This window comes from Haliotis cracherodii, unplaced genomic scaffold (assembly GCF_022045235.1).
Source record: "Haliotis cracherodii isolate W230 unplaced genomic scaffold, xgHalCrac1.p SCAF_11, whole genome shotgun sequence".
Classification (NCBI taxonomy): Eukaryota; Metazoa; Mollusca; class Gastropoda; order Lepetellida; family Haliotidae; genus Haliotis; species Haliotis cracherodii.
This window is the reverse complement of record NW_027266266.1, coordinates 3,562,410-3,688,187: the sequence shown is the minus strand read 5'-3', so window position 1 is coordinate 3,688,187 and position 125,778 is coordinate 3,562,410. Positions and strand designations below refer to the sequence as shown.

The following is a 125,778-nucleotide window of genomic DNA, read 5'->3' as shown; positions in this document are numbered from 1 at the left end:
AAGCTTAAAATATCTTTAGACGAGATCTGTGCATTTCATATTTCATTAATAGGATTGGGGTAGGTCATTTAAAGATCTCTGTGAGTGAGTGAGTTAATGCTTTACGTCACATCGGCAATATTTCAGCCATATCGTGACGAGTAAAGATCTCTATTTACGGGCTTGTCCGTCTTAATTATTAACAGGGGCGGTCGGGTAGCCTTGTGGTTAAAGCGTTCGCTCCGTCACACCGAAGACCCGGGTTCGATTCCCGACATGGGTACAATGTGTGAAGCCCATTTCTTGTGTTCCCCGCCGTTATATTGCTGGAATAATGCTAAAAGCGGCGTAAAACTATACTCATTCACTATTAACAACCTCATTTCTCATGGGCATTCAGGTGTTTGTGGGGCAGCGTGGATCTTGGAAACCAAAAAATAGTATAAGCTGCTTCTGATATAAATGTTGTGTTGTGTCCAAGATGTCGTACTGTGTATGGAGTCCTACTGATAATGTAGGTGATAATGTAGCAGCTATTATCTATGGCTTTACAAGTGCAAATAACGTGGAGATAATCGTGTAGCGTAATATCGGCTGACAGCGCACGATATATTGGAAAATATGTGACTGTGAACTATTTGTTGAATACCACATTTGCAGATAGTGACACATGTTTACACGAAATGACGTCTTTCCTTCACGGTGGACTTGTTTGAGTGAGTGAGTGAGTATGGTTTTACTACGCTTTTAGCAATATTCCAGCGATATCACGAGGTGGGACACCAGAAGTGGCCTCCCCACATGTGGAGAAAGGAACCCGGGTCTTCGGCGTGATAAGGGAACGCTGTAACCACTCGGCTACCCCAGCGCCCCCTGGACCAGTTGGAATCATGATAGTTACCGAGCATTTGGAACAGACAAACCGTCGGAGATGAATATCCAGTTTGGTAAAAAAACAACAGATTTGACCTCTTTCATCTGTTTTCAAGAACAAGACCCTATTTAAGACCATTATTGCATATGATTATATATATCATGAGAACATTTATAAGTGAGTGAGTGAGTGGGTAGGTGGATGGGTGGTTGAGTGAGTGAGTGCGTGAGTGAGAGTGCGTGCGTGCGTGCGTGCGTGCGTGAATGAGTGGGTGGGTGGGTGAGTGAGTGAGTGAGTTTTACACCGCGTTTAACGGTATTTCATTTATGTCACGTCATATCAGTTTAATATATCAGAACAACAGCTTGGCAAACATGATGAAATCTATTTCAGAAAACACATATTTCAGGAAAACACGCAGTAACCACTGTGTGAGAGCCATACAATCATCGGTCATAAAAAGTAATTGTCACTCTCGTGTCATGGTTCCCCGTGGGTATCCGGGGAAGATAAACAAGAATGTGTCCTCAGCACCCAAATGCTGGTCGTAAAAGGCGACCGAATTGGGCAGCTTGTTTGCCGTGGGTTGCGCCCCTGTGTCGGCAGAGGACGACGGAGCCGGCAATAGTGCACCTTAGTCCAACACACCACTTCGACCCTAACTTTGCCTTGACGGGCGGTAGAATGGGCCCGATTCTATCAATCAGCTGCCCTGTGCATACTTTTTCGCACAAACGTTTGATATTTAAAATAACTTTATTTCAAAATGTATATTCTAAATGTACGGATCTATAAGCTTAGAGCCCAATGTCCAGAAGGCGGTGTCTCATGGGCCAATCTGGTGATGCTACCTCCGAAATCTGTACGTCTCCAATTAAGTGTCATTGGCCGAACCAGCCTGACCCTTAATTTGGTAGATAGTTATAGCTTTTCGCGTCAAATTTGCTGGAGTATACCATCCCTTTATCCTCGGTCTTTGCAGCTTGGAGATGCGCTGCAGCATAAGACTGTCCTTGTTGACACTCCATGGTGGGTAGGGAAAAGGGGTGCAGAATTAGTTCGACTTGGCTTCCCAACACCCTGATTCAAAAAGACGACACATGGAGACTGACGAAAATACTACGCCCACTCGATTCGACTATTGGCCACGTTTCTTGGTTATAGAAGCTCTTGACAAAGAACTCATAAAATTGAATTCATTTGCAATCTCCAAAGGTATCATTGGTATCTGCGGAGAGGTTACAAAAGTCACAAAGCTTTGTTCTGGCTCTCCCCTTTTAGAATGTGCACAGAGACATCAATCTGTCAATCTTCTCAAAGTAAATGAGTTTGTCAATATCAAGGTTGTTGTCTCAGAGCACATGACACTGAACTCGTGTAAGGGCATTGTCCGTGACAGAGCTTGCTGCCTGTCCGGCATGTCCGGAGACATATAGCCAAGGAACTTGAACAACAGTCGGTCACAGCTGTCAGACGGTTTACTTTCAAGAAGGATGGTGTGGTCCAACCGACCAACACCTACCTCTTCACTTTCGCCCGAACGTCTATCCCTCAATCTATCAAAGCTGGTTACTGTATTGGAGTGGAGGTGTATATCCCCAATCCACTCCGGTGCTACACCTGCCAAGCGTTTGGACATGGATCCAAGTCCTGCCATGCCTCCGCTGTTTGTTACCGCTGCGGTGACAAGCACGAGGCCACACACTGCAGGAAGGGTGCGAAGAGTTCAAACTGCGGTGGGAACATATGGCTTCAAAGTCCTGCCCTGTGTGGAAACGCGAGTCCCAAATCAGGAGAATCAAGACCGAACGAAATGTCTCGAACCAAGAAGAGGGTTGAAGGACTCATTACAAGCACTTCACCATCTCCTACTCTGCTGCTGTCTTTCGTCCTACTGTCACCACTGCCTCTATCGACTGCCAGATTGACTCGTTTTCCCCTCCTGGTGATAAAGCTACAGGAGGTTCTTCGATCCTGGTGAAGCAGAGCATAATCCATAGACCTGTTCCACTCAACACTACTCTTCCAGCTGTTGCTATCCGTGTTACTTTGAACATAGTGTTTACACTGTGTTCACTGTATCTTCCTCAACTATCCGTCAATCAAGTCTTCAGATCTTCCGAAGCCCTGTATCATCATGGGTTTATTTAAACGGTCATAATACCCTATGGGGGTTTACTGACACAAATAATAAGGGAAAAGTCCTTGATGATTTTATCTCGAACAATGATTTATGCATCTTCAATGATGGTGCTAATACCTATCTCCATCCTGCCACTGGCACATACTCTGCCCTAGATCTTTCACTGACAGATTCAAATATTTTAAATGAATTCGAATGGTCGGTCCATGATGACCTTTGTGGAAGTGACCATTTTCCAACAATACTTACAACTATTAATCTGTCTGACGAACCACCTTCCACTAGGTGGAACTTTACAAAGGCCAATTGGTCTTTATTCCAAACAAAACCTGAAAGTTTCAGGATTGTTCCTGATCCTATGCAACTTTTTTCAGATATATTAAATGCTATTGGAGACGAAAGCATTCCTAAGTCCTCTCCAAACCCAAGGCCAAGGTGTGGAACATGATTCAAAAGATTAAGGGCAAAAGATCAAAATCCTTCGGTTCACCATCTCATAGATGGTAATACACTTTTAACTACTAAATCCGAAATTGCCAACAAACTTGGTGCAAAACCAAACTGTATTCACTTTTGTCATAAATACAAACCTCACAGGGATCCAGATTTATTCTTATATGGTACTCCTATCAAGGTAGTAGAGGAGGCCAAATTCCTGGGCCTCATATTTGACCGTCATCTCACATTCTTACCACACATCAAATATCTCAAGGCAAAGTGCCTGAAGGCTGTCGAATTGTTAAAAGTCGTTTCAAAATCCGAGTGAGTAAGGGATCAGACCACCCTCCTTCACTTGTACAGATGGTTAATACGCCCTAAACTAGACTATGGTTCCATTGTTTATGGTGGAGCCATATTGCTTGACTGTGTGGACTTTGCGATCGCAAAGGATTCACATTATCAAAGTGTAAATCTACAAGATCTCTTTTCCCGTGTCAGGAGGCATCTCATCAAAAATTACTTGAAAGAAATTGGTTTGTATAATAAATTTTAAATATGTATGTGAATAATTAAATGCTTATTTTTAGATTTGGTGTGATGCTATTATCTACTGACATTATTGAAGGCTCTGTCCAGGAGGTTAAAGTACCGTAAAAATATTGTCCCCCTGTGTGACACGTAATCCTATGATAATCAATGTAACTATCAACCAGTAGTAGTAGTTAAGTACCTCGGTCTAGAACCACCTCAGGATTCTGGAACCACTCAGGATTCTGGAACCAAGATGGCGGCACATCCGTTTCCGGTCACGTGACCTGCGCAGTGCATGATGGGACTCTGCGCGTGCGCATCCAAGATGGCGTCGCTTCCGTTTCCGGTGGCGTGCGCCTCCAAGAGGGCGTCGCTTCCGTGTCCGGTGGCGTGCGCCTCCAAGAGGGCGTCGCTTCCGTGTCCGGAGGCGCGCGCCTCCAAGAGGGCGTCGCTTCCGTGTCCGGAGGCGCGCGCCTCCACGAGGGTGGCGCTTCCGTGTCCGGTGGCGCGCGCCTCCAGGGGTGGCGGTGGTGGAGGGAGGGAGGGTGGTGGAGGGAGGGAGGGTGGTGGTGGTGAAGGGAGGGAGGAAGGAAAGGAGGAGGAGACGGGTTCATGGTGTGGGTGGGTGGGAGGGTCGTCAAAGCAAAGGAGGAAAGTTGTCTTTCGGGAGAGATGGCGATCCTGTTTTGTTTTTCTTCATCCTACAGACCACACAACACGACTATGGGTTCAACTTTTTTTAATCCCCCGCTCACATGAACCAACACAACAAAACAAAAGTCACAGGATTAGGGGCGTCCCTGTGACTTTTGTGAACATGAACGTATGTACACGTATGTGAACGTATGTGAACGTATGTACAGTTTGAAAAAAAAGAAAGAACTTTTGCCACTTTGATAGTGAACGTATGTACATTCCTAAAACGCAGCGAACGTATGTACACTCCTCAATCAGGAATGTTGACAGTCAGGTGATCGTAGGTTCAGTGAACAAGTGTCAGGTCAATAAGGGCAGAAAGGTCGGTTCTTTTGATGTAGGGTACGCGTCTGGGCACTCAGTCGAAAGGCAGGCATCTCATCCACAGGAACGGAGGTAGACACTTTGGTATGAAACCATGCTAATACCGTGGCATCATTCATGGTGGTGTCCTTCCAGTCCAACGTATCTAACACTTGATTAAAAGTCCACCCACGCACGCGATAGGTCAGCATGTAGAGACAGTACACCCCACACAACGTGCTGTATCCATGTTGTAAGGGGCGTGTATTCCATCGTTGTTGAATCTGACCCATGCGATTCAAAGTCTCTTTAAACAGGGGTAATGAATACAGTCCATAGCTATCCATCATTTCCACGGATCCAGGAGCTGGACGATAGATGCTCACCCAGTGTGTGCCAGGTTGATCGCTTAAATCCGTGTTGATCACGTAGGCTTTGGGGTAAAAGGGGTCATCCTGTTGCCATCCCAGTCTGGCAAAGTCATCTCTGGCCAGGGTGCCCCGGTAGATGGCATGAAGTGGTTCGTCATCAGCCACGAGGGCTTCTAAATCCAAGGTGCTCAACCCGAGTGGTTCATCCATGGTTCCTTGTAGGAGGAGAAAAAGTGTGGCATGACCGTCTGTCGCTGCTCTTTTTATACCATCATCGCATTCCGGAAACGATCTATTTCCAGAACATTTTCGTATTCCTCATAGCAGATGAGGGTGGCTGGGTCCTCGAGAGCTTGTCCAAACTGGATTTCCAAAGCCAGCTTGCCAGTGTGTCGAGGGTAGTTGATGCCTTCATCAGCGCCAAGGTCTGGGGTGAGATCCACCACCCACAAGGTGTAACCTTGAGTAAAGGCCTTGGGAGTCAGTTCGCAGGTCTCAGGTCGCCATAGCTGCCCCGTATTTCGGAACAGATTCATGTAGACTTGTTTCAAATTGGCGCTGTTGTTGCTGAAGTCGCTTTTCATTTCCGTGCCATGGACTTCCTGGCCGTTGACTTTGAGCTTCATCATGGTGACATGATTGTGTTTGAAGTTGTACGGATTCTTCTCTTTGCTTCCTACGTAGGCACTATTGTCCACCAGTCCCAGGACCACGCGTTTTGGTAATTGGCCACCGATGAGGTGATCCTTGTGAAAGTCCCTACCGCCTCTCGGGATGTCATGGGCAGTCACATGCACACGTGAAAGGGGATACTTGGCAGTCACCCCAGCGTTCAGACTGGACACGTGTGTTTCTCGGACAGCAGGATCGATGTTGAGCTGACGCACATAGAATTCGGCTTTGGTCAGCGCTAGTTTGTAGGCACCATCAGCAGCACACATGAAGAAGAACTCATCGGGACTTCGTAGCAATTCCAGTTTCATAGGGACACCATCCAGCAGATAACGGTCTTGAAGAAACAGGTCACAGTGTAGACGGCCTGTAAGTTCCACTTCTTTGGTGGGTACGATAAGATCGCGTCGCGTTCTGACACCTGTGTTTCTAGTGTTCGCATCTGCATCAGGATTGAAGACGTCCATTTTACCAGCATCGTCGGTGAACCATCCAGGACATCGAAGGTGAGATGTTTTGGCTCCTGTACCATAACTCAGAAGGGTTTCCAAGTAGGCTCTGTAAGGGTAAGTGCCCATGGAGGGTGTGATCTCCAACTGATTGTGTCTTACTTGCAGCCGCACTTCGCGAAACAGGGAATGCATCACATTGTTGACTGTCGATACGGGGTTATCTGCTAGAACGGTATCCGTGCCATCATCTTTCGTCACGCGTAGACATACTCTCAGGTAGCACTGTTTCAAATCAATGTAAGCGTTCACGGGATTGGAAATGTTAAACTGGAGTGGTCCTGCTACAGAGGGTGGTGCCAAGGGACTATAGCGAATCCACTGACCCTCTTGCACAGAGGTGGACACAGGGGGTACAGTAAAGAGATCCAACTGGGCCTTTGAACATTCGCAAGCATCTCGGCGCATCATGATGATGGATGTTTCACCCTTTTCTCTGCCTTGAAGGACGTCTGGTCAGGTTGAAAGTCTGATGAGGACTGACCTTTAAACCGTTTTTCTTTTTCTTTTACGCTGTTTGTGGTGGGTGGTGGTGGTGGTGGTGGTTGGGACGACTTTACGGCTTTTGGGGGGTCTCGGCTCCTCACGTTCCTCCAAGACATCCATCAGGGCTGCTGTGCCGCGATGTTTCAAACTCTCTGACCATTTGCGTTTGCCTCCAACCACATCACTCACCAACCCAGGCAGGATCTTTTTACCCATCTTGAGCACAGATGTTCCGGCAGATTTAAGGAAAGGCAACGCCATCTTCAAGATACCTCCAAGACCACTGCCACGTTGATGATAACGTCCTTTGTATACTTTGATACCACTCCCACGCTGGCCAAACTGTCCTCGATTCATCTGGTGTGCCATTGCGTGTCCCAACATGTTGTTTTCTGCGTTAGTAGCGGCGTCTGAAGTGAAGTGTCACGATGGCTTTTCCCATTTGAAATGGCACGGGTCGCCCTGTGTCGTCCATGATATAGAGTTTAATACCGTCAAAGGAACCATGACGCAACCCAAGGTAGTGAATGTGCTGAGGGCTTTTAATCACCACACTGTCTTGCATCATCTTCTTTGACACAGGCACGTAGATCAGCAAGGGAGCCATCGTATTGCCCACAATTTGATCTTCGACCAGGTTGGTGTAAATGTACACAGTATCGAATCCTGACAGACGATGTGCTTTTGTGTCACCTGTGATTTCCACATAGCCACCGGTCATGGGAGTAGCCCCCACTTGCCAATGGGCCAAGGCAGTCAAGGGAACGGCCGTCTCTGTGTAGGTTTTATAGTCCTCCTCACCGAGGAGCGGTAGTTGAACAAATCCGAGCATTCTCGAGAGTGGACTTGGCATGATCACTTCCGTGGAATAGAGTGGTCCACCAGTATTTCCCATGAGAGGATGATTGATTGCTACTTCTTGAGGGGCTTGGAATCGCACCTTTCCATCTTCAAGCATGTCAAATCGAAGACTATCTGCGGGATACTTGACATCAATGACAAACCGTCTTCCATCACTTTGGACGCTGTCTGAGGGCTGTTCTTTCAAGACATCCGTAATATGTTCCTGAATCAAACGGTTGAGGGTTTTCACCAAATCTTCAGATGAATAGACACCTTTGTCGATAGGAATCTTCTTGCTTTCATAATGGACGACACCATACTGTGGCTGTGGTATAGCGCTCCCCGCGCTTTCATACACAAGGGTGTCTTTTTTCAGTTTGAGGTTCAGCGCAAACCAGTCAAAGGGTGGGGCGACGTTGTACCATGTCATCGGAAAGTGAACTTCGCTGACGCCCACCTCCCACTGTTGACGGTCCAGATGCAGAGGATAAGGCAACTTGATTTCATACGCATTGACGGTGTTGTTTGGATAGATGTCCATGGAGGCATCACTGGGCAGGGTCATGTAAAAGTCTTGTTTCGAAAAAAAGGTGGCAGCCATGATGACGTGAGTTAGGGTAGAAAACTCTGGGTGGATGAGGTATCAAGTTGAAGTCTTCTGGTGGACGGGGTCGTCGTGGGTATGCCTGGTGAGGCGGCCAAGGTGGGTGGTGGAAGTATGTATCCCAAACAACTGGAGAGCAGGGCTGTCCACAACTGTTTCTCTCCGTGATCCAAGGCCAACTGTACCATGCTCATGATGATCACGCCATATATCACAATGATCTGAGCAAAAAACACGACTTCACTGCGGGGTAACGTCATGCCAAAACAACACCAAGGTGAGTGTCGGCGCTGGTGATGACGAGGTGCAGCAGCAAGGGGTGGTTCATCGGTACCCACGGATGCTGAGAGGCTTCTCTGCAGAGGTGATGACGGTGGTGGTGGTGGTGGCGGTTCTGTCATCGCGTGTGTCCACCCTCTGAATGAGTCTGAGAGACAGCATGCTCCTTATTTTATCTGTAAATGATCTGCAGGGATCCACGAATTAAAACTGGCAGGGTAACCAGTCCATTTCACCAAGACCTCTTCTTGACCCTGTTTCGGTCCTGGACGTCTTTTTAGCACGCGATCCACGGCATACACATCGTCTGTTTTCAAGATGGGTTGTATTTCTTCAGGGTAAAAAGTTCCTTGGAGGACTTCACCATGATCATCTTTGATCCGATACACAGGTGGTGTTCTCCCTGTCACCAACCGGTCCACCGTAAACAGTTCGGTGGTCCAATTGGGGAGATAACCTTTCTCAAAGGTGCCTTTGGTTTTGTTCAGACGTACACGGGTGCCCGGCAGTAAAAGAGAGGGGGATCTTGTCTTGGGGGACGACAGTCTTTGAGCTGTTATTTTCTTTTTGCGCTGAAGCCGTTGTTGTTGTTGTTGTTGTTTTTCCTCCATGTAGTCTAACACCCGAATTTCTGACAGGGGATCTCCTGGGAGGACGTCCACAGGTCGCTGGCCAATGGTCCGATGCACACGACGGTTGTAAGACTTGATCAACTGGGGTAAGACTTTCAAATAGTGTCTGGTCCCATGCTGTGTAAAGTATCGCCACATTTTATTTTTCAGAGTCCTTTGAAACCGTTCCACCACGGCTGCTTTCGTTTCAGGATTTTGACTGGTGTAGAAATGAATGCCATGCTTCGTCATGAGAGCCTGGAAAGGACGGTTGACAAATTCTCTGCCTTTGTCTGTTTGCAATTGAGCAGGGAGTCGATCTTTGGCTTGTTGCATCAGCAAGGTTTGAAAACCTTCTGTCAATGCAGAACTGCTCTTGGCCTTCAGGGGTTGCACCCATGCCATCTTTGAAAACACATCGATCACGCACAGCAGATATTTGAATCCTTCGTTGTCGTCTTGAAAGGCAATCATGTCACTCAAGTCTGCTTGCCACAGTTCATCGACCCCTCCCACACGATAGTGGTCTCTGGGAAAGGAGCGTCTGGCTGGTTTGTGCAAGGTGTAGGTACTTTTGGTTTGCAACCAACGCTTGATTTGACTTTGCGATGGCATGGTTTTCTTCTCGCTTTTACTGGTTCTTGCATCTTGAGCGTGGATGCGTGCTGCTTTCCACAAAGGTCGCCAGCCTCCAAAACTTGCAGGATGTTCAGGATGAAAGTAGGTTTTTTCCAACCAGGCCGTCCAAAGGGAAGTAGGAAATCCTTTGTTTTGTTTCCCTGCAGCAGCAGCAGAGGGAAGAATGCTCTGTCGCGTCTTGGCCTGTCGCTTCATTTCTCTCAGACTGATGCCACTTCCTACATGAATGGCCTTTTTATAGAGAAGGGGAGAGATTTATTTGTTTTTCTTAGGTGGTGCTAAAGGGTATCCATGAACCTCGCCTGTTGATGACTCTGTCCTGTTTGGTATCAGATGGAGGTGGAGTCATCAACCATGGGGTTGACATCACATCTTTTTCTTCCTCCACTGGTGGATCCAGTTGCCACGAAGGAGGTGGGGGTGGCATCTCATCTTCTTCTTCTTCCGCTTGTGGATCCAGCTGCCGCCTCCTCCTCCTTCTTTTTCTCTCGTTGTGACTTTGCGGGGAGAACGTGGGGAGGGAGAACTGGGTTATGGGTGTTTCTGGTGTGGCATGAGGATGGTGTTGCTGCTGCTGCTGCTGCTTCTGCATCCATTGCCATCGTTGAGGATTTCCAATTATTTCATGAGGGACATGACTGTTGGCCAAATGGTGACTCAAAATGGTCCAACCTGCAGGTCCCTCTTTGGTTTTCCGGTGACGCACTAAATCGTTGATCAAGTCCACCATGTGTGTGCCAGGGACAGGTTTCCCTTCCACGGTCAGGGTTCCCTCTGGAGTCCAACTCAAGTCGGGATTGTTTTGAATCCTTGTCATCAAATTCATGGCTTTACTGGACATGGCTTTAGGAACACTCATGACCACTTCGTCTATCACTTGTTGAGGAGGGGCAGGTCTACCTGTGGTGTCCATTGTTGATGGTGATGACGGTGGTAGTGGTGGTGTCACTTTGGGTTGTAGTGGTTTGATGGTGTTGTTGTTGCTGTTGTGGTTGTTGTTGTTGTGCTGTTGGCGCTGCAACTCTAGCATGTGTTGCAACAGTTGGTTGTATTCTTGTTCCCGCATGTGAAAAGGCTGCTGTGACCTCTGCATCAACGCGTCCATCTCTTCCAAATTTTGGAGACGTTTCTTTTCCAAGAGAGGGGTGTGAAGTGTCTGTCGATGACGTTGTTTGGTGGCTTGTAGACTTTGCCATGTGTCTTCAGGCACCAACACCATCTTGCGTGCGTACTTCATGGTGGCACACCACACACTGATCCCAACCTTCCTGGTGTCAGACCATTTATTACATTCCTCCAAACAACGAGGCTAGGGCAGAACCAATAAGAGGTATGAGTCCTCCTAATAATCCTCCTCCATGTTGAAGAAGTTTACGTTTCTTGCTTAGAGGTACTTGTTTTTTCATGAGCGTATTCAAGACTTTACCGTGTCGTTGCAAGTTTTGACGTTGCGTCGTGGTCATGGGAATATTGCCTGCATACAAGTTCACCACACATTCACAAAGGGCACGGATGAGATCGGTAGGAGCATGTTTGAGAATGGCTTTGCGCATCGCTGGAGCGGCAGCACACAAATGACACAGAGCGTGTTTCTGTTTCCTGAGGCACTGAGACATCTTTCTTGCATGGAGGTGTTAGCCTGAATGAGGCACCTGATCTGCAGCTTCTCTCTTTTATCAGGCAGTGGCAGGAGGGAGTTGCAACTGTTGATCTGACTTCTTGGACTTTCTTTGGGTCCGCATGTGCACCAATCGTCTGAGAGCATCAGCTTGATATGCTTTCATGACATTTTCATGAGCCTTTACTTTTGGCTTAGTAGTCATCGTTGTTGTTGTTGTTGTTGTAGGTCGGTGTCGCCTGGTGTTACCCTGTTTAAGGAGTGGTGCTTGAAGATAATTTTGCCATTGCAACAGAATGCGTGTCAAGACCCCTGCAAGTGTTCCACTACCACTGCGTTGCATCAGGTAGTCAAGACGTTCATCCATAGGCAAACGTGGATTGACAATTTTAGCCAGGGTATCATTATGTCTCTGCAACCACGTCTTATGTTGAGCTTTCAATGGGATGTGTCCTGCTCTCAGGTTCCGCACGACAATCGCAAACCACTGCAAAAGACGATTTCTTCCTTTGACGGCAAGGGTTGTCGCATCCCTTGTCGGAAAAATAGACGGTCTCTTGTCTTTTTTCTTCCTTTGTGGGGTGTCCTGCTGCTGCAGACGTTGAAAGCGTTGAAGATCGAGTGGGGGTGAGGGTGCTGGTGAGGAAGACCGTTGTTGTTCCTGACGATGCTTGTTCAAGGGTACCATCGAAGAGGAAGACGGACCTGGCGTGGACTTCTGTTGCTGCTGCTGCTGTTGCTGTTGCAGAGGTTGAAAGCGTTGAAGATCATGTGGTGACGAGGGTGGCGAAGGTGCTGATGATGTTGAAGGACGTGGTGATGGGTGCTGCTGACGATGTATGTTCACGGGTACCATTGAAGAGGGAGACGATCCTGGAGGTGAAGGAGTCTTGTGAAATACAGAGGTCACAAGTCCCTGTAGCGATGAGGGGGAGACCATACTGTCATAGACATCATTCACCATCTCTTTGTCTTTGTTCTTTCCCTTCGTAGGATGAATCTGTTTCCGTCTTTGCCCCATGATGGATGTAGGTCAACTGAAGGAAGGTCTGAGGGTTCACCTCCTTTTATGAAAGTCTCTTCATCTCATAGGATCGGCACATACACGAGGGGTAATTCGGATCTCGAAAACAGGCGGGCGCGTACGCGATGGTCTTGCAACGTGGTGGGCTTCAAGTCCAAGAACAGGTAAGTGTAAGGCTCTCGGGTAGCGTCTTCATAGGCTTCACGCAGAAAAGGAACTTTGCCTGGAAACACCTGGCGAGCCAGACTGTCGATCTGCGATGCATCTCTCGGATTTTTAAAGAGGACCATGTAGTGAGCATTCAGACTGATGGTGCGATGTTGCGGCGATTGAGCAAACAAGTTCTGAGTGAGATACAGCACAGATGTGTTTCGGTGATGACTTTTCTTGGTGAACCATCGCAGTACTTCGGTTTCTTCTTCTTTTGTATTGTCCCCCAGCAAATCATCGATGACCAGCCAATGTGGGGCCACCCCTTTTTCGGGCAAGGCACGATCCGCTTCTTTCATGCTGTGGACAAACTCAAGAGCGACCCCTAAGCGGTCTGCCATCTCTTCCAGTTCATGATGAAGCGGTTGCCATTCGCTGTACACCCACACCATGCGATGGGGTGGCGTATCCAACACCTCGGGGCGATGCATCTGCTCCATACATGATTTCACAAAGGAACTTTTTCCTGATCCCGTGGGTCCCGCAATGAACATCGTAAAAGGATGGCGTAGGGTCAAAGGGCTGGTCATGACCTCTTCATCATCATGTGATGCCATCCTGTGTTCTGGCTGACTGACACCAGGCAACTGATCCTTTCAAGCATGACCTTTCTCTTTTATCTGTTATTTTTTCTTCCTATCTCTCCCATGACCCATACAATTTCTTATGAAAAAAAAGAAACACAACGGTCGGTCCGATTTAGAAAACCAGGGGCTCAGACCAACTGTCGGAAAGAACCCATCAGCACGATGCGTTTTCGACCAATCAGGAAACAGGGTGTCAGTGCCTCTCCTATAAAAATAGCGAAGCCACGCACACCGTCACAGTCGAGCACTGAAGGAGAGATCAACCATGTCGTCTCGATGCAACTGTCTGACGTGCCAGACCGACAGTCAACAATGCCAGCGGAGGATGAAAGTCTATTCGTGGACAATAGTGGGCTACCCACGGGGTGAATCGGAGACGATCCTATCGCAGAGCCCACACTGGTTTAAGAACAAGTCTGAGGCTATGTCAGCATTACAACAAACTATTCAACGCGGAATTGACATACCCGACTGTTGGGGTGGTCCGTGTTATTATCTAGTATCGAGATCAAGGAAAGTAATGTAATCAAGGAGACAACCTTTGTCCAGCTTGTTTCCAGTTTGTTTTCCAACGGCCCTTTTCAGGGCCACCCATCTCTCCCGAAAGACAACTTTCCTCCTTTGCTTTGACGACCCTCCCACCCACCCACCCACCCACACCATGAACCCGTCTCCTCCTCCTCCTTTCCTTCCTCCCTCCCTCCCTTCACCACCACCACCCTCCCTCCCTCCCTCCACCACCGCCACCCCTGGAGGCGCGCGCCACCGGACACGGAAGCGACGCCCTCTTGGAGGCGCGCGCCTCCGGACACGGAAGCGACGCCCTCTTGGAGGCGCGCGCCTCCGGACACGGAAGCGACGCCCTCTTGGAGGCGCACGCCACCGGACACGGAAGCGACGCCCTCTTGGAGGCGCACGCCACCGGAAACGGAAGCGACGCCATCTTGGATGCGCACGCGCAGAGTCCCATCATGCACTGCGCAGGTCACGTGACCGGAAACGGATGTGCCGCCATCTTGGTTCCAGAATCCTGAGTGGTTCCAGAATCCTGAGGTGGTTCTAGACCGAGGTACTTAACTACTACCAGTGTTTTTAAGCCAACTCATTGATGAGTATTTTTTAATATTGGCTAGCATTGTGCACAACCACCAGTGGCTAAAGTGTTGACGTAAATCCTGCTGGGTATCATACAGGAAGCAGAATGGAGCTAAACCTACTGTGTTTGAAATTTGATGTAGTCCCACTGTAGAATAGATACCTCTTATTTTAATTTGGAACCGAAGGCTTTGGTGGTACTTAACCTACGACCCGTGAAGATTCCGGGGTAGAATAGGTCTTCAGCAACCCATGCTTGCCGTAAAGGGCGACTATGCTTGTCGTAAAAAGCGACTAACGGGATCGGATGGTCAGGCTCACTGACTTGGTTGATACATGTCATCGATCCCAATTGCGTGGATCGATGCTCATGATATTAATCACTGGATTGTCTGGTCCAGACTCGACTATTTACAGACCGCCGCCATATAGCTGGAATATTGCTGAGTGGGGCGTTAAACAGCAAAACAACCAACCAACCAAACAAACAAACCAACTTAATCTACAGTGGGATGCGCATGTAAAATCGCTATAGTCTCACACATAAAATAGCGGATCATGAACAGTGAGTGCACACCGTGGACGAGTCGTAGCTGACTACCTTCAGCAGCAAAACATCACCGGTTACGGTGACCTGAATGGTCAGCCCAAAGTCCTGACTATTCCTCCTTAGAGCACGTCTGTGACATGATCGGGAGACGTGTACGCCGACGTCAAAGACCACCCGCTACGTCAGCCGAACTGGGACAGGCGCTGCGAGAGGGGTGGGCAAGACTCCCTCAAACTAGCGCTGTAATTGGAAGATGTCCATGTCACGCCCTATAAACGAATGTTGTGGGGACATGACCTTTATCGATCAAGTCATCTAAAAGGCTACAGTGTTTTTACTTCACATCCCTGTTGTCTGTCCTGGTTGTCTGGAGTTTTACAATCCAGCAACAACATGTTCTGTTGATTGTCATGTTCAACCTGGGCCTCCCTTGTTCCTTTCCATCCATTACCATCGCTAGTTACCTCTTTGTATTGCTGTAATCATCTGTTATTTTCGAGTATGTGTTACTTTTTTTGGAGAGTATATATCGATGTCTGTACGGACATTCAATATAAAGTATTGCGGGCTTAACTTTAATGTGCCAGTACGCCTACCGAGTCTACACATTGACAATACAAATTATTATCAAGAGAGTTTTTATTCATGATTTTATTCTAAGTACAATTTCTTTTCCATATAACATTATTACGATAGTAATATGTGGAAGTATTACATAATTTCTAAATACAAAATCTATATCTTTAGTTAAGATTAATATTTCTGTTTAACGGGAAACTGACAAATTTCTTTTAAAATAAATAGCAAACCTTCTTATAACACTAACATTCTTTTGGGGACATCAGGAAGGCAAATGTCTGTCGTGATGGGTACCAGTGAAAATAGTGAAGAATCAAGTTATCCGTGCCTTATTTGTAATATGTGTAAACTAGTGCAAATTCATTTTCTAATTGTAATAAATCACAATTATCACAAAGCATTTATTCAGGTTTGATGAACTGCTTTTGTACGTTGAAGCTATGTGCTAAACATTGACATTTTATGAATACTCTTAAAAAATCTTTATCACAGCATGAGCTCAGTTTCCTGTAGTGATGTTTAAGACGCATAATGATTTAAGAGCAGAATTGTTTATCTTTTGACTCTAGTGTTTTACGTGTCTTTTTAAAGATTACACATTATTACGTGTCGATTCCCAAATTGAAACAACAGGTTAACACGAAAACTTACCTAAAGTGAGTGAGTGAGTGAGTTGGGCTTACCGCCGCTTTTAACAGTATTGCACTTATATCACGGCGTGTCAGCTTAATGTGGGAGGAAAGCCCGAAGTGATGCAGGTCTCAGACGTTTACCACTTCGGTGAAACCCACGGGCACGGGTATGGTGCTGACAAACCTAGAAACATAATCGAGGCGAAGCGGGATTCGAACCTACAATCATAGGTTTCTGGCGTGCCCAAGGGAAGCTACTCTGCGCAGCGAATCGCGGCGCCTTAGACGACTGGGCCACCCGTGCCCTCCTGTACCTAAAGGAACTTTATGAGAAACCAACAAACAACCTACAAGTGGTATACAATCAACAATTGCATTACAAAATTTACTAGATTCACAAATCAATACAAATTACTGCACAGCAATTACAATGACAGTATTAAATAGATTGGTAGTACGATATTCAATGACAGTAAAATAGCAGTGGTCAGTATCAAATACACAAATACAGTGGTGATAGCAAAAGTCAGTGATAATAATATATATTCACCCAGCGGCGATAACGGTCAAGCTTCCGAGGGAAGGAATCAGGGATGATAAGCGATCCTCACAAGAAAGCTGGTTCCGTTGTGATGAAATGCGTGAGAGATACGTGAACAGGCTATTGTCCCCTCATACACAGCCCAACCAGCTTCTGGAAAATTCTTCACAGTGCCATCACCAATCTAGCGGCACTAGAACATTACAGAGTTTTCTTTAACAAACTATCACCGTCCACGGTATACCGGACCGGAAGTTTACACACCACACTAGCATCTAAATGTAGTAACTTCCTGACGACTGATCTCTGTCCAAAAACGATGCAATGAGCGTCTACCGAATCTCAGCAGAAACAATGTGACACAGTTACAATCATTGTTAAACAATAAAAAAACGCTGCAATCTAACAAGTGCGGTACATCAATGTAAAAACATCTCTTGAATAATTCCATGAAATACTGTATATCTCCACAACCCTTTGATATCCAAGCATAACCAGTACCGAACTTAAACAAAAGCATTCTTATGTGAGATGCGGAAACTACCATTATCACCTTGTATTTTGAGCATTTGATAACAAGCATATGGAGCCTATTTGAATTCAAGCTTATTAGTGTACACCAATATCTTATACATCGGCTGAAATAATCAACACTCGGGTGATAACGGCCAACCGCACCAAGAACGGCACTAGATGGTGCCTTATTACTGTTGAACAATTATCACTTGAAAAAAAACTTTGGACTTTGGAGAATACTTTCTTTAAATGTAAATCCCAAAATTTTACTTTCCTAACATGCAGTCGGAGCTATTTTACAATGAAATATAGAAACAATGACCTTAAGTGTACGGTGAGAATAAAGTTTAGTCAACTTAAAAGTAGGAAAACATTATTTCTTTGCCTGTAGCTATTAGGATCAGAAATGTCTGCTTTCTTAAAAAATTAATTCCAACATGTCATAAAGTGGGGAAAATTCCAGTATCCAAAATAGAATAAAACAGTATATGTATATTTGGAAGAAAGTGCAAAGCATTCTTATAAAACGCCGGTGACAAACCATCTATTCCTGACCGCCTCCGGGGTCTAGTGGTAGAGCGTCCGCCCGGAGAGCGCAAGGTCCGGGTTCGATCCCCGGCCGCGTCAAACCAAAAGACGTTAAAAGATGGTACTTGTTGTTACCCTGTCTGGCGCTCGGAATTAAGAGGCTAAAACAAGGACTGGTCAGCTCAGAGTTAGTATACTGTGTCTAAGTGGGGTATTCATGTTAACCTGCGGCATGGTATCTCAGTGAGCTAGCACTATAAATCGGCATCAGTGCGGACTAGTACAAGCAGCCACACAAACACACACACGTACATGCACGTCGCTATATAAGTGCAATAATCTTGGACGCGACGTTAAACCCCTTTTCACCTCACATCACCATCTATTCTTGAAGCTTTACTGATTCATTGACTTATGGCCTGTCTTACTTCATCTTCCGATAGAAAATCCGACAGCGTTTCCGCATCTCTGTAATTTTCCCAGTTCACACAATCGTGCTCTTTGCAAACTCCAATGACGCGCTGTCAAAATCAGTTTGTACCTGTGCTCTTGGATTTGATAGATCTTTAAAATATGTTTACCAAGGAAGTAAGGAAAACATTCCCCGTCACCTTCACTGCACAGCAGTGATTTTACGTTGCGTTAAAGATCCTGACAATTTCTCTTGCTAATTGCTGTGTTATGCGATCTGTTGTTTCTTTGGTGAAAATAAACTGCTTTTCCTTACATATCTCTCTCAAATCTCGTTTGTTTTATTCATTGATTATCGAAGAATATGTTATCGATCATATTTAATTCGTTGTGTTTTGTTACTGAACATTCCTCGACCAACCATCTAGGTTTTTCATTAGGAGCTTAAAATTTGTCTTACTAACATATCCAGCTTCGGACGACAGAAATCTGGGAACTTTCGTTGTTTTTAATTTTTCATGGTCCCAAGGAAATTGGCAGGTGGTCAGACACCGTTCTTCTGTGTACATATATATCTTTTAGAGCATACAACTGTTTGAATACACAAGAAAATAATCTGTCAAACTTGTCCCATTTGGGCCCATGTAGGTGAAACAACCTTCCAAGTCATCATGTTTCCTTCCATTCACAATATGAATTCCCCACTGTTTACACTGTTGCCCCTGAAAAACAACCCTAAGTGCTGAACCCGTTTTGCTGGAGAAGCGTGACATGGTATATGGCAGTGTATTTTATTGTTGAACAATGATTGTAACTCTGTTACATTGTTTCTGTTGGGATTCGGTAGACGCTCATTGCATTGTGTTTGGGCAGTGATCAGTCGTCAGGAAATTATTATATTTAGATGCAAGTGTGGTGCGTAAACTTCCAGTCCGGTATACCGCGGATGGTGATAGTATGTTATGGAAACTTCTGTAATGTTCTAGTGCCACGAGACTGGTGAGGACAGTGTGTAGAACTTTCCAGTGGCTAGGTATATGCTGCATGTAAGGAGACAACAGTTTGCTTATGCATCTCTCACGCATTTCATCACATCGGAACCAGCTTTCTTGTGAGGATCGCTTATCATCCCTGATTCCTTAAAAAAAATTCCCCCGGAAGCTTGACCGCTATCGCCGCTGGGTGAATATATATTATTATCACTGACTTTTACTATCATCACTGTATTTTTGCATTTGATACTGACCACTGCCATCATATTAAATACTGTGACTGAATAATGTACGAATGGTACTACCACTCTATCGTGTACTGCCATTGTAAATGTTGTGCAGTAATTTCTACTGATTTGCAGACCTACTTAATTTTGTAACTGATTGTATACCACTTGTGTGTTGTTTCTTGGTTTCATACTTACTTCTTTTACGTCCATATTTATGGGCTAACATATTGTTTTAATTTTGGAATCGACACGTAACAGTTAAAGGAAGACCTCTGGCTTGTGCAAATGGTAATGCCCTGAAAAATAGCGTAACCCTTATAATAGTTCTAAAACTGAATGCCAAGAAAAATCACGTGATATGCCTATGCCTAGAACCAGGCAATGGGCAAATGGTACTTCAACTGAAGCAGAAGATCACAGACTATCTATAATACTCTAAATCCTCACCTTTCCAACAGGTCTGAAAAATAACGGCATGAAATTGATTGGTTTACTTGCACTGATTAATAGTGTGAGTGCATGTAGATCTACATTTAAACTGCCTGGCAAAAAAAGTTACCATGTTTGATGGTGTCTAAAATTGAAACAAACGAGAAATAGTTAATCGATGATAATATATGAGATACGGGTATCATATTTGTGTTTTCGACCTTATGTTTGCAGTGTTTCGGCGATTGTGTTCAGTCTGGTTTTGACAACGTTTGTAAATATGTTCATGGGTATACTTTAAAAAATTGTTTTTGTCTTTTGTCTTACAGAATGTGCCACTTTTTTCGCTCTTCATGTTGTGAAGTTCGGACAGGTTTATGTTCTGGTACATATTTTTTCACTTATATATAGATCTAGATCTACATTTCTTTTCGCGAACACCTGCTATCTATCTAGTGGGAGTCGCACAGTCGATACCGTATGAAATTCGACGTAAAATTAGAAATAGGGGGCTCTTATTAGAATATTATTTTGGTGGAAAAAAAACAGAGTTAAAAGATAAATTTCGTGGTTTATGCTGACGGCCTGAAATACGACAGATACATTTTTCAAGAATTTAATTGCCCATAATTGAGGGTGCACATTACACACGAGTGCGTATTATACACAAATAAATAGGTCTTGTGTACATTGATCAATCGGAAGGGGTGCTAATTGGGATTGTTCACTAGCCAATATATTAGCAAATACCGCCGTGGGCGCTTATTAGATCGGGGCGCTTATTACGTCGAATACGATATATGGCAGAGATAGATTTCTTATGAATATGGAAAGGGTTTTGTCGCTTAGGCTATGTTTACGTTTTAAATTGTATACATGTGATACCATGTATATGTGTAAATATTAGAACACAAACGGTGTATATATCTTATGTCTGACATATTTTAAAAATGTCTCAAACTCTTGAATGTTTCAATTTTCGCGCCCCATGCTGTTCCTGAAACTTCTGTATTAATGTTCTCACGAAATAAAATTATAGCAAACGTACAAGGTAAAACAGATCGGAGGGTAAAGAGGAATATTGTTACGTAAATTTTGTGCAAAAAGTGTATATCATGAGAACAGGAGCACATAAAGGTATCAATGTCAACACTACGGTAACCAGTTTACCCCCCAGTGATATTTTTGTTGTAGTACATCACGGGGCACATTGCACAACTGACAAAATGGCGGCGATCATGCCTCCGTCTGCTAGTGCATAACACGTGGCTTATGTCACAACGACTAGAAACTTTGAAAGAGAAACTAGATAACCGGGTTGAAACGACATGACATCTAGTGCATCAAGCTCCGATGTTTTGAAGAAATTTGCTCAAAATGTCACAATTTCGAGCACGAAAGATAGAATCGGCATTCTGCAAGATGTGTCCAGGTTGGCTACGGAAACAGGTACAATTACAAACATCAACGATGCCTGTGTTGTTGTGAATAACACTTGGTTAATTATGTGACGCCCATCAAACATTGACATTCGTTTTCTCCATGTGTGTCGTGTTGCATGAGCAGATAATCTTACTCTAAGATGTCAATGAAAGCTCAATTGTCCTGTTTTCGATCACGAACTGAAATCGAAACAACGCATTTTCGTTAGAAGGAATTACGTCAGAACTGGCATGAATCGAAAGCAACAAGGGGGAATTTAATTCTTAAAAAACACTCTCCAATTTGGATGTAGGCGAATTCCTTAACCAAACTAATTGGGGTTATAGCTAAAACGGCACCTCCGCTAAACGGCACCTCGCCAGAAGCGAAAACGGCTACTATTGCCTGGCGACAACGGCACCTGATTTCCTTTTTTCACCTTGGTATTGAAATAAACGAATTTAAACTAACATGGTCACTTGCACACACAAATAATTGTGAAATATTAATCTCCTTAAAACAAGTTTACATTAGAAATTAGCCTCTGCTCTACTTAGAAAATAATTGTGAACAGCAATGAAAGATGGATTGAATATGACAATATTCAACAAAATAAAGCATGTAAATAAAGCATAGATAGGACTGCATAAATTGTTCATATCATTATTAAAAAAGAGCTGCCTTTTTTGCCATATGCGGTGCTGTTTTTGTCCGAGAAATTGGTGATGTTTTGCTGAGGTGCCGTTTTAGCCTGCACCCAACTAATTGCTATGGTGAATTCGTAGACACTGCAAGCTCACAGACAAAATTCACTGTGAACTGAACTCGTAGACAAAACCTTAAATTTGGAAGTACATTTACACTGTTTAGCTGCTATGAGTTTAGAATATTTTCTTAAGGACCAAAAAATTTAGATAAATGGTGGTCAGGTGTTATTCTACGGGATGAAAAAAAGTAATTTATGTTTGTACAACTTTTGAAATCGGAGATACATAGACTCTAAACTCTAATCAAAAGCAGCAACCTAAACAACCCTGCATGGAACACTGGTTACCCTCTTGACTCATTCTAATTGTGCATGCTCACGTGTATGTATCGTTTAATTTCACTGTGAGTTAGACGCAGGAAGATCCAGGGAAGAATAGGTCTTCAGCAACCCATGCTTGCCGTAAAAGGCGACTGTGTTTGTCGTAAGAGGCGACTAACAGAGTTGGGTGATCAGACTCACTGACTTGGTTGATGCATGTCATCATATCCCAATTGCGTGGATTGATGCTCATGATGTCAATCACTGAATTATCTCGTCCAGACTTGATTATTTACAGACCGTCGCCAAATAGCTGGAAAATTGTGATGTTCATGCTGCTTTTTAGGTCTTACGTCTAATATATATATAGAATTAGTATGCTGGATTTTAAGAAAATATTGACAGACTATGGCTACTAACCAAACTAAAAAGCCTTGAAAATGACAGGGCCTTAAATTTTAGTGTTCTATATCTGTAAGAACCGTGATTGATAATCTTGATTTTTATCATTCAATTCCAATATATTAAAAAATGTGTCAAGGAATACACTACCGGTTTGTCTACGAGTTCACTGTAAATTGGGTCTATAAATAATGTCATGGCTTTGTAGAGGTAACCTGTATAGCACTGATGACAGGACCTATGCTTAGATCCATCTTATTCCACTGATTGCAGTGTTGAAATATCTCAAAATTTAGGAAAATAAAAACTTTAAGAAATCCCAGTTTTGAACCATGTAGTGATATTTTCCCAATTTTCATGCCAAGGGCACTTTGTTTTTGATCTTAGATAAATCCCTGAGTATTCTTCCACGATTGACGTCGGAGGCCATTATTTAAAAATAGATACTGAGTTCCCCAGCTGTAACAAGTCTGCTAGCATTAGAACATCGTGAAGCGCTTGACTGTATTGTATTTATGTAAATTACTCACAGAAATTAATTTTAAGTAGTACCAAATTATGAAACAGCATTCATTCCTCAACATACATACAAACTTCATGCATCCGAGTGTTGTGTCTGTGAGTTTTAATTTGTTAACATAGAGGATTTACCAAGGCCATGGTGCTTGTGGCTAGCTTCCACTGTGAACCTGAAAAGTTGGAATCTTGTGAAATGTGACTTTTAAAAGTCATTTCCTAGTATTGCTTAACAATTTAAAAACTATTAGTGCCAAGAACAGCCTTAAGGGCAGGAGGATCGTCATTGTCAGGATCAACCTATTTTAGACAATGTATGTGTTATGAAAATAGATATGTTTATGTTCTGGTGTTCAGTTAAAGATATTATTTAGTCTCTAGTCATTCTCAATGATGACTGAATATACACATTTTTTAGAAGAAAAGTTACAAGACATAAATTATTTTGCAACAATGCATGCATCGATACAGCTCTATAACTAACATGATTATGGAGTAGAAAATGAAGCATGCATCGATACAGCTCTGTAACTAACATGATTATGGAGTAGAAAACGAAGCATGCATCGATACAGCTCTATAACTAACATGATTATGGAGTAGAAAACGAAGCATGCATCGATACAGCTCTATAACTAACATGATTATGGAGTAGAAAATGAAGCATGTCAGTGTGTGACTGTATGGTAAATAATTTGTGTTCGTGCCAACAGATTTGCCGGAAGCAGCTGTCAAAGGGATTTTTAAATTCCTTGTGTTTGCACTTGGGAAGTACCGAGATGGGAGGTCACGGCATGCAGTGCTCAACTTGATTCAGGTTCTGGCCAAGAAAAGCCCTGATGTTGTCCTCAAGAATCTGCGATCTGTTCTTAGCCACACTGGAGAGGCAATGAAAAATACAGTCATTCCATGGTAACATTAATACCTCTATAATGGCAAGACATATTCAGATACATTTTCTTACAAAACAATCTGAAATACAGTTTCTTTTGTTTTTAAGTCCTTGGTGATTGTGATCAAATACCCCATGTTTGTCGTAGGACCCTGCTGATTGGTGGTGACAAGATATGACCTGGCTGATTGCCTCTCATTGTACCATGGCAGCAGGGATCTATGTCCCTTGTGTCACTGGCCAGTCCCGTCCAGGCGCCATTCTTTAATGATGGGCTTGATAATATTGACGTTCGTAAGACAACAATATCAGACAAGTCTGATCAAACTTGGAGCCTCGATTTAATTGTATCAATTTGGGCTGGCTATTGGTATAGATCAGAGAGGATGATAATCGCTAACTAAGTATCGATCAATTATCAATAAATATCGGTGAAGGAAATTTATTTAAATAGTTTTTGCCAGGGCTCCTATGAAACCCAATCAGACATTTTGCACCCAATTCTTGAGACCCTCAGTGGGTACCTGGGTAGAGTCAGGTAATAGGGGGTGGGTACCTGGGTAGAGTCAGGTAATAGGGGGTGGGTACCTGGGTAGTCAGGTAATAGGGGGTAGGTACCTGGGTAGATTCAGGTAATAGGGGGTGGGTACCTGGGTAGTCAGGTAATAGGGGGTGGGTACCTGGGTAGAGTCAGGTAATAGGGGGTGGGTACCTGGGTAGAGTCAGGTAATAGGGGGTGGGTAGCTGTGTAGAGTCAGGTAATAGGGGGTGGGTACCCAGGTAGTAAATTTGGGCGCGTCCCAGCCCCATTTCTGGAATAGACAGTCCTCCGTATCACATGCTTGTATAAGTCAGCTGAGGATTGGGTAGCCAGACGCTGTGCCTTGGCTCATCACATTACTGCATGTGCTCTGGGGGTGGGGATAGTTTATGAGGCTGGAGTACTGTGGACTGCAGCTTTAATCAACACACAATTGCTTGCTCATGATTTGTGATACTTTCTGTGTCGTCGCCTGTTCATTTGTCATCCCCTGATTTGAAAAATGGGGGAGATTGCGACCAGCATCTCCATCCATCCTTTTTCCATTTCTGGGGCAGAACTCCTAAACTGTTGCACGTTTCTTATTGAAACTTGCTATACACATAAAGTAGCGAACTTGGGGTTATATTTTTGGGGTTTGTTTTGTTTTCATGACGACAAGTTGGACTTTACTGAAAATGAGGGTTGTGCATGTTTCCGGAGCAGAACTTCAAAACCATTGAATATTTCTTGATGGAACTTGCTATACTGATCAGTCTAGTAGTGAATTGGTGCCTTTTTACGATTTAGGATTTGTTTTTATAACATTTATTTGGGTTTTCATGACTCGACTTTGGACTTATACTAAAAATGAGGGTAGTACTCGTTTCCGGCGGAGAACTCCAAAACTGTTGAATATTTCTGGATAAAACTTGCCATACAGATCATGTTAGTGGTGAACGGTTGCCTTTTGATGATTTGGGAATTTCAAAAATACTGAACAGCATCAGCTTTTCCTTCACTGAACTGAAGGTGTCCAGTGGCAATTAACCAAAAGTAGGGTATATGTAGCCAAACTCCAATTCCGAATTACACCAGAACGGGGGGATATGTCATCTCCTGTTGACACTTGCTCTAACTGTTATGTTTTCAGCCGGAGTTCTTCAGGAGAAGCTCTGATGGGCCTGAGCTGGACATGTGAGGCGCTGAGAGTAGTGATGAAATCCGAAAAGGGAATCTCACAACAGGAGCTGAAAGAAGTGGTAATAATAATAATAATAATAATAGTTATATTTTTACATTTGTTCAAGGGGGCACGGGTGGTCCAGTCATCTAACACGCCGCGATTCGCTTGCAGAATTGTGTCCGTTGGGCACGCCAGAAACCTATGATTATGGGTTCAAATCCCGGTTCACCCCGATTATGTTTCTAGGTTTGTCAGCACCATACCCGTGCTCGTGGGTTTCACCGAAGTGGTAAACGTCTGAGGCCTGCATCACTTCGGGCTTTCCTCCCACATTAAGCTGACAAGCCGCGATATAACTGGAATACTGTTAAAACCCAACACACTCACTACATTTGTTCAAAGCCAATTCTTTTCAATGCAGGGGGGCACGGGTGGCCCAGTCGTCTAAGGCGCCGCGATTCGCTGTGCAGAGTTGCGTCCCTTGGGCACGCCTGAAACCTATGATTGTGGGTTCGAATCCAGGTTCGCCCCGATTATGTTTCTAGGTTTGTCAGCACCATACCCGTGTTCGTGGGTTTCACCGAAGTGGTAAACGTCTGAGACCTGCATCACTTCGGGCTTTCCTCCCACATTAAGCTGACACGCCGTGATATAACTGGAATACTGTTAAAAGCGGCGTTAAACCCAACTCACTCACTCACTCATTTTTCAATGCATGCTGAGCCTGTACAACTACTTACAGGTCAACGGATCACTGTACAGCTTATTTTCCTTTTTTTAGCTCCCAAGAGAGTACACAACCCGAGCTATGCATTTATATTGTCATCTTATCCTGCCTGGTACCCATTAACTGCTGGGAGAACACTGTGAACTAATTCTCATAATGTCAAGACAGTGTTTCACTCTTAACTTGTTTTAATTATATTATCATTTGTAGACCAGTGTTTGAAATAATTTTAAAACCCAGTTGGGCAGGTGACCCATAAGTGTTGCCCATTTTTCGGTGTCTCCGCCGTGATATTGCTGGAATATTGCTAAAAGCAGTGTAAAGCCATACTCACTCACTCTTAAGGAAGTTGGGGCAGTGGCGTAGCCTAGTGGATAAAGTGAAGTTGAAGAAATAAAGATGTTGTTGTTTTTAAGTCCCACTTTTGTTCGGACCACCGCCACTGTCATGTGACCTTGATGACATGAAAGGTCACCTTCTTCACATCACTGCCTGTTGTCCGAGCTTAAAAAAAATACCTTTGAGGTTTCTGTAGCCAAAGTGGAGAGGCAAGTCTGCGATGGCTAGGTCCTTAAACATGGTAATGCAGGATAAGTATACAAATGTAAAAAATATTTAGATTTTACTGAATTCCCTTACTCCACAAGAATGTTCCAGTATGTATAATGAACTCATCCAATTAATGTTCCATTCTTTGATTTTCCCATACAGGTCAGTGTCCAAGTGTTGCTGGTGTTTGGAGCTTTGGCTGATAGAAACAAGGCCATTGACAAATCTGCTTACCGCAAGCTGCGCAGAGTTTGGAAATGTGTAAGTTTTAGGTGGATCATTTGAAAGTGAAAACATCAGTGACCAAGTCCTCATAGGCCCCACAATTCTCTTTGCTGAGTTGCTTCTGTTAGTTGTGCCAAAATCCTATTATTATTATGATCCTATTACCCGCCAGTCACGACATCGGGTGGATTGTTGTGGTCCCTCTCGGCAGTGGGTGATTTTACATAGCTCTTTAATTACTTTCGCGGAGGTCGCGGGTGACAGCACAGCCACGGTGATTGAATTAATTAGTATCAAGCGCTTCACTGAGTACTGCGGACCGCACCCGTCTCGCGTACAAGAGACGGCAGAGCCGTCTCGCATACACATTACGTCTGCGACTGATTATTGTGTTTTGAATCCCAGATTACCCTAATTATGATTCTTCAATTCACCAGGGTGGGGGGCACAGTACTGTTGTCTTAGGCAATTCGCTCTGCAGATTTGTGTCCCTTAGGCAGGCCAGAAACCTGGGATACTGGGTTTGAATACCTGTTTGCCCTGAATGTTTTTAGATTTGTCAGCTCTATACCCGTGCTTGTGGGTTTCACCGAAGTGGTAAACGTCTGAGACCTGCATCACATAGGGTTTTCCTCCCACATCAAGTTGACTTGCCATAGTATAACTGGAATACTGTTCAAAGAGAGGGTTAGTCTTTAAGTTCAACTTAAAATTAACTCACTCACTCTCTTTTGTGTTCTTAACAGTGTTCAGTGACCATGCAGTCCTTGAGGTTTGCAGCAACAGTATTTGAGGGCTTCAGGGTTATTTGAGGACACGTTGATTTACAGACCGCCGTCATATAGCTGGAATATTGCTGAGTGCGGCGTTAACCAACAAGCAAACAAAGGCTTATTGACAAGGACTCCTTGACTTTCATATTTAATTTTGAACTCTGATTAATATACCTAGAGAGTCTTATGGAATCTGTATTTATGTGGAAATTGGTATTGAATGATTGTTCTTTCTATTCATCTGTTTGTATATTGACTGTATAAGATGACATTTGCAGGTCCCGGGATCAGCTGAGCAGTATGCGCTGGCGCTGGAAAGTCTTGAAGTCTCCATGCATAATGTTTGCACTGTGGCATTGTTGTTGAAATACCTGGTCGCAACCAAAGATCAAACGGGCATTGACAACCACAAGGTAGAAATTATTTTGTCATTTTCTTCTTAATAACTTGTGATACGATCAACCAAGCAGTTAGTTATTACCCCAGTCATACCAAGACAATGTCGCATGGTTGATACAAGTCTTGACCTAGACTGGATAAAGGCTCCAGACCGTGGAGCGTTTAGAAAATAAATACAGTGATCCCTCGCTATTGTGCTCTTCGATAAAGCGCTACTTCGGTTACTACGCGCGGTAACGCATGGCTCCCAAAATTTATGTCCACTTTTAATACTGAGAGTTTTACACAGACATAATTGTATTGTTGTTCGTTGTTCATTTGCACATAACGCTTCTCATTGCATAATCAACCGTTTATCGCTGAATGGAGTTCTAACAATCTGTTTGAAAACATCCGTGGCAAGTTCTACTAGTAAACTTTTCACACTATACATCCTTTGATCTTAGAAGCGCATGCATGCAATAAAAGAGAACCACAAGCGAAGTTTATATTCTTAATTAGAGGGCACTCCAATTTGAGGTGACACTGTCAACTCTAATGTTGCTGTCACAATACGGCGGTCATTCCTTTTGATTCGGATCAAGTAACCGTATCAAGCCAATTAATCTGGCTTGAATGTGTATCTATATTTGTATGAATGTGAATGAATGGGCATCTATATTTGTATGAATGTGAATGAATGCGCATAGTGCTGGTCAAAACTCTCGTTTTCCGTATTTTAAGCAACATGACCAATCAATGCCACTGAAACACTCTGTACATTTGTAATGAATTGTGATTGGCTCTTCACTCATAGCGTCTGTTACTACCATTATCGATCGATATTTTCATGTAAGTAGACTACATTCACATTGAATGTGACAGTTAAGGCTTGTAAATAATAACAAACGGCGAAAACATAATGGATATATATTTTTACACTATGAACGGTAAACAACTTGTATCATTGCAATGTGCGAGACAAGGCGAAGATCGTGAGATTGGCCGAGCGCGCTCCCCCGCCTCGGCCTCAGTTAAATGGCTCATCGTCTATAACGCCCACCAATTATTTGGACCTCATTGGTAGCGTTGTAGCGAGGGACCACTTTATCAGAAGTAGAGACAATGTGCATTCTAACGTGGTCATGATTTTATCAACTTTTGATTTTGGGTGACCATCAAGCAAATCCTTGTGATGATGTTATGGAAAATAAATAAGTTGAACGTTACTTTTGTCTTTGAGTACAGTCATTATTGTAAAGGTGAAAAGTAAAACTCATGTTTTGTGTTTCAGGGAAGGTTCCTGGAGGACTATATGAAAGTCGTGCTGGCAAGCCGGACCAAGCCCCCAGTTCACGTTCTGGTCAGTATCTGGAGCTGTAGCTGGACTGGGTGAATTGTACACTGTATCCCTTTTTGTGAACAGAACCGACTGTGATAATCCATTATGAAGGCTCGGTTACTTGCCTGATGGTGTGTCATTCTGCCCCGGTGGTGTGTCATTCTGCCCTAATGGTGTGTCATTCTGCCCTGATGGTGTTTCATTCTGCCCTGATAGTGTGTCTTGCCCTGATGGTGTGTCATTGTACCCTGATGGTGTGTCATTCTGCCCTGATGGTGTGTCATTCTGCCCTGATGGTATGTCATTCTGCCCTGATGGTGTGTCGTGCCCTGATGGTGTCTCATTCTGCCCTGGGGCGGTCGGGTAGCCTAGTGGTTAAAGCTTTCGCTCGTCACTCTGAAGACCCGGGCTCGATTCCTCACATGGGTACAATGTGTGAAGCCCATTTCTGGTGTCCCCCGCCGTGATATTGCTGGAATATTGCTAAAAGCGGCATAAAACCATACTCACTTACTTACTTACTCATTCTGCCCTGATGGTGTGTCATTCTACCCTGATGGTGTGTCATTCTGCCCTGATGGTGTGTCATTGTGCCCTGATGGTGTGTCATTCTACCCTGCTGGTGTGTCATTCTGCCCTGTCGGTGTGTCATTCTGCCCTGATGGTGTGTCATTCTGCCCTGATGGTGTGTCATTCTACCCTGATGGTGTGTCATTCTGCCCTGATGGTGTGTCATTCTACCCTGATGGTGTGTCATTCTGCCCTGATGGTGTGTCATTGTGCCCTGATGGTGTGTCATTCCACCCTGATGGTGTATCATTCTGCTCTAATGGTGTCATTGTGACCTTGTGGTGTGTCATTCTACCCCGATGGTGTGTCATTGTGCCCTGATGGTGTGTCATTCCACCCTGATGGTGTATCATTCTGCTCTAATGGTGTCATTGTGACCTTGTGGTGTGCCATTCTACCCTGATGGTGTATCATTCTGCTCTAATGGTGTCATTGTGACCTTGTGGTTTGCCATTCTGCCCTGATGGTGTGTCATTCTGCCCTGATGGTTTGTCATTCTGCCCTGATGGTGTGTCATTCTGCCCTGATGGTGTGTCATTCTGCCCTGATGGTGTGACATTCTGCCCTGATGGTGTGTTATTCTGCCCTGAACGTGTGATATTTACCCTGATGGTGTGCCATTCTGCCCTGATGGTGTGTCGTGCGCTGATGATGTGCCATTGTGCCCTGATGGTGTGTCATTCTACCCAGATGGTGTGTCATTCTGCCCCGGTGGTGTGTCATTCTACCCTGATGGTGTGTCATTCAGCCCTGATGGTGTGTCATTCAGCCCTGATGGTGTGTCGTGCCCTGATGGTGTCATTCTGACCCTGTGGTGTGTCATTCTACCCTTATCGTGTGTCATTCTACCCTGATCATGTGTCATTCTGCGCTGATGGTGTGTCATTCTGCCCTGATGGTGTGTCATTCTACCCTGATCGTGTGTCATTCTGCCCTGATGGTGTGTCTCTCTGCCCTGATGGTGTGTCATTCTACCCTGATGGTGTGTCTCTCTGACCTGATGGTGTGTCATTGTGCCCTGATGGTGTGTCATTCTACCCTGATGGTGTGTCATTCTGCCCTGATGGTGTGTCATTCTACCCTGATCGTGTGTCATTCTGCCCTGATGGTGTGTCATTGTGCCCTGATGGTGTGTCATTCTACCCTGATGGTGTGTCATTCTACCCTGATCGTGTGTCATTCTGCCCTGATGGTGTGTCATTCTACCCTGATGGTGTGTCATTGTGCCCTGATGGTGTGTCATTGTGCCCTGATGGTGTGTCATTCTACCCTGATGGTGTGTCATTCTGCCCTGATGGTGTGTCATTCTACCCTGATGGTGTGTCATTGTGCCCTGATGGTGTGTCATTCTACCCTGATGGTGTGTCATTCTACCCTGATAGTGTGTCATTCTACCCTGATCGTGTGTCATTCTGCCCTGATGGTGTGTCATTCTACCCTGATGGTGTGTCATTGTGCCCTGATGGTGTGTCATTGTGCCCTGATGGTGTGTCATTCTACCCTGATGGTGTGTCATTCTGCCCTGATGGTGTGTCATTCTACCCTGATGGTGTGTCATTGTGCCCAGATGGTGTGTCATTCTGCCCTGATGGTGTGTCATTCTACCCTGATGGTGTGTCATTCTACCCTGATCGTGTGTCATTGTGCCCTGATGGTGTGTCATTCTACCCTGATCGTGTGTCATTCTGCCCTGATGGTGTGTCATTCTACCCTGATGGTGTGTCATTCTACCCTGATGGTGTGTCATTCTACCCTGATGGTGTCATTGTGACCTTGTGGTGTGTCTCTCTGCCCTGATAGTGTGTCATTCTACCCTGATCGTGTGTCATTGTGCCCTGATGGTGTGTCATTCTGCCCTGATCGTGTGTCATTCTGCCCTGATGGTGTGTCATTCTACCCTGATGGTGTGTCATTCTACCCTGATGGTGTCATTGTGACCTTGTGGTGTGTCTCTCTGCCCTGATGGTGTGTCATTCTACTCTGATGGTGTGTCATTCTACTCTGATGGTGTGCCATTCTACCCTGATGGTGTGTCATTCTACCCTGATGGTGTGTCATTCTACTCTGATGGTGTGCCATTCTACTCTGATGGTGTGCCATTCTACCCTGATGGTGTCTCTCTGCCCTAATGGTGACATTCTGCCCTGATGGTGTGTCATTCTACCCTGATGGTGTGTCATTCTACCCTGATTGTGTGTCGTGCCCTGATGGTGTCATTCTGCCCTGATGGTGTGTCATTCTACCCTGATGGTGTGTCATTCTGCCCTGATGGTGTGTCATTCTGCCCTGATGGTGTGTCGTGCCCTGATGGTGTCATTGTGACTTTGTGGTGTGTCTCTCTGACCTGATGGTGTGTCATTGTGCCCTGATGGTGTGTCAGTCTACCCTGATGGTGTGTCATTCTGCCCTGATAGCGTGTCACTTAAGGTCTTAAGTGGCAACCAATGGATCTGATGGTCAGCCTGAGTGACTTGATTGATTGCATGTAATCATGACCTGGCCGGCGGCATGGATCGTTGCTCTTCTCAATCACTGCATTGTCTGGTCCAAACACCATGATTATGGAAATCAGCACTTTACTTAGCCAACTCACTTGCTGATGGTAATATTACCAGTATCTTAAACCCAACTCACTTGCTGATGGTAATATTACCAGTATCTTAAACCCATCCCACTTGCTGATGGTAATATTACCAGTATCTTAAAGCCAACCCACTTACTAATGGTAATATTACCAGTATCTTAAACCCAGCCCGCTTGCTGATGGTAATATTACCAGTATCTTAAATCCAGCCCACTTGCTGATGGTAATATTACCAGTATCTTAAAGCCAACCCACTTGCTGATGGTAATATTACCAGTATCTTAAAGCCAACCCACTTGCTGATGGTAATATTACCAGTATCTTAAACCCAGCCCACTTGCTGATAGTACTGATGGTAATATTACCAGTAACTTAAACCCAACTCACTTTGTGATGGCAATATTACCAGTATCTTAAACCTAACTCAATTGCTGATGGCAATATTACCAGTATCTTAAACCTAACTCACTTGCTGATAGTAATATAACCAGTATCTTAAACCCAGCCCGCTTGCTGATAGTACTGATGGTAATATTACCAGTATCTTAAACCTAACTCACTCACTCACACATCATTTGTTTACAGGAGTCTTGTCAGGAACTTCTACGTCATGTGACCCACGGTGACTTCAAAGGTCAAATTTTGCCAGCTACCCAGAAATGCATGCTACGTAGTCCTGAAATATGTCTCCAGAGTAAGTTGTTATTAATTATTGAAGATTCCAAATTAATTGTCTAATTACAATCAAATTCTGTTTGAAAGTTAACTGACCTGTAAAGATGACCGTTTAATATGTCGTCAGCAACCCATGCTTGTTGTAAAAGGTGGCTATGCTTTCGTAAGAGGTGTCTATCAGGTGGTCAGGCTTGCTGGCTTGGGTGATGCATGTCATCGTATCCCGAATTGCCTAGATTGGTGTTCTTGATTTCGATCACTGGATTGTCTGGTCCAGATTCGATTATTTACAGACCGCAGTCTTATAGCTGGAATATTGCAGAGTGCGGCGTTAAACAAGAAACAAACGAAAAATGTATTTGACAGAGCAACCAAACAGGATTGATTCTTTAGAAATGCAAAAGAGATAATGCTATGGGTGGTGCTGTGACTTAAGGCACTGCGTCTCACTCTAGAGAGTTATGTCCCTTAGTCATGACAGGAGTTTCCTCTCATAAATCATTAATCTTTTTTCATTACTCACCGACTTGGTTGATGCATGTCATTGTATCCCAATCGCGTGGATCAGTGCTCATGATTGTCTGGTCCAGACTTGATTATTTACAGACCGCCGTCATATAGCTGGAATATTGCTGAGTGTGGCGTTAACCAACCAACCAACCTTTTTCATTTTGCATATTGCATGTACTATGTTCGAACCAAACACATAACTTGGCTTGAAGAGATTTTCCTTTAAGATGACAAAACAAAATATTGATTGTCGCCTATTGGCCTACAAGTGACTGAATTGTCCGAACCATGTATTGACCAGTGCTACCTGTCATGATAGTTGTAGTGCTATGATTGGCTAAGATGTGGAATATGCCCCAATGTGGAACAGTGATGATCTGTTTCTTATCCTGATGTATCCATGGCCCTGTTCCACAAAGTCAGACCCAAGAAGATCCGGGACAGAATAGGTCTTCAGCAACCCATGCTTGCCGTAAAAGGCGACTAACGGGATAGGGTGGTCAGGCTCGCTGACTTGGTTGATGCATGTCATCTTATCCTAATTGCACGGATCAATGCTCATGATGTCAATCACTGGATTGTTTGGTCCAGACTCGATTATTTACAGACCGCCGTTATATAACTGAAATATTGCTGGGTGCCGCGTTTAACAACAAATGTTATTCTGATCTGTCTGTAATCCTATGTCAAACACTAGGACTACCACAGGCAAACACAAGGACTACCACAGGTTAAGACAATACACTTGATTAGAATAAAGACACCAATATGGCTACTGTGTAGCTGGCGTCAAGGTGAATCGTGATAGAGCCTGTATGATGTGTTTCAGCCATGAGCTACATGATTGCTGGGGTGAAGCTCGATCTCAGCCAGTACTCCCAGGATCTGGCCAAGTTGTTGGGAAGTGAGTTTCGCATTGACCTTTGTTAGTCTACAGTGATGGTGACAGTAGGTTGTTGCCTCTCTGGCATAAATACAGCAGCCTCTTAGTCTTATTGTTGGTTCCAGGTGGAGTTTCCACAAGTTTACACTTCCCCGTGATGATCCGGGTTAGAATTTGTCTTCAGCAACCCATGCTTGCTGTTAAAGGCAACTATTCTTGTCGTTAGAGGCGACCAACAGGATCGGGTTTGTTGATGTATGACATCATGTCCCAGTTGCGTGGATCCATGCTCATGCTATCAATCACTGGATTACCACGTCCAGACTCGATTATTTACAGACCGCCGTCATATAGCTGGAATATTGCTGAGTGTGGCTTTAAACAACACACAAACAGGAGACCCACCTCAGAAGTGAGGTTTTTAAGATGAGTGCAAGCAACTGACGTTGAACAATTACACAGCACTGGAAGAGTAATTCCACACTTTGAACAATTTATCATGGGGTATTCATTTTTGACTGCGGCATGGTGTCTTGATGGGCTAGCACTATGAATTCGGCATTAGTCCGGGAACATACAGACAAACCCGTCAGACAGACAGACAGACGTGCACGCACGCACACACACACACAGACGCGCACGCACACACGCACACACTAACACTCGCGCACGCACACATGCGCACACACTAACACTAACACACACACTAACACACACACACGTGCACGCACACACACACACTAACACACGCACACACACAAGTGTATGCACTATCACTGATGGGTACATTATCAGTGCATCTCACTGACGTCTCTCTTCTCCAGCCCAGCTCATCTCCAAGGATGAGAGGATGCGCCAGACGGCCCAGTCGGCCATCAAGAACCTGGCCAAGCAGATCAGTGACCCCGAGGCTGCTGAGAAACTCGTCACTCACTTCTTCGGTGTTCTCAATGGTAGGAAGTCTCTCGGGTGGACCAGGCTGATACAAACTGGCAACTAAGCCAGTTGGAGTCTTGCGATTCAAGCAATGTCTTGTATCTAAAAACTCACATTGTATTTTGAAATAACTGACGTATGTGTATATTTCTCACAACTTTGTACTTAGGACATTTCAGTGAGTATCATGTCAAAGTTTGTGAAAGGTCGTTCTGTAATGGGATGTTCTTAGCAGTAGTGAGAACTTGTATCTGATATCCGTTGTAATATGCAGCTATTAGCCGACTCGTCTCGCATTAAAACATGGGCTGTGTTCTCGTGGGCAGATGACCATGGAGTGCTCTGATCACTGTGTCGGATTAACGAGACTGATTAATGAGTGATTTCGGTAATTCGTTGCAAATTAGGTGTGTCAGAGTCAGAGTGCGAGACTGTCGGATTAACGGGTCTAAATAGCTCTGATTTAATCAGTTCCGATCACTAGTGTTGGATAAAGCCAATTGTCGGATTAACGAGTGTCAGATTATCGAGACATGTAGTATGTGATAACTGGCATGATAACACAGATAGTGGCATGGCAGACTGTTTGAGGCGGCATTAATCCAACGCGTGCACACTCTGGGTTCCAGGGTCGGAGGGTAAGCTGACAGCCGCGGACCAGAAGCTGAGTGTGCTGCAGGGGGTGGGCAACCTCTTCTACAACACCGTCAGTGGCAGCACGTCGCTGCAGAACCTCAGCATCACCGTCACTGAGTTCTTCCTCACCACCCTACAGCAGGAGGGTACGTCCCCTTTGTGTGTCCTTGTACTGGTTGGATTACCACTATGCAGAGGTGCACGAGAAAAACTGATTTAATTAATTAGCAAATTATGTGAGTCTCAGGTGCTACCAGAGAAAACATTTCCAATGAGACATTACACAAATCACAAAAAAGATGTCTTCATAAAATGTAGCACTCTGAACAGTTAGGGTGGCCTCTTGCCCACGCGGCAATTCAATTCCCATAACTGTGTGTTGAAATTCAGTTTGGCCCGTTTTTTCCTTTTCCCCCTTTTTGTTATCAAAAAAGTATTTACTTGCATGAAGAAAGACACAAATAGTAACATACATTCATAATGTTTGTATTAATGTACTTATGAAAAAAAATTAACAGTAATCTTGACTTAGAAAGGGAAAATGTTAAAAGATGATGCAAAACAGTAGGGTAAGATGACCAATGCAAACACTGCACGGTATAAGCTGCTTTAGTAAATCTTCAGTCTGTGAACATCACAGTCCTGCCTGTAGGGTTCCTCCCCCATTAAACTGGCCTCATCATGACAACCTAGTCACTCTCGCCATGGTTGTGTTGACAGTGCACGAGGGCACCCTGGTCCATGCCCTCGCCATGCTGTCCTTGTGGTGTACCAAGTTCTACACGGTCGTCCCAGACAAACTCATGCAGTGGTTCAAGGTAGGTCACCAGGGTGATGTGAAAGTTCATAATTGCCCTCCTTTTGTCAAGGTTGTTAGGATAAATATGAAACTGTGAACCACAATGTGAACAATGAAAACATGCAGTAAAATAACTTTAATTGAATCAGATGGTTTATCAAGTCCTGGATATTTTAATATCCTGTGTTCTAGTCCCTGATAACAGAGGTCATGCTGTGGACCTCAATTTTGAGTCTGTTGATTTTTAATTCATTCTTGCATCCCTGTGGCCATTACAGATCATACGGTGTTACAGTATCTAAACTCCTTGTGGATTGTGGGTTAGAGTTGGTCCCCTGCAATCTATGCTGGTCATAAGATGGAGAGAGAGAGAGAGAGGGAGGGAGAGAGAGAGAGAGAGAAATAATGCTCTCGCTCACTTGTGAATTTGGCATTGCAGCTGGGAAAAATAGGCATTGCCTATGGGCATTTATTGTAGGAGTAGAGTTCTATCTCTTTATTCAAGCTGTATGACCGTATGTAAATAAAAAGAGACAATACAGTGGTTGATCTATTCAGCATCGATCTACGTAATTAGGACACGATGACATTCATCTACGAAGATAGCGACTCCCTGATCCCGTTAGTCACCTCTTTGGACAAATAGTTCTAAACAGGATCTTCTCAGGATTAATGTCATTGGGAAACATCCTGCACCAATCGGACCATCTCACCATCACTCTATTGTTTTGCAGAAGGGAATAACACTGAAGACAACCACGTCGGCTGTGAGGAACGCCTACATCCTGTGTATGAATGCATCCTTCCACGGTAAGTGCTGGTGGTCGTCATGGTGATCCACCACTGCTGTATGAATGCTTCCTTCCACGGTAAGTGCTGGTGGTCCTCATGGTGATCCACCACTGCTGTATGAATGCTTCCTTCCCCGGTAAGTGCTGGTGGTCGTCATGGTGATCCACCACTGCTGTATGAATGCTTCCTTCCACGGTAAGTGCTGGTGGTCCTCATGGTGATCCACCACTGCTGTATGAATGCTTCCTTCCCCGGTAAGTGCTGGTGGTCGTCATGGTGATCCACCACTGCTGTATGAATGCTTCCTTCCACGGTAAGTACTGGTGGTCGTCATGGTGATCCACCACTGCTGTATGAATGCTTCCTTCCACGGTAAGTGCTGGTGGTCGTCTTGGTGATCCACCACTGCTGTATGAATGCTTCCTTCCACGGTAAGTACTGGTGGTCGTCATGGTGATCCGCCACTGCTGTATGAATGCTTCCTTCCACGGTAAACCTGTGAAAGACTTTTCATCCAAACCTGGTACATATATATTTAGCAAGGACTGAAGTGGTGCCTTTTGCTATTAAGGAATTTTTCAAAATTTGATAATTTTCTTTATAGGAATGTATTGAATTGATATTTTTTTCTGTTTCTGTGGCAACAAGTTTGATTTTGACCCTGTTCATAGTAATGTGTACCTGACATAGAAATATACTATGTTGTGAAGGTGATACTCTGCAGAAAGCAAGTGAAGTGGTCCCGATCCTCATCCAGACGTTGGACAAGGCCCACAAGCAGCCCACCCAGTCACAGATCGTCACTGAGGCTGTCTCCGCAGCCTGTCTTCTTGTCCGTCTCTCATTGGTCGATATTGAGTCAGGTGAGAACATGTTTCCTCCCACTGTTAAAGCTGTTCGCTGCGCCTCCTCCAACTCACTCACCCATGCTTGGGGATCAGCTGGTCAAAATGGCCACATCTCAATAGTACATTGATGGGTGACCTGAATGTTTGCATATCCTCACACAATACTGGTCAGAGTATCCTTTCCCTGTGGGAATTCCAGGTTACAGTTGGTCCCCAGATACCCACGCATGTCCCCAGTAACCCTTGCATGTCCCTAGCAACCCCTGCCTGTCCCTAGCAACCCCTGCCTGTCCCCAGCAACACATGCTTTGTCCCCAGAAACCCATTCTTGTCCCCATCAACCTATGCTTGTCCCTAGAACCCATGCTTGTCCCCAGCAACCCATGCTTGTCCTTAGCAACCCATGCTTGTCCCCAGCAACCCATGCTTGTCCCTAGCAACCCATGCTTGTCCCTAGCAACCCATGCTTGTCCCTAGGACCCATGCTTGTCCCTAGCAACCCATGCTAGTCCCAAGTAACCCATGCTTGTCCCCATCAACCAATGCTTGTCCCTAGCAACCCATGCTTGTCCCTAGAACCCATGCTTGTCCCCATCAACCCATGCTTGTCCCTAGAACCCCTGCTTGTCCCTAGCAACCCATGCTTGTCCCTAGCAACCCATGCTTGTCCCTAGCAACCCATGCTTGTCCCCAGCAACCCATGCTTGTCCCCAGTAACCACTGCTGGTCCCCATCAACCCATGCTTGTCCCCAGCAACCCACCCTTGTCCCTAGCAACCCATGCTTGTCCCTGGAACCCATGCTGGTCCCTAGCAACCCATGCTTGTCCCTAGCAACCCCTGCTTGTCCCTAGAACCCATGCTTGTCCCTAGCAACCCCTGCTTGTCCCTAGCAACCCATGCTTGTCCCTAGCAACCCCTGCTTGTCCCTAGCAACCCCTGCTTGTCCCTGGAACCCATGCTTGTCCCTAGCAACCCATGCTTGTCCCTAGCAACCCATGCTTGTCCCTAGCAACCCCTGCTTGTCCCTAGAACCCATGCTTGTCCCTAGAACCCATGCTTGTCCCTAGAAACCCCTGCTTGTCCCCATCAACCCATGCTTGTCACCATCAACCCATGCTTGTCCCCAGCAACCCCTGCTTGTCCCCAGCAACCAATGCTTGTCCCCAGCAACCCATGCTTGTCCCTAGCAACCCATGCTTGTCCCTAGCAACACATGCTTGTCCCTAGCAACACATGCTTGTCCTCAGCAACCCATGCTTGTCCCTAGCAACCCATGCTTGTCCCTAGTAACCCATACTTGTCCCCAGCAACCTTACTGGATGGGTGGTCAAGCTCTGTGACTTGATGGATTGCCTGTCATCGTCCCCTGGCAGTGTGGAACATTGCTCATAATCATCATGTCAATCACGGGATAGTCTGGTTTAGATTCAATTTATTTACAGGCTGCTGTCATGTAGCTGGAATAATGCTGAGTGCAGTGTTAAACAAGAAACGAACAAATAGAAATCATTTTGATTCACCTACTCACTCCAAAAGTTTTTTTTTTTTCACGTTCTGTATGATTCTTACAACTGTTACAGAAAGTAAACTTGGCACATTTTGGACGACAGTTCTGGACAACAAGAAACAGCTGCTGGTGAACGAGAAGTTTCTGTCGGCCGCTACAGATGAAAGTAAGGGAGACCCATGAAGATCCGGGGTAGAATAGGACTTCAGCAACCCATGCTTGCCGTAAATGGTGACTCTTAGGCTTGTTGTAAGAGGCAACTAACGGCATGTCATCGTATCCCAATTGCATGGATCGATGCTCATGATGTCAATCACTGGATTGTCTGGTCCAGACTCAATTATTTACAGACTGCCGTCATGTAGATGGAATATTGCTGAGTGCAGCGTTAAACAAACAAACAAACATCAAGTAAGTCTTCAGAAACAAAATATGTTTGATAAATATATTAAACTTAAACATTATACAATCTAAAGTTTACTTCAGTTGAATGTCCTAGTGTTAAAATACATTGAGAACCTGTGTAACATACTTTCTTCACCTCTGCTAAAAGTAGCAAATTCCTTGTCTTGAAAGAGTGATCCCAGCAGTCGAGATTATGAAAGACATTTAATAAGAATATATTGAAAAGGTTCTTGAGGACAATGAATGACAATTATATAATCTCCGTTGTTTGCCATGAGGTCAATAAAGCGTTGTATTATCACAAGATTATCTAAAATTTAAAACTAGTGCCCTTGGAAGGCAGTTTGGGAAAAATGTAGATTTTGTTTAGAGTTGTTAGGTTCTTTACATTGTATTCAATCTAACATGATGTAAAATTAAAGCACTTCCTCTTTATTGGTCATTTTACCATTGAAATACAAGTCAGTTGCCAGTGGGTGGTCCAGTCATCTAAGGCACTGCTATTCACTGTGCAGAGTTGCGTCCCTTAGGCACGCCAGAAACCTATGATTGTGGGTTCGAATCCCGGTTCGCCACGATTATTTTTCTAGGTTTGTCAGCACTATACCCGTGCTCGTGGTATTCACCGAAGTGGTAAACGTTTTAGACCTGCATCACTTCGGGCTTTCCTCCCACATTAAGCTGACACGCCGAGATATAACTAGAATACTGTTAAAAGCGGCGTTAAACCCAACTCACTCACTCACAATGAAATACAAGTCACCGTGATCAAACCTCACATTGGTTATAACAATATTAACACTATTAGGGAATTTTGTTATTTCCAATTGGGAAGTTTTCCTGACATTTGCTGCAGACTTGACATTTGCTGTGACAAAACCATACATCACTATGGTCTCCTTCTGTTCCAGCTCTGCAGAACCTTGTGACGCTGGCCGAGAGGCTCATCCTGGACTTCCCCCAGAAGATGACTGAGACTGTGGCAAGGTAGTATATGTCGGCAGTGAGGATGAATGTGTTAATATCAGGAATGTGTCCCCAATACCATAATCTTGTAATGAGAGTGATCCGATGACAGGTCTTGAAACTAAGCGTGAAAGTCAAGGTGTCCTTGCTTCAGTCATATACTAATGGGGGCGGTCGGGTAGCCTAGTGGTTAAAGCATTCGCTCGTCAAGCTGAAGACCCAGGTTCGAATCCCGACATGGGTACAATGTGTGAAGCCCATTTCTGGTGTCCCCCGTCGTGATATTGCTGGAATATAGCTAAAAGCGGCGTAAAACCAAACTCACTCACTCACTCACTCATATACTAATGGAGATTTAGGACTTGAGAGTCAAATACTTTGCCAGCAAACCTCAAGGACACCTTCCCTTTTTTCAAACTTGGTCAGTAGTAAATTCTGTCTGACATAAACGGGGTTACCTTATCACCATACTTGCTGCCAAGATGTTATTGCCAGCATCATTGACTGACTCCCTTTCTCCACATGTGTAGCCCGTACTACAAGATGGTGATCTACTGTTTGACGCGCAAGGCATGGACGGTCAGGAAACACGCGATCAGCTCCACCAATCGGCTGCTCTCCCTGCTGGGCGGGGCCCAGGTATCGCTCTGTCTCATCAGGGAGTTCAACACTCTACTTCATGCACAGAAGGTATAGTACCGGCAGCATCGTATGCTTGTTGTCCCTCCCTCCCTCCCTCCCACCCCCTCTCTCTCTCTCCTCCAACCCTCTCACCCTCCCTTTCTCTCTCTCTCTCTCTCTCTCTCTCTCTCTCTCTCTCTCTCTCCTACTGTTCCCCCTTCTCTCTCTCTATCCCCTCCCACTCACTCACTCACTTTCTCCCACCCTCCCACTCTCCCTTCCTCTCTTCCACCTTCCCACTCCCTCTCTCTCTCTGCCACCCTCCCTCCCTCCCTCTCTCCCTCCCTCCCTCCCTCCCAGTCCTGTTTAGACAGCCATGTCTGGCTAAGTATACAGCTAATGTCTGAATTTTGAATTTAGGAAAATAAGATTATTATTTTTAATATGCCTGCCATGTGCTCTTAGTGTTGATTCCAAGACAAACCCCTGACACCTACATTGGTTGAATATTTACAATGTTGGGTTGTGAAAAAGAAATGACATTATTTTTAAGTGATTTTTGTTTTCAATCATATTCTCTGTGGAATTGTGCTGTATTCTGTGATACTGGCCCTGACAGTCTGTAACTACTTGTGAGGGTTGTGATGATTTAGTCTGTGATGTGATGATTTATTCCGTGTTGTGATGATTTAGTCTTGTTGTGATGATTTAGTCTGTGTTGTGATGATTTAGTCTGTGTTGTGATGATTTAGTCTGTGTTGTGATGATTTAGTCTTGTTGTGATGATTTATTCCGTGATGTGATGATTTAGTCTGTGATGTGATGATTTATTCCGTGTTGTGATGATTTAGTCTGTGATGTGATGATTTATTCCGTGTTGTGATGATTTAGTCTGTGTTGTGATGATTTATTCCGTGTTGTGATGATTTAGTCTGTGATGTGATGATTTATTCCGTGTTGTGATGATTTAGTCTGTGTTGTGATGATTTATTCCGTGTTGTGATGATTTAGTCTGTGATGTGATGATTTATTCCGTGTTGTGATGATTTAGTCTGTGATGTGATGATTTATTCCGTGATGGGATATCTTCTTCTCTTCCAGCTGTCTGACTTCCAGAACTACCAGATGGCGGAAGATGACAACCGTGACGGCGCAGGAGACAGCGCTGTCATCCTCACTCCCAGAATCCTCTCCGATGCTCTGATCACCATCTGCTCGGTGCAGAAAGCTGATGTTAAGGAGGCGGAGTCTATTGCCTTGGCAACGCTACTGACAGCCCATCATCCTTACATAGGTAAAATCCTTTCAGTGTTATTCAACTGGGACCCAGTGTGGGGATCTAGGACAGACTGGATCCCATGCACCAGTCCTTGTTCTAAACTCGAACCCAGTGTCATGATGTCACTGATGAGTAAGCTTTGTTTCATACACTAACCAGTCTGGATGAATTAGACGTCATGTTTTTCCCTTCGTCATGTGAAAAGAAAATGACATGTATGGCAACAGATTTACCACGAATTGTAGACAAACATTTAGCAAGGTTGTAAGAGTAGGTTTGATTTTCGTGGGTTTTTTTCAGCACATGCCAATTCCTGCGCGTGGGTGGATATTCTCAGAAAGCTGAATGTTGACGCAGCCAACTTCGTCCGCTGCCACATCAAGGATTGTCTCAACCTGGTCCAAACCAATGATAATCCCTCGGAGGTAGGATTGTCAGAGTAGGGTCATTTATGTAACAAGCCTTCTTCATAACTGAGGCGGTGGGGTAGCCTTGTGGTTAAAGTGTTTGCTCATCATGCAAAAACACTGATTTGATTCTCCAGATGGGCACAATGTGTGAAGCCCATTTCAGGTGTCCCCTGCCGTGATATTGCTGGAATATTGCTGACAGCAGCGTGAAACCATGCTCGCTCACTACTTCTTCTTAAAAATCCTGAAAATAAAATATTTGCATTTTGGTATGAAAATGCATGACAAAGGTGTGAATCATTAATGTTATGTCCAGAATTCCTCATAATATGGTGTTGTATGTTTGTCACAAGAGGCAACTAAATGGATCGGTACTCTATCCTGGTTAACTGTTGTGGGGTGATGCTCATAATATCAACCACTGGTTGACCCACCTCAGAAGTGAGGTTTTTAAGATGAGTGAAAGCAACTGACGTTGAACAATGACACAGCACTGGAAGAGTAATTCCACACTTTGAACAATTTATCATATAATATCGTGTCATCTCCACAGAGCGTGTGCAATGCGGTGAGCACACTGGCATTTGTGGAGCCGGCTGCCATCTTGCCACCACTGCTGCGTTACGTCCTTGAGATTCTTGGGAATTCGGATCTAACACAGGTCACTCAGACCGAATTCAAGATCTTCCTCACACCTGACGGTCAGCTATACGACAACTCCATCATTGAGAGGTGTGTACAAGACAGCATCTATCAGTCAGTTTGTATACTACTCAAATGTAGTCAATATGAAAGAATTGTGTGTACTCAGACTTGTATTGTATTGTTAAACTCTCAGGTCTTTTATGTATAAAATCCCACTGCTGTCATATAGCTGGAATATTGCTGAGTACGGCGTTAAACAACAAACAAACAAACACGTTGCAGAGGTGCTTATAATCCACGCTGCTTTAAAGAATCTCTTTCAAGTACATGCACAAGTGCAAGAGATGTTTTTTTTAGTTTGTTTCCTAATGTTCATGATTGAGAAAAATATTATGACCTGATTTTGGAATGTGTAATTTGAAATGTTTTAAAATTAAAATCTTGTCTCATATGTTTTTCTGACAACGGAAATATTTTAGTGGACATAATTCATGGGTTGATGTTATTTTTTGTGATGTTTCCATGGTTACAGTGCCATGAAATCTGAGACAAAGGAGACCAACATTAAGCGAGAGAACCGTCTGTACTCCCACAAGGAACAGATGGCAGAGTTGGAGCTGCGGAAGGTGAGGAGTGGCGCTGAGGAACACTCAGATGGGTCGTTCTTGAACCTGACATCACATGGAGAGTCCTCATTGGTTGCCAGGGCAGAATAGAACCTCATGCTTGTATCTCTTGGGTTTCCAGTGCAGTCTAGGTCCCCAGTACCACATGCTTGTATCTCTTGGGTTTCCAGAGCAGTCTAGGTCCTCAGTACCTCATGCTTGTATCTCTTGGGTTTCCAGTGCAGTCTAGGTCCCCAGTACCTCATGCTTGTATCTCTTGGGTTTCCAGAGCAGTCTAGGTCCCCAGTACCTCATGCTTGTATCTCTTGGGTTTCCAGAGCAGTCTAGGTCCCCAGTACCTCATGCTTGTATCTCTTGGGTTTCCAGAGCAGTCTAGGTCCCCAGTACCTCATGCTTGTATCTCTTGGGTTTCCAGAGCAGTCTAGGACCTCAGTACCTCATGCTTGTCTGTCTGGGGATTCCAGTGCAGCCTAGGTCCCCAGTACCAGATGCATGTATCTCTTGGGTTTCCAGTGCAGTCTAGGTCCTCAGTACCTCATGCTTGTCTGTCTGGGGATTCCAGTGCAGTCTAGGTCCCCAGTACCACATGCTTGTATCTCTTGGGTTTCCAGAGCAGTCTAGGTCCCCAGTACCTCATGCTTGTCTGTCTGGGGATTCCAGTGCAGTCTAGGTCCCCAGTACCAGATGCTTGTATCTCTTGGGTTTCCAGAGCAGTCTAGGTCCCCAGTACCTCATGCTTGTCTGTCTGGGGATTCCAGTGCAGTCTAGGTCCCCAGTACCACATGCTTGTATCTCTTGGGTTTCCAGTGCAGCCTAGGTCCCCAGTACCTCATGCTTGTATCTCTTGGGTTTCCAGTGCAGTCTAGGTCCCCAGTACCACATGCTTGTATCTCTTGGGTTTCCAGTGCAGTCTAGGACCTCAGTACCTCATGCTTGTCTGTCTGGGGATTCCAGTGCAGCCTAGGTCCCCAGTACCACATGCTTGTATCTCTTGGGTTTCCAGTGCAGCCTAGGTCCCCAGTACCTCATGCTTGTATCTCTTGGGATTCCAGTGCAGCCTAGGTCCCCAGTACCACATGCTTGTACCTCTTGGGATTCCAGTGCAGCCTAGGTCCCCAGTACCTCATGCTTGTATCTCTTGGGTTTCCAGTGCAGCCTAGGTCCCCAGTACCACATGCTTGTATCTCTTGGGTTTCCAGTGCAGTCTAGGTCCTCAGTACCTCATGCTTGTATCTCTTGGGTTTCCAGTGCAGCCTAGGTCCCCAGTACCACATGCTTGTATCTCTTGGGTTTCCAGTGCAGTCTAGGTCCCCAGTACCTCATGCTTGTATCTCTTGGGTTTCCAGTGCAGTCTAGGTCCCCAGTACCACATGCTTGTATCTCTTGGGTTTCCAGTGCAGTCTAGGTCCTCAGTACCTCATGCTTGTCTGTCTGGGGATTCCAGTGCAGCCTAGGTCCCCAGTACCTCATGCTTGTATCTCTTGGGTTTCCAGTGCAGTCTAGGTCCCCAGTACCAGATGCTTGTATCTATTGGGTTTCCAGTGCAGTCTAGGTCCCCAGTACCTCATGCTTGTCTGTCTGGGGATTCCAGTGCAGCCTAGGTCCCCAGTACCTCATGCTTGTATCTCTTGGGTTTCCAGAGCAGTCTAGGTCCCCAGTATCACATGCTTGTATCTCTTGGGTTTCCAGAGCAGTCTAGGTCCCCAGTACCACATGCTTGTATCTCTTGGGTTTCCAGAGCAGTCTAGGTCCCCAGTACCTCATGCTTGTCTGTCTGGGGATTCCAGTGCAGTCTAGGTCCCCAGTACCACATGCTTGTATCTCTTGGGTTTCCAGTGCAGTCTAGGTCCCCAGTATCTCATGCTTGTCTGTCTGGGGATTCCAGTGCAGCCTAGGTCCCCAGTACCACATGCTTGTATCTCTTGGGTTTCCAGTGCAGTCTAGGTCCCCAGTACCTCATGCTTGTCTGTCTGGGGATTCCAGTGCAGCCTAGGTCCCCAGTACCTCATGCTTGTATCTCTTGGGTTTCCAGTGCAGTCTAGGTCCCCAGTACCACATGCTTGTATCTCTTGGGTTTCCAGTGCAGTCTAGGTCCCCAGTACCTCATGCTTGTCTGTCTGGGGATTCCAGTGCAGTCTAGGTCCCTAGTACTTCACTTGTCTCTCTGGGGAATCCAGATCTGTATGTCCCAGTATCCTATGCTAGTCTCTCTGGGGAATCCAGATCTGTATTTCCCAGTACTCTATGCTTGTCTCTCTGGGGAATCCAGATCTGTATGTCCCAGTATCCTATGTTAGTCTCTCTGGGGAATCCAGATCTGTATGTCTCAGTATCCTATGCTAGTCTCTCTGGGGAATCCAGATCTGTATTTCCCAGTACTCTATGCTTGTCTCTCTGGGGAATCCAGATCTGTATGTCCCAGTGTCCTATTCTAGTCTCTCTGGGGAATCCAGATCTGTATGTCTCAGTATCATATGCTAGTCTCTCTGGGGAATCCAGATCTGTTTGTCCCAATATCCTATGCTAGTCTCTCTGGGGAATCCAGATCTGTATGTCCCAATATCCTATTCTAGTCTCTGGGGAATTCAGATCTGCATGTCCCAATATCCTATGCTTGTTTCCCTGTGGAGATGTAAGGTAATATGAGACAGCTCAAGTCCAGGTGATCTCGTGAATGATGATGAGGTCCCTGTAGACATCAAACAAGAGGTCATCCTCAACACTACTCACATTTGGCTGAAGTGCTTTGGCTTCAGATATTATAATTGATAACCTTCTCAGTCTGCTGCTTGAAGCTGTCATTTTGTAATTACCAGGAACTGGAAAAGAAAAAGGGGAAGAAGGACTCCGGACCAAAACTGACCAAGAAACAGGAAGAGATGGTCGCTGCACAGAAAGAGAAGGAAGCTGAGATCAGGAACAGGCTGCGAGGGGTGAGAGTTATGTCCCTTAGATGATGGTCACAGGCCATCCCTGCTCATGGCCTTGACCCTGTCAGCACCATGGGTTTCCCTTTGCTGATTTTCCTCTACAACATGTGTCACTGATGGCGTTTCTTCCACACTTCGCGATATGACCGAAATGCTGTTTAAACCAGTGTAATGAGTGACCTTCAACATATCCCAAGGTGACTTGCAAATCTTGTGAATTCCAGTGATTCACCATGATGGAGTTAGGATTATTTATTCCTGACAACAGGTTTACCTGTGATGTTAGATTACGGCATTTATAAAGTATTTAGTATTATTACAAAATGAGTTGACCTGTGAAGATCCAGGTTAGGTTTTGTCTTCAGCAACCCATGCTTGTCTTAACAAGCAAACGTGCTTGTTGTAAGAGGCGACTAATGGGATCCGGTGGTCGGGCTCACTGACTTGGTTGATGTATGTCATTTTATCCCTATTGTGTAGATCGATGCTCATGATGTTAATCACTGGATTGTCTGGTCCAGAGCCAATTATTTACAGACCACCATCATATTGGAATATTGCTGGTCTTAAACAACAAACAAACAAAACAAATGAAGATGGTGGCATGGGTCCTATGCACAGCGCACAAGTCACAAATCAGGTGAAGTTAAGCAACGTTGGTTGCGGAGAATCCTTGGATGGGTGACCACGTTTCGGCAGCTTGGCTCCTGTGAGTTTCTAGGGCTACAGTTCTGCCCTACACTGAATCACATGTAACACAAGCGGCGTCTCATTGGGCATGTGTCTTTGTTCGAAATGTGCCTCTGTTCACCCAGCAGTGAATGGGTACCAGATAGGATGAGATGTCATTGTGGTTGTTAACCTTCTAGCACCTAACAGGCAACTGGTTGTATACTCCCCAGGGAGCTGAGAATGATGAGTGCACACTAATCCAGTGACATGGGTAATAATAGTGCTTTGAGCATGCCCATGTGGTGTGGAAATATGCGCAGTATAAATGGCCTGTTATTGTTACTATGAATGAGATCATCTGTTCCACAGCTTGATACAACACTCCAGTGTGCCTGCAGCTTAGTGATGGCTGCTGTCAAGGGCAACAAATCTTCCTTCTGCGTCTACATGAAGGACATCTGTGCGTTGTTGTCTCCCTTGCTTCAGTCCCCCCTGGCAGCTCCGAGGGCTAGTCAAGTATTTGTGGATCTCGGCCAGGCGGCATTCCAAGATGAACTTCAAGGTCAGATAGTGTGATTTCCCAAGGTCATTCTCACAACTGTGTTTCCCAAGGGTATGACATGATTATCTTCATCGTCAAATAGTGTAGTTTCTCAAGGTCATTCTTGCAACTGTTTTTTTCCAAACTGATCCCATGATGATCTTCATGGTTAGATATTATTTCCTCAAATAGTTCTTGGCACAACAAATTTATTCCTTGTTGCCTGGATCTTCACAAAGTAAATATTGAGAGATTTTCTTTTTAATGACATTTTGTGCTTTCAAAGGCTGAAAAAAAGAAAATCATTGGCACATGAACACGTTTCAAAAGCTATTGAACTAAGGGTTAGATGTAACTGTTTTTAATGTGTAAGCCAACCATTTTAGGGCTAAATAAAATATGACGTGATTTTTTTACATCCTTGAAAGTATTTAGTACATCTGACAAGAGGGTATAATTCAATATTAGTGGGCCCCCTTTAGGATCCTGGGAAGGAATTGCTCCCTAGTGACCTATGCTGATCGTATGAGGCGACTTAATGGATCAGGCTGTCAGACTTGTGATTTGGTTGATTGCATGTGGTCGTACCTCGATGGATTGTTGCTCACAATATCGATTACAGAATTGTCTGGTCCAGGCTCTGTTATTTACAGGATGTTGTCATTGCTGAGTATTGCTGAGTGCGGCGATAAATAACAAACAAACAAACAAACAGACAGACAAATAAGATAAACTGAAGTAGTGTGAGCAGTATGACTAATACATGTACTTGTATATTTAAATAGACTGCCTCCGTAGAGTGTCCGCCATGAGAGCGGAATGTCCCTTAAGTACAGTAAACTATGTTTATGACGAACTGAAGGATATAACAAACTGACTGATATAACGAACTTATGGTTTTTGTCCCGATCATTTGCTGTATAGATGTTATATATATGCTTTTAACAAACTAAAATTAGTGGTCCCTTAGAGTTTGTTATAACCGTAGTTCGTTATGAGTGTGTTTGTTATAACCGTAGTTCGTTATGAGTGTGTTCGTTATAACCGTAGTTCGTTATGAGTGTGTTCGTTATAACCGTAGTTCGTTATGAGTGTGTTCGTTATAACCGTAGTTCGTTATGAGTGTGTTCGTTATAACCGTAGTTCGTTATGAGTGTGTTCGTTATAACCGTAGTTCGTTATGAGTGTGTTCGTTATAACGGTAGTTCGTTATGAGTGTGTTCGTTATAACGGTAGTTCGTTATGAGTGTGTTCGTTATAACGGTAGTTCGTTATGAGTGTGTTCGTTATAACCGTAGTTCGTTATGAGTGTGTTCGTTATAACCGTAGTTCGTTATGAGTGTGTTCGTTATAACCGTAGTTCGTTATGAGTGTGTTCGTTATAACGGTAGTTCGTTATGAGTGTGTTCGTTATAACGGTAGTTCGTTATGAGTGTGTTCGTTATAACGGTAGTTCGTTATGAGTGTGTTCGTTATAACCGTAGTTCGTTATGAGTGTGTTCGTTATAACCGTAGTTCGTTATGAGTGTGTTCGTTATAACCGTAGTTCGTTATGAGTGTGTTCGTTATAACCGTAGTTCGTTATGAGTGTGTTCGTTATAACAGTAGTTCGTTATGAGTGTGTTCGTTATAACAGTAGTTCGTTATGAGTGTGTTCGTTATAACCGTAGTTTGTTATGAGTGTGTTCGTTATAACAGTAGTTCGTTATGAGTGTGTTCGTTATAACAGTAGTTCGTTATGAGTGTGTTGGTTATAACCGTAGTTCGTTATGAGTGTGTTCGTTATAACCGTAGTTCGTTATGAGTGTGTTGGTTATAACCGTAGTTCGTTATGAGTGTGTTCGTTATAACCGTAGTTCGTTATGAGTGTGTTCGTTATAACCGTAGTTCGTTATGAGTGTGTTCGTTATAACCGTAGTTCGTTATGAGTGTGTTCGTTATAACCGTAGTTCGTTATGAGTGTGTTCGTTATAACCGTAGTTCGTTATGAGTGTGTTCGTTATAACCGTAGTTCGTTATGAGTGTGTTGGTTATAACCGTAGTTCGTTATGAGTGTGTTCGTTATAACCGTAGTTCGTTATGAGTGTGTTGGTTATAACCGTAGTTCGTTATGAGTGTGTTCGTTATAACCGTAGTTCGTTATGAGTGTGTTCGTTATAACCGTAGTTCGTTATGAGTGTGTTCGTTATAACCGTAGTTCGTTATGAGTGTGTTCGTTATAACCGTAGTTCGTTATGAGTGTGTTGGTTATAACCGTAGTTCGTTATGAGTGTGTTCGTTATAACCGTAGTTCGTTATGAGTGTGTTCGTTATAACCGTAGTTCGTTATGAGTGTGTTCGTTATAACCGTAGTTCGTTATGAGTTTGTTCGTTATAACGGTACTTTACTGTATTCAGCTTTGACCGTGTACATTTCAGGTATTGTTGTGAGCAACGTGACCCTCAGACAGTTGGAGCCAGTGTGTGATATCTCTGTTAGCTGGACTCATGAACCACGTGCTCAGCAAGCAGCCCGTGTGGTCCAGCTGCTGCACTGTGCGGCCGACCTACATGTGGTGCCGGACGAGAGGGAGCAGTCATTGTTCCCGGCCTGTACATTTGCTTTTATTTATTACTTGGTGTGGAGTGTGTTGAGGAAGGGAGGAGCGGCGGTGACGGGAGATGAGGGTGTTTGTGCCCTTGCGTTACAGCTCGTTACTGAGCATGCCAGGATGAGGAAGTTTGGAGAGGACTGCGACACGTGTGGGGAAGAGGTACGTTACAGACATGTTACAGACTGTGTCGGGGATGGGGAAGAGATACGTTACAGTCGTGTTACGGACAGTGTGTCAGGGATGGGGACGAGGTACGTTACAGCCATGTTACAGACAGTGTGTCAGGGATGGGGAAGAGGTACGTTACAGCCATGTTACAGACAGTGTGTCAGGGATGGGGAAGAGGTACGTTACAGCCATGTTACAGACAGTGTCAGGGATGGGGAAGAGGTATGTTACAGCCATGTTACGGACAGTGTGTCAGGGATGGGGAAGAGGTACGTTACAGCCATGTTACAGACAGTGTCAGGGATGGGGAAGAGGTACGTTACAGCCATGTTACAGACAGTGTCAGGGATGGGGAAGAGGTATGTTACAGCCATGTTACGGACAGTGTGTCAGGGATGGGGAAGAGGTACGTTACAGCCATGTTACAGACAGTGTCAGGGATGGGGAAGAGGTACGTTACAGCCATGTTACAGACAGTGTCAGGGATGGGGAAGAGGTATGTTACAGCCATGTTACGGACAGTGTGTCAGTGATGGGGAAGAGGTACGTTACAGCCATGTTACAGACAGTGTCAGGGATGGGGAAGAGGTATGTTACAGCCATGTTACGGACAGTGTGTCAGGGATGGGGAAGAGGTACGTTACAGCCATGTTACAGACAGTGTGTCAGGGATGGGGAAGAGGTACGTTACAGCCATGTTACAGACAGTGTGTCAGGGATGGGGAAGAGGTACGTTACAGCCATGTTACGGACAGTGTGTCAGGGATGGGGAAGAGGTACGTTACAGCCATGTTACAGACAGTGTCAGGGATGGGGAAGAGGTACGTTACAGCCATGTTACAGACAGTGTCAGGGATGGGGAAGAGGTATGTTACAGCCATGTTACGGACAGTGTGTCAGTGATGGGGAAGAGGTACGTTACAGCCATGTTACGGACAGTGTGTCAGGGATGGGGAAGAGGTACGTTACAGCCATGTTACAGACAGTGTCAGGGATGGGGAAGAGGTACGTTACAGCCATGTTACAGACAGTGTCAGTGATGGGGAAGAGGTATGGTACAGCCATGTTACAGACAGTGTGTCGGGGATGGGGAAGAGATACGTTACAGCCATGTTACAGACAGTGTCGGGGATGGGGAAGAGGTACGTTACAGCCATGTTACAGACAGTGTCGGGGATGGGGAAGAGGTACGTTACAGCCATGATACAGACAGTGTGTCGGGTATGGGGAAGAGATACGTTATTAACAATATTAAGGATGAGCCTACAGTTTCTTTAAGGAGTAGCGTAGCAGTTTAAGCGTTCTCTGATGACGCCGAAGATCCAGGTTCGATTCCCGACATGGGTACATTGTGTGAAGTCCATTTCTAGTGTGCACCACCATGATATTGCTGGAATATTGCTAAAAGCGTCGTAATACCATACTCACTCACTATTACCTTAAAATGTATACACACCCATAAATAATTCTGAAATTTGATTGAAAAAAAAATGTAAACAGTTACTTGAAAGAAAACATAAGCTCATATCAGTCCTCATAACAGTTCTTTCTCCTTTTTTTTTGCCTACTGTCTTTTGGTATTCTGAGCAAGAATTTCTGTATTACTAAGAATTATATTAGCCTGCTCAAAGAATAGATAGCAAGACATGATTACGAAGGATACTGTTGAAGATGTTGGTTCTTGTGACAGTGATGTCATCAGTGAGACATGTATGGCTTGATGTGACGTATGTCCTTCCGTTGCACGTCCAGTACGACCCGAGTCAGCTCCCTCTGAGGCAGCTGCTGGAGCTGTGTCTGCAGGTGGTGGGCACGATGCCGGGGAGTTCACAGCAGCACGCCACGCAGGCCCTACGGGAGCTGGCGTGTTGCAGCAACGGCGACACGGGCTGTGCCACAGTCAGCAAGGAGGAGATCACAGTCCTGCTGGAGGGGCTACAGTCACCCTGCACAGCTGTCCGGGATGCCTCGTTACAGGTGAGATAATCCTCGTTACAGGTAAGCTGTGCCTTGTCATGGGTAGGCATGGTGTTGTTACAGGTAAGCTGTACCTGTTTGTAGGTAAACTGCCTCATTGCAGGTAAATGTGCCTATTACAGGTAGGCTTTGCCTCGTTACAGGTAGTATGGCCTTGTTACAATTAAGCTGTACCTGTTTGTAGGTAAATTGCCTCATTGCAGGTAAATGTGCCTATTACAGGTAGGCTGTACCTCGTTACAGGTAGGCTGTGCCATGACGTTGTTACATGTTATCTGCCTTGTTATAGGGGCACAAGAATGCATTATACCGGACACCTTCCACCATTTTGGTAAGGGATGTGCACGAGCTCATTCATAAGTTAAGGTCTCCAAGTTTTTCAGACACCATTTTTGTCATCTCGCTAAAATAACGGGGTTTAGGAGGCTTGCGCCCCACGTAATGGCTTGAATTAAATGCTTTCAGAAGTAAATGTAATGTTTAATTACCAAAGTAGATCCAGAATATTACATGTGGCTGCGACGGATGTCATTGATGAGGTTGTCACATGCCATTATGGAACTTCTTTTTTCGAGTACTGATGATGTCCAATTGCTAATGTTTATGCATTGCTTTGACATTCAGATTCAAAGGTTTAATCATATTTACCATACAAGTGCAAGCGGGGTTATTTTATTTGTTTATTTTGAGCTTTATCAATGTAATGTCATCCTAGTTTTCAATTAGTGATGCTGTCGTGTGTGGCTTTATTAGAAGCATCAAACAAACATGGAGGATAGATGTCCGGTATAATGCATGTGTACTGTTGTAGGTTACTGCTTGGCTTCTGAAGATGGATTAATGTGTGCAAATGTTGTTCCGATTAATTGATTCCATTGATGACTGATTTCAGTTTCTATGCAAGTAATCAATTATAATATTTCTGATTGCTGAGTTGACTGTCTGTATATGACATTTTCCCCTTCTCCCCGTTGTTCAGTGCTTACAAGCTCTGGAGAATGTCCTGCCAAACGTAGATGACAACTTTGATCTTGGACTGAATATTGCCAAAAGAGTGTGGGTCGCGTCAAATGATGTTGAAGACCATGTGAAGAGATTAGCAGAAAAGTAAGTAAAACGAGCAGTGTTGATCAGGGGTTTGGGCCGAAATGCCACCTTAGTCAGTTGGATTTGGTCAGAAGAGCACAACAACACCCTATAAATGTGTATGACCCGTGAAGATCCAGGCTTGAATAGGTCTTCAGCAACCCATGCTTGCCGTGAAGATCCAGGCTTGAATAGGTCTTCAGCAACCCATGCTTGCAGTAAAAGGTGACTACGCTTGTCCTAAGAGGCGACTTAAGGAATCGGGTGGTCAGGTTTACTGACTTGGTTGATGTATGTCATCGTATCTTAATTGCGTGGAACGATGCTCATGATGTTAATCACTGGATTGTCTGGTCCAGACTTGATTATTTGCAGACCGCCGTCGTATAGCTGGAATATTGCTGAGTGTGGCGTTAAACAAGAAACAAACCTGCTTCCTGACCCACTGTTTCCTGAAAAAGAATTGGATTATAATACTAATGGTATTTTCCCCCTAACTGATCGGAACTGAAACTGCCTTGGTTGTTTAATAATGAGACAAAATAACCATCAAAGTTGTACGAGAAGTACTACTTCCTTCACTACATTGGTGGATGAGTAGGCTAGTTAGTAAAGCATTAACTTGGCTGTTTACATAATGTTTACAGAAACCAGGTGTTAGGTTAAGTTAGCTGTACTTTTTACACTCAAACTGAAAAAGGCGGATAAGTGGTCATGGTTAATTAGTAGATATCAAATATATCAACACTTGGCAATCCTCTTAATTTTATGGACCCGTGAAGATACGGGCAATCAATGCTTGTTGTAAAAGGAAATTGCTTGTCGTAAGAGGCTTATAACGGGATCATGTGGTCAGGCTCGCTGACTGGGGTGATGCATGTCATCGATTACAATTGCGTAGAACGATGCTCATGATGTCAGTCACTGGAATGTCTGGTCCAGACTCGATTATTTAAAGACCGCCGTCATATACCTGGAATATTGCTGTGTGCGGGGTTAAGCAACAAACAAACAAAAATAAAAAAAAGTTTGATGTTTTTATCGAGTCGGGTTGATATATTTGATATCAAAAGACGTTCAGGTGATATTGTCTATCTATTCAAAGGGGGAATGTGATGTTATGGTGTCAGGAACTGTACCCACAGGAACATGTTACATCTTTTACGTGGCGATTCCCAAATTTAAACAATATCTTAACCCTAAAATCTGTACATTAAGAACTTCATGTGAAACCAACAAATGGTATACAATCAACAATTGTATTACAAAATAACTAGGTTTACAAATCAATACAAAATACTGCACAGCAATTACAATGGCAGGACACAATAGAGTGGTAGTACAATATTCAATGGCAGTATCAAATGTGAGAGCAGTGGAAATGACTATGACAATAATCACATCGCAGCAACAGTGGTCAAGCTTCCGAGATAGGCCAAGGCTGAACACCAAGGTGTAAAAGTGATCTTCACACGAAAACTGGTCTTTATGAAATGTGAGATGAGACGGGGACACACCTGCTCCACTTATAGTCTAACCAGCTTTGATCACTTTCTTCAAAGTACTTCACCAGTCCAGTGTCACTAGAACATCACAGAATATTCCACGTTTCTATAATGCTTGACATCCATCCATCCATGCTATACCAGAAGTATACAGATAATTCAAGCATCTAAATATAATAACTTCCTCACCACTGCTTACAGTAAATAGTACTACATTCTTGACAACTAATCATTGTCGGAATACAATGCAATGAACTTCCTCTGAATCTCAACAGAAACTATGTAACAGTGTTTGACTATAAATTACACTGCCATATAACACGTTTGATATTGACTTGTAGACTGAAGGAAGATCTAGATCTGGAGGAGCCATACGAGGAGTTGAGCAGTGCGTTAGTGGAGGATGTTATCCATGACGAGGCAGTGATCCGCCGTGCCGCTGCCGAGACACTGGCCCAAGTGCTGGAGGTTCACCGGGAATTTGTCCCTCCCACAGTGCAACTCTTGCTGCAGAAGTATGAGGACAAGTTATTTGTGAGTACATCAGTCATACCCCCATCAGCTTGGATTCCACACATTGAGAAATGCTTGGTCAAAACAGCATTAAAATCATGTATCAAATTCCTCTAAATTAGCAAAGCCTTTCACTCACCAAACTTGCATATGAATACATCGAATACATCGATTATATCGATAGCCTACTTGTAACAATGGTTACGGATGACCTATGTGAACTGTACACGTTTAATATCTTAACAAATGGCGACAGTTTTGATGTTGAGATGACGAAACTTAATGAAATGCACACAAATGATGTTTATGAAAGTTTTAAGACATGTTCGGTAATTTTCTCATTGAAACAAACGATGATAAGAAATAAAAACAACATGAGAAAAGTGCAGGGATGTGAAACAGTAGTCCTCGGAAAAAATCATCTTCCGCGTAAAAATTTAATTAAAAAAATTTTAAAAAACACTCTGAAAAATATGATCGAAAACCGGACATTTGGCGCGGATTGTCCTGTTTTCGATCAGGGCTTTCACCAACAAAGGTTTTCGGACATCATACGTTTTCTGTCACGAAACGTGGGGTGTGGCGTCACACATAAATTGTAAATACTCAGAGTCAGCTGATGGCTTGTTTTTTAAGATGAAGTTGTCTTTTAGCCTGTAAGTGAATGAGATGTTTTACAGTTGTTCATGTGATAAGAGAAAAAACTATGAATGTTTCTTCAGCGTCCAAAACCCCATGTCCCGGGGATATATGTTGTATTAATGTCTTATGTTTGCAATGGAGTTTTGTTTTTTTCATCAAAAGGTAAGTACAAGGTAAGTTTTTTTCAATATGCTTCAACATGGGGAAAGGGTCAGACATTGCACGCTTGTGACAGTTGTCCTTGTGTCTGGGGGATGGGGGTTGAAGTTTATGGCAGTATTCCTCCCAGACCTGGCGGGTAGCCAGGTGCGCGAAAGCTATGCCCGATTTTTTAAAAGTACTGATTTAACTTCGAAATTTTACTGCATCTGCCATCTTGTTTATTTGACTTATTGACTTTTGCCATTGACTTATTACATTTCTTGGTGTGAATGTTGTCCAAACTGCACGAAATTGCTTAAAATGCAATCAAATGTTTTAAAATTTTCTGGGGGGGCATGCCCCCAGACCCCCCTAGACTTTTCCTCTTTTTTTCGGGAAAACCTGCTCACATCCCTGAAAGTGAAAAAAATCTAAAGCCATCGGTTCCTAATAAGTATAAGAGGTATGTAATTTACAGTTAAACTACATCAAATTTCTAAACACACTAGGTTTATCTCCTAATTACTTACTTCAAGCCCCAGGTACTTCCTTTGTCAGGTTTCAATTGGAACTGTGTCACCTGTTGTCACTGACTGACTAATCACTGACCTCACATATTATATTTATGTGCACATTCCAGGAAAACTTGCAATGATTAGGCAAAAAAGATTAGAATTGGCAACAGAATCTTGGGAGGACATTATGTTAAAGAGGTTAGCACACATGTGCCTTTTAGAATGGTAAATGGTCTGTGTTAGGAAGAAACACTATGTACAAGGCTGACTAAATACAATGTTTATTCCTACAATAAGATATTTACCATCTCAAAATACACTTCTGTGGTAACCTCTATTCATATTGCAGATATTGCATTGTCAGCAAAATACTCTATGTGTGGATATTATAATATTTCTTTCCCAATTTTCCTGCCACGATGCATTAAATTTGAGGGAATTTTCTGTCATCCCATTATTCACTCCTCCCCCCCTCAGATGCCGCCTCCGCAGCTGGACCAGTTCGGGCGTTTAGTCGAGGAACAAGCCCCAGACTTGTGGCACGCCAGGTCGGGTATCGCTCTCGCCCTCCACAAGATGGCAGCACTAGTCCCGCAGGACAGCATATCCGATCTGTTCGACTTCTACGTTCCTAACGCTCTCGGAGACAGGAACCCTGACGTCCGCTCCCAGATGCGAGATGCGGCACTGTCCTGTGTCAACACCCACGGCAAGGTAGGGCCCCCTACAGAGGGGTTGATAGTGTAGTGTAGTAACCATTCTGTTTGTTCATGTGGGACACTCCCCGTGGTATGTTCACTGGACACTGTCCTGTGTCAACACCCACGGCAAGGTAGGGCCCCCTACAGAGGGGTTGATAGTGTAATAACCATTCTGTTTGTTTATGTGGGACACTCCCCGTGGTATGTTCACTGGAACACTGTCTTGTGTCAACACCCACGGCAAGGTAGGGCCCCCTACAGAGGGGTTGATAGTGTAGTGTAGTAACCATTCTGTTTGTTCGTGTGGGACACTCCCCATGGTATGTTCACTGAACACTGTCCTGTGTCAACACCCACGGCAAGGTAGGCCCCTACAGAGGGGTTGATAGTGTAGTAACCATTCTGTTTGGTCATGTGGTATGTTCACTGAAAGACATTGAACTCAACTCACTCTTTCAAATTGTTGTTTGACTCCCCTGGGAAATGTCATTGTTAAATTGTTGATGGTTGAATGTAGAAGTGCTGATACAGGTTTTATTGTTTGAATTGTTGGATGGGGATTCCTTAGAAGTTGATGGATGACATAGTAAACACAAATTAGCTTTTCAACTTCTTTATTTTACTGTAATAGCGACGTTTGACTTTAAGCGGTTGTTGTTCAAGAGCTATGATGGCTCTGTATGCAGGTTTTTCTATAATGTCATGCGAGTTCTGATGTGTAGCATCATGTTACGTTATGAAGAAAGTAATCCTTTGACGCGCTTGTTTGCAGGAGAACGTGAATGTGTTGTTGCCAGTGTTTGAGAACTTCATGGCGAATGCGCCCGACACCGCCCAGAACGACACAGTCCGACAGAGCATCGTCATCCTCATGGGAACACTGGCCAAGCATCTGGACTCGGACAACCCCAAAGTCAAACCAATAGCTGCCCAGCTGATCAGCGCCCTCTCTACCCCGTCACAGGAGGTGAGTGTCGTCACTGCACCAAGGAATGTGAATGCAAACCTAGCAGCCTTGTGGACAGCTTGGGTTGTATACTCCCCAGGGAGCTGAGAATGCAATTGGAATACATGTTGATCCATTGACTGGAGCAATAATGTCATGGACGTCTTAAGGGGTAATGTTGGGACCTAAATTCGAGGGATCATATGCTATGTATTAATCATTAACAGTTTAAAGTGGCCTGACTGGATAAGTGTTCTCATGCACTACCCTGACTGTCTACTGCTGTAAGATTACTGAAAGAGAAACCCATGGGAATTCTGAGCTAGAATTATGCTGGTCGTAAGAGGCGACTTAATGGATTGGGTGGTCAAGCTCAATGACAGGGTTGGTGGTACCCTGACGGAATGCTCACTGCTCATAATATCAATCACTGGATTGTCTGGACCAGTCTCTATTATTACAGGCTGCACAAGAGATTTCTAACAACTTGCTCTCATGCTACCCCCTCCTAACAGGTGCAGGAGGCTGTGGCCAACTGTCTGCCACCCCTGGTGCCATCCATCAAGCAGGGTGCCCCCGACCTGGTGCAGCGTCTGTTGCATCTGCTGCTGGAGTCGGACAACTACGGCGAGCGCCGAGGGGCTGCCTACGGCCTGGCCGGTCTCATCAAGGGGATGGGACTGCTGGCCCTGAAGCAACAACAAATCATGGACACGCTGACGGCAGCCATTCAGGACAAGAAGAACCCACGCAAGAGGGAAGGTAGGCGGGTGAAGGGTAGGGGTGTCACCATAAATCGAAATATCGATATATTGCTATTGGTAAGCAATAAGTCAATAAATCGATTGTTAAATCAGTTTCCGATCAATAGTATCAATTTCAGTTAGGAATATTTCGATTTTATTCACCATATCATGTGACTGAAACACGCTCGCGAACGCAGCCAAGTGAGGATTAGAGTTAACTGCCCTTGATCCTTAGCAACCGAACTTTCTTAAAGTAAAATGGCAGAGGGTGACAGTCAAGTGGAGTTTGTGATAAACTTGGGTGGAAAATTGAGGTTTTTTTCTTTAAATTTTAGGGTAAAGAAAAGATTAATCAGTCATATCTCAAACTTTTTATTTGTTGTTATGGTTATCACATTCAAAGGAAACTTCTGTTCCTAGGTTTAATTCAACTCTAAAATCCATCTAAAATGATACACTGAAAACTATCGATATTTATCGCAATAGTTGCTTGCAATATCAATAGTTATCGCAATAGTGATTTCCAGACCAGTAGCTAGGTGCTGGGGAAGGGGTTAGTGTTAGAGCTTTCCCGGGTCCGACAAATCTGTTGTATCATATGATTGGTTCAAGTGCCAACTAGAGTGGGTGTTGATGGTCACATGTAATTGAGCTGATTGTGTGTTTGCTATCTACACCTGTTTGCCTGTATAGGAGGATGGCTGTACGATTTGCCGGTGTTAAGAGTCAGCATTACTCATGAGCATAATTTTAAGAGTTATCCAAGAGTTTGATTAAGGAGATTGCAGTGTTATTGATTATTTAACTGTGAGTGAGTGAGTGAGTTGGGTTTAACGCCGCTTTTAACAGTATTCCCGTTATATCGCGGTGTGTCAGCTTAATGTGGGAGGAGCCTGAAGTGATGCAGGTATTAGACGTTTACCACTTCGGTGAAACCCACGAGCACGGGTATGGTGCTGACAACCTAGAAACATAATCGGGGCGAACCGTGATTCAATCCCACAATCATAGGTTTCTGGCATGCCCAAGGGACGCAACTCTGCACACCGAATCGCGGCGCCTTAGAGGACTGGGCCACCCGTGCAGTCCCTTGGGTGTTTTATGGGCACCAGTACTGGCTGCTACAAACATGTTATGGGACACAATACAATATGATAAGAAGTATTTTGGATGCAAATCGCGTCAAACATGCTGGATTTCTGTATCATGTGATACATCGGGTACCTGACTCTGGTTGCAGGTGCCCTCTTTGCCTTCGAGATGCTGTGCAATATGCTGGGGCGGCTGTTTGAGCCCTACATCGTGAACATCATCCAGCACCTGCTGCTGTGTTTCGGAGACAGCAACCAGTATGTGCGGGAGGTGAGTCATATAACTGCTCAGACTACTGTGTTACTCACAGGCTGTCTGAATAAGAAAATTTAATGGGAAGGATTTTCAAGGAAGTGCATTCTTTCAACATGCATATTCTTTTAAAAATGTAATATAACAATTTAGATGCACATAAAATGCCTTTAGGTATTATTTTGAAAAATATTAAGAGTGAGTGAGTGAGTGAGTATGGTTTTATGCTGATTTTAGCAATATTCCAGCCATATCATGGCGGGGCACATGGAAATGGGCTTCACACATTATACCCATGTCAGGAATTGAACCCGGACATCCGGTGTGACAAACGAACGTTTAACCACTAGACTACCCGATCTCCCCAAAACATATTAAAATATTTCTAGAGATGATGTTTGTGTTCAGGCAGCGGATGACTGTGCGAAGGCGGTGATGCGGAACCTGAGTGCCCACGGTGTGAAGCTGGTGCTGCCGGCGCTGCTCAATGGCCTGGAGGAGGACCAATGGCGGACAAAGACAGGTGAGACACAACTTACTCCAGGGATGTCAAACTTCAGGGTCTGACGACCAGCTCTGTGGTCTTGTAGATAGAGCGTCTGCCTGGAGAGCAGAAGATGATGGTTTAACCTCTGGACGTGTCGTACCGAAAGACATGACATGACTGTACTTGTTACCTGCCACTAGACATTAAGGGAATAGAAGAAGGATGACTGGCTCCTAGTCAGTGTACTGTGTCTGAGTTGGGTATCCATGTTAAAGTGCGCCATGGTGACAGTGGACTAGCATTATAAAATCGGCATTAGTCCTGGACTTCTACAAGCAGCCACATACGCCTGCAAATGCAATTATCTTGATTTTGACGTTTAACCCTATTTCACATCGCATCAGGTTCTGACTGTTAGGCATCTTCTAGCAGAGACTAGGAGGCCACAGTGAAACAATGGAAGAGTACTGCTAAAAAATTATGATCATATTCACCGAAGAATACCCATTTGTCTCCCTGTCCTCAACAATATTTTCAATTTTTCGCAATCAGTGAAGTACAGCAAACTACGGTTATAACGAACTCAAGGGGACCACTAATTTTAGTTTGTTATAACCGTTGTTCATTGTAAGCATATATACAGGATATACACAGCAAATGCCTGTTAAAACTTATATACATAGTTTACTGTACTTGTCTGATTGGCCTGTGTCTGTCTGCCTGTACAGGGTCGGTGGAGCTGCTAGGTGCCATGGCCCACTGTGCCCCCAAGCAGCTGTCCGCGTGCCTGCCCAACATCGTGCCCAAGCTGACGGAGGTGCTCACAGACTCACACATCAAGGTGCAGAGGGCGGGCTCACAAGCTCTCATGCAGATCGGGTCTGTCATCAGGAACCCTGAGATTCAAGGTGAGTATCTGTGACTGGTGTCCAATTGTTCGAATTAGATTTTTATGATTTTTTAGAAACCTCAAGCGATGAAATCTGGACTAGTTTTCATTTTGGTACAACTACATAGATCACTTTTAAAAGGGGAACCTGTGTAGATCCGGGGTAGAATAGGTCTTCAGCAACCCATGCTTGCCGTAAAAGGCGACTAACAGGATCAGGTGGTCAGACTCGCTGATTTGGTTGATGCATGTTATCGTATCCCAATTGTGAAGATCAATGCTCATGATGTCAATCATGGATTGTCTGGTCCAGGCTCGATTATTTTCAGATCGACGTCATATAGCGGAAATATTGCAGCATTAAACAAGAAACAAACAAACAAACAAATAAAGGGACCATTTGGAAATATTCAAAATTTCGGATTCATGTTAGATAACTCAGAGGAGCTTCTGTGGAAGGACAGGTCCCATGTACCTGGTGCTTTTAATGTAAGTTTTTATAGAGGGCCAACATGGAGGTCTAACGCGTAGTAGGACCAAGATGTGACCTTGATGGGGTAGCCCAGGGGGTAAAGCATGGCTCACCATGCTGAAGGCCAGGGTTTGATTCCTGTGAGGTACAGTGTGTGGAGCCCAGTGTTGGTGTACACCACCAATATTTACAGGGGGGTCCGGTAGCGTAGTGGTTAAAGAGTTCGCTTGTCACGTCAAAGGCCCGGGGTTCAATACCCAACATGAAGCCAATTTCTGGTGTCCCCAGCCGTGATATTGCTGGAATACTGCTAAAAGCAGCATAAAACCACAGTCACTCCATTATTTACAGACCACTGTCATGTTGCTGACAAACAAACCGACAGCATGAATGCCTCCTCATAATATCAATCACTGGATTGTCTGATCTAGACTTGATCATTTAGAGGTTGCAGTCATATGATTGCGTGTCATCTACCCAAGGTGGATCGTTGCTCATTGTTAATCACTGGTTTGTCTGATCCAGACTGGATTGGTACAGGCCGCTGGTATGTCGTAACATCACACAAGTAACACACTCACTCATACTTCTTTATCCATCCTGTGATTGACCTGCTGTCACTAAGTTTGCCAGTTATCCTCCGGGTCGGTCGGGTAGTCTAGTGGTTAAAGCGTTCTCTCGTCACGCCGAAGACAAGGGTTCGATTCCCGACATGGGTACAATGTGTGAAGCCCATTTCTGGTGTCCCCCGCCGTGATATTGCAGGAATATTGCTAAAAGCGGCGTAAAACCATACTCACTCACTCACTGTTATCCTCCAGCTATTGTGCCCGAACTGATCGATGCCCTTCAGGACCCGACCAAGAAGACCACGCCCAGTCTTCACATCCTGCTCAACACCAAGTTTGTCCACTTCGTCGACGCTCCGTCGCTGGCCCTCATCATGCCGGTCATCCAGCGAGCGTTCCAGGACCGGACGACGGACACCAGGAAGATGGCCGCACAGATCATGGGCAACATGTATTCTCTCACTGACCAGAAGGTCAGTGTGGCAGTAGTCGCGCCATCTGTGTTGTGCCTCACTATCAGTAGCTGCCAAATTAACGGGCTAATTATGTGTCAGTTAGCTCACCTGACTGATAGTCGGTTAATAATTGATTAATGATAAAAGTATTCTGTTTGTATGTTGATGAAACATTAACTATATGCACCTGCAATTAATAAATTGATGCTAAATATGAACTAGGCTGATCCATTAAATGTTTGAAATTGAATGTTCTTCCTTTTCATTGTCCATGTTAAGGCTAAAAAAATATAAAAATTGGTTCACAGACAATGGCTTTTGAAAATATAGTGCAGGCGGGCGGTGTTTTTTTTTTGTTTTTTTGTTCATACTACTATGTAACCAAATAAACAGATGTGTAACCAAATAAACAGTCGTGCAAAAGGGCCTCGCTACATAAATTTATTCTTTGATGAGTAAAATACTGGAATACAGTATTTGACTACTGTTGGACTTGACATATTTAAGGATTTTTTTATTGATTTTTTTTAGATATAAATAAAAATGAAACGTGCAGCGAACTTTATGATGATGTGGGCGGTGCCTGAGAACTAAGACTATTATTTTTTTAGCCTAATAATGGTTATCTTTATATATGTTAACATTTCTGTAGAAGTGAATTATAAACTTTGTATCGATATTCATCAATTTGTATCAAAACAGAATCAATATTACCAATTTATCAATACACAATGACATTCAGAATGTAGGCCATTGATTCACTGACTGATTGCTCCCCCTGTACACCATTGACTGACTCCCCCCTTCTCTGTGGCGGCAGGACCTCTCACCGTACCTGCAGTCTGTGATTCCCGGACTCAAGCAGTGCCTCCTGGACCCCGTGCCGGAGGTGCGGAGCGTGTCGGCCCGCGCCCTGGGGGCCATGGTGAAGGGGATGGGGGAGAACATCTTCGAGGAGCTCCTGCCCTGGCTCATGGAGAACCTCGTGTCGGAACAGAGCTCCGTCGACAGATCTGGTGCTGCACAAGGTGAGGGACACATGCTGGTCAGGGCCCAGTCTCAAACTGATCTTAGCACTATGACTGTCGTAAGTCTGTGGTTAAGCATGGGAGTTATAAATGTCTTAGCACTATGACTGTCGTATATAATCTATACTTAAAAATGACTGTGATTGTCATGAGTGCGATTGTCATGACTTTATGTTAACGTATCAGTGTTTTGCTTGTCTTAGAGCAGAAGGTCTGTGGTTTTTTGCCCTGGCTGTGTCATACCAAAAGATCTTAAAAGATGGTACTTGTTGTTACCCTTCCTGGCGCTCAGCATTAAGGAGATAAACAAGGAGTGGTCAGCTAGAGTATACTATGTCTGAGTGAGGTATCCATATTAAACTGAGACATGGTATCTCACTGGGTTGGCACAATCAATCCAACAATAATCCTGACTATCACGTTAACCTCCATTTCACCTCGACCCATGAAGATCCAGGTTTGAATAGGTCTTCAGCATTTCATGCTTGCCGTAGGGGTGACTATGATTGTCGTAAGAGGCGACTAACTTGGTCAGGCTCGCTGACTTGGTTGAAGCATGTTATCAATCCCAATTGTGTGGATCATGCTGGGTTAAGCAACAAGCAAACAATCTTCTAACAAGGTTCTACCAGAAGCTGAGACTATTTCAGTAACCTTTCTTACCCAGGTCTGAGCGAGGCCATCGGCGGCATGGGACTGGACAAGCTGAAGAAGCTGATGCCCGGCATCATAGAGACTGCAGAGAGAGACGACATCGCGCCCTTCGTCAGAGACGGATACATCATGACCTACATCTATCTGCCCACAACATTCGGCAGAGATTTTGCGATTTTCGTAGGCCCTATTCTACCATCCATCTTGAAGGTAGGTGGAAATTACACTGTTCCAGGGTAGCTTCTGATTAACAAATATGTGTGATCCTGTGGTCACTCCAAACAGTACGGGGGCACGGGTGGCCCAGTCTTCTAAGGCGCCGTGATTCGCTGTGCAGAGTTGCGTCCCTTGGGCATGCCAGAAACCTATGATTGTGGGTTCGAATCCCGGTTTGCCCCGATTATGTTTCTAGGTTTGTCAGCACCATACCCGTGCTCGTGGGTTTCACCGAAGTGGTAAACGTCTGAGACCTGCATCACTTCGGGCTTTCCTCCCACATTAAGCTGACACGCTGTGTTATAACTGGAATACTGTTAAAAGTGGCGTTAAACCCAACTAACTCACTCACTCACTCCCTCACTCACTCCAAACAGTAATCATCAATTTCCAGACTACTGTCCGTACTGAGAATGTTTCCATGTGTAGTACGTCCATTGATCAGGCAAAATGTATAGCAACACTCTATACTCTCTCAATGAGATCTTTTGTTTTGTATCAATCTCCGTGATGAAAGAGAATATAAAGAATCTGGCTATGCTGGAAGAATGAGCATTATGTGCAATGATTTAGCTTGAATGTTTTTACATCTGGAGTTCATTGCAGCCCCTCCAGATGTTTTGTTGCTGTGATACGCTTTTAACGTGTGTCTGGTGACACAAGTCCCCATGGTTAATCAGTTCAGTAATAGTGATTACCTTGTACTGCAGGCTCTTGCAGATGAAAGTGAGTATGTACGTGACACAGCTTTGCGGGCTGGCCAGAGAATCATCACGCTGTTCGCTGACACCGCCATCTCACTGCTGCTGCCAGAGATCGAGAACGGACTGTTTGCTGACAACTGGAGGATCAGATTCAGCTCAGTGCAGCTCCTTGGGGACCTGCTCTACAAAATATCAGGTGAATACTGACAGCTCATTCAGACATGGCCGCCCCTGTGGTCTTGTGGCAGAGTGTCTGCCCGGAGAGCGGAAGGTCTGAGGTTCCATCCCCGGCTGCATCATAGTAAAGGATGGTACTTGTTGTTACCCTGCCTGCCTGCCCAGTCGTGTAAGGCGCTGCGATTTGCTGTGCAGAGTTGCGTCCCTTGGGCATGCCAGAAACCTATGATTCTGGGTTCGAATCCCTGTTCGCCCTGACTCTGTTTCTAGATTTGTCAGCACCATACCCGTGCTCGTGGGTTTCACCGAAGTGGTAAACATCTGAGACCTGCATCACTTCGGGCTTTCCTCCAACAGATTAAGCTGACACGCCGTGATATAACTGGAATACTGTTAAAAGCGGCATTAAACCCAACTCACTCACTCATTCACTCACATCTTGCAACCTCATTCAGACGTAACAATGGAGGTTAGAATAAGAATATAGACGTGTATTTCCTGTTGCCTGACATGTACTGATGGTGTATTAATTCTGCAGGTGTCTCCGGCAAGATGTCCACGGAGAGTGCCGGGGAGGATGACAACTTCGGTACAGAGACATCACAGCAGGTAGGCCCCTGATAGTTACCATGGTTACGATGTACTTGCCATCTACTGATGAAGTGAATGAATGGAACAAATGCCTTTGTTTGCAAAGCTTTACTGATAAGATAGATGCCCTGGTTATGTTAAAACAATGGGGAAATTGGAAACTTTGTACCAGCCCACAGGAACTTGTATTGGCCTCGGGCTAGCTTTGTGTTACTCACTCACAGTCTCATTTGTTAATTATCTGATTTAATTTTGAAAACATTGGTACAGAGGTCAAAATAATAATAAAAACTTTTAAAAGTAATCCCTCAAAAAAGTATTGCTTGGGGAAATTAAGGACAAATTACTTGAAAGGAAAAGTAATGGATTGAATGACAAATGAGGTGGTTGCTTCCGTAGTGATCTTCTTTGATTTTTTTTAATATCAGTGAAAATATTTAGATGAGCTTGATGGGGTAATTGGGGGTTGCATCCCTTAGTCATGCCAGAATCCTATGACTGTTGAAATCCCAGATTCACCCTGAGTATGATTGTTGGTTTGTCAGCGCCATACCCATGCGCATGTGTTCAACCAAAGTTGTAAACACCTGAGCCCTGCGTCACTTCAGACTTGACGCACACCGGGATATAACTGTTATACTGTTGAAGGTGACTGTAACCCAACTAACTCATTCAAAAACTGGCTAAAGGCTGAAAATGATGCAGTAATGCATGAAAAGCATTACTTCTATTGTTTACATACTTTTGTTTGTTTGTTTGTTGTTTAACACCACACTCTGCAGTTTCCCAGCTATGTGACGGCAGTCTGTTAATAATCGAGTCTGGACCAGACAGTCCAGTGATTGACATCATGGGCATCAATACATGCAGTTGGGATATGATGACATACATCAACCAAGTCGGCGAGCCTGACCACCCAATCCCATTAGTCGCCTCTTTCAGCAATCATGGGTGGCTGAGAACCTATTCTAACCTAGATCTTAGTGTGGTTTACTTACCAGTGGCATATCAAGGTCGCATTCTATCATTGTTGTCCCCAGGCTATCACCAAGGCCCTCGGTGTAGAGAGACGGAACAGAGTGCTGGCAGGGCTGTACATGGGCCGGTCGGACACGGCGCTCCTGGTGCGGCAGTCAGCGCTCCATGTCTGGAAGGTGATCGTCAGCAACACTCCGAGGACGCTCCGGGAGATTCTGCCCACGCTCTTCTCACTCCTGCTGGGTTGTCTAGCAAGTACCAGCCATGACAAGAGAACGGTGAGCTAGATCCTGTACTTGTAAGCCTGATCCTACACTTGTGAGCCTCCAGTTTTGTAGGGGCAATGTTCAGGTGCCTGGTTGTGTGTTGCAGCAGCCATGTTCAGGTGTCTGGTTGTGTGATGCAGCAGCCATGTTCAGGTGTCTGGTTGTGTGATGCAGCAGCCATGTTCAGGTGCCTGGTTGTGTGATGCAGCAGCCATGTTCAGGTGTCTGGTTGTGTGATGCAGCAGCCATGTACAGGTGCCTGGTTGTGTGTTGCAGGTGGCGGCCCGCACTCTGGGCGACCTGGTGAGGAAGCTGGGTGAGCGTGTCCTGCCAGAGATCATCCCCATCCTGGAGCGGGGTCTGGACTCTGAGGAGGAGGACCAGCGACAGGGAGTCTGTATCGGCCTCAGCGAGATCATGGCCTCCACAAGCAGAGACCACGTGAGTACTTAGTCTGCATTGACCTCAGCAAGATCAAAGATTTCCAGAGCAAAACTCCAAAACCACTGAATATTTGCAAAATATGAAAAATACTGAACAGTGTTATTTTCCTCACTGAACTGAAGGTATCCATTGGCTATGAACCAAGCTGGGGGTATACCATATTTTCTTGAGTATAGTGCGCACCCATGTATAATGCGCACCCCCTCTAGCGGATTCCGTATTTTGAGGGAAAAAAAATTTGAATGTAAAGCGCAGAAAAAAAATACACCGTAGATCTACCCCTTCAGCGAATTCCGGTAAACGAACGGGTGATGAGAAACTTGGTCAGTACAAATTCGAAATTTGAGATAAGAAATCACCAGACATGTTTATTTACCGTTTAAAAATGAGATTACCTTGTGTATTTTCTCTTAACCTAAGCCGGAAACAGCAATCAGCTGTACACACGTTTTCTTGGAATCTACCGGTGATTCGGTCAAGACACACCCAATGATATAGCTTTACAGGATTTTAATGCAAGGGTCGGCAAAAATTGTATCTGAAACTATTTTTTTTGTCAGGAATAATACATCCCAATATCTTGTTAATTTAGTTGCAGCTTTCACTAAACATATTTTAAATAATAATACCCCTAAGCGAAGCAGCTGATCGCTATTGCCGGTTATTATTTTTCACATGGAACCAGTCTGACCAGTCACCGTCAAGGCTCCCGCGCACGTGATCACGTGATCGCGAGAACGACATGTTGACATAGAATTGTCAAACTATAACAATTATGCCTTTTAACGAGTCAAAGTATGGCATTTATGATATATGTATCCATTCTCTGTCAACTAATGTTCGTTTCAAGGCGTCAATAGCGGTAATCTGACCGTGGTTGTGTTAATAACGGTGAGTTGTGCGATCTTCCGAACACTTCACACACGGTTTCGCCGAAATTAATTAAAACAATATTAAAAGGAATTTTGAATAAAATTAATGAAATAAGTTACATACATAAGTCCAGATATACAAAGAACACATTTTATAGCCAGTGTAATTACATGATTAATTTGCATACTTCAGTATGGATTTGTTGACATGGTATTTCCGTGCTCACGGTAATATCTTTCCATAGGGGAAAAAAACATCAAAACTCATTATTTCGTGTATAATGCGCACCTTCTACGCAGCTGTGTTTTTTGGAAAAAAAGTGCACACTATGCTCAAGAAAATACGGTAAGTAGCCAGACTTCATTTCCTTTCTGCACCAGACTGGCCGGATGTGTCATCTCCTGATGACTCTTGTTGCAGGTGTTGGTGTTTGCAGACAGCCTCGTCCCCACGGTGCGCCGCGCACTGTGCGACTCACTCCCTGACGTCAGAGAGGCTGCCGCCAAAACCTTCGACAACCTCCACACCAACATCGGAACACGAGCCCTGGACGAGATTCTCCCTGCTCTACTTAAACAACTGGTGAGATATGCTCGAAAGATATATCCTAGGGAGCACGCAGCTGGCTCCTTCTGGGGCGCACAGAAAATTCAGTGCAGAGTTGCACCTCTGAGTAGTGCCAGTAACCTATGAACGTGGTTTCGAATCCTGGTTTGCCCACGATGTTTCTTGATTTCAAAGCTGAGGTCAAGGAGTTTACCGAAATATTTGATCAATGTCTAAGACCTGCATCAAGGAAATGCCTTGATATCACTGAAATACTGTACAAAGTGGCGAAGGCGAAACTCATTTTCTAAATTAGGTAAAGCTTAATTGCAGTGTACTTGACTTGCAAATGAAACAATGACAGAGGTAAAGACAGGCTCTGGGTTGGCCCAGTAGTCTATGGCGACACAATTGGCTTTGTTGCTTCAGAAAATGTGATAGTGATTTCGGCCTTAGGTCGCCCTCATTATGAATCATTCTATATTGGTCAGCACTATCTCTGCTGGTGGGTTTGGTGCTAAGTACTGAATGTCTAAGACCTGCATCACTTTGGGCTTTCCTCCAACATCAAACTGATACGCTGGGATATAACTGAAATATAATCTGTGTTCAACCCAGCTAATTCCCATTGTTATCCACCATTGCAGGACAACCCATCTCAGGAGGAGGCAGCGCTGGACGGTCTGAAGCAGGTCATGACAGTCAAGAGCAGAGTTGTCCTTCCTTACCTCATACCCCAGGTCAGTAAACGGAGACAGTCAAGAGTTGTCCCCCCTTACCTCATACCCCAGGTCAGTAAAGGGTGACAGTCAAGAGTTGTCACCTCTTACCTCATACAGCAAGCCAGTAAAGGGTGACAGTCAAGAGTTGTCCCCCCTTACCTCATACAGCAGCAAGCTCCTTCCCAGCGCGTGACACCTTCGTTACACTCTCAATAACATCGCTGCCACCAGTGTGGGCGCGGCCATTACAAGAATCTTGAAATTTGCCCTCCAACCCCATATGTAGTAACGTTTATACTTTTGTTTATGTCTTTGGGAATGCCATCATATTTCAATTTGAAAAGGTTTACGACTGACCATGTTTTCCAGATGAATTTACTTTGTTGTTTTGATAATCAGATTGGTTCGAGATTGCAGACTAACGGAAAATCAACCGACTTCTCCCTTATATTCTTACTATATCAATAACACGATAGTTTTAATGAAACAGAAATTCAAATTGACAAACGAAGAAAGTAATTTAGCAGCAATAAGTGTATTCGGCATCACGACAGTCGTCACTTGTTTTGTAAACATAAAGGTCATTCAGTTGCGAGTTCAACTCCAAGCATGGTTGTGGCCACCTATTCACAGTGGGGAGTTTTGACTGGTGGCAGCGATAGTATAGAGAGCTCCGGGAACGTACTATCGCTGTGAGGAGCTTGATACAGCAGGCCAGAAAAGGGTGACAGTAAAGAGTTGTCCCCCCTTACCTCATACAGCAGGCCAGTAAATGGTGACAGTAAAGAGTTGTCCCCCCTTACCTCATACAGCAGGTCAGTAAATGGTGACAGTAAAGAGTTGTCCCCCCTTACCTCATACAGCAGGTCAGTAAACGGTGACAGTCAAGAGTTGTCCCCCCTTACCATATACAGCAGGCCAGTAAAGGGTGACAGTCAAGAGTTGTCCCCCCTTACCTCATACAGCAGGCCAGTAAAGGGTGACAGTCAAGAGTTGTCCCCCCTTACCTCATACAGCAGGTCAGTAAACGGTGACAGTCAAGAGTTGTCCCCTCTTACCTCATACAGCAGACCAGTAAAGGGTGACAGTCAAGAGTTGTCCCCCCTTACCTCATACAGCAGGCCAGTAAAGGGTGACAGTCAAGAGTTGTACCCCCTTACCTCATACAGCACAAGCTCCTCACAGCGATATCCCGTTCGCAGAGCTCTCTATACTACAGTCGTGCCTCGTTTATACGGACACTTGCGTCATTTCACAATTCGTCCCTATAAACGAATTTCCGTATAACTGAAACCAGCTTCTTACTGGAAGAGTTACTTCCCTTCAATTATACAACTCATGACAGATGACAGAGCAAACAGATACATCCACTCAATCTTTATTCATACACGTTTCAAAAAGTCTGTCATGGAAGTTTGAACTGTCACCAATTGTCGATTTTCCTATGGTATGTCCAAATTCAGTGCCATAATGCTAACTGATGGTTTCTAAACTTGCTGACGGCTGTTTTTCTTTAAACAGACAAATTTCCCTTTTTTGTGTGTCGGTTACGTTTCGCTGGTTGACAGGCCATACTTACACAACTTTGACCTCTGACCTCCACAGACGCCATATTTATCGAAGGGGATTACATGTACAATAAACAAGCTCTTCTCAAACGTAACTCAGTGTCACTTGGTCACTTTCTTCCAAATTTCAAATATGGGTTTCTTGATGTCAGTCCCTCCTTTATAATAAATTACCAGTCCCTAATTGCAACAAAACTTTATATATGTCTGTTTTTATCTTTACAAAACCAGGGGCAGTCGGGTAGCCTAGTGGTTAAAGCATTCGCTCGTCCTGCCGAAGACCCGGGTTCGAATCCCGACATGGGTACATTGTGTGAAGCCCATTTGTGGTGTCCCCCGCCGTGATATTGCTGGAATATTGCTAAAAGCGGCATAAAACCAAACTCACTCACTCACTCACTCACTCACTGTACAAAGCCAGTTGTCCAGGGGACCCCCAAATACTAAATACAGGGGTCCTTTCTCACAGGATGTATGTAAAGTATTGAAATGGTGTAGTGTAAGGTACTGTAAGATTTAATAATTTCTTTATATCAGGAACTTTAAATTTTTGGTCAAGAATTTGGTATGATGAATAGTATTGTGGGTCCCTTGGGACACAATATATATTTTTTATGCATCTTTTCTATACATTTGTGCATACGGGTCGCACATTTCTGCTTCTGAGTGTATCTGCTCAGTGCTAAGTTCTATGTTCTATGTGCTATGTGCTATGTTCTAAGTTCTAAGTTCTATGTGCTATGTGCTATGTGCTATGTTCTAAGTTCTATGTTCTATGTTCTATGTGCTATGTTGTTGCAGCTGATCAGTCCCCCAGTAAACACCAAGGCTCTGTCACTGTTGACGTCGGTTGCCGGGGACGCGCTCACACGCCACCTCGGCAAGATTCTCCCAGCACTGATGACAGCGCTCAGTGAGAAGGCTGGAACACACGAGGAGGAACAGGTGGGAGGTCCAACAGGAACACCTTGTAAAGTGATACTTTATGTATACGCTAAAACACACCTCCGAGGTTTGGGTTGAAAATGTAAACACGCGAACGAGCTCAAGGCTTTACATGTTCAACCAAAACCTCGGAGGTGTGTTTTATCCAACTTGTGAACCAGCTAAATACAAAAATACCAGAAAAAATAAGGAAACATTGACATACCTTATAGTGACACAATAAGTGTGTCAATATGTGTGTATAAAAAGAAATCTATCAAAGCGTGTGAGAGAAAAAACAATTAGGTGGAAGAATTTGAGTGCATATCTTTCGACCATTACTTTATTAAGTTTGGAATAAAAGTGGAAGTGGTAGCAGAGTAGTCTGAATCGAGTGTGCCACAGTGTGCCACCTTGCACATTGCACTTAGCATTGCCAGCCATGAGTCCATCTCAATCAGTGTAGGAGTATTTAGCATCAGCCGGAGGCTTCATCTGCCTAAACACACACCCACCCACAAGACCTGTTTCTGGTGCCCCACCCCCTGATCACAGGGGCCCCCTGCTAGAGGGTTGATGGCTTCTCTCTCAGACCTTCCCAAGGGCAGTAAGCTACAGGTGCTTGTGTGTAGCCCCTAATGCAAGCTTTGCCACCACTCCTTCTTACGCAGTGTCATTGGCTGATGATATAGTTGCTACTGAATGACTTTTTTCTCAAAGGTGTGTGTTTATATGTTGTTGTAGTTTTAAAATTGAATGTTTATTTTGACATAAATTTGTGGGTGTTATGAGTGGGGGTATAAATACTGTCCTTTGTGGTTTAATAATTGTTGATTAATTTTTAGTTTTTAATTTTTTATGAACTTTTTATGAGATTGATCTTTGCTTCTGGATATCATTGTTGATATGTCTTCATTTGTTTTCTTGTGTATTTTACCATTATGACTGCATTCACATATATTGTGGCTCATTGTAAGAGAATAAAATATACCATTTTTTTATCAAAACTTTTATCATTTTTATTTTAAGGAATTGGGCTACTGTAGGACCGTTGTTTTGTCAGTGGAGGACGAGGTCGGCGTTCGGACCATTATGGAGGACCTTCTCAGTGCCAGTCAGATGTCCGATGCCAAAATGTGCGCCTCTGCTGTCACCATCCTCCACGCGTTCTGTAAACAGACGGAACTAGATTTCTCGGAATATGTGCCCCAGCTTCTGCGTGGACTTATATATTTGTTTACCCGCTCCGAGGATACTATTCTCCTGGCGGCCTGGAACTGCTTGGATGCTGTTACCAAAGTTAGTAGAAGTTGCTTGTGATGGAACTGCTGCTTATTAATATTAGAACAAGATTTCTGTTTTAAATCTGAACGACAAAACAGAAAAAATATCTTGGATGGGTGGGGGCTTATGCAAGGGAATGCATGAATATTTTCAAATGTTGTATCATCCATTTAGTTGCTGAAAATAAAAAAAAATCCAAATCTTTTGTGAAAGTCTGTTAAAGAAATAGAGCTGAGATAAATGTGTTATCACTTAAAGTAAGTCTTTTTGCAAAATTTTATGAAAAAGGTTTCCTTATAAACTGATCACAAAATGAACAAAGAATGTTATCATTCCTTGGTATTATGTTATACTTCTTCATCTCTGCAATCTAAGTATTTCCAAGGTGATACTAACACATCTTTCAATAATGTAATTGTTTCATATATTAATAAATCCATTTGTAATTATTATTTAAGTTAACTTATACAAAACTGGCTTCTGCACTAGATACTCCTGCTTTGAAATTGCATCACATTCTTTGCAGACTGTTGTGATATGATCAGTAACCATCACTAATCTGCCACTAAAGCTGTTAGCTGTGCTTTTTATAACCAAGACACTCGTTATTACTGTTTACAAACAGATAAAAAGTTGGAAGAATGATTGATATATAGAATCTAACCCTCATGTCTTTTAATATCAAATATGTCAACGTGAGTTAATAAAGGTTTAAGTCCTTATTGAGTCTTTTTGATATATTGGATATCGCAAGATACTCAGGTGAGATTCTTTGTATAAAAACAACTTAGTTTGTTAGTTGTTGTGAGGAACAAGGAATTCAAATCATGTTTGTTTGTAGAAACTAGACACGTCAGAAATGCTCCAACACATAGCTGACGTGCGGACAGCTGTCAGGTTTGCTGTGTCAGACTTCAAGGACACCAATCTTCCTGGCTTCAGCATTCCAAAGAAGGTAAGACTCCGATGTGATCAATTTGTTCATCTGGGTAAATTTGCACTTTGTTTTGGGATTTACACGACCCTAGTCCACTAGTCCAAGAAATGTGAAAAATTGTACTTATATTTTTACATTAATTCTTCTCCAGAATAGTAATGATAAAAAAATAATTGTGGACTAGTTGAATTTAATTTCTGTTCTACCTCCCTTGTTTTCAAGCTTTTGTAGGCACTATTTCAAAAGTCTTATCGTACAATCTATTCATTAACCATGATGCATGATAAAAATCTGTATCCCGCAATTTTATTTGGTTCAGCTTATGACAACTTTCTAACTAATCTCAAATTATTCAGTTTATTTCTGAAATAAATGTTGTCCCTTTTCCAACTTCTGGTGCCTCATCAGGTCGACCTGGTTCCGTGTTTCAGGGAATCACACCAGTCTTGCCAATTTTCCGGGAGGGGATTCTGAATGGGTCCCCGGACATGAAGGAGGCTGCCGCCATTGGCCTCGGGGAGGTCATCAACCTCACCAGCCCAGAGGCTTTGAAGCCCTCCGTCGTCAACATCACGGGCCCACTCATCCGTATCCTTGGTGACCGGTTTGCATGGCAGGTCAAGGTCGCTGTCCTTGAAACCCTCACACTTTTGCTGGGCAAGGTATGGGAAATGTTTCTATGTATATTTATATTTAATTAGGTTAACATGTACCTCAGTACATCATACATGTACATACAGAGCTCTAGATCAGCTTTTGGTTATTTGGGTATCTTACCCAGGGCTTTGATTTTGATTGGGTATCCCCAATTCTTAGAGCGTATTCAAATTGTTTTTACCCACCAATTTCTGGACATTTAGGTATTTGAACTTGAAAACCTGTTTCGTAACAATCCCTGTAAATCATTTAAAACTAAATGAAAGTAGTATGCCCATATGCGTCTGCTTGCTGGCTCCCTCTTGGGAAGCCATTATTGTTTGCAAAACCCAGCATTCAAAGAAAGGTGAATTTTGTAATCACGCATCATCGACTGTTTTAAATACTGGGCACGATGTGCTTTCAGTTGGAACGTATCGGTATTCGAGCTTGTATGTCAAACGAGCCTTTCCAAACATAACTGCGGCAAGTGAATTTCAAGATTGGCTAATACGCAATTGTTTTATGTAATAGTTGATATATGTATTAGTTTTATTTCCATAGCATATTTATGCTTGCCGTAAAAGGTGACTATGCTTGTTGTAAAAGGCGACTAACAGGATCGGATGGTCAGGCTCACTGACTTGGTTAATGCATGTCATCGATCCCAATGGCCAGGATCGATGCTCATGACATTAATCACTGGATTGTCTGGTCCAGACTCGATTATTTACAGACCGCCGCCATATAGCTGGAATATTGCTGAGTGCATAACTTCACCAGATTTGTGACTTGTGCACTGTGCACAGTGCCAGACTAAAAATGAAACAAAAAATATCTAATTCTTTTTCTTCCGTGCCAGGTGGGAATGATGCTGAAGCCGTTCCTGCCGCAGCTGCAGACGACGTTCTTAAAAGCCCTGAATGACCCGAACAGGTCAACCCGTCTGAAGGCGGCGGCTGCCCTGGGCAAACTGATAGTCATACACACGCGGACAGACCCACTGTTCACGGAGCTGCACACCGGGATTCGTAACACCGAGGACACCAGCGTCAAGTAAGTCACTGCAGTACACACTGGCCGTGGGAGGATGTAGGGCAGTACACACTGGCCGTGTGAGGATGTCGGGCAGTACACACTGGCCGCGTGAGGATGTCGGGCAGTACACACTGGCCGCGTGAGGATGTGGGGCAGTACACACTGGCCGTGTGAGGATGTCGGGCTGGACACACTGGCCGTGTGAGGATGTCGGGCAGTACACACTGGCCGTGTGAGGATGTCGGGCAGTACACACTGGCCGCGTGAGGATGTGGGGCAGTACACACTGGCCGTGTGAGGATGTCGGGCTGGACACACTGGCCGTGTGAGGATGTCGGGCTGGGTACACTGGCTGTGTGAGGATGTCGGGCAGTACACACTGGCCGTGTGAGGATGTCGGGCTGGGTACACTGGCCGTGTGAGGATGTCGGGCTTGACACACTGGCCGTGTGAGGATGTCGGGCTGGGTACACTGGCTGTGTGAGGATGTCGGGCAGTACACACTGGCCGTGTGAGGATGTCGGGCTGGGTACACTGGCCGTGTGAGGATGTCGGGCTGGGTATACTGGCCGTGTGAGGATGTTGGGCAGTACACACTGGCCGTGTGAGGATGTCGGGCTGGGTACACTGGCCGTGTGAGGATGTCGGGCAGTACACACTGGCCGTGTGAGGATGTCGGGCTGGACACACTGGCCGTGTAAGGATGTCGGGCTGGGTACACTGGCCGTGTGAGGATGCCGGGCTGGACACACTGGCCGTGTGAGAATGTCGGGCTGGGTACACTGGCCGTGTGAGGATGTCGGGCTGGACACACTGGCCGTGTGAGGATGTCCGGCTGGGTACACTGGCCGTGTGAGGATGTCGGGCTGGGTACACTGGCCGCGTGAGGATGTGGGGCTGGGTACTATGAGATGATGAAGCAGGGGTGGCTGGGACAAAACACCAACTGTGCAATCCAATACCAATCACAATTACTTGTTAACAATCCAATAAGTATCATGATGCTTGCATGTGCTAATATCTGGGTGTTAAGATCAGCTTAGTGCTACAACTGTCATAAGTCTATGTTAAGATATGGGTGTTACGATCACCTTAGTGCTGCAACTATCATAACTCTATGTTAAGATATGGGTTTACGATCACCTTAGTGCTGTAACTGTCACAAGTTTATGCAAAGATATCGGTGTTACGATCACCTTAGTGCTGCAACTGTCATAAGTCTATGTAAAGATATGGGTGTTACGATCACCTTAGTGCTGCAACTGTCATAAGTCTATGTTAAGATATGGGTGTTACGATCACCTTAGTGCTGCAACTGTCATAAGTCTATGTTAAGATATGGGTGTTACGATCACCTTAGTGCTGCAGCTGTCATAAGTCTTTGTTAAGATATGGGTGTTACGATCACCTTGGTTCTAAGATTGCTTAGTATAACAGCACTGTTGGTCTGAACATGTGTCAAGTGCTCCATTGTTTTTGCAAGAGCTGACTAAACTGATGATCAGCATCAACAGAGGGATCTCAGCACTACGACATCGTAACTCTGATACACCAACACAGGCTCACGACGGTCATAGCTCTAAGACTGTTTTGTGCAAGTGGCACCTGATAGTTACAATGCATGACCTGGCTGATTTGGTGTCATCATACCCCGATTTGCCACAGATTTGCGTGGTCACAGTGATTTTGCTGGAATAGTGCTGATGGTGACGTAAACCAACATTCACTCTTTAGGGCGTTGGGATCTGTAAAGATCCGGGTTAGAATAGGTTTTCAGCAACCCATGATTGCTGTAGAAGGCGACTGTGCTTGTCGTAAGAGGCGACAGACGGGATCGGGTGGTCGGTTGGTTGATGCATGTCATTGTATCCCAATTGCGAGGATCGTCATCCTCCTCTAGGATTTGCACAGGCTGCTGTCATCAGAAGATGTTAAATTTTCTAAAAAATTGAAATAGCTGCGTTTCCTGTCCCCGCAGAGATACAATGCTGCAAGCCCTGAGGTTCTGTCTGGCTGGCGCAGGTAGCAAGATGACAGAGAATATCCGCAAGCAGCTCACCTCAACGCTGAGTGCAATGCTGGGAAGCGGAGAGGACAGCACTAGGACGGTGGCGGCAGGCTGTATGGGGCAGCTGTGTGGCACGCTCGGGGAGGTCGAGCTGGGAGCTGTCATGTTGGACTATTTGTTGGGTAGGTGACAGCTAGAGAACTGTCATGTTGGACTATTTGCTGGGTAGGTGACCGAGCTAGAGAACTGCCATGTTGGACTATTTGTCTGGTAGGTGACAGCTAGAGAACTGTCATGTTGGACTATTTGTTGGGTAGGTGACATCTAGAGAACTGTCATGTTGGACTATTTGTTGGGTAGGTGACAGCTAGAGAACTGCCATGTTGGACTATTTGTTGGGTAGGTGACCGAGCTAGAGAACTGTCATGTTGGACTATTTGTTGGGTAGGTGACCGAGCTAGAGAACTGTCATGTTGGACTATTTGTTGGGTAGGTGACCGAGCTAGAGAACTGTCATGTTGGACTATTTGTTGGGTAGGTGACCGAGCTAGAGAACTGTCATGTTGGACTATTTGTTGGGTAGGTGACAGTAAGAGAACTGCCATGTTGGACTATTTGTTGGGTAGGTGACAGCTAGAGAACTGCCATGTTGGACTATTTGTTGGGGAGGTGACCGAGCTAGAGAACTGCCATGTTAGACTATTTGTTGGGTAGGTGACAGTAAGAGAACTGCCATGTTGGACTATTTGTTGGGTAGGTGACCGAGCTAGAGAACTGTCATGTTGGACTATTTGTTGGGTAGGTCACCGAGCTAGAGAACTGTCATATAACATTATTGGACCATTTGTTGGGTCATGTGACCTTATAATGATCCCAGAGGCCTGCCAGGCAAATTGTATAATATTTTATGGTTTTCAGTTCAGTGACTAGCCAAACAGATAGCCATGTTTTACAGGACAGTGACAGACCAAATGATGTCTAAGTCTTCAAACAGTTTATGATGATTGTTTATTTCTTATTTGTCACAGAGGTTGGTGCTAGTCTGGATTGGCAACTGCGTCATGGTCGAAGTGTGGCCCTAGGCGTGGCTCTCAAGACATGTCCCGACAAAATCCTCACCCCACAGTACCTGAAGAGCGTCACCAAGGTCGTCATGGACTTAGCCAGTGCCGACAGAGTGAGTTCACTTGCAGTGGAGATGGTTTTACAAGAGATGGCATGAAAGCAATTGTTTCATTAACAGCAAAGATGCATCATGAAAATTAATTTTTAGGACTAATTCCTAATAAAATAACAAGATATTGTAATTTAGATTTTTGCAAGATTTCAAGTTTCATGTTGGCTGTACACTGAGCCTACTAATTGTTTGTTCAGGGTTCTTAATTCATAAAGGCACAGTTTAATTATGTGAGTTATGTTTAAACATACTTATGAAAAGAAATGTATTGATCATAGAATAAAATGCACCTTGTGTTTGTGTAATATTTGTTGCTGGTTCTGTAGATTCCAATCTGCCAGAGTGGACTTCGAGGGATCGCCTACATGCTTCAACACCAGAGTCAGACAGGGGAGATAACTCCGGAGCTACTAGCAGCTCTTATCAAGGTATTAGCGTCTTTTATATCTTCTAAATCTCTACAATTGCTTTTAAGCAATCTTCACTACAGAAGCATCTTATTATTGATGACCGCCTCCAGGGTCTAGTTGTAGAGCGTCAGCCCGGAAAGCGGAAGGTCCAGGGTTCGATGCCTGGCTTCGTCATACCAAAGATGGTAATTTTGATACCTGCATTAATTGGCTAAAACAAGGGCTGGTCAGTTCGAGTCAGTACACTGTGTCTGAGTGGAGTATTCATGTTAAATGTATGTGGCATGGTGTCTCAGGGTAGCACTTGAAAGTCAGCATCAGTCCGGACTAGTACAAGCGCACGCATGCACATGCATGCACCTCACTATATGAGTGCGATAATCTTGGACGCGACATTAAACGCTATTTCACCTTACTTCTTGCAATTGATAGTTTGCATTTGTTATTATTTTGCCCAAAAAATGAGAATGAGTTTTGGGGGCCCAGCGAGTAACATGTTTTTTTAACGAAATAATAATGTTTATAATGGATGGATGGGGATGTTTGCAGGGGATGAAACACGACTCCAACGATGTGAAACAGCTAGTCGGCCGGGTGGCAACGTTCCTGGCCCAGTCCCGAGGGGAGCCGCTCCCCCAGACCGTGGTCAAGCCCCTCATCCCCCCGCTCGTCAATGGCACCAAGGAGAAGAACACAATGGTCCGTGCCAGCAGTGAGTTCGCCCTGGTTGCCCTGCTGCACTTGAGAGAAGGGGAGGCGGTGTTGCAGGTCAGTTGCCATGGTTACCTACAGAATAACTAATGAGCTACTAGGAACTAAGGACATCTGTTAGCGTCAGAAATTGGCACTAGTCCAGGACTCCTTGCCATACTGCCCAATAGTTAAAGTATCAATAGGACTTGTAGAACTTTGCCATTATCATTGGTTATTATTGTGCTATATGTTATCACTGTAAGGATTAGTGGACTAAAACGGTTACCGTCTATTGCTGTCCGTTCCTTCTTGTTGTGTCTGTCCATGCCCCTGATGGACGGACTTGAAGGACACAATCCATCATTCTCAGTTGCACGTAGGTTTATCTATACCCGTTATAGTTTTAAGGAAAGGAGAAAAAATTATGAAATGGCAGAACAATAATGTTGTAATTTGTGTCATCATGGACAGTGAATGACAGTTATATTAATCTCAATAGTGTAGCAGTATCATTTTGCCTTCACTTAGAAGTTCCCTGGACCTCATGCTTGTTTAAAGAGCCAATCAAAATGGGATGTTGTGCGCTCTGCAACTAGCTCATGATACCAATCACTTGTTTGTCTGGTCCGGACTACATGGCAATACGAGTGTAACGATAGAGTAATACAGTATTGTATTCCGATACAAGCCCCTGATACAATATATCAACTTACAACCCGTCACGATACATTATGCTACAAGTTATATTGGTGTAAAAACCTGTGAATAATAACTGTGATTCACCTGCTGAAAGAATATTAACTTATGAAATAGAAGTATTATTCGGGATACGAATCATATCCTACCCATGGTATCTGGATATGTATCGCATCACAAATCTGTCATATCATTACTGTAAAAGTCGTAATAGGCAACTAACGGGATCGGGTGGTCAGGCTCGCTGACTTGGTTGATGCATGTCATCAATCCCAATTGAGTGGATTGATGCTCATGATATTAAATTATAATCACTGGATGGTCTGGTCCAGACTCGATTATTTACAGACCGCCAGACTGGAATATTGCTGAGTGCGGCGTTAAACAACAAACCAACCAACCGACCATATGATTACACTTCTATTAAACAACAAGCAGACCAAAAACCTTCCTTTGTAGAACATATTTGATGGTAGGAGGTGCTTGTGGCAATCTTTGTTGCCATCTTGCAAAAGGTATGTGTTAAAGTTGAGAATCCCTGTCCAGCTCTGTGCACTATAGCATTCCTGTTGCAGAGTGCCCTGAGTTGCTTGGAGGCGGGGATGCAGGACTCCCTGAAGGAAACGGTCAACAAGACGTTGAAGAAACTAGCAGGACAACAGCAACAAGGAGGCAAGGAGGACATCGACGACACCTTCCTCACCTAGCACTTCCCACGGACACTGTGACAAACCCATTCCACATCTACCCTCCAGGATCTTACACTGACGCTGATGACACTTCACAGTAGCCGAAGAATCATGAGGAGTTTTAACATTGTACCATCTTGGAGTGATTCAGAGAACGACTTGAAATGAGCGACACTCTTCTAGCGAGGGGCAGGGAAGATGCCAAATTACCATATGTTGAAAAGTATTGACTGTCGAGTCACAGAAAGTTGTGACTCCTTCCACAGGGATGACATGGATGACTTGTATACCAGTATGCTGTGAGGGGACTGATGGTGAACATGGGCTGGTTATGAAGGTTAGGGTGTAAGAACGCGAAGTTGTTAAGCATGTTCAAATGCTGAATGTGTTTTGTTAAATGGGTAGAATCACACTGCATGTATTTTGGATCAATTGTTTTGTTGTTTACATGTTTGGTTTGTTTTTCTTGTTTCATGGTAAGTAAAAGATTTCACATGAGATTACCATTGAACAGGACGCTATGCTGGACTATATATGTCCTGTTTAAACTGACTCTCACCCAGCTATATTTGTGCTTTAACTTTTAAAAAATACACGGAAACAATGGTCATCAGTTGAGTGGTCACGCGACATGTCACATGACTCAATGCTAGCGTCAGTTCTAAATGATCCTTGTTTTGTTGTGACCAGTCACTTGCTTGTACCTTGATTATCATGAAACATATTTTTCATTATGAGACTTAATAAATGAGAGAAGAATTTCTTCCTGAAGGCCATTTTAAGATGTTGCCTTTGCCAGTGCTGGTATGACCCCTCATGTAAATTAAGACAGGGCCATTAGGTTCAACATGTACATTATCAGATGAGATCATCTTTGAGAGGTTGTCAAAAGGTGTTCTCATACTTTGTAATTTGAAAACTTGCAGGGCTATTAATTACTAAGATAAATAACACATATAGAAAATGGAACTTGACTTATTTCAACTTGGACATGTAAAGATCAATAGCAGCCTACTTAGGAGGATGTATCTACATATACTACTGAATTCTTGCAAGGAGAGATGAGTATGACCAGAATCAGACAGGACATTTTTAACTTGGTTATTGCTGCGTGTTTCAACTGCAAGGTGTACACAGAGTGTTGTGTTGAAAGCTGCTATCATCCAAAGTATCAGTTCTACGTGAATGGGAAGAATTTTGTGTGTGACACAGATTTGGTGCCCTGTGAATGTTCAGGCACAGCAGCACCACGTATAATGGTGCTGGAATGTTGAGAAAATGTGTAATTAAACATCTGTATCTTTATGCAAATTGTTGGCTTGTTTGTTAAATCAGGGTGCATGTATATTCCATCCTCTATGTCTCCAGGGCATACAATGTACAATGAACCTGGGAAGGGGCCTCCCTGCATAAACAAGCATACAAACTCCTATTGCCGCCATGACCATAACACAAGATGCACAGTAAAGCAGTGCACATATAAAGGGAAGTAACTGTGTGATATATTGGATCGCATTGTTTTGAAGTATTTGCATTTTTTAATTTTTTTTGAAATGGAAATAAAAACAATACATGCGGTAGACTATATGATGATGCGGGTGGTGCCTGAGAACCAAGACTACTTTTATAAACAAAAGCAGCCTGTGAGGCGATGGAAGGGTAACTGTCACATTACCATCTCATCCTACCGGGTACCCATTCACTGCTGGGTGAACAGAGGCATATATCAAACTATGTCTATTGCCTTAGGAGACACGCCAGTTCCTCAGTGTGATCAAGAGCTGAGCAGGCTGAGCAGTCACCCATCCAACTACCAATGTTGCCTAACTTCACCCGATTTGTGACTTGTGAGGTGTACATTTAAACACGTACCAATACTCGTCTCCAAACACATTACCATGGAAATTACCTCTAATGTGACATTGGCATGATTAATATCTCACTATGCTTACAGACTAACTATTTCCAATTCTGGTATTTCGGGGGTCTTGTGATTTTCTGCTAAAAAGATAGAATATGTTTTTTCCAGTCACTGCTTTCAAGACATACAATTTGTTTCTCTGAAAGGCGCCAAACAGTTGTTTTTCCCCAACACTTATCTTTCAGAATATCCAGCTTGTCTTGTGATCAATTTTGTGTGTGTAAAAGTAAGCAAACTTATTTTTTCAAGGACATCGAAGTCCCCAGTCCCAGATTGTAATATACAGTCCCTTATCTGCACTACAACTCCTATGTAGCAGAATCATGTCAACTGACTCAGGAAAGTCACTATCAGCTGTTTTAGAAAACATCAAGTACACAAAAACTGATGAAGTAATTTCTTTAATAAATAAATGATGCATCTCTTATGTACAAGGACAGATATGTTTGGACGGACAAGAACTGGGGAACATTAAGGTCACTTCTGGAGAATCAGCTGCTCAATGAACTCATTCTGTTCTCCCTCTGCTTTCTGTAAGGCGTCATACTGGATCCGTAATCTGGAACAAAACACTTGACATGAGCAGGACAGTAGATGCCTTATCTCCCATGACTATATACTGAAATACTGCTGAGGTGACATAAAAGTGGTGGCTTCAAACCATTTCTTATCTTGGAATACTAATTATTTTCACTCCATGAAAAGTTGTCTTGCTAATTTTGTACTGAGAGGTCTTGTATGTGTGGCATGGGCATCTGGTTATCAGAAAGACTGAGCAGGAATGTCAGTGTGTTTCGCAGCCAGGTAGACTGATGGTTAAGCTTCCTCCTAAGAACCAGGGTTCCACAAAGTGACTAGCGCTACGACAGTTGATGTTGATGTTAAAGTATGGGAACAGTGGAACAGAACCCAGCTTAAATCCCCTCACTGTACAATTGGAAAAAAACATTTATTGAAATATTACCAAGATCTAGATGATGTAATTAGAAGCCTTGGTGAAGCAGCAACTTGAGATAGCAGACAAGACACGGGAGTACTTTTAATGACTTGAATCTAACTGTGAATTGGCCCACTTCCTCTTTTTGTGCAGTTGTAACCATGGTAACTGACCTCTCCAGCTGCATCTTCCTCTCTGTGATGAGTGCAACCAGCTGCAGCTGCTGAGCTTCTCGTTGCTTAGCGATTGACTTGAGGAGATTTCGGGCACCAATTGCCTGCAACAAAACATGAACAATGTCAGGAATGTAACCTGCATAGTCTGTCCTTGCAAACACGTGTGAAGAACAGTAAGTTTTGTTTGTTGTTTAACGCTGCACTCAGCAATATTCCAGCTATATGAAGGAGGTCTGTAAATAATCAAGTCTGGACCAAACAATCCAGTGATTGATGTCATGCGCATCAATCCACACAATTGAGATACAATGACATGCATCAACCAAGTCAGTGAGTCTGACCACCCCATCCTGTTAGTCGCCTTTTACGGCAAGCATGGGTTGCTGAAGACCTATTCTACCCCGGATCTTGACGGGTCAGAGCAATAAGTAGAAAGATCTTGTTAGGATATACTACATGTACTACCGGGTATACAGGTAACCACTGATGCATGAGAGTGCCATCAGTCAATGGTGAGGAGAAATAGGGTTTAACTTCGCTTCGAAGGTTATTGCACTGATATAGTGACGTGCGTGTGTGCACTTGTACTAGTCCAGACTAATGCCGATTTTATAGTGCTAGCCAACTGAGATACCATGCTGCAGTTTAACATGAATACCTCACTCAGACACACTACACTTACTCCGAGCCAAACAGTCCATGTCCTGAAGGGTGCCAGACAGGGTAACAACAAGTATCATCTTTTAATGTCTTGGTATGACGCAGCCGGGGATTGAACCCCGGACCTTTCACTCTCCGGAAAGACACGCTATCCACTAGACCACGACATCACTCAATGGAAAGCGACCACTGATTGATGACATGGTGTAGACAGCATATATAGTAGGAGCAGTTGATAACAAGAACTTTGTTTATATACCACGAAGATACTTTCAACAATATAAAACAGGATTTGGCAAAGAAATTAAATAACTTCAAGCATGATCATACACCTGAAGTTGAATGACAAGAACACTGTTCAACGAAGGTTGATACACAATAATCATGAAACAAAATGCTGAGAAGTGTGAAAGGATCCACAGCGTAGTGCTTCATGTTTCAGTCCAGGCTTGTACACTAATGGAAATGTGATTCCCTGATGCGACATACCTTCATCTTTTCCTTCTCCACTTCAGTGGCAACACCATCCACAACTTCAATGAAGCCGCTTACTATCTTCTGGAAATCCGCAATTTCTAAAAGTAAATATTACGAATTAGTAAAAAGAAACACTTCCTGCAACACCATACAGGATGGGTGGTCCTAATACTTATCAGGACATGGTACTAATACACATTATTGAGAGCATATCCAGGGGCAAAATGAGGCAATCACAGACATATTTTTCGGTCCCATGCAAATCTTGATAACAATATCCCAAATAGGCATCAGTGGGCATCAATGTTGCCTAAAAAATAGATAATCAGAATTACCGTCGATCTGAACAAATAAAGAATATGTGTTGCTTTTGTTAATAGTCCACTCAATTTAACAATCTATAAGACAAAGAGATGTGGCAAGGTATTTTGTAACTCACATTGATTGCAATCACATATTTTAATACATTGCAATTATTATTTCAAATATATATTTCTAAGAAAGAAATCAACACACTGATTAAACTTTCTAATGATGTTCCTGAAGTGAAAATGCTTTTATTTCTTGTTTTACAACACATATGGTGTCATGCATAAGCAATACTCAAGCTATAGGATGGCTGCCTGTTAATAATCTAGTCCGGCTGAGGCAAACTAGGGATTGATATCATGAGCAACATCCCAGGTCAGGTATGATGACATGCAATTTATCAAGTCCAACCAATCCATTTAGTGAACACGTATTTATAACGACAAGTATTGGTTGCCCGGAATCCACACAAGGTGTGTCAAATGGTTAAGTGTCTAAAAGAACCCAAACAATCTGATTGCATTCCTTCACACCACTGAAAGTATGTCGAAGGTTTACCAAAATGGCAAATGTCCACTGACACAGGGGCAACACCTTCACATTCTGTGTATCCATAAAAAGGTTAAAATGCCAAGTATCATCACTATCATGGGATATCAATGTTTCATTACCGGTACGTTAGATTTGGCACATATCAAATACCATATAACACATCATGTGTCATGATATAGGGTTGCGGCCATAATAAATTCATTGCTAGATTATCATCTGCTTTTTTTCAAAAGTGGGGAGGATTTTATTTTTTTATTAAAGTTGTCAAGTTGAAGACTGAACATCTTGGTAATAACAATAGATGACTGAAATAATAAAGATAATAAAAAAACATTGATTTCAAAATTTGAATTGGTTTTTGTCTTTATTTTATTGAAATATACAAACAGAGAAGAATCATTTCCCATTCTGGGCTGCAACATTTAATCATGACAATTCCGCTGTAATGAAGATTCAATTTAATACTTCAGCTTAAAGTCCAACACACTGACATCAGTAATTTAAAAGCATCCACAACTTGGCATTTGTTGTATCTGTTTTCACACTCCCCTTCAAATGTATGGACCCACAAATGCCACACATTCCCCAACAGAAGAAGTCGGACGTATCAGCAGTCGCAGACGTAACATGTACGCGTGACGGCTCTGCCGTCTCTTGTACGCGAGACGGTGCGGTCCGCAGTACTCAGTGAAGCGCTTGATACTAATTAATTCAATCACCGTGGCTGTGCTGTCACCCGCGACCTCCGCGAAAGTAATTAAAGCACTATGTAAAATCACCCACTGCCGAGAGGGACCACAACAATCCACCCAAGGTCGTGACACTGATCAGTGTCGTTTTCCTTGCCCCAGCTTGTACTCTTGCGTTTATGAATATATCCTCAATTGACGTTGACTTGTCAAGTTCCACAAGAGCATCATCTTGACAGCAAGCAGATGATAGGCAGGCAGGCACACACTGGGAGTCGATTGTGAACCAATTTACGGCATGTCATAAACATGAAATGGCTGTTTGACTGGTAATGTTAAAGGGCTCTGAACATTTCACATGGACAAATAACATGAATCTGTCAGGGGGTTTTCGTCGTGAGTCAATCAATTAATTTATTATGGCCTAACCCTATTTTGATTTCATTAATAAGACAATATTATCATTGAATTATGGTTCCAACTTCCAACCATCTTATATTCATTTATAACGTGTATAAGACAATATTATCATTGGATTATAGGGTTCCAAATATACTTTTCTTTTACAACGGCCATGTTTATCACGATTTCCTCCACTATAACGAGTGGTATGTCACAGTAGAGCAGTCCATATATCTCATAGGGAAAGAGGACAAAACAGACGTTTTTGAGATTTCATAAAACAAATTTATCACCATGAAATCATCATATCATGTACCTACAACTGGTATTATTACTACTAAACATCTCCAACTACAACCAGTGAAGATCCGGGGTAGAATAGGTCTCCAGCAGCACGTGCTTGCCATAAAAGGCGACTATGCTTGTCGTAAGAGGCGACCAACGGGATCAGGTGGTCAGGCTCGCTGATTGATTGATGCATGTCATTGGTCCCAACCGCGTGGATCAACACTCATGATATATATCACTGGATTGTCTGGTCCAGATTCGATTATTTACAAAACAACCTCATATAGATGGAATATTGCTGAGTGCGGCTTCAAACAACAAACCAACCAACCGTCTCAACAGCTACTGGGATCAAAGAACCCGTCAGTAATTGTCAATTGAAACACTGTTTTCTTGAAGATTAGTTTCCATCAGCAGATAAATTTCTGTTTTTCTTGTTCAAATAAAATATTGCCCATACGCAATTAAAGTATCTAAATCTAAATATTTATTTCATATAGAGTAATTCATTGCTTATTACGAAAATACTTTCGATTTGGAGTACGAAATCTCTCATTTCTAGGGGTACGAATTCGTTTGGGTTACGAATTTACATACACCCATGATATATACGCATGTATACATGTTTTACCGTTGATTAAAGAGACTAACGTGTTCCTCAACACTAGATACTGACGATTTGTTGAATGAGAACAGGTTTGTTTACAAATAAATAATTAAAGATATCATGTCATCCACAGAGAAAAATAACCCTCATCTTACTGTCGACAAAGTCTTTGCATTCTTCCTTCAATTCAACAGTTTGTTGTGCGACTTCAGGCTCTAAAACTCTAATCTTGTTCAGTTCATCAAAATGAAGCCCAGCCCTTGCAAGTGCTTCGTCCGCCATTTTGCTTATGGAATGTAGCAACGACGTAAACAAAAAGACACTACTCGTACGGAATCGAACATGAAACGAAAATACGTATATACAGAATTATGAATTATACGAAATAAGATACTGGTGTTGTATTCGGAAAATACTATGAAATTACGATTAGTTAATTACAATGAACCATTTACATTTTTGTGATCTATCATAATTTATACAAAGAGATATGATTCGTTTTAGTTTTCCCCTTTTGAAAAGATATATGCTCAGACCCATTATTTGTAGCCGTACAACGTATCGCAATCTATAAATAGATCTAGACGTGGTGAATTTGCTGATCCAAACTATCATTAAATTATGTTGTAACCATGTATTTAGTTTCAGTTCTTGGGGTTAATTCATTTCTGTGTTAGCAGACAACGGCAATCAATGTAAATTCGAAACTAACGATATCGGCAAGTATCCGGAAATAGAACAAGTTGACGTCATTTGCAGCCAGTATATATCATGACACTTTCTTTGCCGTATCTATATTTAGAAACGCCTATTTAAGTTTGGACTCTTTAGAAAACATTCAGAATTTGTTCATTGCCCGGCGGAACATACGTTTTATGTCATCGTAGACACCGAACAGAACAATTTTCTCCCCAAACATTCGCCCAGTGGACTGGGCTGTTCCATCTACTATGTCGGGCGACTCCCACAAAACGGTCATCAAAGGGAACACTTCAAAATATGTGAAGTTAAATGTCGGCGGCTCGCTGCACTACACGACGATTGGGACACTAACAAAGCATGACACAATGCTCAGAGCAATGTTTAGTGGACGAATGGAAGTGCTGACGGACTCTGAGGGTAAGCATCTAAGAGCAAATAATTGAACAGACGAAAGTTGTGTTTCTGATTTGACATTGATTATGAGCGTTCAAATTTAATTTTATTTGTATGTTTTGTTTTTGAAAGGACCCTTGTCATCGTGGTTCTGTAATCAACATTTGGAGAACCGGTCCTGATGATTGTTTCTGTTACTGAATGTTTAAGTATCTATTTATGTCGTTCATGAATGTTTTGGAGGTATGTGTGGCCTTTTTCATAAAAGTTGCTGCAGTTTGCCATGTAGAGTAGTGCCCCTTAGCCAAAGTCATACTGAGTGGGTTCGAATCCCAGATTTGCCTTGACATTGAACCTTCATCACCTCATTGGTTGTGAGTTTAAAAAAAGTTCACTCATTTGCTTCTTATGAAGCTTGAGCTTTTACCATATTTACCCCATCTATTTCAAACAGTGATAAATCAAACTCTTTCTCTAAACATTGCTTTACACAACAGGCAGGCTCTGTGTTATCACTGTATCAGACAGCATAGGAAAATCTTGTAATCCAAGAAGCATTACTTGTGATGTACATGATGTAGAAGAACCCTTTCAAATGATTCGTTATGTTTCAGGCTGGATCCTCATTGACAGATGTGGGAAGCACTTCGGTACAATCCTTAACTTCCTGCGCGATGGAACCCTTCCACTTCCAGAGAACCGCAGGGAATTGTTTGAACTGCTTCAAGAAGCCAAGTATTACCTTGTACAGGATCTCGTCAAGTTAATTGAAGCTGCCCTCAAGAAAAAAGAAGAACTAGAACCGATTTGCAAGGTGCCCCTGATAACATCAACACGAGAAGAACAACAACTGGTGTCATCAACTATGAAGGTACGAGAGTTACAGGGGTGGTAGAATAGCTTTGTGGTTTAAGTATTTTTATAAGTTACATGTGTTGTTTATCCCACAATGTGTGAAATAGTGTACATGCTTTTGAAACATGTGACAAATTTGTCTTTAAGTAAAATATCTTTGCTGCTCTTGCTGTCTACATGACATACAATGGTATTTCGGGGCAGTGTGGTAACCTAGATGTAAAGCATTCTCTCATCACACTGAAGACCCAGGTTCGATTACTCACATCAGTAGAATGTGCAAAGTCCAATTTTTGTGTCCCCCCATATAGAAATAACAGAAACATTATAACTGTGAGTTTGTGTTTTTCATTTTTCAGCCAGTTGTGAAACTGATCTGCAACAGACATAACAACAAGTATTCCTACACTAGGTAAGCAATGTGCAACATGTATACAGGATGATGGGGGTTCAGGGAAAGAAGAGGTCCCTAGTTCACTCTGCTTGTAGCCAGACTGAAACCATGCTTTAGCAGAGTGAGAAATGAACTTCCATTTTCACTTGACCACAAAAATGACATGCTACAGAGTTGCCATCTATCAAGGGTAAAACCTAATATTGAAATTTTCGTACAACAAAATGTCATTAAACTATTGGCCTTATGGCACATATAAGAAATAAATCTGTCTGTCTAATGGTAAAACTGGTAGTCCACAAGGAAATGTCACCAGTCCTCAATTTTACTGGTTTCAGACCAGTGGACTTATGTTAATTACAAACCCTTTTTGGGCGTTGAAAAATGTGGCTTTTCTTATTTGTTTTATCATATGCAGCAGTATGGTTTATGCTATCAACCACTGGTTTGCCTGTGATAGAATATGAATATTTATAGAGCTTAAATATTGCTAACACTGGCATTGGACTACAGTCAACCAGTAATCATAGTAAAAAAAATTGTAATTTGTGGAAGTGGAGATCTGTGACTTTTCCAGATCGCAAAAGATAACATTTTCTCTTTAACAAGGGTACAAAATGAAAAGTGTTGAAACCTTGTGTTTCCTAATTTAGTGTTTTTTCTCCATGGTGTAAATTGAAATGGCAGAATTTGTCATAGATTTAGGCTGTATGTTTCAGCAATTCTGACGACAATTTACTCAAGAACCTAGAGCTGTTTGACAAGTTGTCGCTCCGCTTTAATGGAAGGATCCTCTTCATCAAAGACGTCATCGGCAGCAGCGAGATCTGCTGCTGGTCCTACTATGGACATGGACAGAAGATTGCCGAGGTGTGCTGCACGTCCATCGTGTATGGCACAGACAAGAAACACACAAAGGTATGTCCACTTCATAATTCTAATACCCACATTCATATCAAGCCCCAAAACAAATAGGTAGAGACAGATATAAGGGTCTGTTTTTATCCCAGGATCTGTTTGATTAAAGAAATGAGCTTACCTATTAGAAAATGTTGTGAAAGTAATCATATCAGAGCTCCAGAAAAGCTATGGGTTAAAATACGCAAAATAAATCACCTTTACCGAAACAATTTTGAGCTTTTTCTGTACAAATACACATTTTGACATTGTCTCACCCGGATCCAGGTTAGACCAGGTTTCCAGCATGTAAAAGCAGTTAAATTGGATGAAGTTTCTGGCTCGATGACTAGGTTAGGTTTGTATGAACATAGCCCCTCAATGTGGGAAATTGCTCATCACGTCAACCACTGTTTATTATTTACAAACCACCATCCTCTAGCTTGAAAATGATGGACACTCATTCACATTGCCTGTTCATTGGTTCACAGATTTAACCATGGTAACTAGCAAGAAGCATGATAAGTATTATTCACTCCCTGAGCAATTCCATGCCCTCCCATTGCTGCCAGTCATTCAGCAAGTTGTTGAATGTTTTCCAGGTTGAGTTCCCAGAGGCCAGGATATACGAGGACACGTTGAATGTATTATTGTACGAACACAGAGACAAAGGACCGGATGCTGAACTTCTGCAAGCTACAAGGGGATACACTGTCGGGGGTAACGGTTACCATAGCGACGAGGATATGGATGAAAAGCTGGATTTGGTTGATAAGCTCCGTAGAAAATGAAGTGCCAAGTATTATGACATGTGCTCAAATCACAGGTCAGGAATGTCAATTCCATGGACAGCGAGGGGAGATAACTCAGCACTACATGCATGATATAGTCTAGTGCTGATGTGATATGCAGACAGGTCCACCATGCTTGTCAGATAAACAGCATTCATATTTATTCAAGCTGGTATCAACTGCAGGCCTAAGAAAGCACACCAGTGTTATCATATTGATAATGCTGCACTGCTATGCATGTGACCGTACGCTTAATGCCAATATTGTAACTAATTTCAGTAAGCTAATTGGGGATAAGAATTTTTTAATATTGGCATTAAGTACTTGTGATAAATTCAGCTGTTTTGAATTATTTATTTGCGGTTTTGTGGTGTCAGGTTGGAAGTTGATCATAATGCTTCAGTACTTGGACAAACTTACTCCGCTTGAGAAACCCATCACTCATCACACATGCTAGGACATTGTGACATATTGTGATAGCTGTTGAGAAAATAGATACATTTTTCGCCATGTCTTACAATATTTGAAACCTTACTAAACAGCTGATACCATCTCCATGTGCAATGGAAGCACAATAGCTTTACATAGACACGTGTTACCTGACTGCTAGGATCGACCATGGACATGATGAACTTGATGAACACGGTACTAGTGTGGTGACCAGTGTTAGGATTTACTGTTAATTGGGTTTATAGTTTTTGCCTAGAATATGATATGTTCAGTGGGAGCTCTTTGGTAATGATAAGTGGTTATTTGTCACGGAAGAATGAGGATTTGCACTCTGCAATCTCTGTACAGAATCATGTGTGCCAGGATGTGCTGGGCATCATAGTTGGAATGCAAGATCCACCCAGGCAATAATCCTACTTGATAATGGTCCTCCCTGATAATGAGCCACCCAGACAATAATCCTCCTTGATAATGGTCCTCCCTGATAATGATCCACCCGGACAATAATCCTCCTTGATAATGGCCCTCCCTGATAATGATCCACCCGGACAATAATCCTACTTGATATGATAATGGTCCTCCCTGATAATGATCCACCCGGACAATAATCCTACTTGATTATGGTCCTCCCTGATAATGATCCACCTGGACAATAATCCTCCTTGATAATGGTCCTCCCTGATAATGATCCACCCGGACAATAATCCTACTTGATAATGGTGCTCCCTGATAATGATCCACCCGGACAATAATCCTCCTTGATAATGGTCCTCCCTGATAATGATCCAGCCTGATAATGATCCTCCTGACAGTGGTCCACCCTGATAATGGTCCACCCTGACAATGGTCCATCTGATAATGATCCACCCTGATAATGATTCTTTTGATAATAGTCCATCCTCATAATGGTCCTCCCTGATAATGATCCACCCGGACAATAATCCTACTTGATAATGGTCCTCCCTGATAATGATCCACCCGGACAATAACCCTACTTGATAATGGTCCTCCCTGATAATGATCCAGCCTGATAATGATCCTCCTGACAGTGGTCCACCCTGATAATGGTCCACCCTGATAATGATCCTCCTGACAGTGGTCCACCCTGACAATGGTCCATCTGATAATGATCCACCCTGATAATGATTCTTTTGATAATAGTCCATCCTCATAATGGTCCTCCTTGATAATGATCCACCCGGACAATAATCCTACTTGATAATGGTCCCCCCTGATAATGATCCACCCGGACAATAATCCTACTTGATAATGGTCCTCCCTGATAATGATCCACCCGGACAATATACCTACTTGATAATGGTCCTCCCTGATAATGATCCAGCCTGATAATGATCCTCCTTGATAATGATTCTTTTGATAATAGTCCATCCTCATAATGGTCCACCCTGATAATGATCATTCTGATATGGTCCACCCTGACAATGATCCATGTCTATCCACACCACACTGCAGTTGTAGGTCTCATGACAGTAGGAACCTGCGTAACTCCTCCCAAATGAAACTGACAGTAGAGTGAAGGGGTATCACAAGACTGTGTGTATTAAGACACAGTGAATGTACACCTGACACTGTGATACCCAGTACACCTACCCATACACCAATTAATGATTGTATTCTCAAGTGATTTTCAAAAGTAATACTTACTAAGTTTTGCAATATTCATGATAACTATTCAAGTTAATAATTCACCAGTTTTCACAAAAGAAAATGATAACTGAAGAATTTAAGAGATGTGATACATCGCGTATCATGACTCAAGTGTGATAACACTTCTAAACTTCTGTACAGTACTTGATGCCTATCAACACATGAAAACTTTAAATTCTGCATAAACATCACACACCCTCTTGATATTTATTGATGCCAACCACTGGGATATTTTGAACAAAACCATTCACTATAAGAAATTGAAACTAGTTATTGACCTGGCTGCAGGCGTTATCCACTGGCAGGTTCAGAGGAAGGGGTGCAGTCATTCTCTCTTTAAATCCCCCCAACCCCCCTAGTTATTCTTCCACAGATTCCTAATTACCTAATTGCCTAATATGGGGTTGGCATTTCTGGATATAGCTTTGGCTTTAGATGCAGGATATTTTAGACATCTGAAAATCATTATGCTCTACTGCCCCGGATGAGCGAATGTAAACAGCTAGATTCACAAGACGCTGTTTTTGAAGGTTTTTCCCTGAAGTTAGTATCTCCAGATAGATGGGATCAGTGCTTCCACCACCACGTGTCATCATTACCTTGATGAATCATTGCATAGCAACCTTTTGTATACAATATTGATGAGGAAAACATGTTCCAGTGAATGTGTAACTTAACGAGCACCACTGTACACTTCTCAAGTCATGTCTTCCAAATTTGTCAAACTCTGTTCATGGAAGTTATTAATGCTTTATCCTGGTGAAATGTCAGCTGTGTCCTCTCAAGAAGATCTGTCCTCTCAAGAAGATCTCTCCACTGACGATGATGACGTTCTGAATCTGTTGTAAACTTCTGAGAGTTGGCCAAGGGTGAACATGAGAAAGCGTTTGACTGATCACATTGATGAAGACGCAGTAACTAGCAGCCAAGGCTTGATTTCCTTTTTTTGAGTCAAATAATTGTCAAAGGAAATTGTTCTGTCATAAGAAATAATTTATATTTGTTTGCCATTATGAATAAATTTCTTATGTAAAAGGTGTTTGTTTGTTTGACACTGCTGTTGGTGTTGTTCCTGCTGCATCAGCATGGCATGGAAAAATCAAGTCCCACACACCATGACACAGTCAACCGAGTCTCACCACCTCATCCAAATGTGTCTTACCACAAACCTTAGAGTGATCGGACCTGTTATTCCCCAGTTCCCCACAAGGTGTGTGTTATTCCCAGCCCACATGAAGTTTAGTTTCCCTTTAAGTTTCTTGATTGAACTTTGTAAGAAAACCGGATTCATTCATCACACAGCCCTGTTGGAATTCCCATTCGTGACCACCTTTTCTGCGACTGGGTTCTGTGTAAGCGTAAACGGGCATAGCTGAAAGAATCGTCAACTCGTTATATAATATATATATTCCAAATGCTATTGAAAACAAATCGGGACTTATAGTATTATAAAGTATGACCGAACACATTACCTGTATCTTGGTTATATATCAAATGCAAGACATATGGAAAATCAAAACAATATTCCTGAGGGATTCGTTTGTCGAAGTACTTCAAGTCATTCGCGCATTCTGATTGGCTTGTCGTATGTTCGCACATTACATTCATCGACCGGGGGACGAGTCTTCGTGCAGGTTGGGACCCGTGAAGATCTGGGGTAGAAGAGGTCTTCAGCAACCCATGCTTTTGTAAAAGGCGACTATGCTTGTCGTAAGAGGCGACTAACGGGATCGGGTGGTCAGGCTCGCTGACTTGGTTGATGCATGTCATCGATCTCAATTGCGTGGATCGATGCTTATGATATCAATTACTGGATTGTTTGGTCCAGACTCGATTATTTACACAGACCACCGCCATATAGCTGGAATATTGCTGAGTGCGGCGTTCAACAAACAAACAAATCTTGCAGGTTGGATACGATTTTTGCCGTGGAGGAGTCGTCGATAACAGTCCGTGTTGGCTTGTTGTTCAAGTACGTTTTCAGTCAGCAAGCACCTGCCCCGCGAGGAAGACGAAGTGAAATTCTCCCTGATATTAAAACGACAGTTGGGGAATCAGCTCGCTTGGCAGAGGAACCACTATTAAAGTTGTTATTGCGAACTTTAGTGGCGCTACCAAGACATAATTATATAATTTAGTTTGACCGAGGCATTGATGATAAAGGTGTTTCGGAGTGAACTTTAGTAAGAATGATAGCTTACCAGTTCCTAGCATGCCACGAAGGTATATGTGGTACGTGTGATTTGATAAGGGTGGATGATAAAAAAATTAACGTCCTATATTTGTTTGCCTAACTCTATCTGACCAGCACCATGAGAGATGCGAGCCCTGTCCGACATGCGTCATCTGGTTGACCCTTGGCAGTCTAAAGATAATGGAACGTGGTCGTTAGTTGTAATATTCCCTTATTTCAAAATTTCCAATTCTTAATATATGGCATTTAACGTGATAAAATATTTGTTAAACTTTGTCCATTTTCGCCATGTTAATACTATATAGAAGGTAGGAATTAATCAACGCCAGTCAGTATGAGAAAAATTCCTGTAACGAGAACCGGTTTCTGTTCCTTTTACACCAAAATTACAGCGACTCCTACAAATAGGAGTTTAAACTTTTGTGTCAAGAAATCTACTGTCATAAGGGCATATTTGCTATATAGAGAATCTCACCCGAGTGTCTTTTGACATCAAATATATCAACACGAGTTGAAAAAAGTGGAAAAATTCCGAGGCTTGCCGAGGATTTTTGCCACTTTTATCAACGAGTGTTGATATATTTGATGTCAAAAGACACGAGGGTGAGATTTTATTTATCATCCAACATCATTCTTCCAACTTTTTCAATTTGTAGACAGTAATTAGCAGTGTCTTCACTGTAAAATGGTACTGCTTACAGCTTCAGTAGCAGAGCCATCAGTGATGTCATTTGATTGTGTCGTCATGATAACCAGTGATGTCACAATGGTCTGCAAAGCATTGTGATGTAATTTCATTGCAGCGATATCTACAGTGTAGATATCGCTTGATCTCATCCAAGCGATATCTCCTGTGGGAGCCAGTTTTGGATGATAAGAGGTAGTCTTCAACCCTTCTTGACTCGAGTATTAAACAAACTATTGATTGATGGAATTTGTTCAGTGAGCTAATGGTTAAACTACACGGTCACACATTTTCAAGCTGTAAAAAATAAAAATAAAAATAATATAGACTAGAGAACCACTCCATTGCCTCAAACGACCCCACATCTTTCAAGTCACCGAGCCTGACCACCCGAGTCTGCTCTTACGACAACAGAGGGGTCAGTTCTAACACGGAATCCCCACAGAACAGGGGATAATACACATATCTGAAACACTACAACCTCACAAGATATATTTATTGAAACTGGACGCTACATATGTATTAAAAAAGAAGAATGTACTTTTCACGCGTGCGCTTGAATGACATTGAAGAGTAATGTCACTTTCTTTTTATAAATCGACCTTAGACCATAGGCCTTCGGCCTCCTCAGTACGGAAATAAACACATGAATAAAACCAGACTATGTTGAGATATGGTTATGTTTTGATTGACCACATTCTTAAGCCCAGACCAATATAATTGGATGTTGTAGTGAGTTATTGGTCGATGTGTCAAGATGTATTAATCAAATTAAAAGAACTGTTGGCTGATTTGGATACAATAATTCTCTTGATGTAAACGTGTTTTACAAAAGGAATATTTGAAGCATATTTTCAATTAGAAACGATTTTCATAATTCTCTTGTTTCTTTTAAAAAGGTAAGGTTGTCTTGTCCTCAAAACAAGAACATTAATTGATCCGACCTCAGTATAAAGAATTAGGAGGCGTGATTTCGCTCTCTTAAAGGGGACTACGCTCCTCAGTCTGGTGCCATGTCCAGTCAAGGTCAAGACGTTGGACTTAGAGCCAGGGGTAAAGTTCCGACATTGCCCCTATGTCATTATCGCAATCGTTAACTCCAAAATTAACCTACATCTGTAAGCTCTAGTCAGCGAAAGAGCACAGAGTGTTTGAAGGACTTGAACCACGTACACTTGCGGGGAATCTTCTCTTTTAAGAGCTTCAACTGTTCTTCGGATGTCCGCTGTAGATTGTTCTCTACTTAAGTCCTTCAACACTGTTCGTTAGATGTCCGCTGTAGACTTTTCTCTACGTAAGTCCTTCACACTGGTCGTCAGATGTCCGCTGTAGACTACAGGAAGATTTTCTCTACGAAGGGCTCAACAACCGCCCTGTTGTCACAAGATCTCCACAGGCCGGAAACAAGGAGCGAAGACACGATGGAAATGTTCGAAATGTTAGCTTGTTTCGTTTTGTCACTGCGTGTACATCTGACTGAATTTCGTAACGTTATGACAGGACAGGCCGATTGTCAACAACGACTGACCGTGGCCGTGACTAGGATTAGAGTAGCGTTCCTTTGACAACGGGCAGTTACTCTAGCGGACGGACCGATGGATTACCGAGAAAGGCAAGTAAAATCAAGTTTTGTAGGCAGTTGTTGTTTTGCATATATGTAGTTACGCAAATGTTTTGAAACAGGTTTCCGTTGGAACTATATTGGCTGCTGTCACTGTCCGAATGACACATCACTTACCCGCGGATATAATATATATTAATGCGCACAACCCAGGAAAACTTGCAATGTAAGGTAATATTTGTGAGAGATGAGAAGAGATTTTCGAAAACATAATTAAAGAATGACAGTATATCATAAAGAGGTTATCACGCCTGTGTGTTTGAGGGTGGTATATATCCTGTAATAGGAATAAACACAAGGCTCGCTAAATATTCGCTAAATGCAATGTTTATTCCTAATACAGGATATTTACCATCCCCAAACACACTCGCGTGATAACCTCTATTTACCAGTATTGTAGGAAGATGAATTTCATATTTTATTTGAATGTCCTTTGTATGCAGAAGAAAGAAAAATATTCCTAGTTTCCACGCCAGATTACAAAAATAACAGCATTATGACTATCCAGTTCGGGCCATTGCCTGGCAACAAACCAACATTTTACATACCAACTTCAATCGCTGGAAGAAAGGGAAGCTGCAAGAAACTACTGACATACAAAGACAGAAGCCAGCCACTCAGAGAGACCAATGCCAGATTAAAAATACAAAACATCATTTCTATGTCTTTGGAACCAATTATCAGATATCCTTCTTATCATGAGCATGAGAGGAGGAGGGGGGTCGATTGAGCTATGTTAGTGGTTATAATACTCATATTAATTAGTGTCAAATTAATATGTAGACCGCCTGTATTCATAATGCGACTAAATCACTAGTACTACTCCAATAATTAATCCTCCTCCACCGCCACAGCCTCCTCCAGCCGTGAAGATCTCGGGGTAGAATAGGTCTTCAGCAACCCATACTTGCCGTAAAAGGCGACTTTACTTGTCGTAAAAGGCGACTAACGGGATCGGGTGGTCAGGGTCGCTGACTTGATTGATGCATGTCATCGATCCCAATGGCGTGGATCGATGCTCATGATGTCAATCACTGGATTGTCTGGTCCAGACTGGATCATTTACAGACCGCCGTCATATAGCTGGAATATTGCTGAGTGCGGCGTAAAACAACAAACCAACCAAACCAATCCTCCATCGCCACCACTTGTATAACACAAAGTGCTACTAATTAATTTGTAGAAATACGACTACCATTGCTACCAATACTACTACGGTATATAAAGAGTATGGCGACCACTTAAACACTTCAAGCAACAACAACTAACAACATCAGTATGGTGTCTAAATTGTTTGATAGGCATTACTTAGAAGTTGTTATCCATAAAATTTTGTCTACCTTGTCAACAGTATGGTGTCAATAATGTTTTCCACGACATGATACAGGAAGTCAGTATTCGATATACGATACACGTGTTCTGACATGACCTGTAATGGGATGTCCTCGGAGACGGCGAGGACTTGTATCTGATTTTAATTAGAATGAGGTAACCTAAGCATGTGATTAATCCTGTTTTCTTTATATATATATATCACACATCAAAAACTATTTCATGTAAAAAGTTACATACAGTTATTTAAAATGCGTTTACAAAAAAAAAGCTTTCTTCGAGAATACATATTAAAACACATTTGACCAAGATTGCTAAGAATGCAATTATTTTTTAAAAGCCGCTGCATTTGCTCATCTAGAATATTATTTATAAAAGAAGGGTTATTGAAAAAGTTTGGTTAAACAGATGTACGAAAATCATGATAAAATGGGCACTGTAAAAGAAAATAGGCTTCATCTTCAACACAATTAAGATTACAAAATTTACAAATGCGTTCTGCAGCGGGGATTGGTGGGTTAAAATATCTGCCCATTTCTATTGCTAGTTTAAGTGTGCCACATCTAAATGAAGCTAAAATACTACGTTTGTAGATACATTCAGTAGATAAACAAATGTTAAAAAGCCTGTAAGTTCTAAGTTTTGGCATTGATTGAATACGCTGATACCAGCTATTAAAATCTACCTCCTTGAGATGTGCAGATACTTTATGTACAGTAAACTACGGTTATAACGAACACGCTTATAACGAACTGACGGATATAGCGAACTTACTTTTTGGTCCCGACTACTTGCTGTAGACATGCTGTATATGTACTTATAATGAACTACGGTTATAACGAACTCAAATTGGTAGTCCCTTTGAGTTCGTTATAACCGTAGTTAACTGTACAATACACCCAGGTGAATAACATTAGACTTTTTACCATTTATAAACAGCCTCCACTTAAATATCCACTTGTGTGAGATATCTAACAAGTGCTGAAGTCTTGCCGCATCTGGCGCTAACAAAACAATATTATCTGCATACAAAAGAACGGTGACATTCATATAATCAATCTGAATCCCACAATTGGATTTATTCAACTCCAGTGCCAAATCGTTTATTTAAACAGCAAATAACGTAGGTGAGAGTACACAGCCTTGTTTGACTCCTAAATCAACCTGAAACATATTTGTCTGATAATTATTAACTTGTACAGAACAGAAGTCATTGTCATATAGAGATCTGATTGCAGACAATGCATTGCCAGTTATGCCTTGTTCAATCAGCTTAAACCATAAGAGATCTCTATTTACAGAGTCAAACGCTTTTCTAAAATCAATGAAACAAGCAAGTGTTGACATTATTTTACCTTTCCTGTTATTAGCAATACTGTGTAAACTATATACATGGTCCAAACATGATCTACCCTTCCTGAAACCATTTTTTTCATCGACAAGGAAGTTTCTAACTTCTAAATATTTACACAGTCTGTGGTTTAAAACATCCGCATATGCTTTAGATGGTATGGACAGAATAGTAATAGGTCGATAACTATGAGGGTCACGGGGGTCACTGTCCTTCGAAGACTTAGGTATAGGCTTGATCGTTCCTCGATTCTAAATATCTGGGACTTTACCACTCTGAAAACTGTTGGAAATAAGTCTGTACAACAGTTCGACACACACTTCATTTTGTACAACTGCTGATGGTATGTTGTCTAAGCTGGCTGCCTTACGAGACCAAGCTTCGCGAGATGGACTTCATCCTTAGTACATGTAATTGGGCTGTTTAAAAAATCGGATTGTAAGTTTAGAGTTGCAAGCTCTTCAAGCTTATCTTTTACACATCTGAGATGTCCATCATCAAACACACCAGCTGTATCTTCATTATTACTGTACAGTTGCTGATAACATTTTTCCCAACGCTCAAGGACCTGGTCTTTGTCGGTACACACATTACCGTCGCTGTTACCACTTCCATTGGAATAAAAGTCTTCCTATTACTAGCCGTGCCCACTTTCCCCAGTTCCTGCCACAAGTCACGTGTATTATCACAGAACATACTACACAAATTGTCTTTCTTCAGAAGCTGAAATTATCGCCTTGCTTGTCGTAAAACTTTGTTAAAACGTTTACGTTGTTAAAAAAAAATCGTGTTTTAGTTTCGCTTTCAATGGTGCAGAACCCTTGAACTTCAGCCAAGTCTTTTCTTTTCTTTAACTTTTCATTAGGTGTGTCGGAGTGCGAGACTGTCGGATTAACGGGTCTAAATAGCACTGATTTATCGGTTCCCATCATTAGTGTCGGATAAAGCCGATTGTCGGATTAACGAGACTTGACTGTAATCAGGTTTCGGTTTCGTTATCAAATGGAAACCATACAGGGAAGTACGTGCGAAATGAAACAGTCATCATTTCACTTTCACCCGCTATTATGAATCTGTTGTGCTTGTATTAGCATGTGTTAACTTTCCGTGAGTGAACGTTCACAAGGGCTTGATATGCCCTCCTTTGTCGGCATAATCGGTGCTGGGCCCGGGACACCGAGAATACCTTCTGCCTTTGAAAAGGTAGCGCTTCAATGATTGAACAACGAACTCTATATGACATTTGTGTCTTTTCAATTGCATTTGAAATGTTTTGTCCTGTGCGAATGGCGTCCTTCGATCTGACCTCCACTTGTTAGACGTTATAGTCATGGTTGATTGATTATTCTGCCCACATGTGCTACCAAGCTACGATTCAAGGAGAAATCCCTTTTTTCACCCATTTGTCAGACAGTAAAAAGAATACCACAAACTTTTCCTCGTGTGTTTATTAACAGCACTAGCATTTCAAATGACACGGGTCATAATTTATAACAATGCAGACAATACAAAGATATGAATATTTTATATAATATCCTGCCAACAAGGAATTTTATATCAAATCAATGTTTTCTCATTTCACATTACAAACGTTTTAACTACAGTAAACTATGGTTAAAACGAACTCAAAGGGACTGCTAGTTTTAGTTCGTTATAACCGTAGTTCGTTATAAGCATATATACAACATATATACAGCAATGGCCGGTACCAAAAAATAAATTCGTTATATCCGCAGTTCGTTATAAGCGTGTTCGTTATAACCGTAGTTTACTGTAAATGTAGTCCAATGCCGCGTATATAAAGCCTCTCAGTAAATGTTATGGGGTTGATACATTTTTCAGATGTTGGATGAACTTTCTTTGACAAGTGTCCACTTATCATCACAACCCGGTGTCATCTCTACAAACTTCATATTTGTCTTCAGATAAAATTTGCATCTCTCATCATGAGGAATATTATTGTGTTTCAAATCCCAACATGTAATCTAAACTTATTTCACCTAAATGTAGATAAATGCCACTTATTCCAGCTATATGGCGGCGTTCTGTAAATATCTGGACCGGACAATCCAATGATTGACATCATGAGCATCGATCTACGTAAAACTTGCATTAACCAAGTCAGCGAGCCTTACCACCCAATACCGTTAGTCGCCTTTTACGGCAAGCATTCGGTACATTTATATGCCATCTTGTTGTAATTTGTATAAATTTAGGAGGACAATGTAACCCACCCACTGCATTTGGTGGTCCCTTTGGGTATAATGAAGTGAACACAAGTTTAATCGAGTTTTGACTGGACTGACAAGAGAAATAAGTGAACTGAGTTCAATGTCATTAATGATTCACACATTTGTGTTCTACAAGTTTGGCGTTTAGAATTCGTCTTCGTGTCATTATGGCTAATGGTCAGCTTAAACGTTCGTTTAAAAGAAAGACGCAGTGGTCGTAACGACATGTGTGAATGGTACAAGCACCGTATCAAGAATAGGCGCACTAACAGTATCTGCTGGTCTTGCTGCACGTGTACATAAATGAAAAATAGACATCTATCCATGTTAAATATTAATTTGAAATATGCTTCATGTTGCCCTGACACGTCCCCCTGCTTGTGACGACAGTTACGTGGGTGGTCGACCGTGACGTCCCGGGGACACCAGTTGTATCTGCTCGCGCAGTCAGTCACACGCGAGGTGGGGTCTCAAGTCTCGTCCGGGTTGCTTGTGGACATAGACAGGCGCGAGCGTGTACTGTAACACGATCTTGTATTATAGGACATCTACTGTCTGAATGTACACCTGTTGATGTCACTGCCTTTAGAATGGTGCCGTATTTACGTAAGTATGTATACACAGTTTTGTTTCTGGCTAAATGGCTACTCTTCAGTTCAAACCACTATATGCTCATTCAAAGCATTACAGATGACGCTACACGTTAGTTCATTACCCTGCAAACAACCATGAACTGGAACTACATAGGATGTACTTGGTGTTCACGTGTCCATTTTAAAAATGTATACAATATAATTTCTGGATCCATTCACTCCAGACCCATTGACTGGCAATAAATCAGTAAACAATATTGATTCCTTGTCATATTTTCCTGCTTGCCTTGCCAGCGTTACCTCCCCTGTACTAAGTGAATCGAAGCGTATAACACTATCACATGTCCCTGCTGGTTTGAACGCCATGTCGTCTGCCATACCATGTACTGTGCAGTAGGGCTGGGACGGGTAACTCGGGTACTCGGGGCGGGTGGGTACTGAGTAGGACCCGGGTACCCACAGGACTCCCGGAACCGTGGTTAGTCACGTGGTATATTGTTTAATGACAAAAAGTATCTAGAACTCTATAGTTACACTACAGGTCACTAATGTTTGCATTTCTTTCTGACTATGCACCCATTCCCTGAGTTTTCATATGGTTGAATAAAGATATAACTTGATTCAGCTTCAATGTATGCATGACCAGATTGTTTAATACATGTATCTAAATGCGTTTTGCCAGGGCTATGGTAAAAGAATGCCCAATGGGACATTTCGTGCGTATCTCTTGAGACCTACAGTGGGTACCCGGGTAGTGTCAGTTAAAACACATCTGTGACGTCATTCTATTGTTTGAACGCTCCATTATTTTTCAGGAATGGAGAGTTGCTTGTCAACTGTATATTATCTTGAAGCAGCATTTGATTTTTTCAAATATTTTCAACTACAGAATATTTTGTCAAAGTGTAAAAGTAGGGATGAGTATTAAGTAGGGGAATATCTTCGTAACTCTCCATTCCTTAAAAATAATGGGCCTCGGCCCCTGCTCCATTATTTTTAAGGAATGGAGAGTTACTCGGACATTCCCCTCTCCTAATAGGGGTTAGGGTACCCGGGTAGTAAATTCGGACTCGTCGCAGTCCTACTGTGCAGACACTCGGTCACCTTTGTATTACACCCCCTGTCGTCTAATTCTCAAAACTTCACCATGCCCGTGTTGCCTGACCATGCATGACTGGTTTTCTCCATGGGTCAGTGCGACCCGCGTCGTCACTGTCGTGTTTTACCTGTTGGGAGAGACTATCAATGGCATAGGGGAGTTTGGGTTGAGACAACTTGAGATAGTGCTACAATATAGAGATTAATAGGAGTTTCATTTTTTCTTAGTACTTAGAACTTGGATAAGATTATTTCAATTTTTTTTTTTAAATTGAAAAAATGTAAGTGAACTAAGATAGTTTGACAATATAGAGATTAGCGTATGACAGATTCAGGTGAGGTGAAATGGGGTTTAACGTCGCGTCTAAGATTATTGCACTTATATAGCGACGTGCATGCACGTGTCTGTGTGTGTGGCTGCTTGTACTAGTCCGGACTGATGCCGATTTTAATGCTAGCACACTGAGATACCATGCCGCAGGGATCGAACCCCGGAACTTCCCTGTCTGTAAGGGGATGCTGCAGACTATGTGGATGATTTGCCGGACTCCCTACTTTAGAAAACCAAATGTTGTATGTTGTTGGCGGTACAATTATCTGAGAGAGAATTTTGATATTTTTGACCCCTCCCTTTGGAAAATATTGCCAACAGACTTTCTTCATTTTCGGTCTGATACTGCGGTAATCTAGACTTGCCAAATATTATAGACTTGCATGGGCTTTATTGGATATATTTGTTTCCGGGTCTGCATGACAGACTAACTCTCATGGTTTACAGCAGTATATGCTGCGAGTGTTATACTGAGGGTCGTGTTAGCCACAACTCAGTGATAACGGGGTTATCTACCACGTACACATGTGATCTCTGTCTATCTCAACTGGTTACAATGTCACAGAGTACTTGTCATAAGAGCATGGAGATATGACACGTTGGGTAATCGGACTGTGTGGCTACTTCAAGAAACAACACCTGCCATACAAAGTTGTGTGAGAGTAGTGTCAGCTTATACTTCTACAAATCTACTACCGCTGCTGCTGCTTCTACTACTACTACTACTACTACTACTACTACTACTACTACTACTACTACTAGACTCGTGAAGATTCGGGTAAGAACTGATCTTCAGCAACCCCTGCTTGTCGTAAGAGGCGACTAATGGGATCGGGTGGTCAGGCTCGCTGACTTGGTTGATGCATGTCATTGTATCACAATTGCGTAGATCGATGATCATGGTGTCTGGTCCAGACTCGATTATTTACAGACCGCCTTCGTATAGCTGGAATATTGCTGGAATTTGGTAATCAAACATTTTCGAGAACGGATTAATAAAAAAAGAGACTACAACCACCACCACTACCCCACAGTGGCCCACACCCACATTTAACTCACATTACCACCACGCCACGCTACGCCACGCCACGCCACGCCACACCACACCACACCCACCTCCGTGGTCTAATAGGTGTGCGCCCGGAGAGCCGATAAACGGTGGTTCGATCCCGGCCGTCATTCCCAAAGACTTTAAAAGATGGTACTTGTTACCCTGTCTGGCGCTCGGCATTAAGGGGCTAAAACAAGGACTGGTCGGCGCGGAGTCGGTATACTGTGTCTGAGTGGGATATTCATGTTAAACTGCGTCATTGTGTCTCAGTGGGCTCGCACTATAAAGCAATCATCAGTCCGGACGTGTACTCACAATCGTTGATATTTGACGGGAAACATTGCATTTGGGTTACCCTTATCTTAACCCTCAAATAGGACGACTGGTTGTCATGGTAATAGAAACTGTCTCGGGGACTGATAGTATTACCTATGAATTTCTAGCTAAATGTTTCTGTCAAGTGGCCTCTGGGATCGGGATAGTTAATTACATTTATCGGTTTGGTTTATCGTATTGATAGTACTATTCATTATATGAACACATACTGTTGTTTCTTGCAGCCATGTTCAAAGTTGCCGCTCGAAGACATCGGTCGAAGCTGAAGTCGTGTATCTACTGCTTTGCTATCATCCTCGTCGCCAACGTCGTCTTGCTGTCGTCGTTGTCACGACTACTCACGCCGTCAACGGAGATGTGGTTACCAAAACTTCGTAAGAACGCTACACGGAAACACGGGACCTTTGTGCAGAAATTCTCCAATAAAAGAACCAACTTGAACAGAACATTACAGGTCTTACTCTGGACGCCATGGTTTGGTGATGCATCCTGGGTAACAAATTTCGAGTCGGCATTTTCGCCCTGCCCTGTGTCTGACTGTGTGTTGACCAGCGATAAATCGACCATAGCTGACAGTCACGCTGTCGTGTTTCATGCGATGGATTTATTTAATTATTTCTTAGGATATCCCATGCCTGAATATCGTAGAAACGACCAAGTGTGGGTTTTGTACAATATCGAACCACCTCCTAACATCGCCACGGACTTCCGGTCGTACGGGGGAGTGTTCAACTGGACGTCATCGTACAGGACAGACAGTAACATACGGCTGCCTTATTTCAGCATAGAGAAGCTGCCCCAGAAAACAAGCAGTGTCAAGGACATTGCAGCCACGAAGACAGCAGGGGTCTTCTGGGTGGCCAGTAACTGCGGCGACCAAGCGAGACGACAGATGGTGGTGAGAGAATTACAAAAACACATCCAAGTAGATACGTATGGGAAATGTGGTGAATATGAATTGACAAACATGGATGACATTAAGCAATATAAATTTTATATGGCTTTAGAAAACTCGTATTGCCGCGACTACATCACTGAAAAGTTTGCAGCTCCCTTGAACCACCAGCAGATCCCAATTGTGGCTGGCGGCGGGGATTACCGTAAGGTGGCACCACCACACTCCTACATTGACATCAGTGATTTCAACACCATTCAGGAGCTGGCAGAATACCTGAAGTATCTGGACAAAAACGACACTGCTTATAACAATTACTTTGACTGGACCCGAGAATATCGCCTGAGCAGCGCTAATCACATCGAAAATTTATTCTGTAAGTTGTGTGAAGCTCTCCATGACGGGACCCGCCCTCATCAGACCTACACCGACATACAAGGATTCATACAGGATGACACGTGCCAAAAATGGACGGTAGGTGTTCTGTATTGATCGTTGGTGTTCTGTTGTGGTATTTTTATGGATAATAGGTGCTCTACACAGACGGTAGGTGTTCTACACAGGCGGTAGGTGTTACAGTGGACGGTAGGTGTTCTACACAGACGTTAAGTGTTATACACGGACGGTAGGTGTTATACACGGACGGTAGGTGTTATACACGGACGGTAGGTGTTATACACGGACGGAAGGTGTTATACACGGACGGAAGGTGTTATACATGGTCGGTAGGTGTTCTACACGGACGGAAGGTGTTATACATGGTCGGTAGGTGTTCTACACGGACGGTAGGTGTTCTACACGGACGGTAGATGTTATACATGGACGAAAGGTGTTATACACGGATGGTAGATGTTATACATGGTCGGTAGGTGTTCTACGTGGACGGTAAGGGTTATACATGGACGATAGGTGTTATACACGGACGATAGGTGTTATACACGGACGGTAGGTGTTATACACGGACGGAAGGTGTTATACATGGACGATAGGTGTTATACACGGACGGTAGGTGTTATACACGGACGGTAGATGTTCTACACAGACGGTAGGTATTATACAAGGATGGTAGGTGTTACAATGGACGGTAGGTGTTATACACGGACGGTAGGTGTTATACACGGACGGTAGATGTTATACAATGGGCGGTAGGTGTTCTACACAGACGTTAAGTGTTATACACGGGCGGTAGGTGTTATACACGGAGGGGAGGTGTTATACATGGACGGTAGGTGTTATACACGGACGGTAGGTCTTATACATGGACGGTAGGTGTTATACACGGATGGAAGGTTTTATACACGGACGGTAGGTGTTATACACGGATGGTAGGTGTTATACACGGACGGTAGGTGTTATACATGGACGGTAGGTGTTATACATGGACGGTAGGTGTTATACACGGATGGTAGGTGTTATACACGGACGGTAGGTAGTCTACACAGACGTTAAGTGTTATACACCGACGGTAGGGGTTCTACACAGACGGTAGGTCTTCTACACAGACGGTAGGGGTTCTACATAGACGGTAGGTGTTATACACGGACGGTAGGTAGTCTACACAGACGTTAAGTGTTATACACCGACGGTAGGGGTTCTACACAGACGGCAGGTCTTCTACACAGACGGTAGGGGTTCTACACAGACGTTAAGTGTTATACATGGACGGTAGGTGTTATACACGGACGTTGAGTGTTATACACGGACGGTAGGTGTTATACATGGACGGTAGGTGTTATACATGGACGGTAGGTGTTATACATGGACGGTAGGTGTTATACATGGACGGTAGGTGTTATACATGGACGGTAGGTGTTATACATGGACGGTAGGTGTTATACACGGACGGTAGGTGTTATACACGGACGGTAGGTGTTATACACGGACGTTGAGTGTTATACACGGACGGTAGGTGTTATACATGGACGGTAGGTGTTATACATGGACGGTAGGTGTTATACATGGACGGTAGGTGTTATACATGGACGGTAGGTGTTATACATGGACGTTGAGTGTTATACACGGACGGTAGGTGTTATACATGGACGGTAGGTGTTATACATGGACGGTAGGTGTTATACACGGACGTTGAGTGTTATACACGGACGGTAGGTGTTATACATGGACGGTAGGTGTTATACATGGACGGTAGGTGTTATACCCCGACGGTAGGTGTTATACACGGACGGTAGGTGTTATACACGGACGTTGAGTGTTATACACGGACGGTAGGTGTTATACACGGACGGTAGGTGTTATACATGGACGGTAGGTGTTCTACACGGACGGTAGGGGTTATACATGGACGGTAGGTGTTATAATGAATGATCTTTATTTCCTCCATTAATTTCGGAGAGTGATATACATTTGGAATCATGTTAACACAACATATTTACACGAACATTATGCAGAGAAATTGGCAATACAATACTGAACATGGACGGTAGGGGTTCTACACAGACGGTAGGTCTTCTACACAGACGGTAGGGGTTCTACATAGACGGTAGGTGTTATACACGGACGGTAGGTGTTATACATGGACGGTAGGTGTTATACACGGACGGTAGGTGTTACACACGGACGGTAGGTGTTATGCATGGACGGTAGATGTTATACATGGACGGTAGGTGTTATACACGGACGGTAGGTGTTACACACGGACGGTAGGTGTTATGCATGGACGGTAGGTGTTATACACGGACGGTAGGTGTTATGCATGGACGGTAGGTGTTATACACGGACGGTAGGTGTTATACACGGACGGTAGGTGTTATACATAGACGGTAGGTGTTATACACGGACGGTAGGTGTTATACACGGACGGTAGATGTTCTTCACAGACGTTAAGTGTTATACATGGACGGTAGGTGTTATACACGGACGGTAGGTGTTACAGTGGACGGTAGGTGTTCTACACAGACGTTAAGTGTTATACACGGACGGTGGGTGTTATACACGGACGGTAGGTGTTATACATGGACGTTAAGTGTTATACACGGACGGTAGGTATTATACATGGACGGTAGGTGTTATACACGGACGGTAGGTGTTATACACGGACGGTAGGTATTATACATGGACGGTAGGTGTTATACAAGGACGGTAGGTGTTATACAAGGACGGTAGGTGTTATACAGGTAGGGGAAGGGACATTATCTTGCACCCACAGCTGTCTAGGTAACATCCGCACGGCCATGATTTATTCCGTTTTCTGAACAATATCGATGGATAGGATGGCCAAAGCTACTTCAAGCGAAATCAGATTATAACTATTTAAGGGAAAGTATGGCTACACACATTGTACCCATGTTATCATACCCGTGTGATGAGCTACCACCCCCCTTATAGATACTAGTAATTCAGTACAATGTCGAAATCGGAAAATGTGAGTACCGAAAATAAAATTTCCTGTGTGATTATTTTGTTTTCGTCTTGTCCTTTTATACTGATGGACACGCGTACTCTCATTTCGATGAATGTCTTTATTTATCCAAACTAATCACGGCATGCTAGGGACATTTTGTCCAATTGGGGGTTGAATGCGAGAAATATTGGATATTCAGGGGACAGGTTTGTTTCAAGGTCCTCTGGTTCGTAACGCGGCACGGGTGGCCCAGTCGTCTAAAGCGCTCTGCAGAGTTGCGTCCCTTGGGCACGCCAGAAACCTATCATTCGTCACCACTCGCCCCTTTCCGTAACCTGCAAGAAGACTCGTCCCCCTATCGATGAATGTTATGTGCGAAAATACGACAAACCAATCAGAATGCGCGTATGATTTCAAGTACTTCGTCAAAGAATCCCTCAGAAATAATTTTTAAATTTACATATGTCTTGCATCTAAAAATATAGCCAAGACACAGTTAAATGTTTTTAGTCATACTGTATAATTCTGCACGTCCCGATGTGCTTTCAATTGCATCTGAAATATGTATAATATATGGGGAAATATATGTGAACCATTACGCAACGAATTGACAATTGTTTTAGGTATGCCCGTTTGCGCTAAGACGGAACCCGGTCGCAAAATGGCCACGAGAGGGGCACGAGTCGCTATTCGGCTTGTCCCGGAATAACACGAGTTGGTCACGAATGGAAACCTATATGATTGTGGGTTCGACTGCCGGTTCGCCCTTATTATGTTTCTATGTTGTCAGCACCATACCCGTGCTCGTGGGTTTCACCGAAGTGGTAAACGTCTAAGACTTTCCTCCCACACTAAGCTGACACGCCGTGATATAACTGGAATACTGTTAAAAGCGGCGTTAAACCCAACTCACTCACTGATTTCATTGACCTCTGCACTACTTTCTCTCCCACAGCTATCGGGATTCTTGTACCAACATATCCAGGGTTACGGCATTAAACTGGGCCTGATATGACATGCCGATGTCGCTTTGAGCGGCGGGAGTTCGTCTACAAAACGTGACTGGAGTCCCGTCTACTGAAATGAGGGTACAGGCGTAGGCCCAAACTCCTTCCCAGAGTTCCATGCGGCCGGAATTGTCGAATTCTGTGACTTAACGACTCTAAACACAGCATTTCTTGGTCCTCGGTAGCAAATAAATACAAAACAGAGGACATTGTGAGGTTTATTAGAGGAAGTTGGTTGGTTGGTTGGTTGTTTAACGCCGCACTCTCCAATATTCCAGCTATATGACGGCAGTCAGTAAATAATCGAGTCTGGATCAGACAATCCAGTGATTGACATCATGAGCATCGATCCACGCAATTGGCATACGATGACATGCTTCAACTAAGTCAGCGAGCCTGCCCACCCCATCCCGTTAGTCGCCGCTTACGAGAAACATAGTCGCCTTTTACGGCAAGCATGGGTTGCTGAAGACCTATTCTACCCCGGATCTTCACGGGTCTAGAGGAAGTAAAATTGCTCTCGTCAAAATTAACATCCGCTGAGCAGTTTGTTAAGAGCATAAATCGCCCAAAACACACTTTTCATGTCGCCATGTTCAGATTCGTAAATATAAGTGCCACGCATGCGCATCTATAACAGGATGTGGTTGTGCGATATTGATACGCTGAAAAACCACCGCTACATCACCTGTAATACCACAGACATATGTAGGTACAAGTATCTGCTGAAATGCGGTTTTATTTGTTCCCGGACCTGTGGATCCGTTTGCGTTCCAGTCAACTCAATCTCAACATCATTGGTTTGCCTGGTCCATGCTCGAATATTTACAGACCACTGGTCTATGGGTGACTGCGGCATTAAACTACATCCACTCACTCACTGTGTTTTGGCATTTCGTATTGTATTCTATGACATGATTAACCCTGTGCGTACAGAATGCGAAACCATTGGTTGTAAGTTGGTTGTTGGTTGGTCAGCAATATTCCAGCGATATGGAGGTCAGTATATAATCGAGTCTGGACCAGAGGTCAGTATATAATCGAGTCTGGACCAGACAATCCAGTGATTAATATCATGAGCATCGATCCACGCAGTTGGGATCGATGACATGCATCAACTAAGTCAGCGGACCTGACCAATCGATCCTGTTTGTCGCCTCTTTCGCCAAGCATAGTCGCCTTCTACGACAGGCATGGGTTGCATTGCTTGTAAGAGTCGACTGACATGAATACATTGCAAGTAACAGTGTGGCATTGGAAGACTAACCAAGGAATCTTGTTTGCGTTCAATGTTTGCATCAACCCACATAAGCCACGCCCACTAACGGACCACTGTTTCCGGATTGGCTGATAATTGATAGGGCGGGGGCTTGAGTTGCATTATTACGCTGATACTGATTTCATATTGTTGTCTAAATTGTGTGTTAATGATTGAATAAGCAGTGTGTGACTGAATACGCACCTCTGTAAACGAAAACAATATATATTTTTTTAATTCATATATACCAAACATCCCAAAAATATAAAAAAAGTAAATACAGTGTGGATTTGGGGTTGTTGTTTTTTACTTAACAAAGAAGACAACTACAAAGACAAAAACATTCACTCACACACTCACGTAGTCACACAGACCTTGAAACAAATACATCCAATACAGCCCATGCAAGTCTATAATAGTTGGCAAGTCTAGATAACTGCAGGTTCAGAGTCTCTGGACTCCTTTTTATTATATTTTATTAAGATAATTAAACTGCTGACTCTCAGCAGAGTCCTTTGAAGATGTTTTGTCTGAAAATATTTTTTTTACAATTCAAATAAATTAATAAAAAAAATCTTGCATTCAGAAAGAAATGGTTTGAAAAAGGGTATTTTTCAAATGTTTGACATAGTTTATGATTCTGGACCCTTTCTTACTCTTACAGTATTTAAAAATATGTATAATTTGAATGCATGTTTTATGAACAAAAACAGTAATGAAGTCTTTTCTTGTAAATGGATCGGGAAACTTGGTGACGTAGCTGATGGCGTACCCCAACTACGAGGGCATTGCTCATAATATTAACCACTTGTTTAATTGTCCCTTGCAGACTCATTTATTTACAGGCTGTCGGCACATATAACTGGAATATCGCTGACTGCTGTTTTTTAGTACCTAGATTAATAAAATGAAAAGATTTGCAAAATATCTGTCGACACCCCGTTGACAGTACCATTGTTTTGCAAATCCTGCAGTCGCCCGAAATCTGCATGTTGAAATACATGTTGTTTAAGAACGGGATGTCTAGTTGGTTACACAATTTTGATTTGACTATGCATAGAATTGTTAGTCCAGACAACATGTCACTAGGGAATTCCAGCCTAGTTAGGGAAGGGTGGAAACTGAAATTTTATAGTCAGTTAACTCCCATGGAAGATGTATTAAGTCCATCATGGGGATCCAACGACAACAGTGCTCAGACAATCTTGTCTCTTGAGAAGGAACTAAGGCAACTAAGGACAGAGTAATCGAGCCAATTGGTTCTTATGCCGCTTTTATGAATTTTCCAACAATATCTTGGCAGTGTCAACAGAAATAGGCTTCACATTATGCACCCATGTGGAGAAACAAACAGGCCTTTAGCGTGACAAACGAACACTTTAACCACTTGGCTACCCCAGACAGCAAGGAACTTGGAGTAGGAGAGCGTGGCGAGTTAAATCAACTTATAGAAATAATTCATTCAACAAAACACATCTAAAAGTAAAATAATTTATTGTGTTGAGATGTAGAAACATGATGTGTTCACATCGAAGACAGCTGTGCTCGTCTCACAAAATGGTGGCTGTCTCGCACCCGAACATTCATCCATCAGGTGTCAAAACGTTTAAACACCAGACTTCATCTACGGGCCAAGACAGCCACCAGATGGCTCGACGCGCACAAATAGAATCAGCATTAAGCACAAGATAAATCATAAGAAAATTCCAAGATATACCAATACTACAAATTCTAGGAAATGACATCCCTGATACCATTTGAAAATCAGATGCAACACAGATTGAGCAAAATAGGAAATTATTCTCATGTTTCGAAATTATGAAACTTAAATCACATTTTCACAATTGCATGGAGGGCAGTGTCAGGTCTTCAAAGGTAAACAAGAACATCCTAATAAATATTACTTGACAACGTGATCACTTTACATTTTCTGAAATATATGTTCATTGAATATTACTATGCAACGGCATGGAGCTCATTTCCTGCCCATAAGCCACAACCTAAACTTAAGTATTCTTGACGATTGCATGGAGTTTCAGTGACTAGCTTCACTCTGTTTATTGTTTATTCACTGACAAATCTGTAAACTTAAACTCAGGTTTGTCAAAAGTTTATAAAAATATCATTTTCTAAATATTTTTCCATATTTGCTCAAAATCACAACAAAATTAATCCCTCTGAAAAGCTATGTACCCTCAAAGGCTGACCCAAGAAGTGTTGAAATATGAAACAGACCATAGAAGCATCCTACTTGTGACCAATCTTTTTTTCTCAGAAAAGTTCATTCGAGCAATATGTTTTTGGAACTTCAAAACATCAAACTTTTGCAAATTAATACAATGAATTTATTACTCAGAGAAGTAATCAAAACTATCTCACACCACAGAACAGTTGAAGAATAAATATTTCAATGTTAAAACTATATCAAATATATGTGGCGTGTTATCAAAGGGAGATAACTATATATTCTCATAAAATATAGAAATGATTAGCAAAATATATCAAACTATTCCATATGAAATATTCCAATCCAGATTAAACTGAATTCACAGATGCAGTGGGATACACATTTGTTTTTGTTTTTTCACTTATTTTTGTCAAGTTGATCTAAAGATCTTCAATTTCTAAGCTTACACATTTCAAACTGAACTTGGTCGACACAAATGTGATTCTTGTGAAATTACATCTCATGTAAACTAAATAAGTGGTTTCACATTTTACACATTACCATGACAACACCCATAAATACTCTTACATTCACGCTAGAAACAGATATTGCATATAAATTTGCTCTTGGAGTAGCAGGTATCTATGTGATAACTTGGACCAATATTTTAAATCGATTTAAATCTATCTACCATTGTAAAAAGACATTTGAATATATTCCCTGAACTGACATATATCAGAAATAGTCTTGTTTTAATTTCACAAAATTTAAATTAAATCATATTTAAAAGGTCAAAATCAAATAAATGTCATCTCTTTCTCCAAGTAGATCAGCACTAGTAGTGTTGTAATTCTTGCACAAAAACACAAAAACATTTGTGGTATTGCAGTTGTTTTTTAAACGGAGTTCAAGTAGCACAGCCCCACACCTGCTCCTCAAGGTAAACTAATTATTACTTAGACATGTTAAAGTTCGTCCTTCGAGTTTTCTTCATTATTTTTCTTTATACTTTCCAACAATGCTTCATCTTCATCCCTTTGCTTCTGTGCTGCTTCCTGCCATTTCTGTAAATCTTCGTCAATCTGCGATTCTGTTTTTTCTTTGTATGGACCATCCTGATGATCAGCAGGAACATACTCTTCTGCATCATTTTTCTTAAAAAATCCCTTTCGTAACAAAAGTTTTGTGCACTTATCCTGAGTTAAAGGACTCAGGTCATGTTTCTGAAAAAAAAAGCAAAAGATTTGAACACATGATCACAAATATGGTACCCTCCATTTTATCAAGGAGTGAGTTGGGTTTAACACTGCTTCTAACAGTATTCCAGTTATATCACGACATGTCAGGTTAATGTGGGAGGAAAGCCTGAAGTGATGCAGGTCAAAGACGTGTGCCACTTTGGGAAAACCGAGGAGCATGGGTATGGTGCTGACAAACCTAGAAACGTAATTGGGGCAAACTGGGATTCAAACCCACAATCATAGGTTTCTGGAGTGCCCAAGGGACGCAACTCTGCTCATCGAATCTCATCGCCTTAGATGACTGGGTCATCTGTGCCCCCTCATTTTATCAAGGAGAGCATCTGAGGGAGATCTTATGCTGCTTCTAGCAATATCGCACCTGGGGTCCAGACACTGGGGGCTTCTTCTGACCCTCAATACCCATGGGTGTTGAGCTGCAATAGACACACCCTCTTCACCAGACCAAGCAAAGGACACCAGACCCAGCCTCCACACCCAGCTTCCACACCCAGGACACCGGACCCAGCCTCCACACCCAGCACACCGGACCTGTCTCCACACCCAGGACACCGGACCCAGCCTCCACACCCAGGACACCGGACCCAGCCTCCACACACTCAAACCAGACCCAGCCTCCACACCCAGGACACCGGACCCAGCCTCCACACCAGACCCAGCCTCCACACACTCAAACCAGACCCTGCCTCCACACCCTCATCACCAGACCCAGCCTCCACACCCAGCACACCGGACCCAGCCTCCACATCCAGTACACCGGACCCAGTCTCCACATCCAGCACACCGGACCTGTCTCCACACCGGACCCAGCCTCCACACCGGACCCAGCCTCCACACTAGACCCTGCCTCCACACCCTCATCACCAGACCCACCTACACACACTCCACAAGAGACCCAGCCTGCCCACCCTCCAAACCGGACCCAACCTCCTCACCCTCCACACCCTCTTCACTACCCCCAACCTGGACACCACCTCCACACCCTCATCACTACCCCCACCTCCACACCCTCATCACTACCCCCACCTCCACACCCTCATCACTACCCCGCCCCGCCCCGCCCCGCCACGCCATGTACTCACCTCAACCACCTCATCTTCAGAGTTCAGCAGAAACAGCTCCGGGTTGGCACCGTGTACCGTCTCAAACTTAACATTGTGACTTAAAAAGGTCAAGGTCATTAACAAGTTTATTTGTCTTAACATGTACTGTAAACATAAGGAAAACAACTTTGACATTAATTTGCATCAACCATATATGAGAGCTTCACCAATGAAAGGGTTAATGTACATCCCAAGCCAAATTAAGATTCTAAAATAAGGCTTGGATTAGCATGAAAAGAGACATAAATTTCATTTTCTGATAGTGCTTATGGCATACCGGTTACGGTACATCAACATATTGTGAACCAAAAAACACAGGACATCCAGTTAACAATTTTCTGTAAAACATGAAGCAACATTATTTTTGTCAGTACTTTATGGAACCAATTTCTTAACAAATATATACAGATATCTGAATAATATTACCCAACTTGGTTCACAGATCTACCAACCAAAAAGTTCAAATATGGGGAACAGCATCTTGAGTTTGAGAAACTTTTTCCCTTCCCCCTTTTACTGTTACTTTCAGTAATAAAGATGTTAAGTGTAATCTGCTGTTAAAAAATTATAGTAGATAAAAAACATTTCCTCTGAAAAACATAATAGCCATGAGAAAGGATACAACAGAGGGAGATCTATTCTAATAAACCTCTTGACCTCTGGCAGGCGATTCAGTCGTCATCCAGAACAACTCTGAAAAAAAGGTTTTAGATGTTAGTTCATGAGTTTCATATTTACAGTCAACAACATTCAATAAATACCAGGGCAGGCTGTAAATTATTAAGTATGGCTCGCCAGTGGCTGACATATTCAGAGTTCAAGATGAGAGGATTTGTAAAGTTTCAAAGTAAACCGCCACAACCCAATTGCTTTGGTTTGCTTACTAACCCGCCCTCCACACCCTCGTCACTGGACCCGCCCTCCACAACCTCGTCAATGGACCCGACCTCCTCACCCTCATCGCTGAACCCGCCCTGCATCGCTGAACCCGCCTTGCACACCCTCATCGCTGAACCCGCCCTGCACACCCTCATCGCTGAACCCGCCCTCCACACCCTCATCGCTGAACCCGCCCTGCAAACCCTCATCGCTGAACCCGCCCTGCACACCCTCATCGCTGAACCCGCCCTGCACACCCTCATCGCTGAACCCGCCCTCCACACCCTCATCGCTGAACCCGCCCTGCAAACCCTCATCGCTGAACCCGCCCTGCACACCCTCATCGCTGAACCCGCCCTGCACACCCTCATCGCTGAACCCGCCCTCCACACCCTAACTTGGATCAGGGCATAAATATATGCACATAAGAAGTCCTCTGAAACAGCATTTGGAGAAATGTTCTGAAAAAGGTTTAATAGTTGGTTTAAAAATACCCAAAAAAATTGATCCAAGGGAGTAAAACTAGATTGAATACCCAAAGAAAACTATCAATACCAAGCAAGTCAACTCAATTTGTCGCTGTTTTCTGTTTCATTACTCATGACAAAGACCTGGTGTATTTAAACATGAGTTTGAAACAGAGTGAGCACAAGAGGGAATACAAATGACAACAATATTCAACATGCAACAGAAGCTTAAACAGCTTCAAATTAGCATCAGACATAGTAACGTTACCAGAGGGATTCCTAGCTATGATACTGCTTAGTATACAAGGTATCAGTGACAAATCAATGCTGTATAGTTAAAGCAAAGCAGTCCATAGATACGGTATTGCAGTTACCATGGTTACTCTGTAGTGAACAAAATGTCCGATAGCATAGGAAACAGCCCCAGTTTAGTTAAAACATCCCAAAGACAAGGCAAAAACAACCCCACATAATAAATGTACATTGTCAAACAATCCAAGCATCACAGAAAAGCGTAGCCATTCATTAAAAGAAAATCTGAAAATGCATGTTCTTAAATTTCCATGATAAGATGTGAAAATGAAGTGTGTATGTTCTAACAAACATATCCAAATTACTTCAAAGCTCCTTAAAATGCATCTGCATATATACTTTAGAAAAGAACTTTTAAATCTTAACATGTTTTTGTGGTGGACAAGACTAATAACAAGACTTGGTCCAAAACTTTTATCCATATTTTTCATGGCATGCTTAAAGGATAACCAGGCAATAGGTATCAAATGGGCTCCATCACATATAGTGTTTGTAACATGTGTTTTAGCAAGTGATACATATCTTTACTATGTAGATCCATATAATGTAGAGTTTGCGACATATGAAATGTAAGACATTTTATAAATTATCTAGGCTAATCATCTATGATATCTTATAAACATTTGAAAAATAGAAAAACATGGTTAAATACATAATCTTCAATTTCTATCTTATTAATCATCAGGCTTTTCATAGGCAAATTTGTTTTATGCAGCGCAAGGCAAATATCACCAACCATTGAAACATCAGACTGACAGGTGGTAGTATGTTACTTTAGGTCTCTTTGTATAAGCCGTACAACGATTACTCAGAGTATGCAACAAAAATATAATAATGACATCTACTTTACAAATATTAACATAGAAAACATATATAAAGAACACTATAAGAAATCCGGGTAACGATATATCCGAGATTAACTACCAGGATGGAATGTGGCACGGAGACGCCAAGGTACGATTGATGTGGAATATTTTCTCCGTTTTATTGTTTTCTGTGTTGGGAATCAAGAAAGGAAATACACTTCACATGTAATACTTCACACTGGCATAAATATTTAATCTAAAACTTATCTTATTTTCTTCAAAACCAAATGGAGATATATCTTTCAAAAGTTTCATCACAAAAAAAACACACACAAATTTAGACTTTGATTTTGTATCACAATCGACCTGTGTTCTGCAGTGTAGGTGCAAATAAAACGCCTCATCATATTACATTTCCGAAAATAAATTCCAGGGAGTAAGAATTATACCTTGACAACGCCTCGCATGACATCTTTGTTCGAGACGTCCTCATTGTCAGCATACACAATCGCCAACACCAGCGCACACGTCGACAACCAACTTAACGCTGCCATGTTGTTTACTGAGACCTTCACCTTCTGTATTGACCAATGCTCGCTCTCCATGTATATAGAATTTAGTGTGACCCTTGAACCCAATATCAACCAATCGAAATGGTCCACAACTATCAGTACCTTGTGTTTGTGCGAAACGTTAACGCGGAAGTGATGAATACTTAAGATTGTGAACATTTCTTTTGTGTACGGTCATAACGAAAACGTTCCTGATGCATCCTGAATTTCTTTACAACCGGTTTGACTTCTGTAGATAAAATCATCATATGTTTCTCGTCAAAATAGGCAAAACTAGGTGCACATCTCCACGAACATCATAATATCTGTATCCACAAAATAAATGTATTTACCCACCATCTTTCCCCAATCTCTTACTGATCCGGAGCGCGCTATGTCATGAACATATTTAATTGTTTGTTGTTAACGCCGCACTCTGCCACCTTTTCGAGGCCACTATTCGTTTTTGAAACAGATATCTATTTCAAAGCCCCAAAGAAATTGGCTTCACACATTGTACCCATGTCGGGAATCGTACCCGGGTCTTCGTATTTCCGAGTAGTGCCCCGAGTAGGAGAGCGGGACTTACATTATTCTGACACGAATTTGTAAACTCAATAGGATAAACTCGTGGATATAAAAATCACTTTGCTTCCCACACTTTAATAAACAGTAGGTAGTATGCCGTGATGTCTCAAAACTATTGTTCACAATGTCTGTATGACCAACAAAGCACTGTTAAAATGTGTCTTGATTCTAAACACATAATATGACGCGTTGAAGGTCAAAACAAGTTTAGGATTGTGTTTAACAGCTAAAAGTGTCCGTGTTTAGGGTCTAAATGTGGGAAAACATCAATACTCTTGTGTGTCTCTGTTATTCAAAATTACTTATTCGCAGCGATTCATTATAAAAAGTTCAGTAAAGTTCCCCAGCTCCTAAACACAATACAACTTGCATACACACGAGACATAATAAAACCATGCGTATATAA

At 43.2% G+C, this 125,778-nt stretch overlaps 5 protein-coding genes and 1 pseudogene across 5 annotated transcripts; 3 read left to right on the top strand and 3 right to left on the bottom strand.

Annotated features, from left to right (window-relative positions):
- Positions 1-5,601: 5,601 nt before the first annotated feature.
- Positions 5,602-7,266, bottom strand: LOC139456026 (uncharacterized protein F54H12.2-like). The gene is made up of 2 exons (XM_071237542.1): positions 7,080-7,266; positions 5,602-6,971 (listed from the first exon to the last, which is right to left on the bottom strand). The coding sequence occupies exons 1-2, from the start codon at positions 7,264-7,266 to the stop codon at positions 5,602-5,604; spliced, it is 1,557 nt and encodes a 518-aa protein (XP_071093643.1).
- A 13,872-nt stretch (positions 7,267-21,138) lies between these two features.
- LOC139456114 (stalled ribosome sensor GCN1-like) lies at positions 21,139-86,033 on the top strand. Its single transcript, XM_071237646.1, has 51 exons — positions 21,139-21,372; positions 24,004-24,202; positions 25,856-25,964; positions 27,327-27,425; positions 28,441-28,575; positions 29,835-29,903; positions 33,622-33,730; positions 35,051-35,125; positions 35,929-36,057; positions 36,670-36,822; positions 37,397-37,494; positions 38,210-38,285; positions 38,978-39,130; positions 40,698-40,790; positions 41,941-42,016; positions 42,526-42,685; positions 43,718-43,910; positions 44,196-44,320; positions 44,859-45,037; positions 45,483-45,576; positions 48,393-48,509; positions 49,548-49,740; positions 52,138-52,472; positions 54,234-54,458; positions 55,438-55,565; positions 57,391-57,583; positions 59,338-59,574; positions 60,334-60,528; positions 61,023-61,269; positions 62,494-62,615; positions 63,006-63,120; positions 63,813-63,992; positions 65,267-65,487; positions 66,290-66,497; positions 67,165-67,361; positions 68,078-68,267; positions 68,787-68,857; positions 69,880-70,095; positions 70,360-70,524; positions 71,821-71,982; positions 72,594-72,686; positions 75,038-75,181; positions 76,190-76,459; positions 77,286-77,399; positions 77,813-78,043; positions 78,880-79,073; positions 81,034-81,245; positions 82,092-82,240; positions 82,567-82,668; positions 83,200-83,418; positions 84,615-86,033. The coding sequence occupies exons 1-51, from the start codon at positions 21,252-21,254 to the stop codon at positions 84,744-84,746; spliced, it is 8,022 nt and encodes a 2,673-aa protein (XP_071093747.1). The 5' UTR covers positions 21,139-21,251; the 3' UTR covers positions 84,747-86,033.
- A 1,001-nt stretch (positions 86,034-87,034) lies between these two features.
- LOC139455244 (intraflagellar transport protein 20 homolog) lies at positions 87,035-92,033 on the bottom strand. Its single transcript, XM_071236792.1, has 4 exons — positions 91,902-92,033; positions 88,912-88,997; positions 87,760-87,863; positions 87,035-87,208 (listed from the first exon to the last, which is right to left on the bottom strand). The coding sequence occupies exons 1-4, from the start codon at positions 92,026-92,028 to the stop codon at positions 87,127-87,129; spliced, it is 399 nt and encodes a 132-aa protein (XP_071092893.1). The 5' UTR covers positions 92,029-92,033; the 3' UTR covers positions 87,035-87,126.
- A 447-nt stretch (positions 92,034-92,480) lies between these two features.
- On the top strand, positions 92,481-98,899 carry LOC139456113 (BTB/POZ domain-containing adapter for CUL3-mediated RhoA degradation protein 3-like). The gene is made up of 5 exons (XM_071237644.1): positions 92,481-92,865; positions 93,456-93,712; positions 94,056-94,108; positions 94,810-95,008; positions 95,590-98,899. The coding sequence occupies exons 1-5, from the start codon at positions 92,697-92,699 to the stop codon at positions 95,776-95,778; spliced, it is 867 nt and encodes a 288-aa protein (XP_071093745.1). The 5' UTR covers positions 92,481-92,696; the 3' UTR covers positions 95,779-98,899.
- Positions 98,900-107,785: 8,886 nt separating this feature from the next.
- Positions 107,786-117,395, top strand: LOC139455243 (alpha-(1,3)-fucosyltransferase C-like). The gene is made up of 3 exons (XM_071236791.1): positions 107,786-107,920; positions 110,944-112,088; positions 115,931-117,395. Exons 1-3 carry the CDS (start codon positions 107,884-107,886, stop codon positions 115,988-115,990), a joined length of 1,242 nt encoding a protein of 413 aa, XP_071092892.1. The 5' UTR covers positions 107,786-107,883; the 3' UTR covers positions 115,991-117,395.
- Positions 117,396-118,717: 1,322 nt separating this feature from the next.
- On the bottom strand, positions 118,718-124,804 carry LOC139456112 (selenoprotein M-like; annotated as a pseudogene).
- Between the last annotated feature and the right edge of the window lie 974 nt (positions 124,805-125,778).

Bases quoted from the DNA above. Each gene is read 5' to 3' on its own strand.
- LOC139456026 (XM_071237542.1), bottom strand. From the start codon at position 7,266: ATGGCGTTGCCTTTCCTTAAATCTGCCGGAACATCTGTGCTCAAGATG. The intron at 6,972-7,079 runs GTAAAGTCGTCC...CAACCTGACCAG, and splicing joins GCCGAGACCCCCCAAAAGCC to ACGTCCTTCAAGGCAGAGAA.
- LOC139456114 (XM_071237646.1), top strand. From the start codon at position 21,252: ATGACATCTAGTGCATCAAGCTCCGATGTTTTGAAGAAATTTGCTCAA. The intron at 52,473-54,233 runs GTACGTTACAGA...TTGCACGTCCAG, and splicing joins GCGACACGTGTGGGGAAGAG to TACGACCCGAGTCAGCTCCC. The intron at 75,182-76,189 runs GTGGGAGGTCCA...TTTTATTTTAAG, and splicing joins GAACACACGAGGAGGAACAG to GAATTGGGCTACTGTAGGAC.
- LOC139455244 (XM_071236792.1), bottom strand. From the start codon at position 92,028: ATGGCGGACGAAGCACTTGCAAGGGCTGGGCTTCATTTTGATGAACTG. The intron at 87,864-88,911 runs GTATGTCGCATC...GTTTTGTTGCAG, and splicing joins TGGAGAAGGAAAAGATGAAG to GCAATTGGTGCCCGAAATCT. The intron at 87,209-87,759 runs GTCAGTTACCAT...GTTTTGTTCCAG, and splicing joins AGGAAGATGCAGCTGGAGAG to ATTACGGATCCAGTATGACG.
- LOC139456113 (XM_071237644.1), top strand. From the start codon at position 92,697: ATGTCGGGCGACTCCCACAAAACGGTCATCAAAGGGAACACTTCAAAA. The intron at 94,109-94,809 runs GTAAGCAATGTG...TGTATGTTTCAG, and splicing joins AACAAGTATTCCTACACTAG to CAATTCTGACGACAATTTAC. The intron at 95,009-95,589 runs GTATGTCCACTT...AATGTTTTCCAG, and splicing joins CAGACAAGAAACACACAAAG to GTTGAGTTCCCAGAGGCCAG.
- LOC139455243 (XM_071236791.1), top strand. From the start codon at position 107,884: ATGTCACTGCCTTTAGAATGGTGCCGTATTTACGTAA. The intron at 107,921-110,943 runs GTATGTATACAC...TGTTTCTTGCAG, and splicing joins ATGGTGCCGTATTTACGTAA to CCATGTTCAAAGTTGCCGCT. The intron at 112,089-115,930 runs GTAGGTGTTCTG...TCTCTCCCACAG, and splicing joins ACACGTGCCAAAAATGGACG to CTATCGGGATTCTTGTACCA.